Source organism: Cajanus cajan, chromosome 4, assembly GCF_000230855.2.
Source record: "Cajanus cajan strain Asha chromosome 4, NIPB_CcT2T_4, whole genome shotgun sequence".
NCBI classification, from domain to species: Eukaryota; Viridiplantae; Streptophyta; class Magnoliopsida; order Fabales; family Fabaceae; genus Cajanus; species Cajanus cajan.
The window spans coordinates 62,066,430-62,188,325 of record NC_138520.1 but is presented as its reverse complement, the minus strand read 5'-3'; the positions used below and the strand labels follow the sequence as shown (position 1 = coordinate 62,188,325).

Here is a 121,896-nt window from a genome sequence, read left to right as displayed (position 1 = left end):
CTTGAGTATACCAGAGTGGAAGTGGGATAGCATTTCCATGGACTTTGTAGTTGCTTTGCCTAGGACTGTTGGAGGGCACGATTCTATTTGGGTGATTATAGATAGATTGACCAAGTGTGCACATTTCTTACCTATTAATATTAAGTATTCCCTAGAGAAACTTGCTAAGCTTTACATTAGTGAAATTGTGAGATTGCATGGTGTACCGTCTAGCATAGTTTCAGATAGAGACCCTAGGTTTACTTCTAGATTTTGGGAGAGTTTGCAACAAGCATTGGGGACAGACTTAGTTCAGCTTATCACCCACAAACCGACGGTCAGACTGAGAGAACTATACAGTCATTAGAGGATTTACTTAGAGCCTGCGTGTTAGATCAAGGGGGTAGTTGGGATAGCTTCTTACCTTTGATAGAGTTTACATATAATAATAGTTTTCATTCTAGCATAGGCATGGCACCTTATGAAGCACTATATGGTAGGAGGTGTAGAACACCTTTGTGTTGGTGTGAGCCGGGAGATAATCTTGTTTTAGGACCGGAGGTAGTACAAAAAACCACAGAGAAGGTTAAGTTAATTCAAGATAGAATGAGAACAGCCCAGGGTAGACAAAAGAGTTATGCTGATAAGAGGAGGAAGGACTTAGAATTCAAAGAAGGAGATCATGTATTCCTGAAAGTCACTCCGTGGACTGGGGTTGGTAAAGCATTGAAGTCTAAAAAGCTTACACCTCGTTTCATCGGTCCGTATCAAATTCTTAAGAGAGTCGGTACAGTGGCTTATCAAATCGCTTTACCTCCACATTTGTCAAATCTTCATAATGTATTCCATGTTTCTCAACTTCGAAAATACATCCATGATTCTTCGCATGTGATTGAGTCGGATCATCTTGAAGTTAAGGAAAACTTGACAGTAGAAACCATACCGGTGAGAGTTGAGGATCGAATGGTGAAACAACTTCGAGGTAAGGGAATTCCTTTGGTTAAGGTGATCTGGGGTGGAGCAACGCCGGAAAATGCTACTTGGGAACTTGAGGAGAAGATGAAGGATTCTTACCCGGAATTGTTTGCTTCAGGTAAATTCGAGGACGAATTTTCTTTTAGGAGGGGAGAGTTGTAACATTCTAAATTTTAAATTAATTAAATTTTAATTAATTACTATTTTTATGAAAATAATTTATATCATTTTATTTAGTAATTTTATAAAATTGCAGTAGATTCTAAATAATAATAATTATATTTACGAGAGAAACTTGAGTCAAGTAGTTATTTATATTTATATTCTAGAGAGCAGAAAATAAATTAGTATTTTAAATAATTATAGAAGTTGAAACTGTTTTATTTTTTTTTTAATTATTTAATTACCATTTTAATTAAATAGAGGGGGATCGGCGGGTGAGTATGGGCCTGGCCCAGTCGGAATTATTAGAGGGGTTTTGGGGGTAGTCAGTTACCTAATATTCATTTTAACGTCAGACGCTTGAAGGAAGAGGGGAGAGGAGAAAATTCTTGAAGGAAGGTGTAAAGTGTTCAGATTGCTCCGTCGTTCTTCTGTTGGCCTTCGTTCATCATCCTTAAGGTACGGGGGAGATGAGTTTCTTCATATGTGAATATAGGGGCGTTCGGGTAGTGAGGGCAATCCCTAAGTCCCTCTAGGAACTCTATTTAAAATTCTGAACGATTATCTGTGCAATCGATGTTCTAAATTCTTAATTCATTTGGAAGAACTTATTTCTTGAATTGTCTTTGAATTCCATTGGGGCTTTCTTGTTAATTCTTTATCCTTAAATTTGATGACTTGAATTTTATGTGTTAAGAAGAGTTTAGATTTTTTTTTGTAAAACCAATGGAAACCAATTTTTGAGACTTGAGATGTGTATGGATTGATTTGGGACGTATGAAGAATATAAATGGAGTTAAACTGAACCAACGGGGTGTAGAAGTAGTGAAAATTGGTAAAAACCTTGTTGGAACTCGTAAAACGCAGGTTTAATTTCATAGAGGGGAGTCTGGGCAGAGATTTGGGCGCTCAGCGCCAGTTTTGGGCGTCGAGCGTCGGGACCCCGACATACGTTTGTAATTTTGCGATATCTTTCTGTGTAGTTATCCAAATCGAGTGCCGTTTGTGTTTTTAGAAACTAGACATCTGGGGCTACCATTTAGACACAAGAATCGTGTAAAAATATTAATATTTGATCAAGTTATGTGAGTTGCAATTTGAGCCTTCCAATCTGTGTGCGAACCACAACATCAATTTTTGTGAGCCCTGAATGGTAACCTAATCGACTTTATTAGGATTTGTGTTCTTCATGAAAGTTGTAGATATTGATGTTAGGATTCTAATGGAGTTGGGATCACTTAGAAAGGATATGTATATCTCGAGTTATGGTTAAATTATTAACTGAATGTCATAGATATTGTGATGTGTGTGAAGAATTATGTGAAATTTGTGATCTATGATGTTGATAACTTAATGATAGGTACCTAGCATGTGAGGATGATATTGCATGGATTGTTATTGACATGTGATGATGTTATATAATGGAGATGCATTAATTATGAGTTACGTGGGATGCATGAGTTGCATGAGACTTATGAGTTGCATGTGGTGCTTGAGAAGCCAGACGTGGCTATATTGCATTGGACCCTGGGCCCAGAGAGGGGTTGAGACAGGGGGGACCATGACGGGAGGCATTCCATGCGTGGGCCGTTGGGTGTTTAACTGCGCAGCTCACTAGCCACAGAGGGTTTAACGGTGGGTGGATTGCCTTTGCACGGGCCGCTGGGTGTTTAACCGTGCAACATACCGGCCCTGGGAGGGTGTGAGAACGGTATTCCCGCATTGGCAACAACTAAGGGAATTGACGAGGTACGCCCATTGTGCGGAGTGCCAAGTTGAGACTCTTAGGAGAGGAGATGTGTATGAGCATATAGTGAGCATGTGTATGAAAGCTTGTATGATTGAAAAAAAAAATGATGTTTGGTAATTATATGAGATGTATTTGTTGTTTATATTTAATGATGATATTTTGGTGCACGGTGTGGGGTGGGAATTGGGTAGCTCTATGTTCATATATGATGTTATCTATCTCTCACCGTCCTGTTTTTATGTGGTTTTCTTTTAGGTGAAGATGAAGGCACTCATAGTGTTGAGTTCTAAAGGGAAAGGGTTCTGCTCTGATAGGATGTGACATTGGGGCATGAATTTAGGATGCTTTAGTTATGAATTGTTATTTGTCGTTTGAGGAGACTTATTTTTAAGAGTTTTATATTCACCTTATATTTGTAAATTCTGGATTCCTTTCATTTTTCTTTAGAGACCTTGATAATTTTCTTTTAAGAGTAAAACTTTATTATTATTATTATTATTATTATTTCTATTTATTTCAAGACTTGTGAACCTATGAGTTTTTATTAAAATATGTGGACCCTTCTTGATGTTATATTTATTGAATTATTTTTATTGTTGTTACTTATTTATTATGGGGTAGAAGGGTGTCACAGGGATAGGCTGGGAGATAGGTGCTAGAGGCCACAGGAGGTGCCTGGAGATGAATATTTTTTGTAGGCTACCTTATAGTAGCATATTTTGTTGTATATAACTGGTTGTTGTTGGTTGCTTGATTAGCAACATGTGTTGTAAATATTTTATTATACTATTTTAGTATATATATTCTATTAGTGTGTAGTGTTATTTCATAGTGTGATGGCCACGGCGGGTCATTACAGTAACAACTATGTCACAATTATTTAGCGTACATCCTTATACTATTTTATCTTTAGACTTATACTCTAATAATCTAGTTCATTTCATGTATCAATAATGTAACCATTGCAGATTTTTTCACTAGCATGTGACTAGACCTTAACGACCACCACATCAATATACTAAATGACATTGATCATTATGGATGAATAATATGGAAATTGCATGTAATGTGATATCAGTTATGCTTATTTTCATCAAGGTTATTGATAATGAATAATGATTTGTGGCAACGAGTCAAAAATCTTTTATAAATATATGATGAATGATGTAATAGTTTATGGTAGACAAAAATAATATATATATATATATATATAAACATCAAAAAATAAATTAAAAATAGGAAAATAAATTAAAAGTAATAGAATATCAACTTAATTAGTTATATAAATATGAAAGCAATAATATCATAATTCATTAAAGCCCCTTAAAGTATTTATTAAAACACTACAAAAAAGTTGACAACAAGACATTTTACTAATATAATTTTAAGCATCTTTCTCATCCTCATAATTTCCCTCATCTTTCTCAATGTAACAAAATAGGAAATTAGGGATCAAACTAGACTCAACAGATGAAGGAGATGAACATCAGATGAAGAAGAAGAAAAAGAATAATAAAAGATGAAGAATAGAAACTCAAATTAAACAAAACAGATGAAGAATTGTTGAACATGTGAGGAAGAAGTAAAAAAAAAGGAATAAAAAAATACTTGAAAAAAAATTTGTTTTAAACCTCACTACAAAATTTGTTAGAATTGTTAGTCGGAGTGAAGGGCCACTGCGCTTCAGATCACCGAGGTTGAACAAAGGTTCAAAGAACCCTAAGCAACAACAATGTCTCGAGTTAAGAACAACAACGTTCTAAGTTTGGGATAATAGCATTTAGGATTTTTCTTTTTAAAATTGCTTGACTCGAGTTAAAAACCCTAATTTTTTTTTAAATGTTATATTTTTCATGACCGTCATCTTTACAAAATGACAACCATGATAAGCGTCGTGATGAATATAGCAAACATTACCCTAAAACTTCAAATAACAGACGACAAATGACAATTTATTTGGAGATTGTTTCACTATTTCATTATAAAGAGGTATAACAATTATTTGATAACATTGTTAGAAAATATTTTTTTTTAAATGATAACATTGGTGGTGATACACATCACCCACTTAATGATAATGTTGGACCTCTTCAATTGGAAGAATTGACTCTTGAAAAACCAAAGTTTGAAAGTGTTTTTCTCTAGATGATGGTAATAAAGAAGAGAGAGATACAAATGATCTCAAAAAATAATTTTATAGTGATACTTTTGAGTCATAAGCTACTATATAGAATCAATACTTGTTTTAAGTTTTATCAAAGATGTTTTTATTGGCTTAGTTAACTTGATATTGGGTAAAAACTATATTTTTTTTATTATGACCACAAATATTATTTTGTAAATTATGATCATCATGAATTAATGAGAAAAAATTGATGTTTTTTTTATTTACCAATGTTCTTCACCAATATAAGTTTTTCTATAAAATTTTATTAACTTATCCTAAACATGTTGTATCCTAAATTTCAAAAATAATTATCGTATTCTCATATTTGTATTGTATCGTACCCATATCATAGTAAGGATATAAGCTTCATAAGCTTCAAGAGAACATATGTATTGAGTCCCAACAGGAACATGGTTAAAGAGAAGGCAAAGCACACATAGGGAATGAAAAAGCCAAGGAACCAACAAACATTAGTTTGAATGTACAAACTTCTGTTAGAGCCACCAAAAGGGATATTGTGAACAAAAGGTACCTCCAATTGCAGAAGCTCTCCAATTGAGCTCTCACTTCCTCAGTTTTGGTGTCAAATAGGTCAGCTCCAAAGGCAATGTTGCACGGTCTTAGGCCTACAGAGCCTACTGCAAACAATCAAAGATCCAAATGAAGAACAGCAAGGTGTGTGCCTGTGGGTTGTGTGCAATCAAAATGACTAGCACAGCTTGGAGGTCTCAAAGATGGTAGCAACTAGACACATGAATCCACATGCCCTGATGTGAAGGCAATCAAGGCATGTCTACAATTATTAAAGGCATGTCGCCAATTATTCATTGATGAGAAGATACGCCGAAGTAGAGCACAAAGAAGTGATTAAACCTGCTTCTATTTATGGAAGTACTAATCATGAGCTGCATGCTCTATTGATTGGTCCTATGATGGATATCTTTTTAGCTCATTAGGTTCAAGACTAATTCGACCCTAGTACTTTGATTGTCGTTGGTTATAAGAGATGTTGCACATGGCCAAGATTGAGTACGAATTCCCTGCTAAAGAGATTGTCCACATAACATATGACCGCAGAGTACCTAATCACTAAGTTAATCCATCAGATTCCATATGCTCTGTTTATGAATATATTTTGGCTTAAATTTTAAAGAACAAAATTATCATTAAGAATTTGAGATCCAAGGTTTGTTTGGTTGTTTCTAAAGAACAAAATTTTAAAGAACAAAATTTTTAAAGGTACGACGCCACACGTATTAATACGAGAAACAATTTTATTCAAATTGAGTAAGACTATTATTCTAAAGTATAATTTTTATTTTAGTACTTGTTTTTATTTTTAATCACCAAAATGTCATTTGGTTTCGTAATTTTAGAAGTTTGTTTAAGAAACAATGTAAACAATAAAAAAGTTGTTTTCACTTTTTCTACAAAAATCTCGAAAAATGGAAATGGAATAAAAACAGGGTGATAGTTTTGTTACTAGAAGTAAAAACAGAAAATATAAGTAGAAAGTACTTTCTTAAAACTAACGCTCTATCATTGCTAAATTGAATTTTCAGGAAAATTTCACGTGGCATCACCTGTTTGATTAAATGGGGGGAAAATGAAATCAGCGTTCTGATTGTTTGGTTGTGTTTACCAGAAATCAAGCTATGCCGCGAATGAGCCATGTTGAATTCTTCAAAATAAAATGCCAGACCCAAACAAATATAAGAACTCTTTAGTGGCTAATTATTCATTTAAAGGATTATAGTTATTAAATAAATCAGACACATGATAAATATAACTTCAATTCTCAAAAAAGAAGAAATAAATTAAACACTTAAAATTATTGAATCTATCATAAACCAAAACAAGTAACAGGGAAAGCAAGCCCGTTGAACGCGTTGTAAGGCATGGTGTTTGTACATTTCCAATTTTTGTCCTAGTTTTAGTTTGTCCACATGAGAGAGATGTTGGTTATCACCAAAAACGATTCTTGTCAATATGGTTAATTATGCAGCAATGGTAAATCATGTAAGAGACTATATATGAAACAAATGCTCGTACGTCTAAATTATTTCCTAATAACATTTATCATCCCAGAAGGAAAATCTATGTCAAACCATAAAACCTTAACCAAGGCATTAGCACAATTCAGCTTTCGGGCTCTATGCTTGAACTCTAAGAAAACTGATGGCTAGAAAATCACATCTACATGACTACAATACAGAACAAGACAAAGCAGTTATTGCACACCACTCCACCTAGCCCAGTCAACAAATTGCATGCCACCATAGACATTGTTGGCAAAACGCACACCAACTGTGAAAGCCAGAGCAACTGGGGGAACCTGCTTTGCCAGTGGTGATGCTTCTACCAAACGCTCCAGTCCGTTGACGATCTGGTACCGTGTGTTGGAAGAAACGGCTAGAAAGACACCTGCCCATGGAGGTTCAATGAACATATTACAAACAAGAACAAAATTCAAGTCTAAAGATGAAGTGATGCTCAAAAGTCAAAATAGCAGTAATAAATCTTGGGGATCCACATCAAATTCATTTTTAAGGAGTTGAAAACTCATTGATGGAAAGCGGCCATAATTGCAGCCTATTAGAGTTGATTGCCAACGTCTTGGAAAGGTCTGCGGCGGGACTGAACAAGGTTGAGTGGAGCATTATAGAGTCTATCAATTGAGACATCAACCCTTAGGGGCTTGAGATTCAACATTGACTAGAATTAAGGCTTAAATAGTGCGTATAGGGTTAGTGCAATCCTCACCAAACATGCGGATTTTGTAATGCTCTGTTAGGCCCTAAGCCCAAATTCTAATACACATTTCAAAAATATTATACAAACATTTTAGATGTCCTAAAATGATTAAATTTTATCCTCTAATTATATGAATATTGACAATAAAGGGCATTAAATTAGACCTCAGAACTCTATTCACAGTTATTGACTTGATAAAAAGCTTAAAATTGAGAAGACTTTCCAAATAATTAAATGAAAATAAAGGTACAGTCTTCTAATTTTATAGAAGAGATGAACTATACACCAAAACAAAAAAAAATAAAGAGATGAATTAGAAAACATGTAATATTTGTAAACAGAACAGCATCATACCCCAAAGAGCAGCACTCTTCACAAGTGGTGGCACAGGTATGTCCTCCTCTGATTTCTTTATGTTCCTGGTATACATACAGCAAGGACAGGTTAAAAAACTAAATACTCAGAAGAGTAAGGATTCAGATGCTGTGAAAGTGTAGTATAAAATATCATTTAGTATGAACATTTCTTATTTATTAGATATAATTTTGATACGCTATTAACAATTCAACATAGACAGTTTCTTTATCAGTAAATCATAGTGCCGCCTGTCTAAAAATGCTGATAAAATGTTTTTTGTCAAGTAAATGACTTTAGTTTCTAAAATGATATGACACTTTCACGTTAACTGGTTTCTAAGAGTTGTTACATGGAAATTGGATGGGATTTAAATCTGCATTTATATCAATCATGTATTGGAAAGAAAATAATTTGAACTGTCATTTATAACCCAAAAAATAAATAAAACTCCATGCTTTAATTATTTTTCAATCAAATTTTTATTTGTTAACTGAATCATCATTGTATTAGATGATCCACAAGGCCAACTGCTGATATATGATTAAGAAAGCCAAAAAGAAAATTTTAACATGTGGGGTATCAAATTATTAATGTTATCAAATAACTGTTGTGACGCTCCATAAAGGTATAATGTGGCATTTTTTGGACCCTTCTGCCACTCGCCACCCATTATTTCCTGTTGTATGGTGTTGTCCTCCATAACCATGGCTTTGTGGCAGTTTGTGACGCTCATGGTGGAACTTCCCCTCACCCTTTTTTTTCTTCTCGTCTTCTATCTTGTGAAGCTCCTAAGTTGCAGCCAAACAACTCCAGCGAGCCTTATCAGGCCACCACCATTGCTGGTGACCTGAACCATGGGAGACTGTTCCCTGTGTGACTGTTCTTGTTCTTCATCTGTTCCATGTTTTGTGCTCTGTTTTTTCAAAACTTTGGAATTTAGTTCTCTGGTTTTTAGTATTTCATAATCATGTGGTCTGTTATGTTGTTCTCTGCTTTCTTTATCGAATCTATAATGTTGTTCCCAATCCTTTTTCACTTGTCGGACAATGTCAAGCACCAAATATTAAAGTCATGCATCCTAAATCTCTTTTTTCTCTTAATTTTTACACAATTTTTTTTGTCCACCAGAAGCCGCCATGCTGTCCACCATATGTTTATGGCAGTTTTTAGCTCACTGCCATAGGCCATTATCCATTATTGATAACCTTGCAGGGTATAGAAGGGATCGGGGAAGGGTGTATGAACAGGGAATGTCCTGTGTCTACAATCAAGCAAATTATGTAAAACAAACTCCAGAGAAGAAACCATACCGCTTTGCAGTCATGATCAAATTTGCAATGCCTTGGCCTATAATACCACATGCAAATCCAACAGCTCCATACATTATACCCTGACATTAAAAATATGCATTAAGATCAATACTTGACAGAAACTTCCCATAATTTGTTTGAAAAATGAAATAATCTTCCTTTCAGTCATTACCTTGTAGAAATATGTTCCAAGTCTCTGCTGTACAGAAAACCTACATCCTGGCCTTTCTGCTTCAAATACACTGCATTAAGCAAGCAAAATAAAAACTTAGACGAAAGCTTATTCACATTCCAAAGACACAAAGCATTTAAGACATGAGAACCTTACTTCCATGTCCTTTTTAGATGGACAATTGCTATTTATATATACATATAAAGAATATAAAAAATTGTAATAACATAACCATGTTAATGGTATAATGAGTAACCTGCTAGGCAAGGCTGCATAAGCTTTCTGCATTCTACCCAGGAATCCACTAGATATTGATGGTTTACCTATTCGAGCATAGGGTGCCAACATGCCTACCAAAGCAACATTAACAACCAGCCCAACGAGAAGATCTGCTAGATACAACTCAAATTCGGCCCAAAAGTCTTTGCCTCTCTTTTGAACTTCAGCAAAAGTAGCACAACAAGTATCAATGACAATCTGCATATCATGTGAGAGAAAAATTATATAAATACTTTTCAAACATCCAAAATTATCCAACTATGATGACATTACATGAATATTTTCACAGATAGCAGACAGAACAGCAGTCTTAATTCTTTAATACTACCAGACTGCCAGTTATAGCTTATTCGATACAAGGGATGAAACACAACTTATTTCAACATATAGATACCTTGTTACATAGGAAAACTATTTCAATACCATAATTTCTTGAGTTCAAGATAAGGAAATCAGACCAAGGAGGTTCAACTATGTCCTAGGCTCCTAGCCTCTCAAATAAACAGCACATTAATATATAATAATTGTCAACAATTTGAACACTTAAGAGGTGCTTTGGAGGGATTACAATCTCTCACTTCAGCTTATTTTTGGGAAAAAAACTACATGCAAAAAATAGTTGTGTTTGGGACAACAGCTTAAATTTGTAAACAGACTTTTTCTAGAAAAATAAGTTGCTTTTGTGAAGCTGAAAATCTGAAGGTTATGATTATTTCTCAACATTTTTTTTCTTTTAAGGTAATTTACTACATAAAAACTGATTTTTTTGTTGTATCCAAACGGAATTAAACATCACAGAATCACTTTTCAGCCAACTTACCCAAACAAAATTTCATTTTGATTATAACAATAATCGATTATTCATATAATTGATCATTGAAATAATATAATTTTTACAGTTTTCCCAAACACACCCTTACCGTCATCTGTTATATTGGATAAGTCAAGACACAGCAGTCCCACTCCCACCATTAAATAATATAAACAATTGAACAGTAAAAACTACGATAACTATAAGACAAGCCCAACCAACCTCTGAGCCAATTTTGAAAAGAAATGCCGGATCAGCCAGCATTCGATTGCGAAGCATAGAGCATGTTTTCATGAAAAATCCTAGAGGCCAAAAGGATCCCTGCAATTAAAACATCACATATAACAACATTAAAGTCCAGGGTGATGGTCATATTGTTTCTCACTAGTCAGCATTCATAACCCATTGCAGAATCATAAGTCACAACTTTGAAAGAATGGAGGGAGGGACGTATGGACAATTAGAAACTGTACCTGCAGATCCAAATATCTAAGAAGAAGCATCTTGCGAATTCCCACACTCTTGGCAGCCTCTATCATATCTAAAGGAAGGGTAGCCCCGCGAGCCTCTGTCTCTCTCATTACTTCATCATATTTCAGTATTGGCCCAAACTCCTCCTCTTCATTGTCATTACTATCGTCATTACCACCACCATCACCCCCGCCACCATTGCCTGCTCCACCGCTTCCAAAGCTCCCATTACCACCACTACCATCCAATACAAATTCATTATTATCATTTCCATTACTTTTGGAGTCTGACTCGCTATCCCGAATCTCATGGTCCTTTCTCAGGACACTATCACCTCCCCCATCTGAAAATCCTATTGAAGTAACAGCAGATTGCGATTCAGCCGATGGCTGCGACATACTCATTACCAAAAACGTTTCTTTCTTTTCCAAAGGCACAAGTGATCTACCACAATTGCTCCCCCATAGAACTTGAAATGCAGATTCATTCAACACACCCTTGAAACTCAACCTAACCAAATTCGTCTCTTGACTCCCCAAAACAACTCCTTTCCTCACATTGGCAACACGGGCCACTACAAAATTTGAAGAACAACCCGCCATTATCCTAAAAACCTGAACTTTCTCTCACCCCAACACTACCCAGAAAAGTCGACTGATTTATTGTTTATCTCCACTGAGTAAACAATCAAAAGGATACCAAACAGATCACACCCCAAATCTGCAGGGCACACAGAATCAAACGAAACAATCACTAAACCAAACTAACGCATGCTTCTGGGAATGTAGTGAAAATCAATAACAAGGATCACTCAAGCAATGAACTTTTTTTGAAATAAAAGTAAGAAAGTCCACTCAAAGCAGAAAATTAAGTAAAAGTGCAATATTAAAAGAAAATAAAAAATAAAAAGAGAGAGACAGGGAGGGTAAGAAACCTACCTTGCTGAGAACAGGAAGAATGGTAGGGAGAAAACACGAAGTGGGTGGATGCGGCGAAGTGAGGGTAAGTACTTTGGCTTTAGTGATTTCCCTATCTGTGTTATTGTTGAAATTTCTTATTTATACTCTACAATCTACATGCATTTACAAAATACATTGGAGATTCATTTTGGAGAAGCAATAATTGCTAGCATTCTGCACGTGGGGTACCAACCTATCGTACGCGTGGATCGCGAGATATTTATTAAGGCATGTTTCACTGTGAAATTGTTGGTAGTGTGATAGTGCCACTGCCCACGACACAACAAAAATAATACTACATCAAAACATTTCTGGACCCGTGCCCAGCCACCCAATCCTTTATTCATGTCTTTTTGTGGCACAAAATAATCAATTCCTTTGTGTTAGGCTGAATTAAGGTAACGAAATAAGTATCATAACCAAAAATATTTATTATTATTTTATTACAGAAAAAATTATTATTGATAATAATAGGCTTAAATATTTCAATCCTTAATGATATTTTCAGACATAATGAGATTATTTAGCATTGTACGTAATCAATTTGTGTATTATATATGTTTTTAGTATGTATTAATAGAGAAATTTTTAGGGCAAACTTTTATGATAAATTTTGATTTATCATTTGGTATATATATTCATGTATTTGCGATGAATGAATGAAAATGACAGTTCTTTTCCAAATTAGAGTTCTTTAATCCTCATTTTTTTAGGTGTTAATTCAGTTTAGTCCGTAAGATTAAAAAAGTTATTTTAATCCCTTAAAGTAAATTTTATTAGTCAAATTGATTATTCAGTCAATTTTTATTTTTTGCACAATAATGTTAATTTGTTCTAACATATATGCTTTAGTGATACTCTCCTGTCTCATAATATCTGTCTCATTAAAATACAAAACAAAATATTATGTTAACTTTTTAATGTATCATATATATGCCCAAGTTGTTATTGATTTGTGTATTATTTCTTTTATATAACTTACAAAAATTGTATTTTAAAGACATTTATGTTTAATAAGTATTGCTAAATTATTAAATGTATAACATTTGTTTTGAAAGATTATTTTTTTTGTAAAAAAATTAACAAAAAGGTGGAGAATAAAAAAAATTAAACAAATGTACGTTATCATAATAATTTATAGTTTCTACTATGTAAAAGGATACTACTTTTTAGTTTCACTTTTATCAAGACTCAATTACTTTTGAACTTATTTACCTATATTCATTTAAAATATTTTTATTTTTATCCCTTTTATTATTATAAGTAGAGACTCTTTTATATGCAACATATTATTTTATCTAATAACAATTCTTATTGAATAATTTTTTTATCTCATCAAATAAAATCACCACTATTATCTTTTCAATACCTTCTATTATTTATAATTTTTAAAAAAAAATATGTAGAGACACAAAATGTTATTTTTTTATTCTTCACTTTTATGCTATATCTATATCTATAACATTAACAAAGGGATACTTTGATTTGGTATTCAATTATTTTTTTACTTCTTTATCCTTAAATATTTTTTAAATATTTGTCTAAATTTGTAATTATACATTTTTAACTAATACTTCTTTTTAGTAATTGCATGAAATTCTTTTATTGGGAGGGAAATCACTATTTTATTTTAAATTTTTTTTTATTTAAATATAATTTATATAGACACGAAGGACCTTTATCTCGCTAGTAATCTATAACATATAATAAGGGTGATTGTATCATTTGGTGACACATTTTTTTTAGACAATTTCATCCTTAAATTTTAAAATAATAAAAAATAATATTAAAAATTAATCAAGATAAGATTCAAATTCAAGAACTTTAAGTTTTAAAATTAAATACAACACTAATTAATCTATCAAACATTAATAAGTTTTAAATATTTTTATTAAATAAAATATAAAGAAGAGAAGTGTTGTAACCCAATTAATAATTATATAAAGGAGATACATATAAGTTATAACTGCTTTTTCCTTTTCATATTTTCTTAGACAATTTTATTCTTAAATCCCTAAATGATAAAAATAATACTTGAAACTAACTACTAGTATAACCATTCAAATAAGTTAATTACTTATAAACATTCAAATTGTTAATCACCTTTTTTATTTAACTTCAAATTATTAATAGAGGCATAACATATCTCAATTCCACTAATGTATTTTATAAAAAAGATTATGATTATATAACTTTTTTTAGTTTTCACTTTTTTAACACCATTATACTTTCTATAATTATTTCATTTCTAATTTATACTTTTAATTTACATGATAATTCATATAGAGGATAGATTGCAATCATAGTGACAAAATACTTTTAACATGTAAACAATATATGCAAACCAAGTCTCACATACCAAAATAATGAAACAAATATTAAAATAGCAAAAAAAAAAAAAAAACTAATTGACTTTCCTTTCCTTCATTTGCTATGCATAACTATTTTATATCAACATGAAAGAGAATCTCCTAATATGCTTTTAAATATATGATGGTGACAACTTTTTCTTCCTAATATCCAAAGTTTTCTTGTGACTCGTGAGTGTCTTTTCTTACCTTTCTTTTCTTGTCGATGGTTTGTGCACTACTAGACTTAGGTTCACTGCTACCGCTCTTGTTTTTTATAGGATTTTTTTCTTCTCATTTATTTTGAAGGAAGAATATAAGTGAGAGGTATCTTTCACCACTCATTTACAATGCACCAGCTTTGTCCTCTTTGATTATAGTCACTCAACAACACACAAGCTAATGAAACGAAAAATTTTGATATACCTTTTATAATTTGGTGGCAGTAGTCTTGTTTCTCAAGTGATAAAATGAATGTGTTCTCATTGACACTATTTAGAAACAAAACTCAAATTAAGGAAGAAAGATAGGCAATAACACGAGGAGAGGAAACATTCAAATCAGTTAGTTTGACTCATTCTTGTATTAGCAAGGAAATGATCAGCCTTGTTAGCCTCTCACACTAGACTTCTTTTTCAAGACAAACACATGCGTTTTAGGACAAAAAGAAAATAATATAAAAATAAGTTTTTCAACATATAAGAAAGACCATGTCGGTCTCATTTGATGTGCATTTTTCCATTCATATGGGAGATGTCGCTTATTCAACCACATTTCATAATTTATTTTATGTATACTTTTTTAATAACTTGGTAAGTCACTACATTATTCAATTCAATTAACGCAATAGAGAACATAAAATCTCAACTAACTTATAATTATCATCCAAATAGATTTTAAATATTCATTCAACAGTTGTGTGTATTAGTGTATATATATATATATATATATATATATATATATATATACTAACATTTTAGCATGTGCAATGCACAAGTTAAATATTTATTATATATAACTAAAGTTTATAATAAGTTATATACAAATAAATATTATATTTAATATAAAAATCATATTTAAAATTTGATAAATAGATATTTAAATATAAATTATATTTTAAATTTATGATAAATAATTTATATTATAGAATAATATTAATTTTATTTATCGATAATTTATTTTTAAAATATTCAAAATTTAATTTATAAGTAATTATGATAAATAAAATTTGAATTAAATAAGAAGTAAAAAAATTCCTAAAAATCTTCTAATTAAAGAAAATTTTAAAAAAAATATTTTCAAACTAAATAAAAATATTTTCACACTAAATAAAGATTCGTGTTTAGTGTGTGTGTGTGTGAATATTCAAAATTTAATTTATAAGTAATTATGATAAATAAAATTTGAATTAAATAAGGAGTAAAAAAAATCCTAAAAATCCTCTAATTAAAGAAAATTTTAAAAAAAATATTTTCACACTAAATAAAAATATTTTCACACTAAATAAAGATTCATGTTTAGTGTGTGTGTGTGTAAAATTTTAAAAAAATATTTTCACACTAAATAAAAATATTTTCACACTAAATAAAGATTCGTGTTTTGTGTGTGTGCCCATAACATGAAGGAAAAAAAAATAGTAGAAACAGAGAGGAATCTGACCTTAACTTGGAGCTGTAGGAACTTGACATAATCGATGATCTCATCCAGCATAGAGGCCTTGTCAGCCTGTGAATCCACATATTATAACATTCAATAACTTTATATTAAATGTTAATTTTGTCAATCCATTGAATTATAGCTTCATATCACCTTATATGTTTTTATCAAAATTTGTTAAAATTGAAAAGTAATTTAAAATTAATCAAAATGTTCATATTTTAATATATCTTGAAATAAATATATTACATCAATTTTGTTCTAAAAGTATAAATGTAACACCCAATTTTTCAAAATAGGTTATTATTATTATTATTATTATTATTATATGGTATTTGGTCAGAATTATTTTTATAATTATAGACGAATATTATTTTGTACGTTTTAGATAATTATTATTTTGGATAATTATTTTATACGTATTAAGTAATTATTTTTATTAGCATTTTACATAATAATATATTTTAAGGGATAATTTAGGAGTTGATAAATTATATATTTTATTATAAAATCTAAAAGGTTATATGATATTTTAATATTGAAATTATATTATTATATTTTTGGTCAAAAAAATATTATTATTATAGAGGAAAAATATTTTATATAGTATATGTATTTATTTTATGTAATTATTTTGAGGAAAAACAGAAGCGGGTCGGAAGAGAAGGAAAATAGGTTGGGTTGACCCAGTCCAATGAATTATTTTAAGAAAGGGTCAAACAGAGTTAACCCTGTCTACCTCATTTGGGTTCTGAAAGGTTAGGAAAGAAAGAAAGGAGAAATAGAGAACTATGAGGAAGAGTAGGGATGGCAACGGGGCGAGTCGGGCACGAGTTTCATGATACTCGTCCCCATCCTCGCCAGTCAAACCCATCTCCCTCCCCGTACCCGTCAGGTATATGATTTTCATCCCCATCCCCATTCCCGTCGGGTATCGAGTATACCCGTACCCGTATCCGTCAATTTTTTTTTTATTTTTATTTTTGTAAAAAAAATGATATTTTTAAATTATTTTTTTATTATATTATAATTATAATTAGGTTATTTTTCTATCTCATATTATAATAAATAATCACACATAAAAAATATTAAAATTCTTTAATATAATTAAATTGAAAGTGAGTATTAAATTAAAAATGGGAACGGGGACGGGTACGAGTACAGATACGGGATGGGTAAGTACATATCCATACCCGTACCCGTACCCGATATATCGGGTTTTACCCGTATCCGTACCCGGTCAAACCGGGTATTCCCCGTCAAAGTCGGGACGGGTTGGAGTATTGCCCATGGGTACGAGTATATTTGTCATCCCTAAGGAAGAGTGCTCAAGAGGTGCTCAGACACAATCTCAAATTGCTTCTAGATTATTCTGTTTAACGCAACTAGGTGCGGGGGAAAAGGGGAAATTTATGTGTAGAGTCACATGGGGATGGGTGGAGAAGAGTTCTTGTGAAATTTTTAATAATTTTATAATTGTTTCTGTCTAGAGAATTGTTGGTATTGTGAGATTCTGTATGTGTTTATGATTATGAATATGTGAAGAATTGTTAAAATTGATGTTCTAAGAGAAAGATTGAGTTGTTTGAAATGTGCCTATGAGTTAGGGCTCATGAGAAATTGAAGTTTTGATAATTGATAGGTTATTTTGTGAAATTGATGATTCAATCGGGTTTCATATTAATTTATAAATTTGGTTGTGATATTATTTGGTAAAATTGATGATTTAGAGGATGATTGAATTTATTGGGATGTGCTTTGTAAGTTAGGATTCTTGTAAATTGATGAACACCCTTAATTATATGAATTGATGAGTAATTGGGGAGATTTTCCCTTGTGGATGTACCTTAGTATTTTTCTGGTATCTTTCTGTGTGATTAACCAAATTAATTTTCGTTTGTTGGGTTATAAAGTAGATACTTGCAGCTATAATTTAGACTCAAGAATCATGTAAAAATGTTACGAATTGATTGAGTTATGGGAGTTATAAGTTCAGTCTCCATTCCAGTGTGCGAAAGATTAAGTTTCGTGTTGTCAGCCATGCGAGGTGACCTTAACGACATTTTTAGACTTTGTGTTCCTCTCAAAAGTTGTAGATTTTGGTGTTATATTTTTAATGGCTTTGGAATCACTCAAAAAGGATGTCTAGAACTCTAGATATGACTATTTTAGTGAACATGGGTCAAGCTGTCAGCGTAGATTATATCTGTTGCAGTTTTTGACATTTTTAGCTAAGTAGATGATTTTTTTTAGAATTTCATGTCTTCATAAGAGTTGTAGATTATCCTATTATGTTTATTTTGAGATAGGTTTGAACTTATTTGGATGAGTATAACTCTTTATATGTTATTTTCTTTGATAGTTGTCAAAGGAAGACATATGTTATTTTGATGTTCTAAAGTGTTATAGTTTAATTGATGATTTAATTATGATGTTAGCATGTTGGTATGAATTGAATGTGATGTGATTGTGGATATCCTCACACTTATGTCAGTGTGGCATGTGACACCCTCTACCCCAACATACATATACAATAATTATAAAATATATTCTCGGAGTAAATAAAATCTTTTGAATTAAAATAATGATTCCACTAACATAAGAGTAGAGAATTCACACTCGTAAACGTAAATCATGGTCAAATGTGAAATTTACAAGAAAATGAAACATGGGTTTTTTCAAAACAAAATAACAATAATGAAATCCTAAACTAAGCCTAGTTATGCCTCGATGTCATATATTCTATCAGAGTACGCTCAACTAAAGCTTAAGCCTCATCACCAACATCATCATGTTGATGATCACCTGCAACACAATTTAAACACATACAAAGAGCAATAGGGGAGTGAGAAACATCTCACTCAGGTTCAGGTGCAAAAATAAATGTTAGATAGCACACACACAACAAACATAATACAAGTCACAAGTACAAATCACATATAAACAATACACATACACAATCAGTATCACATGCATATTCATTTACCATGCAATGATGTCATGGACTCAACTCATAAATGCATGCATGTGGCGCTAGTCACATGTCTCATGATCACATATCACGTGGTATGTTGTCGAAGCAACATACCTGGAGTAGTCTAGGACTACGTGTCAGCTTAATTGTGCACTCTCAACTAAAAGGATATACTGCTAGGGTCTTGTCGGGATAGCGAAGCCGCGCAAGATATGTCCCATGCATACAAACGGGCAGAACTAGGCCTTCCAAATCGCGTTATCCCCTAGGACTCCTCCAAGATGTTTCACACTTAGAGGGTCTTCCCTAACAATGTCACACATTCACAAATCCATGGACTCAACATTTCACTTATCATATCACATTAGGTCTCATGTCACTTGTTCACATTTCACATTTCTCATACTCATAGTCACAAGTTCACATATAAGAGATCCTTATCCTCATTATGTTCATAGAAACACATCACTTGCATTAACACAATAATAAGGCAATTCTCACAGCATTAGAACCTTTAAACATGGCTTAAAACTTATCTATTTTTGAAATTAAACACATATTCACACTCAGCAAACATCAAGAAATACAATACAAAACTCAAACATCAAAACAGAAAACATTCATATTTTGCCCGTTTCTCGTAGGGTTTTCTGTAGGAACCCATAGAGCACTCTAATACCTATTAAAACATATTTAAACTCAAAATTAAATATACATTCATACTCAGTAATCATTAGGGAGTACATCAGAAAACTTAGAAGCCAAAACATAAAACATTCAAAATTTGTCTATTTCTCATAAGGTTTCCCATAGGTAGGCATGACAATGGGGCGGGGCAGGGGCAGGTTTTATGTTCCCCATCCCCGCCCCTGCAAATTTAAATCGCCCCCACCCCTGATACCCGCTAGGGGTAAAATTTGGGTACCCATCCCAGTCCACGACAGGGTTCGGGTTTCCCCGCCCTGCCCCCCGCCCCCGCTCCTACCTTTTTTTCTTTTCTTTCTTTTTTTCTTTTAAATAAATATGAACAAATTTAAAAAAAAATAAAAGAAAAATAAAATAATACAAATTTTTACATATAAATATTTCTAATTTTGTATATATAAAAATAATTTTTAATTATATTATTAAGCGGGGCGGGGGTGGGGGCTAGGGATGGCAAATATACCCATACCCGCGGGTAATACCCGAACCCGTCCCGACTTTGACGGGGAATACCCGGTTTGACCGGGTACGAGTACGGGTATGGGTAAAACCCGATATATTAAATCGGGTACGGGTATGGGTACGGGTATGCACTTACCCGCCTCGTACCCGTACCCATACCCGTCCCCGTTCCCATTTTTAATTAAATACCCACTTTTAATTTAATTATATTAAAGAATTTTAGTATTTTTAATGTGTAATTATTTATTATAATATGAGATAGAGAAATAATCTAATTATAATTATAATATAATTAAAAAATAATTTAAAAATATTATATTTTAAAATAATAATAATAAAATAAAAATTTTGACGGGTACGGGTACGGGTACGGGTATACCCGATACCCGACGGGGACGGGGATGGGGATGAAAATCACATACCCGACAGGTACGGGTACGGGGACGGGTATGAGTTTGGCTCGCGGGGACAGGGACGGGTATCATGAAACCCGTACCCGCCCCGCCCCGTTGCCATCCCTAGTGGGGGCGGGGGCAGGGTGGGTATTAACATCCTCGTCCCCTCCCCCGCCCCCGATTTTATCAATCGGGGAAAACCCGAACTCGCTAAACACGAGTTTTTCCCGTCCAAATCGAGGCGGGTTCAGACGGGTACTCATGGGGGCGGGTTAGATTGCCATGCCTACCCATAGGAACCCATAGAGCACTCTAATCTATGTCAAAACATATTCAAACTCAGAATTAAACATACATTCATGTTCAGTAATCATCAGGGAATACAATAGAAAACTCAAAAGCCAAAACAGAAAACATTCAAAATTTATCTGTTTCTCATAGGGCCCGTAGGAACCCATGGAATGGAGCACTCTAATTCATATCAAAACATATTCAAACTCAAAATTAAGCATACATTCATACTCAGTAATCATTAAGGAACATAATCGAAAACTCAAAAGCCAAAATAGAAAACATTCAAAATGTCTGTTTCATGTAGGGTTTCCTATAAGAACCCATAGAACACTTTAATTCATATCAAAACTTATCTATTCTCGAAATTAAACACATATTTACACTCAAAATCACACAAGGAATGCAATAGAACAATCAAAAAGCAAAATAAAAAATTTTCATAAAGTGTCTGTTTCTATGACATACATCAGGCAAGGGATTGGGGGCTAATCATGCTACTCAACAATTATTCTCACACCCCCGAGTGAGGTTTCTCACCCCCTTACCTTGTTCAGTAGAAAAAGATGAACAATACGGGGTGGTTTCCTCCTCGTTCAAGTTCTTCGAGCTCTGAAACGCGTATGTGAAAAGTGAAAACCTAAAATCTGATCTGTTTTCTCTCTTTTTTAAAAACTTAACCTCCCTTTAACCCTTTAGTAAAAATGCTTTAATCATGATTATCTTTTTATTTCCCTCAAATATTAAAACTTATAATTAAATAATATATCTAATAAACATATTTCTTCCAATCCAAATAATTATAATAAAATACAATATTTAATAATTAACAAATATATAATATATAAAATATATCTATTTCTTCCAACATAATTATAATTAAAATAAAATATATAAATAATTACACTAAAACACATAATTTTCTCTAAATACTTATTATAACAAAATATCATAAGAATACATAGTTCTCTAATAAATATTATACAAAATAATTTTTATAAATATTTATTATTTAATTAAAATACTCATAATTATTAAAAACCTCTAAAATATTCTATAAAATCCATTTAATTAATTAAAACAATTATAAGAAAATAATCCCAATAAATATAAAAATAAATAATAATTAAAATATTATATTAGTAGAAAATTCGGGATGTTACATGGCACAACCTTAGGCATGAGAAGCTACAAGGGTAGCGTGAGCATGACATAATGTGGGACGTGTGAAGCAATTAACACGTATGTTGACGTGGCACGACCTTCGATAAGAGATGCTACAAGAGTGGCGTGAACATGACATAGTGTTAATTACAAGATTTGTATGTGGCAATCGGTATGAATTGAATGTGAAGTGATTGTGGATATCCTCACACTTATGTTAGCGTGGCACGACCCTGGGCATGATAAGCTATAGGGGTGGCATGAGCATGGCATAGTGTGGGACATGTGATGCAATTAACACGTATGTCGGGGTGGCACGACCTTGGGCAAGAGATGCTACAAGGGTGGCATGAGCATGACATAGTGTTAACTGCAAGATTTATGTGTGGCAATTAGTACTTATGTTGGCGTGGCACGACCTTGGTCATGAGATGCTACAGGAGTGGCGTGAACTTAACATAGTACAAATTATTTGATGTGATGGATTGGTGTGATTGAGACTTGTGATGGAAAGATGATGCATGATTGATAGAATTATGATATATAGAAATGGTTGTAAATATCTCATTATGTAATGAGTTATGATGAGATTACATAGTGGTGTGTCTGTATATATTTTACATATAGATGCTTTCTTTTCTCACCGTACAATTTGTGGATGTTTTAGGTGAGGAAGATCCGTTCAGAATGCCAACATTTGAGTTATGGGTGTGTTTTTATATGTATTTGGAGTTATACTTATTCTTTTGAAAATAATTTGTAAACTCTTATGTTTTATTTTCAATTATTTTGGACATTAAAGAACATTTATGAAGGTTTTTATGTGGAACCTTTTACCAATGTTGAAAAATTTATTTCTTTAGTTTATTTACATTATTACAATATATGTGTTGGGGTAGTAAGGGTGTCACAATAAAGACATCAAATCATCTTGAATTAATATAAAATTTTGTATATATGATATAGTAATAAAGAGTTTTCAATTTAATGTTAAGTTTTAAAAATTCACGTTTAATTAAAATTTATTGAACAATATAATAGTTGTTAAATGTTACACAGGTGTCATGGCTACTTCCAAACATGTAATTCACATATTAATTTATGAATTAATCCTTACAGTTTACGTTAGAAATATTTGTAGATTGCATAATTGTAAAGTTTAAACATGAACACTCCTTATTCATAATATGAGATCATTGTAAATTATTTTTAAATCTATGAATAAAGACATAAACTTGCCAATGGGCTAAAGTTTTATTTAATTTGACTCATCACATAACCTTATGACAAAACTATCAAATATACTTCTTTTTTTAATCCTAATGGGTAAATTAAGAAATATAATTTGATATTTTATTCTAATTGATTATATATACAATAATAATTTACGTGAGATAAAACTTATAATATTTAGGTATAATCAATCACAATATTGTCTCTAATTCTTTATGTGGTTTTAAGCAACAAAATATATAATTTCAATTAATTAAAAATGTTATGACTAATGAATAATTAATTAAAATTATATGAGACACACATCATTGTATCTAAATTTAAGACACAATATTATGTCTAATTCTTTATGTTGTGTTAATTACTAGCAAATTAATACATTAATATAGATGGTTACACATGTATAATCCCTTCTATAGAAAATGATTTATTTTTTTTTCCTTAGATTTTTTTTAAAATTTAATTTTAATAATATTTAGTAAACTATATTTTAAAAATAAATTTTTTAACTTTTTAAAAATTAAGTTTATTGACCTTATTAACATTATTAATATAAATGTTTTAAAATAAGCTAAATGGTCAGACTTTAAAAAGATTAGGTCAGGTCTATAAAAAAAATCTATGATAAATAATAAGTCAAATTAGGTTTTAATTTTGTAGAATAGATATAACTTATATATTCAAAATCTAGCCTAACTTAGTCTATTCTTATTCCTAATCATTACTAATATTTTTCAATTGAAGAACGTAATAATACCAACATTAAATAAAAGAATTTGATCACTTAATAAAATTTTCAAAATTATTCAGGTTTTGTTGTTATATTACAATCAAAATAATATTATACTTAGCCATTACAATACAATTGTAGATTGATCAATTGCACAATGTCAATCCACCAATATAGTCAAATTTAAAACTTGCTACAATTTAGTATAGTTTGCCTAGGTCTAACAATGATATATATTAACCAAATAATATTTTAATATAATATCAATCTAGGTAGCAAATATCATATAACACATGAATTGCAAAATTGTACAATAATTTATCTCTAATAATAATGTCATCAATTATAACTCAATTCAAATCATCAAACAGTCACAATAATTTTAATTTATATAAATTAAAATTATACTTAATAACAACAATTGACGTAAATTAAGGCGCAACTATTATAACTCAAAATTATAAACATACACAACAACAACGCATGAATATTATGATAATAACCATTGAAACATCTTTGAATTATATCACTTACTCCTTAGCTAGAATCTAACCATTGTGCTTTTAGATCTTTGTCGTCTCTATCCAGTTATATAGTTTTTTTATTAAAAAATATTATAGGACGTAGATAATAATATAAAAATTACATCAATGGCAATTTATAAGTAACAAAGATTCAATAGGAAAAAAAAAATATTATACCCATTATTTGAAATTGAAATTAATAGCCAAACAAAAATAAGTTGAATAGCAAGACTACAAAGTAGGCTCTAATACCAAATGTAAGAAAAATAAAATCTTAATATATAACTTATAATAGCAAAAATGTACCTCTTGTATAGTCATTGCTATCAAACTACTAAATATGTAAGTAAGTATTTAGAGAGAATTTTTTTTTAGTCTTAAGCCCCTTAGACAATAAAAACTACGAACTTATTTATAGGTAAGATTAGGGACCCTCTACCTTATATTACCATAATAATCCTCTATTAGTTCCATCATTAAGAACTAATAAAATATGTTTATTATGACTCTTAATAATTTATTATTATTCTATAAGTATCAAGCAATTAATTAGATTAATAGGGTAATTAAATTAAATAAATTTTTATACGAGTCACATAATATTTTTTCTAACACTACTCTCATACTAACTATGATACTCACAACACAACATAAGGAAAAGTAAGAATAAGCTTGTGTAACAAAAAAAACATATATATATATATAAGAAAACATAAAACTAACTATATCAATATACATATCTTTCTTCACTAAACTCCACAACAACAACACATCAACTTTCGACACATGTATTTTACTACTCAAGCATAAATAAGCAAGAAGACCACAGAAATTTGCAATGAAGATCCTCGGATGCAATTCCAAAACTTTCGTTTGCATTCCAAAGCGAGATCAGGATGTGTTGCAGCATTTGGGCACTAGATCGGATTTAGCAAACAACCTGTAACATGGAGCCAAAATGACATGGAAGAGATGGAAAAGTTTGTTATGCCAAAGAGACACATGGCAATTGATGCGGAGGAAAGAGAAATGAGAAGAAGCACTAGGCTGAGGAAAAAGAATATTTTACTGGACGGCTTTGCTGAATAGCCATTATGCATGTGGTATGAAAAATTCTCCCTGATTCTTCTCTCTCTCTCCGAGCCTACTTTTCTTTACCTTCTCTGATTATTCTCTATTCATTCTACAGTTGCTGAACGATCGGAATGATGGATTATGGTTCAACGTAATTTGTAGCTATTTCTGATAATGAATTCTAATCTCTCTAGCTTCCACTGTTCCTTTTGCCGCTACTTGTAATACGTTCTATTTTTTTTCCTCAATATTTCAAGTTACTGTTTCATTGGTGCTTTCATCGACTTCCGTGGCTGAGAATACGCATCTAAAAGAGCTACAATCGGAGATGAAGAATTTGATGCAATTATTGAAATTGAGAGATCAAGCACAACGTGACCATACTAACCAAGTTGAAGCAGCTGCTTGGGCTCAAATGGATGAATTACAACAATCCTTGGATTTAGTTTTGCAGTACAAATCTCAGCCTCATGGTGAGTCTTCGAACATCAGACTTCCAGCTAAGGATATTTCTATGGGGTTTCCGCATTTTGATGGCCAATCGTCAGTCATAGAGTGGATTTTTAAGGCAGAAAATTTTTTAATTACCATCACACACCAGACGTAGAATGTGTGGACATTGCTGCGATACATTTTGAAAAGAATGTTGTGCCATGGTTTCAGATGCTACATCGTTTGTCTGCAATAAGTTCTTGGATAGATCTTACACGAGCTATGGAGTCACAATTTGGTCCTTCACCATTTGATTGTCCTATGCACGATTTATTTAAATTACAACAGACAGGGTTGGTGTCAGACTATTATTTGCAATTTATGTCTCTGGCTAATCGATCATTTGGGTTGCCTCCAAAAGCTATAATGAAGTGCTTCTTGAGTGGATTACAGGAGGAAATTCATCGTGATGTTATAGCACAATCTCCACCTTCACTATTACGGGCTGTGGCTCTTGCCAAGTTGTATGAACCACGACACCAACTGAATGTGAATGCTAAAGCAATTCAGTCTTCTTCGGTTCTGAAGTACTATAATATTTCATCTCCTACATATGTGGCCTCTCATAATCATGTTAAATCAAATCCCAAACAAGTCTTGCCTGGTTTATTACCGACTCCATCAGTGCCACCTTTGCGTAATTCCTTAATTAAGAAAATTAGTCCGGTTGAAATGCAGATACGGCGTGAGAAAGGGCTATGTTATTTTTGCGATGAGAAATTTTCATTCTTTCATAAGTGTCCAAGTAGACAATATCTTTTTTTACAGCTATAAGAGGAAGAACATGGAGAGCATAATCCTTCGATTCAGGAGGAGCCACCACCCAATTCTTTATCAGTACCTATTCTGGATGATCATCACTTATCGTTGAATGCCTTAAAGGGTGGAATTGGTGTTGGCACAATTAGGTTTATGGCATATATTGATAAATTACCGGTAACAGTCTTGATTGATGGAGGGAGTTCAGATAACTTTTTGCAACCAAGAGTTACCAAATTCTTGAAACTACCAATTGAACCAGCTTCTCTATTTAAAGTCATGGTGGGTAATGGTAATTATATGACTGCAAAAGGATTGGTGCAGCAAATTACAATTCACGCACAAGGGAATACATTTCAATTACCAGTTTATTTATTACCTATTTCAGGAGTTGGTATCATATTGGGAGCTAATTGGTTGAAAACCATCGGACCTCATTTAGCTAATTATGAGGCCTTGCAGCTTAAGTTTCTACATGCAGGTAAATTAACTACTTTGAAAGGTGAGACAGATAATCTACCTATTACTACACAATTGCATCACATTCGTCGTTTGGTATAGAAGAATGCCATTGCAGAGTTGTATAGTATTCAACAAATTCAAAATGATACTTCTCAGCTTACTTCATTGCCAATTTCTTCTGATATTGAACCAGAATTGGCTTTGTTATTACACACTTACAGTGTGGTATTTGATGCTCCCAAAGGGTTACCACCACCACGTGCTCAAGATCACTCCATTCCTTTGTTGGAAGGTTCATCCCCAGTAAAAGTGAAACCATATCGTTGTCCTCATAGTCAGAAAGAAGAGATTGAGAAGTTGGTGGAGGATATGTTAAAAGAAGGCATTATCCAACCGAGTAAGAACCCTTTTTCTTCTCCTATCATTTTAGTTAAAAAGAAAGATGGATCTTGGAAAGTGTGTACTGATTATAGGGCTTTAAATGCTATCACCATTAAGGATAGTTTTCTTATACCCACTGTGGATGAATTAATTGATGAACTTTTTGGGGCTGCCTTCTTTTCAAAACTAGACTTACGATCAGGATATCATCAAATATTATTAAATCCTGAAGATAGGCATAAAACAGCTTTTAGAACCCATCATGGACATTATGAATGGCTAGTTATGCCATTTGGATTGACAAATGCTCCAGTTACGTTCCAAGGTTTAATGAATGAAATTTTTAGAGGAATTTTGAGGAGATTTGTGTTGGTATTCTTTGATGATATTTTGGTGTATAGCATTACTTGGAAGGACCATTTGTATCATTTAGAGGTGGTACTTAGAATTTTGCAGCAGCATCAACTTTATGCTAGATTCTCTAAGTGTTCCTTTGGCGTCCCACAAATTGAATACTTGGGCCACACAATCTCAGGTGCATGAGTAGCCATGGATACTAGTAAATTGGAGGCAGTTCAAGCTTGGCCTCAACCGCGAAATCTCAAGCAATTAAGAGGTTTCTTGGGCCTTTCAGGGTATTATCGTAGATTTGTTAAAGGATATGCTCAAATAACTTCACCTTTAACTGATTTACTCAAGAAAGATTCTTTTCATTGGAATGACACTGCCACGACAACTTTTAAGGCTCTTAAAACTGCAATGACATCTACTTATGTTTTAGCACTTCCTAATTTTCAAGAACCATTTGTTCTTGAAACAGATGCCTTCGGTTCTGGTGTTGGGGCTGTCTTAAGTCAGAATAAGCACCCCATAGCTTACTTTTCAAAGAAGTTGTCTTCAAGAATGCAAAAACAATCTGTTTATGCTTTAGAGTTTTATGCTATCACAGAGGCCTTGGCTAAATTTTGCCATTATTTGTTGGGTCATAAGTTTGTCATTCAAACTGACCAGAAGAGTCTTAAAGAGCTCATTGAGCAGAGATTACAAACACCAGAATGACAACAATGGTTATACAAATTCTTGGGATTTGACTTTACAATTCAATATAAACCAGGAAAAGAAAATATACTTGCTGATGCATTGTCTCGCAGCTTTATGTTAGCATGGTCTGAACCTGTTAGTGGTTGGTTACACAAAGTAGCTACCTTGCTTATGGAAGATTTGAAGTTAAGGGAGTTATACCAGAAATGTCAAGACAAATCTATGCAGGATAAAGACTATTCAATCAATAATGGCCTTTTATTATGGAAAGATAGAATTATGCTTCCTTCTAATCCTGAGTTGATTCATCAAGTATTGAATGAATTCCATTATTCTAAAGTGGGCGGTCATGCAAGTATTACTAAGACAACATCAAGGGTTTGTTCTCAATTTTATTGGGCGAAGATGCAGGATGATATAAGACAATTTGTGAGATAATATGCTATTTGTCAACAAGCTAAGACTGATCATGTAACACCCCATTTTTTATTTCATTTTTATTTTATTTTGTTGAGGGTATTTTGGTAATTTTTATAAATGTATAGGGGTGATTTAGTAGCTTGGAATGGACTATTCCAGAATTGGAACGGGCCGTTCCAAACTACCAAAATGAATGTGAGTTAGTAGCCCAGAACGGGCCGTTCTTAAGTTGGAACGGGCCATTCTGGACTATTAAAATTGCCTATAACCCTAAATGGGAACGGGCTTGGAGCGGACTGTTTCCAAAATATGGTCGTTGTGAGTAATAAATGCACACTAGAACGGGTCGTTTTGGTTTGAGAACGGGCCGTTATGGATGTGATTTTTACCAATGATTTAAGGGTCTAGAACGGGCCGTTCCAAATTTGGAACGAGTCGTTCGGGCGAAGCCTGATGCCTATAAATTGAGCTCTCTGCCACTCTCAAAAAGCACACCTCTCATTTTCTGATTTCTTTTCTTCTTCTTTCTCTTCTTTCCCTCTACTTTCTGTTTCAGATCGAGGGGAACCCAACAAGGGAGACCAACCAGATCTTGTGTAGGTTCAACTTTTACATATCAAGGTACGGGGGGAAAAGGGATTATTTGTATGCAAAGTTACATGAGGAAATTGGGTAGAAGAGGAAGCTCGTAGGGTTATGAATAATCTTATAATTATTTCTGTTTGGAGAATTATTGGTCTTATGTGATTCTGTATGTATTTAGGATTATGAATATATATTTAATTTGTAAGAATGATGATTTGGGAGAGAGAACGAAATTATAGAAAAGTGCTTGTAAGTTAGGTTTTGGAAAAAAATTGGATTATTTCTGTTTGAGAAATTGATGACTCATTAGATTCTGTATGTATTGAGGATTAGAAATATATATTTAATTTGTAAGAATGATAATCTTAGAGAGAGAACAAACTGTAAAAAAGTGCCTGTGAGTTAGGTTTTAGAATAATTAGGGGTTTTACCGTTTATGTTAAGATTATATTAAATTGGTAATTTCATTGATTATTATATTAATTTATGAATGTTATTCTTATATTACTTGATAAGAATTGATGATCTAGATGTGAATTGCCTGAGGAGTGTGTAAACCCTTATTTTGTTGGACTTATCTATTGTGTATGTGATATGAAATTGTGTATGTGGTATAGAATTGAGCTATGAGATGAGATGTTGTATGGATGTAAATATGATTGTGATTGTGGTTCCTCACACTAATGACCAGGGATGGCACGAGCCCTGAGTAAGTGATGCTACAGGGAGGGCGTGACCCTGGCATGGTGTGGGATGAGTAAGACAATTAACACTTATCACTTATGTCAAATATGGCAGCCCTGACATAGGGTTAATTGTAAGAGATTATGTGGATTATGATGTGATTGTGGTTCCTCACATCAATGGCCAAGGATGGCACAACCCCTGGGTAAGTGATGCTACAGGGAGGGCGTGACCCTGACATGGTATGAGATGAGTGAGACAATTAACCCGTATCACTTATGTCAGTTGTGGCGTGGCCTTGGCATAGTGTTAATTGTAAGATTTGTGTGAATTATGAATGTGGAAATGATAATGTTAATTGCAAGATTTGAGATGAATGGGTGTGATTGCGAATTATGATGTGAAAATGATGCATGATTGATAGAGTTATGATATATATAGAAATGCTTGTAAATATTTCATTATGTAATGAGATTACATTGTTGTGTGTTTGTATGTGCTTTACATATGGATGTTTTCTTTTCTTACAGTACAAATTGTAGATGTTTTAGGTGAGGAAGATCTGGCTACGAGTGGCATTTAGAATGCCAACAGTTGAATTGTGGGTATGCTCTGATATTGTGACATCGGGGTAGAGGATTTTTAGGACAAATTTTTATATGGATTTGGAATTGTAAATATTATTTTTGAAAACAACTTGTAAACTCTTGTGTTTCATTTTCTAATTTTTTTTTATTATTGTGGTTATTGAAGAACAATTTTGAAGATTCTCATGTGAACCCTTTTACCGAAATTGAAAAATTTATTTGTAAGTTTTCATTATTACAATATATGTATTGGGGTAGTAAGGGTATCACAAATCATGCCTTGCCTATGGGGTTGTTACAACCCTTACCCATTCCTCAGCATGTGTGGGAGGATATTGCTATGAATTTTATAACTCATTTACCTCTCTCTCATGGTTATTCTACCATTATGGTAGTGGTGGATCGTTTATCTAAGTTTGGACACTTCATTGCATTGAAAGAAAATTTCACAAGCAAGATAGTAGCATATGCTTTTGTTAACAACATTGTCAAGTTGTATGGAGTTCCTAAACCAATCGTTTCGGATCGTGACAGAGTTTTCCTTAGTTCTTTTTGGCAGCAATTATTTAAAGCTCAAGGCACAACTCTTTCAATGAGTTCATCCTATCATCTGCAAACGGACGGGCAAAGTGAGGCTTTAAACAAGACCTTGGAAATGTATCTTCGTTGTTTTGTCTTTGATCATCCTAAAACAAGGGTGCCTATGCTACCATGGGCTCAATTTTGGTACAATTCCTCTTGGCATCATAGTATTGGAATGCCTCCATTTCAAGCATTATACGGTAGAGAACCTCCCTAAGTGGTTCATTATGAAAATCACTCCAAAGATCTAGTTGTAGTTCAAGAGATGTTGAAAACAAGAGATGAGTTGTTGCACCAGTTGAAATTAAATCTGGCGAAGGCACATAATTATATGAAACAACAGGCAAATAAGAAGAGAAGAGATGTTCAGTTGGAGGTCGGAGATTGGGTGCTGGTCAAACTCCAACCCTATAGACAACATTCAGTTGCATTGCGCAAAAGCCAGAAACTTGGAATGAAGTATTTTGGGCCTTTTGAAGTCGTGTCACGTATTGGGACAGTTGCTTACAAGCTCAAATTGCCAGATGCTGCTAAAATTCATCCAATTTTTCATATTTCTCTGTTAAAGAAGTTTTTTGGAAATTCTCCTCAGCCATACGTTCCTCTTCCAATTACAACTAATGAGTTGGGTCCTATAGTTCAGCCTTGGAAAGTTTTGGCTTATCGTACCATACTACGACAATCTAGACAAGTGCCGCAAGTTCTCATTCAATGTGAACGTTCTGAGCTGCAAGAAGCTGTTTGGGAAGATGTTGATATTATGAAAGAATCTTATCCTCATTTCAACCTTAAGGACAAGGTTGCTTTTGATGGAGAGAGTATTGTAACATGGAGCCAAAATGACGTGGAAGAGATGAAAAAGTTTGTTATGTAAAAGAAACACATGGTAATTGATGCGGAGGAAAGAGAAATGAGAAGAAGCACTAGGCTGAGGAAGAGGAATATTTTACTGGACGGCTTTGCTGAATAGCCATTATGCATGTGGTATGGAAAATTCTCCCTGATTCTTCTCTCTCTCTGAGCCTACTTTTCTTTACCTTCTCTGATTATTCTCTATTCTATAGTTGTTGAACGATCGGAATGATGGATTATGGTTCAACGTAATTTGTAGCTATTTCTAATAATGAATTATAATCTCTCTAGCTTCCACTATTCCTTTTGCTGCTACTTGTAATACGTTCTGTTTTTTTTTCCTTAATATTTCAAGTTACTGTTTCACAACTAAATACTAATGACCCATGTAAAGAAGTTCATCTTCGATTCTCCATTGTTCTTCCTGTAAGGTTTACAATACCCATTACTGAGTTACCCACCCAACTCAGTTCACCAAATTAGAACTTAGTAGGTTCAATTTTTTAAAATTGAATTACAAAATGGTTTAATTCAGTTCTTATCCTAAATAGTTTAGTTTTTTTAGTTTAATATAATTTAGTTATTTGACCTTTCATTTTAGTTTGGTTAATTTTGTCCACCCCTACATAGATGAAGACATTCAAATCAACATGATACTTAATGATTTGGTAATTTTTAACTTTATTTTTTTTGGACAAAATCTTTATGCAAATAGTTGATTTTATTTCTAAAAAAGTTAGAAATTGCTTATAATCCTTCCTTACAAATAAATTTAATTGATACAAATATATCAATTTTAATAATGTCAATCTTCTAATTTTCTAATATATAAACATGTTCAAGTTACCAACACAAATGTCACGGACAAAATTACTTGCGATTGAATTTGAAACAACTCTTGAAACTTATTTACATAGTCATAGGATGAGGAATAAATTTTGTCCATTTTACATTCACACTATCTTGAATAAGATTAATGAGCATTGTTTCAAAAAACAATACAAAACAAAGGATGAGACAGTACTTTGATCGATATCTAAATTTATGTATCCTAATATTAATATTTCACTACAAAAAAATGTGTGATTTGTGGCGGTTATTTTGGCTCCTTGTGGCGGTTTTTAACCGCCACAAATCGCATTACCGGCGTCATTAATAACCGCCGGATCTACGGTCGCCAAAAGTCATTTCCGGCGGATATTTTGTAAATGCCGGTTTTGAGCGCCAGAAAATTCGATCCCTTTGTGGCGGTGTGAGACCGCCATAAAATACATTTTTGTTTGACTTGTTTTACATTTTCTGGCGGTTTAAACCGCCACAAAATTTATCTAAATTTTGCTTGATTCAACATTTATGGCGATTTTAAACCGCCAGAAAATTGTTTTTTTTTTTTACACTTTCTTACACTTTTAAATCGTCAAAAAATTGCATTTGGGAGCTATTTATTGGCCTAATAAAGTACTTGACAAGACCGATCAAATTTATCACCCATTCCAAAAACCGGTGAAATCAGCATTCCGAAAGAAAATAGCAAATAATTATACAGGGAACAAGATAACACACTTCAGGATAATTGTCACCATCAATCTTCTGCAAACGCGTAATGAGTTCCCGGGCAGACATTTTTATAGATTGTATAAGCTATGTCCAAAACTAGCATATCATCTGGTCCAGGAAGGTAACTGCAAAATTACATAAAAAAATTACAAATATAAAATATAACATGTTTGTCAAAGAAAGAGTTAATATAACCTAGACAACACATAGAAGTAAAAAAAACAAGACAGTAGATCTGATTTATCATGCCAAAAGGTTACAGGTCAAAATAGCTTCTTCCTAAAAAAATCTTTAGAACATTCACTCCATTGCAAGTCAAACTCCATCCATAAATCTTTACATTATAAAATACCACTCTTAAATAAGTTTTCAAAACCAAACTTAGAAGCTTAGTATTGGATCACTTTATCACTTAGAAAAGTCTAGGATGATAACCTATCACTTGATTATTAAAAGCATAATAATTTAGAAATAAATAGAGATGTCATAGAAATAGAAAATCTAATGAAAGCATACAAGATTGTGAAACAAACAAAATATCATTCAATTTTAAGTCTTAATTAACAAATTATTATTAGAAAAATATCATTCAAATTTAAGTCTTAATTAACAAAATATATACCTCAAACAGAAACATTAAGTTTTCAAGTAGAAGAATCTATAAAGCTATATGTTCCAAACAGCGGTACTAAACTACTAGTTCTTATCTTGGGCAATTAAATACAAGTCAATAAACGGTACTTGTTGCAAATGATCGTATGAAATTTATGTTTTATAATTACCCCCAACAAAATTTTGAGGCCACCAAGTCAAAAGCAAGTGGCTCTAGCTAGAACAAATTAACCCGTCATAAACCTTAGCATTAGCCACCTCCAAAATACAGGATATCACAACCTACTCAATTCATATACATGGAGAAATTATATTAATTTAAAATATAATACCATCAAGTATACTAAACAGTCTGCATTCAAAATAAACTCACATGTCATAACTTTGGGCCTCCACAATTGTATGTTCCATGTCAAGCTGCCCTAGAAATGAAGGCTTTGATGTGAATGCTGATAGATGCTGAGCAAGATTAATGTGCCTCTGGGGAAATAATTTAAAACATATTATGATTTGATACTCATTAAGAGAATCTTGTAAATGTCTCAATGAAGTATCAAAATTACAACAAAAATGTTCTTACAGTCATCTCTGGCAATGAGTTCAGCTTTTTCACAAAGTCCTTCAACTCAAAAACTGTCTGTGTCTGGATGTCATGGAAAGCAATATATTATAAAGTCTTTACAAATCTATTTTAATTTTCCCAATTATATAAAAACTTTATAAAGTGCTTTTCAAATTTTTTCAACACAATTTATTCAAGCTGTAGTTTTATAGCATCTATCAAACAAACATCCAACTTTAAAATTACCTCTGACCGTAAAGTATAGCAGCAAAACTACTTGGAAAATTTAGTGTATTATAATTTCAAAGAAATAAAAGGAAACAACAGGACATCAGTGGATTCACTGCTATTACTTTCACATGAAAAGTTTGGTTACAAAAACAGATACTTTTGCAAAATTGGCAGTAAAATAAATGTCCGAGTAAAAGACCATCTACTTACAGTAGTTGTCATTTTTGTGTAGTCTTGCTTCATGGAAGTAGCTTTTTGACGTAAAAACTGCAATACTAACACAATCCATACAAGGAAATGTTATTTAAAGAAATACTATGAGCAAAAGGAAAATGAACAACAAAAGAAGTGTAAAGAAATGGAAAATGGATGTCTGAACTATGGCTAAAAAGAGGTTTCAGAGAAAAAGTCAGCCAAAGAAAATCAGCATAGAATCAATGACTAGAAAATCAGCTAAAAAGTCAAAAATCAGCCAAAAAGTCAGCAGAAAGAGACAAACAACAAATCCAATTTTTTTTTATCCCTTCACTAAAATTAAAAGTTCAGAAGATGTTTTACCTTTGAATGAAAATCTTCATTCCACACAATTTTTTTTCCATTGTCAAGAGAGCCATACACGAGTGTCCAAACTGTCCCCTTGAAGAATGCCCGGCAAGACACTCTGCAGCAAAATATATGGTTTGAAATCATGCAGAAATTTAATTGGGAACAAGGATTCATGGGTTTACAATTATAAAAAAAAAGTAGCAAATTCTATGTTTTCTTTTTATTAAATATAGTATAAAATGCAGCAAACATCATGTGTGAATTAATTCAATGTAGAACTTAGATTTCTTAACCAATGTAGGATTACTAATAGCAACCATTGAAAATATATTTATATGTACATTAAGATTTAAATAAAGTATTAGCACTAAAAGTACTACACACTGCATGTTTATAACACCAAACAGAAATGCCTAATGCAAATTTTGGGCATGCTCTATCGCCATTTCAACACATTTGAGTGGCATTCTAGTTCTGTTTCATAATATCCCAAAGTTGTTTTGACAAGTTATCATACACTACAATCCAGCCCCAAACTCCAAGTAGGAATGGCCAAACTTTAACTCTAATACTAGGATCAACACCCTGCATCAAATTTAAAAATGAAATCAATTTCATAGAAAAACACCAAAACAACAAATTTAAAATCTAGATAAGCAAATTAGTAAACTCACTCCACTGCAAACTCTTTTCAAGAACTTAATTAAAAAAGTAAAATGGAGGGATATTAAGATTATGATGCGTACCATCAACGCGCGAAGAGGGTCGGAAGCAGCGAAAATCTTGCGCTATGGTACAAATGGAGGAAATATCTGAAGATTTGAATCTAAAAAAGCAAACAAATTTGTAACTCACTAATTGGTAGCTAAAAAGCAAACAAATCCACCACACAAAAATTCGAATCGATGAAAATTTGGGATTAGGGTTTCACCTTTACAATCGGATTTGTGGTAGCGTTTCCCAATTATCAAATTGCCTTTTTCAAATTCTCTAAACAGATCAAACACATAATCCATTGCATCCATTTTCTGCCTCTCTCTTTCTCTAACTTTTATCCAGGATTTGAAGAAGAAGCGCCATATGAGGACTTCGAGATCAAATATAAGATGTTTCTTTCCATTCCTCGTGAGCCACTTATTTCTCCAAAACAAGAGAGAAAAGTGATTTTCCTCCTTTTTCCCAATAAGTCGACGGCGTTACACCATTGGGATACTGAGTTTGAATGTGAGAATCGAATTCTAAATATAATAATAATATTATGTTACGTTAAATACATAAGATTTATAATTTTTATATTGATTTTTTATTTTATAAAATAAAATAAAATAAAATAAATGTGTTGAGCAATTAAGTTAGTGGAATGGAAAGATGTTACTCGAATGTGGATTAGGTGCCATAAAAGATAATTAAATTCTGGTGTTTAAAAGCCCAAAAAAATGCAGTAATTTTTGGCGGTTAATATAACTGCCACAAAAATAGGACTTCTTGGCGGTTTTCTAAAACCGCTAGAAAACGAACGCTAACAAACTCCGACTTTTTTGTAGTGTTTTATACTAAATAAGGACAAAAATGATGAGATACTTAGAACATAAAGTACTCAATATTGTGAAATGTCATATCAAAAAATATAGAGATAAAATAAATTATTATTTTATTTTAATTATTATTTTTTTTCTATTAAATTCTTACGAATTAAATTTTGTTTTATTAAAATGTTAAAAATTATAATCAAGTTGATAATTATTTTTACATATAACACTTTAATTATATGGATTCTGTTTATCGTCACTATTGTTACTATTGTGATAAGATATGCATAAAAATATTTAATACATACTAGCCAAGTTAATACATTACAATATTTTATAACATTAACAAATATAAATCAATTAAACACATTACAATAATTCATAACAATAAAATACCTAATTATTGAAAGTCTAAATTTTAATAATTAAAATAACACTCACTAATGGAAAAAAAAAAGACATTTTAAATTGTTGGTCTTGAGTTACATCTTCAAAAAATATATAAAATCAAAGCTTTGATGCTTCATGATTTGGTAATTTTCTACTTTATTATTTCTTTTTTAGACAAAATTTTTATGCAAGTAGTTGATTTTATTTTTAAAAAAGTTAGTAATTAAGTACAAATTATCCACAATCTTTCCCTACAAATCAATTTAGAAACTACGATTAATACATATACATCAGTTTTAACAATGTCAGTCTTTTAATATACAAACATGTTCAAGTCACCAATACAAATGTCACAGATAAAATTACTTGTGATTGAATTTGGAACAACTCCTAAAACTTATTGAGATAGTCATAAGATAAAGAATAAATTTTGTCTATTTTACATTCACACTACGTTGAATAAGATTAATGAGCATTTTTTGAAACATGAATGCAGAACAAAAGATGGGATAGTGCTTTGATCGATGTCTAAATTCATGTATCCCTAATATTTATATTTTGCACTAAATAAAGACAAAAAAGAATGAGATATGTAGAACATGAGTACTTAATGTTGTGAAATGTCGTATCAAAAAATAGAGATTAAATAAAATATTAATTTACTTTAGTTATTATTTGTTATCAAATTCTTACAAATTAAATTTTGTCCGATTAAATTGTCAAAAATTATAATCAAGTTCATAATTGTTTTTACATCTAACACTTTGATTATATGGCTTTTGTTTATTATCACTATTGTTACTATTACAATAAGATATGCTTAAAAACATTTAATACATACTAGACAAGTTAACATATTATAATATTTTATAATATTAACAAATATAAATCAATTAAACACATTGCAATAATTCATCACAATAAAACAATCAAATAATAAAATACCTACTTATTGAAAGTCTAAATTTCAATAATTAAAATAACATTCATTAATGAAAAACAAGTAAAAAAAACATTTTAAATAATTAGTCTTGAGTTACGTCTTCAAAAAATAAAATAAAAGTTTTGATGTGATACATAGATGGAACACATTCAAATCAACATGATGCTTTACGATTTGTTAATTTTTAACTTTATTATTATTTTTTCTAGACAAAATATTTATGCAAATAGTTGATTTTATTCTCAAAAAGGCCGATAATTAACTAGAAATTGTCCACATTCCTATCTTAACAATCAGTTTAATTAATATAGATACATCAACTTTAATAATGTTAACCTTCTAATATACAAACATGCTGAAGTCACCAACACACATGTCATCAATAAAATTACTTGCGATTGAATTTATAGTATCTTCTAAAACTTATTTACATAGTCATAAGATGAGGAATAAATTTTGTCCATTTGACATCTATACTATCTTGAATAAGATTAATGATCATTATTTAACGAAAGAATATAAAACAAAGGATGAGATAATATTTTGACCAATGTCTAAGTTCATGATCCTAATATTAATATTTTGCACTAAATAAAGAAGAAAATGATGAGATATCTCGAGCATGAGTACTCAATATTGTTAAAAATTGTATAAAAAATATAAAAATAAAACAAATTATTATTTTACTTTCATTATTATTTTTTCTAATCAAATTCTTACAAATTAAATTTTGTCCCATAAAATTGTTAAAATTTATAATCAAGTTGATAATTATTTTTACATGTAAAACTTTGATTATATGAATTCTATTTATTGTCACTATTGTGATAAGATATGCTTAGAAAATAAAATGAAGAGTTATAAGGTCCAATATTCGTAGTAACAGCCGCAATAAGAGTAATTAGTTTTCTAGTACTTGAAGCTTCGGTTTTCTTTTTTGGCCAGTTATAAGACTAATATTCAATCCGAAGCTTAGACACTCATCACACGTAATTTGCGAGAGTCAACGAAGCACTAAGAAGGTCAAGATGAAAGATACGAAAAGAGAGGGTGATACCATGATGGATGAGACAATTGCTAATCAACATGTTCCTTGTGGTGTGAAACGCACTTATGCTGATAATGTGTTTTCTGGAGAAGGCGGAAGAATATTTTCTAATTATAATAGCCTAATAAAAGAGATGGATGAATTTGTGGACCATCTAGGTGAAGAGAAGGATGATTTGGTAGATAATGATGACGACCCTAATCCATGTCCCAAGATTTCAGTTTCACAGGAGAAGTTTGAGGAATGGTGCTCTCCTTGGAAGAAAACACTCGTGATTAATGTGCTAGGAAAGAAAATTTCTTTCAAAGCTATTGAGAACAAGGTGCATCGCGATTGGGTCAAGTCTGGTGCTGTTCGAATTATAGATATACCTAATGATTATTTCTTGGTCCAATTCTTGGCAGAAGAAGATTATTGGCACGCGTTATACGAGGGACCTTGGATGATTGCCGATCATTATATTGTCGTGCAACGTTGGCACCTATTCTTCAATATAACAGATTCTAAAATAAGGAAAGTAGCTGCATGGATCCGTATAAAGTAACCTATTCTTCAATGAGAGGGATGAAGGATTGGAGCTTAATTTATAGAGTAACTAGGAAATAGAAAATGCATGGGCTCCCTACGCTATTTATCAATTGCATTAGTCTGTTCCTCCTGCAAGAGTGGTCAAAGGCTGTTTACTCACGTCCTACATGCACCATGCAATTGTCACATCAGGAGCAGGTTTAAACAACGGGCCTAGGCCCCATGCGCCACCTACATACTGGAGAAGGTAGAAACAGAAGGCGCCTAGGGCCCATGCACCACTTGCATTCAATAGAATTCTCCCTCCCCCTATGCGCCTTCTACACATTTTCAACTTGTTCAAAAAATCCCTCCCCCACATGCGCCATCTATTCACCATTTATCCTATTTGAATGTCCTTGTCTCCCCTGCGTAATGTTTACTTGCCACGTGGCCAAAATCATCTCATATGGTAATTACATTTTTTTCTATTTCGTATATTTTATTTTTATTTTATTTTATTTACGTCAAAAAGCCTTCATTGAATCATAGTTTGCGAGCAACAAAAAAAGATTATTGATCTTGCTTCGAATATTCCCTTATTAAAGTGGTGCACGACAACATGTTGCAAGCAGAAAAGTTCTTGCCATCCAGTATTGTTATTTGTTTACGCGAAAATTCTAACATGAAGGTGGTACATGGACGAAGCACTATTTTTAACCATTAGATTTAATATTATAATAATCAACGATTCAGATTTGTTACCTGTAACTTGGAAAAATTAATTTTTGTATTTTGTAGATTAGTCCTTGTGTTCAGTATCCCATGTAGGAACTCACCCATGAGCCGCCACCCATAGCGACGCCTAGCACCACCGTCGCCACCGCCCGTGACTGTAACCATGACCATGACAAAACTCATGACAGAGAAAAAGACAAAGAATGAAGACGAGACAAGGACGACCGTGACCGCGATCGTGACCGTGACTGAGCGCATAACAAGAGATCTCGTTTGCGTTCGCCTGATCGTAGCCGCTTCTGCCACGCGCGCTCTCCCTCGCCCACCGCCACCGCCACCACCAGACTCCCTCCCTTGATCCGTCGCGGAAGCGCCACTGGAGAGACTTCGCGGATGAGGAGCACAAGGAGACGAAGAAGGTGGTGTTGGACTTCGTGGACGACATCGTGAAGGAGCAGTAGCAAAAGCAGAAGGAGAACAGAGGCGCAGGAGAAGACGAGGGGAACGAGGACAAGGTGGAGATTTAACTCCACCAAGGGGAAACCGTCGTCGGTGCTGACATCAGTAGCGTCAGAGCCATCACCAAGCGTAAACCGCGCCAATACATGAACTGCCACAGCAGATTTAACTATCCATTGCCAGTTGAGAGGAATCACTAGGGTTTTTTTTCAGCCGCCACTCACGGTGGCACCCAGCACCACCGTTGCCACCACTTCCACCACCCGGTTCCCACCCACCGCCCCTGCATTGCCTCCCTCATCCACCGCCACCTTCCGATGCTCCACCAGCATAAAACTATTTAACATAAGGATCATTTTGCAATTATAAAACAAGTTGAAAAACTTGCTATTATAGGTCATTTTACTGCCTCATGGATGAGGCATTGGTTCAACTGCGTCATGCTAGAAGCGCTCTTGTTTACGACATTATTAAAAAGTTTCGTTGAAGAGAGTTAATATATACATGTTAAATTAAACTTCAAGTAAAGCAAAGTAGTTTAGATAATTTACCCCATTTCAAATAGATTGCAAAAACATTTTCTTAAACTACGAATCTTGAGCAACTCTTGCAATTTTTTGAATCAAAATTTCTAAAACAATATTGATAGCTTTTAGAAAATTTAGATAAATAAACTTTTTGATGTTGTTACAGGCATGTAATTACATGATGGTACGTTCTACGGTAGACATATGAAGCAAATGGTTCATGGGGGAACCACTCATTAAAATATTTTGAGAAAAGATTTGCACCGTCAGATATACGTATAAAAAAATGAACTGTGCAGATTGATGTTAGTTGAAAAAGTGAAATTTTATATTACTTTTTTTTTTTGCATTTGGGAATTCTCTATTTTCTCCCTATAACATTGAAGTCGCAAGTTGGTGCTCCGTCTTAACCCTTGTGGACGCCCAACACGCTTTAGTGCGTAGAAGCGAAGCACCATCCGCGTCTTAAATCAGAAATATTGTGTCAGACACATTTTATTTATTGTATTAAGTGATTCAATTTGTCTTTGAGCTTTCATTATTTTGAAAATGGTGGTGTTATATACACGTGGAGGTGTATCACCATGTGAGTTTGGGTTTCTTGAGCTATTACAGTGGTTGTGATCATTATTGAAAGTCTTGTTTCAGTTTAATTTTTGGAAATATAACTACAACAAAAAACCCCTACGTCTCATATTTGTAAATTGTTGCAAAAAAAATGTGTTAATCTGAAACAGTTCTTTAAAAAAAAAACTACTATACTCTAATATTGTTGATGACTTATTTTACCAAATCAATAGTCGAGAACTTGAGTAACATTGTTTATGGAGAAAAAGGTGATGATTGTGGTTTTGGCACTTGCTTTGTTGGCAGAGGCAACGTCGCTATGGTGTTGAAGCTGGGGTCGAGATTTGTGGGAAAAGAAAAAACCATACAAACCTCTGGCAAGTGACAAAGCAAGAGAAAAAAGGGGAAAAAAAATGAAAATCCTCCTAGACTCATATTTTTCAAAACGATTATTTCTTTTTATTATTCTAAAAATAAAATACTATTTTGAATAAAAACGTAATTTTAACAATGTTTAACTTATATAACCAACAACCTCAAAATCAAAAAGTCTGGGTGGTGTAGTTGGTTATCACGCTAGTCTCACACACTAGAGGTCCCCGGTTCGAACCCGGGCTCAGACATATTTCGTTTTTTTTTTTCATTTATTTCTGTCCAAAGTCCAAACCAAACCGAAGAAGGAAGTAAAGTCAGAAAATAAAACGACACCGCTGTTGTTGTTCTCCATTTTCCATTTCTTCACTCGTTCACTTTCCTTCGTCTTCGTTTTTTCCTTCACTGATACAAGTTCCTTCTCCTTCGCGCTAGTTTCAATTCAATTCGTTTCTCAGGACCGAAGTTTCCCTCCGACAATCAGAAAATGGATTGGGGAAACGTGACCGCGGAGGATCTGATCGACGCGCTCCGCGAGGTGGATTGGTCGTCGCCGCCGCGCCCTCTGTCGGAATTCTTCTCGCGATTCACCGTTCCCAGATCCTCCTCCAAATGGAGCAGCCGCCTCAAATGCAATCTCTACTAGTACCGTCCCTAACCCTCTCTATTTCATCGCTATCTCATATCATGCAATTTTCATTTTTCCTTTACTTTTATTTTTTTCTTCTGTTTCTTTTCGCAAGTGGAGTCGGATTAGATGATTAGCAACGAATTTTTCTTTTCCTTTTTTTTCCCCCCTTGATGTTGTGTTTTGGCATGGGTTTTATTTTCTGTGATCGTACTATTTTTTAGGTCTTATTTGGAGGTTTTACCAGCTTTTTATTTTACTGTTGATAGCTTTGTGGTGGATTTGTTTTATTTTGAATTTTAGGATTCCGTGATGAATTTCGAATTACGAGGTTGTAATGATTGATTTTAGGATAGCGTTATGTATGTTTGGGGAATGAGTTGTTAGATAAATTTTAGGGTTGGAAGGTGATAATGATTGTTTTGCTTGTGTTTGCTGCAGCTACCGGACCAACTACTTCATTTTGATTGTTTCTGTTCTCAGTAAGTGAGCGTGATGAGTATTGTTTATTCAACTTTGGATGTTTAGTGATGAGTTGTCTCATTATACACGTTGTGAATTGTAGTATTGGGTTTTCTTCGGAGGCCGCTTGCTATTGTAGCTGCACTTCTTACGGCACTCAGCATTGCTTTTCTGAATGACAGGTAATCAGTGTTACTGGTTCTCTTTATATTTCGCATTATATAATTGGTTTTTTGAAGTTTATTTGGTTTTGCAAACATTTTGGTATCAGGATGTTATTTCATTTAGGGGAGCAGGTTTTATATCAGTTTAAAACTTAGTATTTGATGCCATTTTAATTATGTTAATCTGACTTTTGTGCTTGTGCCACAATATACTTCAATTTTATTCTTTATTTTTGTTTTGGAGTCATAGTTAATCATAACCTTCAATAGCACAGTATAATGGTTTACTATGGCAAGTCATTTACTTCTAGGCTAATACAATATAGATGCCATTATTTTGTGGGATAACATTATAGTGCTTCCTCTTCCTTATAAAGAAACATGCATTTTAGAAGCTGTAGGTAAACTGGTAAAGTTTATATATGGATTGGTTTTCTAGATGATATAGCATGACTTCAATTGTAACCCGATCCCCATTTTGGAGCCAGACATGAATCACATGATACTTTTACTTCTAGTGTTGGATATGGTTCCTTTGTCGCATGATTTGTGTAGCAGGTTATATGATTTATTGTATTTTGACAATGGCTAATATAGTAGTTTTACCATATATCCTTGTGAAGTACATCAGTTTTTTCTTTTTTGCGGCATGAGCAGGCAAATGAATAGGAAAGCAAGAACTTTGATCAAATTTAGATTTTAGTATTTCAGATTATGTACATTTTAGGTCTACTTGAAATACTACTTCAATATATCTGTTTGTAGCTTGGATATAACAAAAATTATGTTATCTAATCTCTAGTATGCCACTATTCCAATCTTGTAATTAGAGAGAGAGAGTAGCGATGTAAAATGATTTATAGGAGGCTGTAATATTATCATGGTTGCCAAAAAAAGGAGAAAAATGAACTCCAAAGGGATATAACTTATAACACACTTGTTGAGTACAATTGGCTACTCTAAAAAGTTGAGTATGACTATAGATATTTGATTATACTCAGATCAGATGATGGGCTATTAGACAAATATTTTTCCCAGTTAAGAAATACCTTTGTATAATTTGTAAAATATTTTAATAAATTCTACACTCAATCCTTGGAATCTATAGAAGTCCAAGAAAGTTTGAACTGTGAAATCTTCATTTAGTCAGCCACACACACACACACATATTTTGCACATCTAATTGGTACTTTTTTGCAGCTTTGCAGGTACCTTTAGTGAAAAGGTAACAAGAACAGTTCGGCAATTTTCACCCCATTTAGCTGCCAAAATGAGGCCTCCTCTCACGTAAGTATATTCAGTTGTTATTATCTCTTTTGGCCTTTGGAAGCTATCCATGTTTATCAATTATTTGAATTCCAGGCCTGTTATTCGTGGACGTCCATCAGCCAAGAGAGCAATTTATATATGTGGTCGGCCACGTTGGGTGTTTGTCTTGATATTTTCTTCTGGTAATTGAAGTCTTTTGAAACGGGGATTCTTTTAATCATTAATAATGTGGGATGTGCTGTCAATCCTTGTTATCTGTCCAATATTTTTGAGTCCAATGATTTCCTCCCTTTTTTTTGCAGCAAGTTTCATGCTTTGGTTTGTTTCTGCTGGTCTCATGACTGTTTTATGGGCACTAGCTATTGGTCTTCTAGGTACATTACATACAGATAAATTTTAATCTTTAATATTTTTAGCAATTATGAATTTGCTTTTGAGTTGATTTTTCTTGTTATTTTCAGCAACCATCCTGCATGCAAGCTTTAGAACACCGAACTTGAAAGCTCGTCTAAACACATTCCGTGAAGAATTTCGTGCAGTATGGCGCAATTATAGTGAGCTGTAGCTTACATAAAATTTGCTGGACTTGGATGTAATGTAAGTGCTTTCTGCCATAGCATTTTTACATATTAATATGCTTAATGGTTTTTTGTTTATTTAAAAAACTTGTAAAAGGCAACCGTACATTGAAGTGATTGAGAAACAGATCTGTATTCTGTATGTTATAGGTGTTAGTTTGGGACTAGGAAGTGTAGCTTCTTAAGTTGCATGTTGTCTATTATGATATGATCTCAGATATGATAAATAAATCTCATTCTCAATCAATAAGTGCTATCAAACTTGGGTCTAACAAACATGATACATATTGGAAGGGAATTTTTTTTCTTTTTAAAGGTTGGTCTTGTGATAGACTATGATGCATCAATACGATAGTGTATCGGATGATACGTATCTAATTCAGCAATATGATTTTTTTAAAATATATAAGATACGGTACGTGTATTCATATATATATATATATATATATATCAATATTCATAAAATATAAATTATGTAATTGTAATTTTGATCAAAATTCATAAATGTAAGAAATATATAATTACAATTTTCAATTTCAAACTAAAAACATACTTATACATTTCTAAAAACAAATAAATTATAAATCATTTCTTCCTTAAAATCATTCCTATAGAAGAAAATTTCTACTTTTAGTTTATCAAGGGACAATGTTTCTATGTCTTATTTAGCTACATTGGATATTTCATAATTTTTTAAAGGTTTGGCTACTTCACTGATATATATCACTAATAAGTATTGGTAAAGTATTTAAGAGTATCGAGATCAGATAAGATTCTTACAATATTTATGGAGGCTTGTATACTTCATTGATACATATAGGATATGAATACATAAAACAAATTGAAGTATTTGTGCTTCATAGGTGATAGACCTGTCAGCAATTGCTTATACAGCATAGAATTAGAGCAATACCAGAAGCAGAAAGACAAAAGGAAGGAAAGGGAGATTAGGAGAGTTATTCCCATAAGATATAAGATATTATGGGAATGCTTATTTTATGAGATGTTCTTCCAATTGAGTGATTTAGTGCATGTTTGCTTTACCGTTTAGAATAGCTAAACGTACGTTCAATGCAATCCATCCACATTTATGCCTTTTTGTTTGAGTGCATGGGAATGTGTGTGGATGAGTAATCAAACACACCGTTAGTTATGGGGAGGGGAGGGGGATGACTTGGAGGTGAGAGATGAGAAAATAACAGAAAGACTGGAGTGTGGAGGGGTGTTGCAGGTAAGGCTTGAGGGAAAAGAAGGTAGGAAAAGATGCAAGGTAGTGTTCTTTGCATTCTTAGAATTTTCAAGAGGTAGTTGAGCTCCCAGTTATTTCTTATTAACATTTTTGATATATAGTCATGTTTCTGACCATTAATGTTATTGTTTTAGTTCTATCTTTAGCTTTATATGTTATTAGTCTTTTTGGTACATCTCCACAGGCTTGTAAAACAAGCTCCACTTAATAAAATTCAACGCAGTGTCTGAACAGGATACAAACTCCATTCGTCATATTTGGGTTCATCTCTTTCTGTTAATAAAGGCTAAATTTGTTTTTTGTCCCTATAAATATAGAGAATTAGAGATGTTTGCTTTTAGTCCCTGAAAATAAAATCGTTTCCTTTCTCTCTCCCATTTTGGTTTATGGAAATGTGTTGGACGTGTTCCTTGTCTTCCACCCAAAAAAAAAACAAAAATCTCTTTTTGATCCCTCCTTTACAAAAATAGGAATCACGGATGACACTTTTACATAAATGAGGAGCCAAAAGGAGATGATATTTTTCAGGGAGTAAAAGTGAATATTGCCTTATTTGGGGACACTAAGAAGTATTTAACCCTAAATATATTCAGTCTCTGTCTGAAGTTATTATCAGGTTTCTCCATCTACGGTTGGTGTATGAATGGTTTTAAACATTTATAACATGCTTTGTATTTTAGTTGCATTGAAATGAAGTAAGTGATAAACTACCTTATGATCCCGAAAGATATGTACTTCTAAATTGTACTCGATGTTTGGTTGCCTTACCTTTTTTGTGTTTCATCATTTTAGTTTCTGTTTAACTTTTGTCCAGTTACTAGTTAGTTTTTTGTTTTTACTGTTAGCAGCTGAAAGGGTGGTCAGATTTCATGAATATATGGCTTACTAATCTGATGAGTAAACTTGGGGAAGTTCATATTTCTTCTGGCTAGTTTTTAGATTTCTTCAGGTTCAGGCTACAGGAACTTGGAGGTTTATCCGTTTAGGGCATGCTTGAAAACTAGTTAAGTTAAACTCAGTTGGATTTGAAAAAAAAAACTATATTCACAAGTTTTTCCTTTTTTGTGTATTTTTCTTTTAAATGTGATTTTAAATTAATATCCAAACACACTTAATGATTTGGGACCATGTTTTGCTTTCCTTCAAATGTCATGCTCCTTTTGCAGTCAGTTTTTGGAGTATAATTGTGATCATGTGTGTTCTATTATGTACTTGACTTTTGGAAATAGCAGGGTTCTAACTAACTTTTTGGTTGTCATATTGCCATGTTATGTAGTGTTTCGTAATGCTGGTACTGATTGCAGAACTGATGCGATATAAATGCTGTGTTAGGTGTTGCTGCTTTATTGTTGAAGTATTTTCCTTTAACTGGAATAGAAACATTCTATGGGAAGCTGTCAGGCATTGGAGACTACCAACAGATTGTAAATTTTCAGGAATCTTGTTTTTGTAAAGTACGCTGTTTTTGTTGTTTATTATGTCTAGCGGAAGCATCGGAATATTATTGATAAACGCTGTAACCTAGACATTGTCATCATTCTAGTTGTCAAAATTCTTAATTGCTCTAGACATTGGTGACTTGAGATACTAAAGTTTCTTTTATGTTTTGACACATTAGGCTGTGTTCTGGTAAAGCTTGCAAAAATGGTTGCTTGCATTGTATGATGCATGCTTCTGAAGCTGTTTGTTTTAGTACACAGAGGGTGGTAGAATTTCAGTTCTCCCCTCACATGTTTGGATGTGATAGTAAAATGAATGAAATTGATTTTCCAAAATTGGTTTTTGTTGAAATGATTTTTAAGTGAAGTAATTTATGTTTGAATTTTCTTTATTATAAAAGCAAGTAATAGTAAAACTTGGTATAAATTTTTTATTTAATACAATTTACTTAAAATTGCCTCAATTCAGAATTAATTTTGGACTTAATTTCTCATCGTGGAACTAAAAACATGAAAATATATCTTAAATTATGTTAACTTGTGTTTCAATTTGGAGAATTTAACGTAAAGCTAAACACGCACACGTTGACTTTGTTTTGCCTGTTATTTTGTTTTACATGTTTTTATTTTATTTTCTATGTGCATTTACAAGCTCCTGTAAATGTGATTTTTACCCCACTTATTTAATATATCTGACTGGTGTATATCTTCACTAGATTGAGTGTTACTTCAAACCGACTTCATAAAATTTTAGTTTCTGATTTTATAAAATGTCAAATGAGAAATATTAGGAATGCCCTCTTAAAACTATTTTCAACACTTTATAATTAGTTGAAATTTATTAAAATTTACGAAATGGTGGTTTTATTTATTTATTGAGTATTTATAATTCTGTTTTTTTTTCAAAATAAATTTTAATGTGTCAGGAGAAACGTGTTGTCCCATTCCTCTAATCAGATCTATAGTGTAATTTCAATCCATGCAGTGTTTGTATTCCGAGCAAAGATTTAGAGATTTGAATTGAGCTCTACCTCTTAGGGACAATTGGCATTCGGGACGAAACTATTATCTTTGAAACGAAAAAAGAGAAATTAGGGAAACCGGATACGGGATACAAGGCTCTAACGAGCTTTTGGTTGGGGTTGAGTAGATTTTCACGAAACTAGGGTAGCCAAATCTACTAAAACATTTTTCAAATTTAATGAAAAAACTATTAAAAAAGATTACATGTCTCCCTCAGATATCATATTATCACTACCAAATCAGCATATGACCACTAAAATTTTATGGTTTAGATCAGTTTGGTGAGTTAATATTGCCCCTGCCACCACGCAATACATGTACATGCATTGGAATTATTCCGATTACTAAAGTACTAGCCTAGATGGGACCCTGTTCTAGTGACTACGTTTTTCAGCTTTACTTCTGAGCCACGATCTCCACGAACGAATAATGTAAAAATGGGACCATAGTTTTTATAGCGATGGCTGCTGATTTATTTTAATTCCCTTGTATCACGTGTTAACTAATCACAGGTCAGTTGCATTAGACGTAGTTGTTATAGATGGCCCTTTTATTTATATACAAGACGAGAAAAAAAAAAAAAAAAAGGATCCTGGGAAATTTGATGGAGGTTTACTAGGTCATATTATTAGTCTTTAAAAATAAAATAATTCCTATTTTTGTTCTGCAAAATTTAATCTTTCCGAGCATTGAATTGGTGTGAGAAAAAAAATTAAAAAGTAATAGAGCTTAAATATGTTTTGATTTACTATAAATATAGTTTTTATCTTATTTAGTCTTTGCAAATTTCTTTTTATCATTTTAGATCCTTGGCATTTATTTAGTCTTTTGTTTTAGTCCTTCTCGTAAACTCCATTTAGTATAGAGATAAAATAGCTAAAAAGTATTAATTAAGATAATTAAAATAACAAAGAATATTTTAAGTTAAGATAATTAAATTATTTTTACAAGTACAATTTCATAAAATAATATATTTATTATTTGATATAAAAAAGGTATTTATATATAGTTTTCTTTTATATTTTTTAATATATTAAGAATAGCAATTTTAGTGATTCTTATTGTATTTAATATTGTTCATACCTTTTAATTTATTTTAATAATTATAATGTTATAATTTACTTTCATGCTTAATATACTTTTAATGTCTTATTTTAAAATTATTTTACATTTTGAATTCATTAATTTTGATCAATCGTAAAAAATATATTTTTTTAATGTATTATAAGTATTGATTTTGTTTCTAAAGACCAAAATAATATATTAGAGACTTAAATATATTTTTAGTTTCTTAAATTTAAGTCAAATTTATTTTTAATTTCTTTAATTTAAAATTGATCTGTTTAGTTCTTGTAATTTCAAAAAATTTCATTTTAGTTATTATACTCAAATTTTGTTAAAAAATCTATTAAATATTATCGCATAAAATTTACTTACTATTTTCATTGTTAGTAAAAAATATCACATTGAATTTAGTTAATATTACATAATTGTCTCAATTTGTTAGCTTCAAATATGTTATTAGTGGCTTAATGGACTAAAATAATATTTTTAAAAATTATAAGGACTAAAAATAATTTTAAATTTGAGCGATCAAAAACAAATTTACCTTGATGGACTAAAAATATATTTAAATCTATATTAAAAGTAAACTATAATTGTCAAGTAAATTATAAACTTTTTATTTACCAAAAAAGTATAATTATATTTTAAATATACAATATTAATTGTAAATTAAAAAATAAGAACATTAATAAAAATAATAAAAATTATTTTTCATAATATATTGAAAATAAATTATCAATTATAAAAATCATATGTAATTATCTTATCTATATAAAAAAATACGTTACTTAATTAAATTATACACATAAAAATAATTTTTATATTTTTTTTATATTTTTTTATATTTTTTTTATTTTGTTAGCTATTTTAGACTAAACTAAGTAGAGATAATGATAAGGACTAAAAATGATAATAAACAAATGTCAAGTATCTAAAAATGAAAAAAAAAATTACTAGGACTAAAATAAAATTCAACAATATATGTAAGAACTTAAAATATATTTAAGTTAGCTAATATTTTCATCTTTGAAGGTGAAGCCTTAGATGACCAAATTTGATTGAACCAAAATTTGTTTACGTCAAAAATAGACTTATAAGCCTTTTTCCCACTTGTGTACTTGAGCTACGATAATTATGTATCCTTTGTGTAACCTACTCTTCCTTTTTTCTCCATCCAACTTCTACAACACCAAACAAAGTCAAAATGCATATCAAAACACCTTAACAATGTGTTTGGTAAGGGGTAAATAGAGAAGAAGATAAGGTAAGTGTGGGGAAGTATAAAACCTAGTATTGTTTGGTAAAAGAGAAGAGTCTGAAGATTTGTATAGAAATACAAGTGCGACGCAATATATAAACTTTCCCTCTCAAATGAAGGTAAGTGTTGAGAAATGAATAATTACAGGAGGTGAGATGCACTACAGCACTATTATGATTAAGTAAAAATAATTTATTTGATATTTGAAAAAGAAATCATTATAAAAATTATATTTATTTATTTTAAAATAATAGTAAGTATATATAGTAATATTAAAATTAATTTTTATTTATTATTTTAAATAAAATAACTTATAAAAATATATATTTATTATTTTATAATAATAATAATAATAATTTGTTTTTAAATAAAATTATTTATAAAAATTAACTTTCACTCTTTCTCTCTTCTCTTTTACCAAATAATAAAATAACTATTATTTTCAAAAAAAAAAATTTATCTATTTTCTCACTCTTTTTTCTCATCATTTTTTTCTTCTCGACCAAATAGAGACCAAGGAAAGGCAAGCGTATGTAACTTTCCCTTAATATAATAACCAAATAACCATTATTTATGTTCCCCAACATAAACACAAACTACGAAAAGCAGTATTACGTGATGGAATAAAGTCGAATGACAACTTTTTTTGTGACCATGGGCGTTGTCACACGGAGGTCAGACTCGATTATAAACCCCTAAAACCTTTAACCTTGATCAAAAGGTTATAACCCACAAGATTCCCTGAAACCATTTATACAAAATACGACTTTAAACTTTACATAGGGAAACACAAAAAAAAAAAAAAAAAAACTTGTGGCTTTAAGAGATGATGAGAGGTGGGAGATCTTTTAAACTCCGTACAGGTTGGCCCATGTTATTCGGACTCTTTCAAGCTCATACCATGTGCAACAACATGTCTCACTCAATCCTCACATCTCATCCATCATCCCAGTTGATATATACCATTATTCCCTTTCCCTAAAGGGTAGATACCATATCATGCCTCAAACTCTCATCATTAATGGCATTTACGATATTAAGTGATGAAAGGATAAGAAGATCTAAGGAAGAGAGAGAGATAGCTATAGCTAGGGAAGGGTGACATATGAGAAGAAAAAATAATGGGGAATTACTTGAGCTGGGCACAGGCTTTGGCTTCAGCATGGGGATTCATGTTGTTGGTGGCTCTTATGTGTTGTTGCCTCAGCACCAAACCAAGACATGATAGTGATATTATCTCTGGCAACGGTGGTTGTACTTGTGATGGTGGTGGCCATGCTTGTGTTTGATTTTTGTTCTCTTCATTCAATTATTTCACTCCTTTGAACGCATAGAAGAAGTTTCTTCCATCTTTTTCTCGGATGGCATAGTTCGTTTAATTTGGTTGGGGGCATATTTGATAATTGATGTATATATATAGGTTATTTAGTGATATAAATAGATATATATTTTTTTGCTATCATTTTAGCACAGATATAAGGTAGTATCAGATGTATTTATAATTGAGGGGAGGCTTGCTGATGAATTTTGTAATTCAGTAACATTCAGCTTATTGAAGGATATGTAGAAGGGTTGAAGATAAACGCAGTTTTCTAAATTTCTGCTTCCATTGTATGTTTTGTTGTTAGTGTTTTATCTTTTTCCTTGCCATTTTTCTTTCTGCTTTACTTAGGTAGCTTTGTAGTTCATAGTTTTCCCTCGCAATTGTTATTAATACAATACAATAATGAATAAACTTGAAAATTAAATATCGATATAAAGTTAGTTTAAATATAATTTAACTCAAAAATACTCTTTATTTAATTTTAAAAAAGAAATTCTGAAAAATATTTTTAACTTGTATTTATGGTCTTAATTAGTATTAATTATGGGAATCCATCTTGCTTGACACTTTCGAGTGAGTACTGTCTTTACTCTTTCAGCCTGCAATGTTGTTACCTAAGAAAATGGAATACATGACAGCTAGCTACACAATACTTTTTCAACAAAAAGAAAAATGTTCGGTGTTAAAGGAGGAACTTTACCTTTTCTTCCTCCAACTCCATCTAATAATTAGAAGTTCAATTATTTATATATGAAGCTTAAGACTCACTCAATATCATTACCACAAATCATCAAGTCCTTGTCTAAAGTAATATTGAATTCAATTCTTTTAAATAAAATTGTAAATTTGAGTTTTGTGTATAAAAAAATATGATTGAAAATAAAAGAACTTCACTAAAAGTTACAAAAAAAAAAACACTCGAATATTCTTCATCCTTTGAAAAAATAAACACTCAAACATTCTTCATCCTTCAAATTAAGGCAAAATATACTATTGCCTTGAAGAGCCGAGAAATAAGCAAAAGAAAAGAAAGAGAAAAAGCTCTAGCTAAAAGCTGAATCTGAATCTGACTGATCATACGATTTCTTGGAAGACTCAACAGATGATGAAATCTTCCTCATATCCAAGAAGTTCAAAGACATGCTGAAAAAATGGAAGATTAAGAAACCTTCACAAGAAGTAGGATAAAGAGAGAAAGATCAACAAATCAGAGACCAAGGACATCGTCTACTTCGAATGTGTGAAGTCCCACATCGGTTAGGAAGGAGAACGAAGCATGCCATATATATGGGTGTGGATACCTTCCTTGTGTGGACGCGTTTTGGGGTGGCATGCGTGCCATTGCCAGAAGCAAAACCGTGAGGGCTGCGGCCAAAGCGGACAATATCCACATGTGGGTTGCTGGGGTGTTACATTTGGTATCAGAGCCGGGACCCGGGCCGGTGTGCCAGCGAGGGCGCTGGACTCCCTTGAGGGTGGTGGATTGTGAAGTCCCACATCGGTTAGGAAGGAGAACGAAGCATGCCATATATATGGGTGTGGATACCTTCCTTGTGTGGACGCGTTTTGGGGTGGCATGCGTGCCATTGCCAGAAGCAAAACCGTGAGGGCTGCGGCCAAAGCGGACAATATCCACATGCGGGTTACTGGGGTGTTATAGAATGCAAAAAGCCTGGACATATAAGAACAAATTTTCCTCTACTCAGGAAAAGGTGGTCAAGTAAAAAAGAAGTCTTATGGCCACTATTGAGAGGGTCTTGACAATGAAAGCAATAGCTTAGATGAAGAAGTGGCTAACATCTGTCTAATGGCAGACGCTAAGTCAGATGCAATTGATATGGAGGTAAACTCTGACTTTGACTCTGACTCTTACTCATCTGATTCTGATTGTGATGAAATGTTCTTTGAAACTCTCTTCGAAAATTCTCACATGACTGCCCTTGAGTACAAGAAATTGAAAGAAAAATATAAAATGCTAGAAAAAGTGAATCTTGAACTGAAGAGAAAAATGACAGATGATGCTAAAGAAATATCATATCTCAAAAGCAAGATCACAAGTTTTGTTCCTCTTGATGTAAAAATCTTAGAAAATAAAAATTTACAACTCAAGAAGGACTTAACCAAGTTTGTAGATGGATCCACCAAAATAAATCTTTTGTTAAAACATAGAAGGATATTCCATCTGACAAAACCGATCTTGGTTTTGACTTAAGTCTCAAGACTCCTCAGACCAAACCCAAAGTCTCCTCTCACAGAGCCAATGGACATGAATATAAAAATTCAGGCAAGAGAAAGGCTAAGGGAAATAGAACTAATAAGAAAAGACCCAAGAGGATATGGGTACCAAAATCTCAAATAGTTTATGTTTCAGATATCCTTGGTGGGAAAGCCAAAGGATTCACACTGGTACCTAGATAGTGGATGCTCCCGACACATGACAAGAGAAAGGTCTATGTTCCTAAACCCCAACCACATGAAGGATCTGTCTCCTTCGAAAGTGAAAAAGGAAAGATTAGAGGTATAGGTAAGATAGGTAAAAGCTCAATACCAATTGTATCTAATGTTCTTTATGTAGAAGGATTAAAATATAATATGATTAACATAGGTCAATTATGTGATGGTGAATATATTGTATCCTTTAATAAAGATTCATGAATAGTCAGACAAAATAATGGATCTGTACTCTTTATTTCTCAAAGAAAGAACAACCTCTATGAGATTAATATGACAAGTTTGGGCAAATAAAATGTAACATATCTAGTTTTCAGAGGAGACGAAAAATTTATTTGGCACAAAAATCTTGGGCATGTCAATATGAAACATATTTCAAAAATATCCAAAAAAGGATTGGTAAGAGGGTTGCCTAACATCTCTTGGAAAACTCATCTTCTTTGTGAAGCATGTCAGAAGGGGAAATAGACGAAATCATCTTTTAAAGCAAAAAGAGAAGTTTCCACCTCTCATGGAGAAGGTAAGGAGGAGAGAATGGAGTTCTTCTTCTTATCTTCTCCTAGCTTGGATCTTCTTCAAAGGAGATGGCACCGAATGAAAAGACTCTTGAATGGATGATGTTCTCGGATGGAAGGAGGCTTAAGCCTTGGATAGAAGCATCCAAGCTTAAGGTTCAAGGGAAAGCCCACTTCAAAGAGGAGGAAACCTAGTAGGGTTCCTAAGGTGAAGCTCTCTCTCTCACGGTGACTTTGATGAAGAAACTCGGCAACTAAGGCTCTCAAATTTCATAAATGTCAAAGTAAAGTTTACAATGTGTGAAGGAGGAATTTAAAGGATCCGGAAACAAGGCACTTGGCGCCAATGTGAAAGCCTCACATGTGGCGCCAAGTTTTGAATTCAAATTTCAAAAATTTGAATTCAAAACTTAACTCACATGTGGTGACCGATCACACTTAGAGCTAGGTGCATTTGGCTTTGATTTAGTATGCATTTAGGGTTAATTTTGAGTCACACATGTTCAGCCAAGGTGGCGTCAAACATGTGACTCAAAATGTAACTTAAATGCATCCTAAATTAAACCTAGTTTAACCTAATCCAATTAAACTACAAATACTCCTTAAACCCTAATCTAATGACCTAAATACAATGGTCAAGAAAATACAATGAATAGGAAAAAATACAAGAAGAAGAATGAGCCCAATATTGGGTATCAAAAGCCTAAAGCCCATGAAGCCCAAGAATAAGCCCAAGGTACATAAACCCTAATCTATGGTCAAAATACAAGACCAAAATCAAAGTAACTTCCTATGCTAAGTAATTACAATATAAACATGGTGTCAATCTATTAAATCCCAAGTGAGAAGCACCCTAGGCCCACCAAGCCCATTGGGCCCACTAAGCTCTGAAGCAGACAAGTCTTCAAGTAATCTCCTGGCCATAGCTCTAATGGTTGGGCCTTTGGCCCATGCTTTTCCATCATTCCCTCCCTCTTGGAAAGGATTCGTCCTCGAATCTGTAGACTCTTCCTCATCATCACTAGCACCTACAAATGGTTTTAAATCACTAACATTAAAAGTAGGGCTTACTCCATAATCAAAGGGTAAATCAAGTCTATAAGCGTTATCATTGATACGCTGTAAGACCTGAAAGGGACCATCTCCTCTAGGACTAAGTTTGGACTTCCTTTGTTTTGGAAAACGTTCTTTTCTTAAATGAAGCCAAACCCAATCACCTTCCTCGAAGATCATAGGTCTTTTGCCTTTATTTCCTTGTTGAGCATACTTCTCATTTTGGAGTTGAATATGAGTTTTAATCCTTTCATGAATTTTCTTAACAAACTCAGCTCTTGAAGTCCCTTCCTTATGAATGAAATGTTCAACATTAGGAAGTGGTATAAAGTCTAAAGGAGTTAAAGGATTAAACCCATACACAGGTTCAAAAGGAGAAATATTGGTAGTTTTGTGGACTACCCTATTATAGGCAAATTCAATGAGGCAAATACTCATCCCAAGATTTGTGATTGCCCTTTAGGACTGCCCTAAGCATAGTAGACAGAGATCTATTCACTACCTCAGTTTGGCCATCTGTTTGAGGATGACAAGTAGTTGAAAAGAGGAGTTTAGTTCCTAGTCTTGACCATAAGACACGCCAAAAATGGCTTAGGAAATTTATATCTCTATCTGAAACTATTGTCCTAGGAAGTCCATGGAGTTTAACCACATCTCTAAAGAAGAGTTTTGCAATGTTGCTTGCATCATCTACTTTGTGGCATGGAATGAAATGAGCCATTTTACTAAAATGGTCCACAACCACAAAGATAGAATCCATTCCCCTTTGGGTTATAGGTAAACCTAGCACAAAGTCCATGCTAATATCTACCCAAGGGGAAGAAGCAACAGGCAAAGGTGTGTATGTACCATGAGGCATCACTTTAGACTTGGCTTGTAAACAAGCCAAACATCTAAAACAATGCCTTTGGACATCCTTTCGCATATGAGGCCAATAAAATTTTTCTTTTAGCAAACTAAGGGTTTTATCAACACCAAAGTGCCCATAAGCCCACCTTCATGACTCTCTTTAATTAATAGTTTCCTAATGGATCCTTGGGGTATACATAACCTTCCTTCTTTGTACAAATACCCCTCAACCATATAGAAACCATCAAAAGCTTTTTGTTGGCATTTTTTATAATTAACACCAAAGTCAAGATCTTTCTCATACAATTCCCTAATATTATCAAATCCAAGAATTTGAGTACCTAGAGACATAAGCAAGGCATGCCTTCTAGATAATGCATCAGCCACAACATTTGATTTTCCCTTCTTGAATTTAATAATATATGGAAATTTTTCAAGGAATTCTAGCCATTTGGCATGCCTTTTATTTAACTTACCTTGACCTCTTAAATATTTAAGTGACTCATGGTCACTATGGATGACAAACTCTTTGGACACTAAGTAGTGTTCCCAAGTTTGTAAAGCCCTAACCAAGGCATATAACTCCTTGTCATAGGTGGGGTAATTGAGGGAGGCACCTTTTAATTTTTCACTAAAATATGCAATGGGGTGTCCTCCTTGCAATAACACAGTCCCTATGCCAACTCCATATGCATCACATTCTAGCTCAAAAGTCTTTTCAAAATTTGGCAAAGCTAGTATGGGTGCATTTGTAAGTTGGTCTTTAAGAAGTTGAAATGCTTGGTCATGCTTTGAAGTCCATTCAAATAACACATCTTTTTTAACAAGCTCATTCAATGGTGAAGCAATGCTAGAGAAGTTAGGAACAAATCTTCTATAAAAACTTGCAAGTCCATGAAAACTCCTAACTTCACTAACATTCTTTGGTTTGGGCCACTCTTGAATGACTTTGATTTTCTCGGGGTCCACACGAACCCATTCTTTACTCACAATGAACCCTAGGAAAACCACATGATCCACACAAAAAGTACATTTTTCAATATTTGCAAACAAGTGGTTTTGCCTAAGGAGCATCAAAACTTCTCTAAGATGTCCTATGTGATCATCTTGAGACCTACTATAGATTAAAATATCATCAAAATAAACAACAAAAAATTCACCTATACACTCTCTCAAGACATGATTCATAAGCCTCATGAATGTACTTGGTGCATTAGTTAAACCAAAAGGCATAACAAGCCACTCATACAATCCAAATTTGGTCTTAAAAGCAGTTTTCCACTCATCACCCTCTTTGATTCTTATTTGATGATAACCACTTTTAAGATCAATTTTAGAAAAAATAGTAGCACCATGTAACTCATTAAGCATATCATCAAGTCTAGGGATTGGGTGCCTGTACTTGATTGTGATATTGTTAATAGCCCTACAATCACTACACATTCTCCATTTTCCATCTTTCTTGGGCACTAACAATACAGGCACAACACAGGGACTCAAACTCTTTTGCACCCACCCCTTATTCAATAATTCTTGAACTTGGTTCTCTATCTCCTTAGTTTCTTGGGGATTTGTCCTATAGGCTGGTCTATTGGGTAGACTAGCCCTAGGCACAAAATCAATTTGATGTTCTATACCCCTAAAAGGAGGAAGGCCCTTAGGACCATCACTAGGGAATATATCATCAAATTCTTTTAGCAATTGAGAAACTTCAAGAGGTAAAGAACTAGGTTCAATACTTAAATTATGACAATTAAGCATACCTCTACAAAGAAGAATGTAAGAAGGCTTTTCAACAAATAGAGTTTGTTTTAAAGTTTCTTGTTGAATTCCTTCTATTGGAAGAGGTTTCTCTTTCTTCTTCTTCTTTGAAGATTTATGCTTCTTTTCATTTTCATTTGTACTTGATCCTCTATCACTTGTGAAGGAGACAAAGGATGAAGTACAAACTTCTTTTCTTTATGGGTGAAAGTAATTTCATTAGTAAGGCCATTATGCATGGTTTTCTTATCAAATTGCCATGGCCTTCCCAACAAAACATGGCAAGCTTCCATTGGAACTATGTCACAAACCACTTGATCTTCATAGTTACCAATAGAGAACTTGACTTTCACTTGTTTATCTACAATGATATCCCCATCTTCATTAAGCTAATGAAGTTGATATGGTTTCGGATGGGGAATTGGAGTAAGTTCAAGCTTCTCCACCAACCTTGTGCTACAACAATTGCAACAAGACCCACTATCTACAATGAGAGAACAAGCTTTATAAGAAATTTTGCACCTTGTGTGAAAAATATTCTCTCTTTGCGAAAGGTGAGACTCATGAGGTTGGCTTCCTAGAAGCCTTCTAATCATTAAAAGTTGACCATCATAAGGATATGCTCTTTCAATTGGATGGTCTTCCTGACTTGTTTCACTATCACTTGAAGTGGTAGAACTAGATTCAACAACACTACTATAAATGTCTTGCCCTCTCAAAATCATCACCTTTTTAGTTGGGCATTGAGAAGCTATGTGGCCTCTTCCAAGACATTTAAAGCATTTGATGTCACTAGTCTTACTACTAGAAGTGACAACATTTTTATTTTTATCTTTTTCATTTTCCTTTTCTTTTTCTAGACCCTTGCTAAATTTTTTAGAGGAATCATATTGACCCTCCCTCTTGTAATCCTTCTTGATATATGAGCTAGTTTGAGTTTTTCCTTTGAAAGAATTTTTTCTCAAATTTTGTTGTTCCACCCTTATACAAAGCTGGACCAAATCATCAAGGTCCCTATAAGGGAGAAACTCAACCCTATCTCTTATATCAAAATTAAGACCACTTAGAAATCTAGCAATGGTCAATCTTTCTTCTTCCTTTATCCCAGCCCTCATGAGATACAACTCCATTTTCTGTCTATACTCCTCCACACTCATGTTCTTTTGTTGGAGTCTTTGGAGCTTATCCATAAGCTCCCTACTATAATAAGAAGGTATGTGCCTTCTTCTCATAACACTCTTCAATTCATTCCAATAAGTAATAGGAGGGTCATTGTGAAGTCTTCTCTCTCTCTCCAAGGATGTCCACCAATACATAGCTTGTCCTTGGAAAGCTAGGGTGGCTAGGGAAATTTTTCTTTCTTCACCTACTTGGTGACAAGTGAAGATTTGCTCCACTTTCATCTCCCAATCCAAGTAGGCATCAACATCCTCTTTACCATGAAAGTAAGGGAGATCAACCCTTGATTCCCTCACTTTGGGTTCCCTAATGACTCTTCTAGGCTTGGGTTGGTAATAAGCATCAATATTCCTACTACCCTCATTTTCTTGGCTTAGAGAGTCATTGGAACTCTTGGTTGAACTCTTTGAAGAACTTTTTTGACTTTTTCTTTTCTCAATTTTTTTAAAAAGTTTTTCTTTTTGTTGCTTAATTTTGTTGATCTCTTCCTCAAGAGCAACAAGTTATACTTCTCTTTCAATCTTTTCTCTTTCTTTTTGAAGTACTTCTTGTTGTCTCCATAGTTTTAGTTCTTCAACCTCCTTAACAATTTGATTAAAACTTTTAGGAGATTCAACATCACTATCACTATGAGAAATATGACTCATCATTAGGCAATAAGAAGTTTATATGCTATGCAAAAGAGATAAAATATTTTTGGTATTTTCTAGGAACAAAAATAGCACTTGGAAGTCTAAGTGTACAAGTTGCACTATCAAGGGAGGTGAGCTACTAAGAGCCACTTAATAACCAAGCCTTTTCAAGTGGAAATCACTAAACTCCTTTGTGGTATTTTCAATTCCCCAAAACTTTTTCACAAATATTTTTGTATGCTTTTCACAATTTGTCTTTGAAGCTAAACTAAGCGTGAACAAATAAGGCTACACAAGTCTAGACGAATTAAGGTAGTAAAGTAAAGCACAAATAAGATCACACAACTTAAAGGAAGCAAGTAAAGAAACTAGTCGGTTTGCCCTAAGTGGAAGCTTGAAACATATGAAATTTCCAAGCCACTTTCACTAGTACTACACGTGAGTAGGCTACCAAGGGATTAGATATACCTGACCAGCTTCTTAATACTCCCTCCAAGCTTTACAAATTGATTTAAAAATACAAGAGAATTGGCAAAATTTAAACTAAACTAGAAAGCAATTAATGGCAGCTTTTGTGTCCAAATTAGTGACGGATTTGTTGTCCAATGTTTCTAACACTTGTTCAAGTGTTTCAATCCGCCACTAACCCTTGAATTAAGTTGCTCCTGGACCTGCACAATGAACACAACAAAAATGGTTAATGTAGGCTGCTCACAAGGTGAAAGGAATGGTCACTCTTGTGAAGGTGTTTTAGGAAAAGTTTGGTCACTAAATTAGGTCAAATTTTGTAGTCTTAATGTCCAAAACTTTTCCTACTCTTTGTTGAGTCAATGCTTGATCCTTAAGCAAGGATTTGAGGCCACTTCCAGCACAGAAAGTTTAATGAAAGAAAACAAGACAAGCAACAAAAGCACAATTTAAGAAGCTTATACCAAAAATTGAGGATAAAGTGTATATGACAAGACTCAAAGATGTCCAACAAATAAAACTGAAAAATAAGACTCCAAAGAAGGCTAGCACTCAGTTAGAAAGGTTCCTAGATAAGTACTAGAGTAGATTAACAACACAAATTTTTTTTGAAGGAATTTGAACAAGTATACACAAAGTAGTAGTCTAAAGAAGAATAAGGAATCAAGTGAATTTTCTAGTTTCTACTCTTCTCGGCTTTTTCCTTTTAAAATGTTTTATATATATATTTTTTATTCTTTCTTTTTCTGAATTCAAATTAAGATTCCAGAGAAGGTATTTGCCTTTTGTTTTCAAATTTTTCACAATTCCAAGATATAGTAACCGAGACTACAAGTTTGTCAAATTTCAAGTGAAAAATGATGAAACTAGTGCACTATTTTTTAGGTTTTTGTAATGGATTCTTTTGTTCACTTTTCTCTTTTTTTTAATAACTATTTTGAAACAATAGACTCTGTATTTTCCTCTGTTTTCCAGCCTCTATACTTTTTAAAATTTGAATCCAAAAGAGATAGTGCACTAGAAGTAGGATTAAACACTTGAAATTTTAAGTAACACAATTTTTTTATAAGAATTTTCAATAGAAAATGATTTGAAAACTTAAGTACACAATGGAAACCTAACTCTAAAGAAATTTGCTAGAACTAATAGCAAATTATGAACTCAATAAGGTAAAATAAAAATCACATATAGGTAGGCAAAAGATAAGCAATCAGAGACCAAAATATGTAGACAAACAAATCAAAACAAAACTAGGTTAAACATGCTATTCAAGGAATTTGTAACATATAAGGACTAAACACAAACTCTAAGACAAAACAAAGATTAAAAACCAAAATCTAATGCAATGAATGAGGTCCAATCACGGACACATGCAAGGAATGGAGAGAATCAAATAAAAGAAAAAAAAACACAAGCAAATAGGTCCTAAAACATGTTGATTGTGGAAGAATTCAAATACAACCAAGCAATGGATCTATGGAACAAAATTTGCTTCAAAACAAGTAGATCCAAAAAGAGACTCAAACAAGACAATTAGAACACAAAGAACACAAGACACACAGACACAAAAAAATGAAGAACACTTATCTCCTTGAAGACCTTGCTCTTGATACCAAAAATGATGGAGAAGGTAAGGAGGAGAGAATGAAGTTCTTCTTCTTATCTTCTCCTAGCTCGGATCTTCTTCAAAGGAGATTGCACCGAATGAAAAGACTCTTGAATGGATGATGTTCTCGGATGGAAGGAGGCTTAAGCCTTGGATGGAAGCATCCAAGCTTAAGGTTCAAGGGAAAGCCCACTTCAAAGAGGAGGAAACCTAGTAGGGTTCCTAAGGTGAAGCTCTCTCTCTCACGGTGACTTTGATGAAGAAACTCAGCAACTAAGGCTCTCAAATTTCATAAATGTCAAAGTAAAGTTTATAATGTGTGAAGGAGGCATTTAAAGGATCCGGAAATAAGGCACTTGGCGCCAATGTGAAAGCCTCACATGTGGCGCCAAGTTTTGAATTCAAATTTCAAAAATTTGAATTCAAAACTTAAGTCACATGTGGTGACCGGTCACACTTAGAGCTAGGTGCATTTGGCTTTGATTTTGTATGCATTTAGGGTTAATTTTGAGTCACACATGTTCAACCAAGGTGGCGTCAAACATGTGACTCAAAATGTAACTTAAATGCATCCTAAATTAAACCTAGTTTAACCTAATCCAATTAAACTACAAATCCTCCTTAAACCCTAATATAATGACCTAAATACAATGGTCAAGAAAATACAATGAATAGGAAAAAATACAAGAAGAAGAATGAGCCCAATATTGGGTATCAAAAGCCTAAAGCCCATGAAGCCCAAGAATAAGCCCAAGGTACATAAACCCTAATCTATGGTCAAAATACAAGACCAAAATCAAAGTAACTTCCTATGCTAAGTAATTACAATATAAACATGGTGTCAATATATTAAAGCCCAAGTGAGAAGCACCCTAGGCCCACCAAGCTCATTGGGCCCACTAAGCTCTGAAGCAGACAAGTCTTCAAGTAATCTCCTGGCCATAGCTCTAGTGGTTGGGCCTTTGGCCCATGCTTTTCCATCAACCTCTAGACCACTTGAGTTGTTACATATGGATTTGTTTAGTCCAACCAAAACACTTAGTTTGGGGGGTTAAAAATATGATTTTTTCATTGTTGATTATTATTTTAGATTCACATGGGTATACTTTCTTAGTCATAAACATGAGTCTTATTAGGTCTTTGAGATATTATGCAAATGTGTTCATAATTAAAAAGGTTTTTGCATATCTCCCATTATAAGTGATCATGGAATTGAATTTCAAAACTCTGATTTCAAATTTTTTTACAAAAAACAAGACATCTCTCATAACTTCTCTTCATCGAGAACACCCCAACAAAATGGGGTAATTGAAAGAAAGAATAAGACCATGCAAGAAATGGCCAAAACACTCCTTTGTGAAAATGATTTACCAAAGCATTTTTGGGTAGAGGTAGTGAACACAACTACCTATATTCAAAATAGAGTGTTATTTATACCTTTTCTAAATAAAACTCCTTATGAACTATGGAAAGGAAGAAGACCCAACAATCATACATCCATCCATTTGGATGTGAGTGTTATATACTGAATACTAAAGATCAATTGGGGAAGTTTGATCCTAAGGTAGATAAGGGTATTTTCCTTGGAAATTCAGAAACCTCAAAAGCATATATATAGAGTTTATAACTCTAGAATTGATGTGGTGGAAGAATCCATAAATGTAAGATTTAATGACGCTTTGAAGGCTGATAGAAAACTATTAGATTTGGAAGATGAATTTGTAGATTTACAAATTAGCGAACAGATGAAAGAGCCTAAAACTGAAGCTTAGACGATAGATCAGACGATCCATTCAGATGAAGCAATCAAACCTCAAAAAGATTGGAAGTTCATTAACCATCATTCCCAAGATCTCATCCTAGGAGACAAAGTTGAAGGAGTAAAAACTAGATCAACTCTAAAAAAATAATGCATCTTATGCTTGTTATGTTGTTTGTTTTCAAAACTTATCTTATTTTTTAGTAAACATATCTCAATGTTTCTCATTTTATGTGAAAACATAATGTAATATATTATCAAGTTTTGGTAATAAATTACAAAGTGTTTTAACATTAAATAAAACTTGAATCATTCAAAAGAATTCAATGTTAAGTGAGGTAATAAATTACCATTTCAGGTAACAGATTACTAAAACTTAGTATTGGAATTGAAATTTTGTAGCTCTCACTATTTTAATTGATTACCATTTGTGGTAATAGATTACCATGGTGACTTTTGAGGATTGGACCTTATCACCAACATCATCAACAACATATTAATGAGCTTCTACAAAAAATACAAGAGTAACAACATAAAAGAAAAGGGAGTGAGAAACATTTCACTCTAGCTCATGGTGTAGGAACGTAAACCAGCTAGCCAAACACGTACAACAAGATATAAAAAACATAGATAACCATTATGTTGGAGAAAAAGATACACACTAGAAGGGGGTTGAATAATGTATCTCAAAAACTCGCTCTTTTCGCAGTGAAGTAGTAAAAATGCAAACGAATGAAGTACTAAGGGATGGGAGATTGTAGAACACTATGACCCATGGAGATGATTGTGTAATCTTTGTTGATGCTAGATGCTCCAAATTGATGAGTCTTGATGTAACAAAGATACCTCATGTCTTTGACATATCTAGCGAGGCATTCTTTCCCTTTAAATATGGAACACTGCAAAAAAATTCTCTCTATAGTTCGAAGGCTTGATCCTTATATAGTTGTTTCAGAGAAGATGACCATTGTAGCAATGTTCAAATTTAAACATTCATATCCTTTATGTGTTGTTTTGCCTGTCTTCTTGGCTGATCTTAGAGAGTACTATTGATGCATTTAATGTGAGCATTAAATGCTTATCAAGATGTGTGTACCTCTTATTTGATTTGGGTAACTACTTATCATCATTTCCTTCCCTTTTACTTTAGAGTGTAGTAGAGAGTGTCAGTGCAGAGTAGTTGGGGATGGTGTAGAGCAATCCTTTTCAATCTCTTTTCTGTGATATCTAGGATCTTTCTTTTTGGCTTTTCACGATTATTTTGTCTTTTCCTCATTAATGCTCTTCAAGACTTTTTAAGACTTGCAACGCTTTCTATCAACCATGCTACCATTCTATTTATCCATCTCCATTTTTTTTCATTTTATTTTTTATTTACTTGTAAATATTTTTTTCATGCATAGATATATTGCCCATGCCTTTACTAATGTTACCCTTCTGCCTAATCAAGAAGCACAAGTGTTGCCACCTTCTTCTGCAAATATTATGAAGCATCAGAAGTTGTCTCAAAATTGAAGTCAACGGTTAATATCCTATTCTCTACTCTTCGACAGTCAATTCATCAACAACAACACTCTAATCGCAAATATTAGAAGTTTCTTAACAAACTTCACGTTGAAGTTAGCTCTGATGACGATTGCTCACTAGACTAGTGTTACTTTGCTTAGACTTTTTGCCTTGATCTCAATTTTTGCTGGTGTCAAAAGGGAGAGTAAAAGAGATATTTTAGTTTTTTAAATTTAAATTCATTTGTTTTCAAAACATCAAACTTTATTGCTTCATCTCAAGGGAATTTATTATAAGTTCATATTTTTTACTCTAAATATCTTTATATGCCTTATTATTTATGCATTATATGATCTGATATGTACTTTGATTGTTTGAACATATAATTTGTCTAAACTTGTCAAGAACACTTGCTTTGAATATTTATAATTGTGATGATAAGAAATATCTTGAACATTGTTTATTCGTCTCATAATTAAAATTGACTAGATATGTTGTGCGTAATTTTTTTTCTTTTTAAAAATGTGTTTCTCATTATCAAAATAAGAGAGATTGTTAGATCAAAAGACGATTTTAGATCTCTTAGGATATCAATTTTAATGATGACAAACTTTGATTTTCTTTTTCTGAGAAAAAGTTTTTCAAATCATAATATAAGGTGAATCAATATAGACGATTGGTTATGATGACGTGTAGTCTCTTAGACAAACTACTTCATCTGTTAGACAAATGTATTTAATAAAAATAATTATAATGTTTGATAACCAAATCATATTTGTCTATGATATTCCTTAATAGATCAAAAGGAATAAGAATTTCTTTTGTACTCGTACTTCAAAAAGGAACTAAACATTCTTTGTGTCAGAGAAAGGACAAACAAATCCCTCAAAACATGCAAAATCTTAGAAAAAGTCATTATTGACTAACACATACAACAGTTCCTTCTATTTGGTATCATACAGATGATAAGTAGTCTCCTTGATCAGATAAAAAGTGACAATTTAGTGAAACACATTTAATGTTCATAATTAATGAACCAACAATTACCTCTTCTCACAAGGAAGAAAGGCAAAGATAGATGAAGTAAGCTTGTGAGGGATGCTTAAGGGTTTGCAATAGTCATCTTTATGAAACAACTGTATAAAAAAGCTTGAAGGTTTAGAAAGAAGAGGGAACAATCATTGAAACCTTTTTGATTCATTCTTTCTGTAAAAAGTTTTGTACTTAATTTGGTTGTATCACGTCTTGATCATAAGATAAAACAACAAGTGGTTTCATAACTTTAACTTTGTGTTATGTTTAATTTGAAGCCTAAAATGGCTTGATTGTAAAAATTACTTGTTTGTTAAAGTCTTGAGAGACTTTATTGTAAAAGAATACTTGATTTTTGAAGTTTGGAGAGGTTTCATTGTTCAAAGAATACTTGAATAGTTGCTTGAAGAGACAAGTTAAATAATACTTAGGTTGAACCAGAAGTGACTTCTTAAATAATACTTGTATTTTTGTAAAAGACAGTGAAATTTGATTAAGTTGATCAAAAATTGAACGTAATCTTGATGGTTAAAACGAACCTATATAAAAAATATTATGTGTTCTTTGTTCTTAACTCTTCGTCTACATCCGTAAGATTTTTTGATACTACTCATTTATTGTTTCGAAAATTGTTAAATTTTTTATTAATACTATTCAATTCTCCTTTTTTGTGTCTATTTTTTCTTTACAAGATCATTAAAATATTTGTTATTTATTCACTTTAAAATGATCATTAGGAACTAATTAAAATTAGTGACTTTATATTTTAGAGATGAAAATATATTTAAACATATAATATATTATTTTAACTTTAAATATATATTAAAAAAATAACACACATTTGTTCATGTTATTAATTATTAACTAACATATGTTCATTATCTGTTCTTGAATAATGTGTATTTTTTTTATTAATTAATATATATATATATATATATATATATATATATAATTTTGCAAATCCCTTTTATTATTTCTTTGGTTGAATTGATTTCCTGCACTAAATATGCTTGGCGATATTTTCATACTGTCATCAACCAATCTATGCAATAATGCACGAGATTAAGTATTGAATAAATTTGACACCTAGAAACAAAAATATCATCTAATTAAAGTATTGTCCCTAATTAATTAAATTATACAATCAATATAAAATTTTATTATTGAGTGAAGGGTTAGAAAGTACAGTGGTCGTTAGAGGTAAATTTGTAGTTCACAGAGTAGAGATAAATATCCAGTGAACAACAGTTATTTGGACACTCTTTTTGTTTAAGGAGATATATGCTAAGCCTCGTTAGCTGCCAATTCTAAAGTAGCTTCAATCCAAATTATTCTGACTATTGGATTATACTTTTAATCCGATAGTATTTGTTTATTTGATTTCTATAGGAAAAATGGTCGAGTCGGAACTAATTGTGATTATAGTAATCTGAAAATAATACTTCCATTACCATTATAACAAGCTGAAAATGCTGTGATGAAAAATCATGTTCTTATGATTTTACTTTTTCTTAATATTTTAAGTGCATGTTTGGGTTTCAACGCAAACGTGAATTTTTACGTTTAGTTGAAGCAAAATTTTTTTCTTTCACGTTAAATTCATCTTCAACGTAGAGAGAGAGTGTAAAATCAAGTTTCAAAATTCAATCCAAACATGCACTAAGTGAATTTTGGTTGTACAATTTTAGGCGATTGTTATGCTACTTGGCTGGGTAGTTTACTTGATTCATGTTGTAATCTTGTTATCTCATTTGAATCTTCGACGCTTGTTTTCTACGATCTAAATCTATAAGCAAGTACTGTGTTTAGTTTGTATTTTTTTAATTTTTCAGTTTAGTGATTTTAAGTATTTGGTTGGATTGTAAGCAGATTATATAATTAACCAGTCACAATTTTAAGATAGCGATATATTAGAAAAAATTAATCAGTCACAATTTTTGAAATGCACCGTAGGAATTTACTCACAAGTAATTTCAATATATAATAAACAGAATCGGTTTAGGAAAAATATTTGACCTAAGACCGAGTCCTGGTCAATGTCACACTCGTCAAACCGATAAATCCTAAACAGTGCCTACAAGTTACGTATTTCGCACAATAAACTAACGTAAGATTCTAAGCAGCTTCTGGAACTGGAGCTATAAAAATGTCAAAGATTGTGTGCATTTTCTAATATTTATCATATATAGTAGCTTCCTAATATTTATCATGGGAGATGGAAATATTTATCATAGTAGCTGTCTGCATTTTCTCCTTATTTGCAACATTGACAACATTGTGCCAGTCAAATTTTAATTTTAAATTTCTAAAATATTGTTTAGATATAAATATAATTATTATTTTTAATTATGATGCTTTTTAAAATTAAAATATTATTTATTTTAAGAAATTATTTTGTTTTTAGATTATGATACAGGTAAATAAATAAAAGTTCTTGGTATAAGAAAAGTCATCCAAGTTTGTAGTCTTATTAAAATATTGTATATATTCCAAATTACATAACTACCAGTGAGACTTATTAATAGGTTAAAATATATGTTTGATTCTTTATCTTTTAATTTCAATTTTTGAGTTAATATTATTTTTAAAATAGTGATCATTTTTTTTTCGGACACATCTTTAAATACTTTTTTGATTGATTAAAGACAAAAAAAGATGTTCCATTAACTTTTCTTACATGAAAACACTAAAATAACAACTAATGTTTGAATAAAAAATGGACATAAACATAATAAAACTAACATGAAAAGTGAGTATGAAGCAAAATGAAAAATTGAAAAAATCAATATCAAGTTTTTGCCTTTTAGTTGTGCGTGGGACTCACTTTTCACGTGTTTTTTTTTTTTTTTCACCATGTTTGTGGACTTTCTTGTTGCCTAAAATAACTAGATTCTATAGTTTCCATGCAAGTAAATATAATAGAACATATTTCATGTCTTAAATAAGTTAAAATAAACATTTAAGGTTGTATCCTAAAATATAAAAATAATTTCTATTTTAAATAGATAATAATAATAACTCAAATTTAAAGATTAAAGGGCCTAAAAGAATATTTTAAAAATGAATCATGCCATTTTAAATCTTATTTAAAAGCAATACCACTACTTGACATAGTCTTTTCTCTCTCTTTTTTTTTTTTTTTTTTGCTATTTGACACCTGTTCCTGTATAGAAACACTCCTCCTATTGTTCCTTCCTAGCGATCTTTCAAGTCTTCGGTGTCGATCGAGCTCTGTCTACAATGGGGGGGGGGGAGGATACTTGCACTCCGACGATCAAGTAAGTGTTCGGTATAGAGCAATAAATACTTTTATATTGGATAAAGCGTACCTCATTTATATCCCATCACCTGTGTATTTATAGTGACGTATTTGGGCCTGGTGGGCCTTCTGTCTTGGGAGATGGGTAATACCTTGGTTAACCTTGATCTCTCTTAATTAGATGTAATGATTATTGTGTAATGGATATCTTAATCTTGCCATATGTTTCCCATCAGTTGACCTTCTTCGAGTCTTCGGTCAAGCTGTAAGCCGAAGAGGTATTCGGTCGTGCTTATGACCGAGGGGGTGTTCGGCCAAGTTTAAGGCCGAGGGGGTTCAACTAAGCTTGAAGTCGAATAAGTTCCAACGGAGGGTTCGGCCAAGCTTACGGCCGAAGGGGGGTTCGGCCAAGCTTAAGGCCGAATGGGTATTCGGTCATGGTGTAAGCCAAGAGGTGGTTCGAGCATTTCCTCTTGATGCTCTTTTGCCCGGTTTTGGGGTGCTTCGTTCCCCTCTTTTCTGTCAAGAAAGGTATTCGGCTATCCTTAAGGCCGAAAAGGGGTATCTGGCCAAGTTCAAGGCCGAAGAGGTGATCTGAGTGGGGATTTCGTTGGTTTAGGTGTTTCTCTCGGCTTAAGATCCGACAGAGGGGGTGCTTACTAGTACACTGCCCCCCCAAGCCCTAGGATGAAAGACGAAGGGGTTTGAGGAGTTTTAGGGTTTTGCTTTTGGGGGGTGGTGTTGTGTCACGTGCGTTTCGGGAATTGTGTCCTTTGGCCTCTTGATTGTGACCGTTGCATGCTTTGGCCGCCTTTGGGTTTCGCGCCCTGGGGTTATTTCTTTTCACATTCGGGGGCATTTATTAGAGGCTCTTGGGGTGCCTTAGCTTGCCTATATATATGGTGGTAAGGTGACACCCTTTCCCACCCCTCCTCCATAGTAAACACTGCCCCGACGCCCTCTCTGCTGCAAGCCGAATACTCTTGAAGGTGGGTTTTTCTAGGTTTCGGTCAAATTTTGTTGCGATAATGGCCACTGAAGGTGTCACATTGTCATTTGGGTCTTCGTCCGGTGCAAGGGTCTCGGCACGCGATGCTGAGGCCGAGATGTTGGCTTATAATGCCGAAACCGAGGTCTTTGGGGGTTCTCCTTGGTTGGGTCCTGCTAGTAGGGAGGAATCGGGTAGTTCTTCGTCTGGCTCGGATATTCCAGATGCTGAGATGAGTCCCCAGGATTATAGGCAGAAATACCCCCTGTGTGAGATCCTGGGGTATGAGTGGGTTGATGGCGAGGTGGCGGCGTACTTCTCGTGTTTTTATGAGAGGACTGCCGTGATACGGCTCCTGAGTGTTTGTACGTTGGGCCGATGGGAGGGTTGGGATCCTTACTCGATTATGTTGCGTCGGTGCCGGGCCAAAGGCCCAGGGGGGATCGACCTGGTGTTTCTTGCGAAGCAGGAAGGTGAGGGAGATTTCTTCTATATGTACAAGTGTTTCTTTCGAGAGCTCGGCTTGTCACTCCCTTTGGACGATTTCCAGATGGGAGTGCTCCGTGTGTTGAACGTTGCGCCGACGCAGTTACATCTGAACGCATGGGCTTACATGCAAGCGTTCCGCGTCCTTTGTAAATATCATTATATAGAGCCGAGTGTAGGTCTTTTCTTGCATTTTTTCTGTACTCGTCTGTCCAATAAGACCGTTAAGTGGCTTTCCCTAATTAGGCATGTCGATCGTCCATTGTTGAAGCCCTTCACTTCGTCTTTTAAGGGTTTTAAGTCGGGGTTTGTGAAGGTAATCATAGACCCTGTTGTCGGCCGAAGTTTTTTCTACGACGCCGAGCAGAAACCTTTGTTTCCCTTTTACTGGACCCAACAGCCTCGAAAATATGATTATTTTCTGGAGGAAATGATGACCGAGGCCGAGGTGTCGACCTTGACATACTTGAAAGGATTACCTCGGTGTATCCTGGCTCGGTTTCTGGTGCTGCTGCCCAAGTCTCCTCGGCCTCGTTTTGATTTAGATGGTATGTTTAAATTTTTCTCATCGATCGTTCTTGTTAAGTTGATGTGTGACTGTTTGATTTTTGCAGGTTGGATGGAGCAACAAGGCTTCGGGTTGTCATATCAGCAAGCTATGAGGAACCGAGCCCCGGCGGGGACCTCGGTTGAAGACCACCACAGTGTGGCCATTGATCCGACGCCAAACACTACGGATGCTCCTCGTCCAACTCCTCGGGATATTGTCCTTCCTGATCCGGGCAACAAAAAGAAAAGGGACAAGGGAAAGAGGAAAGTCGATGCAGCCGGTGCAGAGACTACTCGGCCTAAACATCATCGGGCGAAAGGGCCTTCAACGGACCTTGCCATCCCTTCGGCCATCGTTGCTAAGGACTTTCTATCCGAGGAGATTAGGCCAGCCCGATTGATGTCTTCCGACTTACTCTCTGAGCAGGGCCATCAGATGTTGGATTCTGCCGCCCCTTCGGCGCAATGGCCCATGGCGTGCGAGTTGCAAGTGAGGGCCACTGCCATACTGAGGAAGTTGGCTTTGGAGCCGATGGCCGACGTCCACAACCTTCAGAAGAATTTGGAGGAAACAAAGGTTGCATTTCAGTAATCGGTCGAGGCGCATGAGGTGACGTGGCCGAGAAGTTGGCTTTGGAGGTGGAGGTGGCTCGGCTTAAGGAGTCATTGAGCGAGATGGAGGGCCGAGCTCTTGCGGCTGAGGACGCCGAACAGATGAGGGTCCGGGAGGTGGAGGAGATGACATCAAGGGAGGTGCAGGCCAAGGTCGATGCCGAGGCTGCTTTGGCTCGTTTGAAGACCGATTGTGAAAATAAGATAATCAAGGAGCACGAGGACGGCTTTTGGCACGCTGTTCGGCGTGCAAGCCCACCACTTCGACACCTTTCCTCCCGACTTCTCCTTCAATCTAAGGAAAGATTTCTTTCGGGGGGCATACATGGACTTTGCAGATGCCCCCAATGATGTTGAGCCGAACGAAGTGGCTCCTCCTCGCTCGGCCGCCCCTGAGGATCCTGGGGCTACTGTGAACGAAGATGAGGAGACTGAGCAGACCACCCATGCCGATTGATGGGTTTCAGCTTTTTTGCTTTTTGGTTGTACATCTATTTTGACGATGATGTATAGATATAGGGTGCTTTTTGTTTCCGCTTTTGATTCTTTTGCTTGTGGTTTGACTGTCGGCCACTTTTGATTTCTTGGGCCTTTGGAGCCTTCTCATTATTGTACCCTCGACCATTAGTGCCGTTTTAATGAAGTATTTCTTTTTTGTTATATATTTGGACTCTATTTTGTTTCTTGTTATGCTCCTACGCACTTGGTCTTGCTCGAATCTTTTATCAATTAATCTTAAATAACCAAGTCGGCTCGGATTCGTATTGACACATAGGAAGAAAGGTTATCGTATGTGACCCATTGGGTGTCCACTTAGTAGGTTATCGGTTGTTCGTCCTTGGCCGAGCGTAGGTGCTTGGGAGGAATTTCAAGTATGCATCCTTGGCCGAGTAGTAGGTACTCAGGAGGAAGTCTTTGTCCATCCTTGACCGAGTAGTAGGTACTCGGGAAGGAATGAGTTTTTCAACCTTGGCCAAGTAGTAGGAACTCGGGAGGGAGTCTTTGTCCATCCTTGGCTGAGTAGTAGGTACTCGGGAGGGAATGAGTGTTTCAACTTTGGCCGAGTAGTAGGAACTCGGGAGGGAGTGAGTTTTTCAACATTGCCCGAGTAGTAGGTACTCGGGAAGGAGTGAGTTTTTCAACCTTGGCCGAGTAGTAGGCGGGAGGGAATGAGTTTTTGACTTAAGATTAGACAGAAAAGTATAAGATTCTCGTAAAGGGCTTGTTTCATTAACATGATGCCTCGTTAAAAACCTTTTCTCAAGAAAACCTCTTTTCACACTTTTTTAAGAGGAGAAAACCTGGAAAAGGAAAAGAGTGCACGAAACAATTACATGAGGATTGCTAGCTAAAATAATGCTTCAAGTGTGTCACGTTCCATGTTCGCGGAATGATCTTCCCATTAAGCTCCTCAAGCTTGTAAACTTCATTATTCAGATTGTGTCGTATTCGGAACGGTCCATCCCAATCGGGGGCTAGTTTCCCTTGAGTCCTGTCTCTTCTTGCTTCTCTTACTACCCTCCAAACGAGGTCGCCTAGATGGAATTCTCGTGGCTTGATTTTGGTCCTGTGCTTTCGGGAAACGCGTGCTCTACATGCTTCCATGTTGATGAATGCTCGATCGCGCGTTTCCTCAATCAAGTCAAGTTCTACGTTGAGTGCTTCTCCATTGGCTTCTTCAGTGAATTGTTGTCGTCTGAGAGAGGGTTCCCCTATCTCCACCGAGATCATGGCATTGGTTCCGTATGCTAGCCGGAAGGGTGTTTCTTTGGTCGAGGTCTATGGAGTGCATCTATAGGCCCACAAGATCTCGTATAAGTGATCAGGCCATAGTCCCTTAGCTTGTCCGAGGCGTCTTTTTAATTCCCTTAGAATGACTTTGTTGGCAACCTCTGCTTGCCCTTTGGATTGGGGGTGCTCCACCAAAGTCACCCGGTGTTTGATCTGAAGTCCTTCGAGGAATTCATTGAAGCGGCAATCCGTGAATTGTAGGCTGTTATCTATGATGAGGGTGTATGGTACACCGAAACGGGTGGTGACGTTCTTCCAAAAGAATTTTTGGACGTTACTAGCTGAAATAGTGGCAACTGCTTCTGCTTCGATCCACTTGGTAAAATGGTCGACTGCCACTATGAGGAACTTGACTAGCCCTTTTGCTGGTGGGAATGGTCCTAGGATATCCATATCCCATACCAAGAAGGGCCAAGGGGTCGTGATGAAATGTAGCTCTTCGGCCGGTAGGTTTGTTAACGGGCTGTGTTGCTGACACGGCTTGCATTGTTGTGTGAATTTTACGCAGTCACTCGTGAGGGTGGGCCAGTAGTACCCTGCTCGGATGACTTTGGCGGCCAAGGTCCGTCCTCCTGAGTGCGTTCCGCATATGCCTTCGTGGATTTCATGGAGGACATAATGTGCTTGCTTGGGTGCAAGACACTTCAACAAAGGCGAAGAAACGCCCCGCTTGTACAGCTCTCCTGCAATCAGTGTGTATCGGGCGGCAATGACCCTTAACTTCCTTGCTTTGAGGGGGTTGCTGGGTAATTCCCCGGTTGAGAGGTGGCGTGTTATGTTGGTCATCCAATTGTCATCTCCCTGTTGGACTTGCAAGCATTCGGTTTCCCAACACTAGGTGTTTGCAATTCTTGCTGTATGACACTACGCAAGTGGCTAGTCTTTTTACTGCTTGCCAACCTGGCCAATTGGTCAGCTCTCATATTAAGTTCCTGGGGTGTGTGTTCAACGTGGACTTCTTTGAAGTTATTCTTCAGCTTCTGGAAAGCATGGAAGTATAAAAGTAACGTTGGCTCTTTGATTTGGAAGGTGTCGTTGACCTGGCCTATTACCACTTGTGAGTCGCTCCAACATTTGATTTTGGTAACGCCCAAGTCATTTACCATCCTTAAACTTGCAAGAAGAGCCTCGTACTCGGCTTGGTTGTTGGAGGCTTTGAAGCCGAATCGTAGTGACTGTTCGACCAACACTTTGCCCGGACCTTCCAGTATGACACCGGCTCCACTGCCTTGTTGGTTTAATGACCCGTCTACATACAGGGTCTAGACTTGCGTTTCGGGAAGTACTTCCGGAGTGAATTCATTTATGAAGTCCGCCATGCTTTGTCTTGATGGGCCCTATTGGTTCGAAACGAATATCAAATTGTGACAGTTCTATGGACCAGGTGACAAGCCCGCCGGCCAATTCGGGCTTCCGCAACACCTTGACAATCGGGCTATCTGTCTTGACGACGACCTTATGGCTCTGGATGTAGTGCCGAAGACGACGGGCCGTGTGTACGAGGGCAAGAACCGTCTTCTCAGGATGTTGATACCAGGTCTCGGCTTCTTACAAGACTCGGCTGATGAAGTATACCGGCATTTGTTTCGTTTGTTCTTGCACTAGAGCCGTGCTAATAGCTTTGTTTGATACTGAAATATAGATGATCATCTCTAACTGGGGATCTAGTTTAGCAAGCAACGGCGAGGCGGTAAGCATTGTCTTGAAGTTTTGAAACGAAGACTCGCATTCCTCAGTCCATTGGAACTTACTGGCCATCTTCAATAAGGACATTATGGGTCTTGACTTCTCTACCATGCAGGGCAGAAAACGAGCTAATGAAGCTATGCGCCCGGCCAATCGTTGTACTTCCTTTACGTTTCGTGGGCTTCTCATATTGACAATGGCCTGACACTTGTCGGGGTTAGCCTCTATGCCTCTCTTTGACAACATGAAACCTAAGAACTTTCCACCAGCGACTCCGAAGGTGCACTTCGCTGGATTTAATCGCATGTGATGTCGTCTCACTTTGTCAAAAATTGTTCCGAGATCCTTTAGGTGATCACTGGTGGAAGCCGATTTAATCACCATGTCATCCACGTACACTTCCATGCATTTTCCTATCTGCCGTCGGAAGATCTTATCCATGAGTCGCTAGTAGGTTGCCCTCGCGTTTCTCAAACCGAAAGGCATTACTTTGTAGCAAAAGTTGGCTGAATCGGTGATGAATGCAATTTTCTCTTCATCCGGTGGGTACATAGGTATCTGATTATACCCCGAGTAAACATCTAGGAAACTTAGCCTTTGGTGACCTACCACTCCGTCGACCAATGCGTCTATGTGTGGAAGGGGGTAGGCGTCTTTTAGGCATGCCTTGTTCAGGTTTGTGTAATCGGTACACATCCGCCACTTGCCATTCACCTTCTTGACCATTACCATATTAGCCAACCAGGTGGAGTATCTGACTTCCCTGATGAACCTTGCTTGCAGTAGCTTGGTCGTCTCTTCTTTCACTGCTTCAGCCCTTTCTCCTCCCATTTTTCTTTTCTTCTGGGCAATAGGCTTGGCATCTCGTCACACGGAGAGCTGATGGCAGTGGAAACTTGGATTGATGCCTGGCATATCGGCCACCGTCCAGGCAAATAGGTCCGAGTACTGCACAAGGATTTGCTTAATGTCTCTTGCTTCATTCGGCGATAGTTGGGAACTCAAGTACGTGACCTGTTCTTCATTTTTCCCAAGTTGAAACGAGATTGTGTTCTCAATCGGCTCAACGCGGTGCTCGTCTTCTATCCGGGGATCCAGCTTCAGGTCTATGATCGGATTCTGGTGGTACACATCGCCAATGGCATTGACTTCCTGTCTTGGCTTCGGAGTTGGCTGCACCTTTAAGCTGGCGAGATAACATTCGCGGGCCGTCTTTTGATCGGCGTGCAGAGTGATTATCGTTCCTTCTTCAGAGGGGAACTTCATGGCTAGGTGTGGGGTGGAGATGATGGCTCGGAGCTTGTTCAGGGAGGGTCGACCCAACAGGATATTGTATGAAGTGTTAGCATGCACCACCACGTACCGCACTCTAATCCTTCGCCTTTCCTGGTCGTCCCCGAAGTAGGTGTATAGGTCTATCATCCCCCGAGTATCTACTCTTTCACCTGAAAATCTAACCAAGGGCTCGTTATAAGGTGTTAACTCGTGCTAGGGTATACCTAACTGTTAAAAGGTCTTCCAATATAAGATATCGGCCGAACTTCCTTGATCAACAAGCGTCTTGTTCACAATACAGTTGTTGATCTCCACACTGATGAACATGGGATCATCTTGCACTGGGTCGACTCCTTGGAAATCTTGATCGGTAAATGTAATAGGGGGCATATGGACCGAAGCTGTCCGGCCTACGGCGTTTACCGATTTGATTGCCCTCAAGTGTCTTTTACGGGCTGAGGACGTGCTTCCTCCTTTTGCAAATCCTCCCGCAATGGTGTTTATTACCCGCCTGGGTTGATTTTGGTCTTGTTTCCGGTTGTTTCTTTCTTGAGACTTGCTTCGTTCATGAGATCTGTCCCTCAAAGGTGCTCTGTCTCGGTTCTCTCTTCTATATTCTCTCTTATCAGAATGGTAGTCGTGCTTTCTTCCATTCGAAGATCGAACGAAGCTTTGAAGGTGTTCAGCTTTGACGAGGTCTTCAATGCGGTCTCGAAGTGCAGAGCATTCCTCAGTGGTGTGTCCTCGATTTCTGTGGAACTGGCACGCTTTTGATTTATCCGCATGGGGCGGAGTCATAGCTCTTCGGGGTACAGCCATGACTTCTGTGGCTAAGGCCTGCTCCAACACCTTGGCCCTACTGGTGTTAAGTGGCGTGTACTGCATGTATCTTGGCCCCCTGTTATTCTTCTCACGGTCAGGTACGTCGCGGGGACGGGATCTGGGGGGCTCCTTGTCACTTTCTTTCTTCCCGAGGAAAAGGTCGGGTCGGATTTGACTCCGAAACTCGACCAATTCCTCCATTTGCATGTATTTTGTGGCCCTCTGCCTCAGGTCGTCCAAGTCCCGGGGTGGCTTCTTACATAAGCTGTTGACGAAAGGACCGGGCCTTAGTGCCGTGGTCAGGTGATGCATTGCCACAGCCGGGTCTAGGTTTCAAATAGAGAACGTCATTTTTCCGAACCTTTCCATGAAGGTTCTTAGAGGTTCCTTCTTCTCTTGGAGAATGTTGACCAATGCGATTGAGGTGAGCTGATGAGGACGACTCATGGCAAACTGTATCACGAACCGGGAAGATAAGGTTGTGAATGAGTCTACCGATCCGGGTGGGAGTCTCGTGAACCAATTAAGTGTCGGTCCTTTCAGTGAGGTAGGGAAGACTTTACACATGATAGCATCGTCATCAATGTACAAACTGACCTGAGTAACGAATCCATCAAGGTGTTCCTCTGGGTCGGTGGTTTCGTCATACTTTTTTAAGGCCAAGTTTTTCCAATTGTCGGGCAGCCGGGCTCCAGCAATGTCTGGAGTGAAAGGCGTCTTCCCTTGCCTTCGTTGTTGATCCAAGGTCATCGTCGTCACGCCACCAGGCGGCCGGGGGGCCCTTGTCTCTTTGTACCATCCCGAAGACTCCCCCTGATCTCTTGTTGACAAAGTATTAGGGGTGCCGTGGGATGGATGCCAGGATCGGTTGTCACTCCTTAATTCCGCGTTCTCCTTTCTCAGTACCGATAACTCATGGGCGTCCTTCTCCCGAAGTCTCCTTAACTCCATCATCTCAGCCTTTAGCTGTTCTATGGCTGATGAGGGGTTGGGAGGTTGAGATCGATCCACATAGGACTCCTCCACTCCTTCGTTATGATTCGTCTGTTGCCTGGGTTCTCGGGGCATCCCGAGGTTGTGAGCTGCTGCATTTTCCTGCTGACTCTTGGTTGCTACCATCTTGATGACTCAGGGTCGAGAATTGTTTTGGTTTTCGGCCCCACGGTGGGCGCCAAAATGTTCCTGTGTAGAAACACTCCTCCTATTGTTCCTTCTTAGCGATCTTCCAAGTCTTCGATGCCGATCGAGCTCTGTCTACACTGGGGGGGAGGGTACATGCAAAGGCACTCCGACGATCAAATAAGTGTTCGGTATAGAGCAATAAATACTTTTATATTGGATAAAGCGTACCTCATTTATGTCCCATCACCTGTGTATTTATAGTGACGTATTTGGGCCTGGTGGGCCTTCTGTCTTGGGAGATGGGTAATACCTTGGTTAACCTTGATCTCTCTTGATTAGATGTAATGATTATTGTGTAATGGATATCTTAATCTTGCCATATGTTTCCCATCAGTTGACCTTCTTCGAGTCTTCGGTCAAGCTGTAAGCCGAAGAGGTATTCGGTCGTGCTTATGACCGAGGGGGTGTTCGGCCAAGTTTAAGGCCGAGGGGGTTCAACTAAGCTTGAAGTCGAATGAGTTCCAACGGAGGGTTCGACCAAGCTTACGGCCGAAGGGGGGTTCGGCCAAGCTTAAGGTCGAATGGGTATTCGGTCATGGTGTAAGCCGAGAGGTGGTTCGAGCATTTCCTCTTGATGCTCTTTTGCCCGGTTTTGGGGTGCTTCGTTCCCCTCTTTTCTGTCAAGAAAGGTATTCGGCTATCCTTAAGGCCGAAAAGGAGTCTCAGGCCAAGTTCAAGGCCGAAGAGATGATCTGAGTGGGGATTTCGTTGGTTTAGGTGCTTCTCTCGGCCTGAGTGGGGATTTCGTTGGTTTAGGTGCTTCTCTCGGCCTAGGATCTGACCGAGGGGGTGCTTACTAGTACAACACCAAATTTTTGTAAAATGAAACAAAATGAACATGTAACTTGGATTGACAAATGAATAAATCGAATAATTTTTTAATTAGGAGAAAAATTTTCGTTCCAAATATAATTTTTACACGTAGGTTCATGCTATTTGGAAAGTATTTTCGTTGGATTTAATTTTCCTCGTAAAAATTAATGCGTGCCTCCTAATTAATGCTTAGAAGTCTATGATAGTCTATTTTTCTGGTTATGTGAAAAAGAAATAAGAAAGTTATACATTATTGTTTATCTTGACCCATGTACGTCCGTCGACTTCTTAATCTTAATCTTAACATTCAACACGGTACAAAGATGTACGTACACGTACACTTGGAAGTTGGAAGAGTTTGAAAGAAACCCATTGATGACCATATTCAATTCATATTAGATGCAACTTCATGGAAGCTCAGATGAGAGGGACCAAGTGTTATTCTGAAGAGAGCCCAGACCCGGTCGTATTTGACATATGATATCTAATTCTATATATATAATCTAATAATCGTGAGATCATTGAATTAAGAAAAAAGAAAAAGATAGAAGATATTAGCAGAGCCAGAGAGAAAATTTAGAAGCAGGTTGTGTAGAGGTTACTATGGGGAGTCTTTGCTTTGGGGGAAAGAAGAAGAAGAATAGAAAGAAGAATAATGGGAGTGCTAGTGTCCCTAATGGAAGATTTGGAGGTAAGCAACACCAACCTAAGCCGAACAAAAAGGAGAACTGTCTGCTGAGTTGTCTTGACGGTCTCTGCTCAGGTTTTGGTGATGCTGTTGATGCTGCCAATGATGGTGGTGGTGGTGGTCACGGTGGAGGCTTTGATGCCGGAGGAGGTGGCGGTGGTCACGGTGGAGGAGGTTGCGGAGGTGGTGGTGGTGGAGGAGGAGGTTGCGGTGGTGGTGGTGGATGTTAATGAGGAACACTTCTCAACAATTAATACTTTTGGTTTTCCGAGTGTATGATCTTTCATAGGCATGTTTAAAGCATTGTTGGACACCAAATGTAGACATGTCTTCTGGCAGGAAGGGAAAACTTAGTTCACTACATTTAAAAACTCAATCTTTGTTAGTACTTTCGATGAATATGCTGTCATGATATATCACAAATATAGTAAATTATTGTTTGATTAGTGTTAGGTTATATGACTCAATATATTGGCAAATATTGCTATCTTGTAAGTTGAATGTACATGTGTGATAATGATTTGGATACCAAAGTATATTATTTGTGTGACACTGTGAATGTGAAGTGACTAGCGGTTATGATTGTTTACTATATGTAACAATTAGTTTGTATACGATAGGTATAGTTAATCATTTTCTTTATGCCTTCAAAATTTTATGCTATAGTTTTTAAACCTAAAAAAACTTATCTTAGTTCTTACTTAATCATTTTTAGTTATGTTTTTGTTCTTTGTAGTCAAATATATTTAACGTTGTTTACCGTACCACTAATTGTGGACTCAAATTGTGTCTGCATTTTCTGTCCCAAACCATCTCCAGTTAAATTGGGACACGCGTCAATTAAAATTTCTAATTCATATTTAAATAATTTTAACGGAAGAGGCATTGCTATTGAGATTCTGAAGTTGGAGAATGAACGGTGGATTTGTCAAAAGGGCCAACCCATCCCCAAAGCTCAGTCTACGTGAGCCAAGGTCAGAAAAGCTCGCATCATTAAAATGTCTACTTATAAAAATTTTACAGGGCCAAAAAGTCCATATAGTCTATAAGATTAGGGCGATTTTATGGACCAATTTTTATTTGTAAAAATAATAAATTAACTATTAAAATTTATCATAATTCATTGTATAAAATAATTTACTTCATATACTAATTAGGATGTATTCTATGAATTAATTTTCGATCTTTATTTTTTTCAAAATAAATCTTTAAATTAAGATAAATTTATTTTAAAATAGGAATAATATTTTAATCAACATTAACATTTAAAAAGTTAATAAGATAATCACATTTTCTATAAATTTAAGATAAATATATTAATTAACATAAAATAATCATTAATTAATTAATAATTACATTCAAAATTGTGCAATTAACTAATATAGCTTACACAAGTTATCAGAATTAACTAACATAGTTTATATAGAACAAAAAAATTTGTTTAAGTTTTTGTTAAATTGTATTGCACTTCCAAATCTTGTATTTTATTTTAAGTGATTAATTTTGTTAAGGTATATTCTATCATATACCATCATATGAATATTATTTTTTCTATATTAAAAATTGATTTAAATTAAAATTAATGATATGTCAATTTATTGTCTATATATAAAATAACGTAAAAATAACCTTAAGTCATTTTTTTTACTTTTGACTTTTTTTTGTTTTTTAAAATAAAAAAATTAATGTAAGGAAATCAAATTAAAAATATTTAACCAAAACATATTTTGAGAATTAAAATAAAAAGTACATAAATATAAAAAATAAAATTAGAAATTATGTCCAAAAGGTAAAAGTCGTCGATCTATGTTGTTGTTTCCACCATATGAGAAAAGAAAAAGTCTAATATTTGGTGATGCTATGTCTAGAGATTGATCTAATTAATTTGTACGATTTTTAGAACAAAATTATGATTAAATTATTAAATTTTGAACTAATACCTAAATTGGTTTAATGACTGTTTCGATTTTGAAAATGTTGTAAAAATGGATATAAATTCATACTTGAAAACTTTTATAACATCATATGTTATTTATAAAATTCTACACGTAGATTTAAATTATTATATAAAATAAATAAATAAAAATAAGTTAACAAAAACATTTCTTATTATTTTTTGTTAAAAATAAAAATAAATAATGTAAAAAGTGTGGGAGGCCATGGCTCTAGCCCTTTTTTATTTGGGATTGATTGAGTTGGGACTTTAAGCGCCACCACTAAGTGGGGCTAAAATAAATAGGACTTTTATGGAAGGGGCATAGGCTAGCCCCAAGGCCATAGGCCAAATTGACATCTCTAATTAAGGGGCAGAAGACTACTGCTATTAAGAGTTTGTAGTTTGATTGATAGGTTCTTGATTAAGTCATTGTCTTTAGTGCAGTCTTGGTAACATTTATGTTTAATCCTTTGTATTTGTACTTTTAAGTATGGGTGGAAGGAGTTTAGGCCTCTGCCAACTACTACGTTTGCCTTTACCATTCAAGTTGAGCACCCTTACCCTATTTTTATTGATAAGGAGATCATTATAAGTATAGTGCATGCGGATACAGGTAACTCGCAAATCTGAACCGACCCAAATTAACTTAATTAGTTTGAATCAATTTTTTTTAGTGTTTGAATCAAACTCAACTCAATTTGATCAAAACTTGACACTGGACAAGTCAAGTAACGAGTTTTATGTTTTCAACCCTTTATCAAATCCAACCTGGTCATATATAATAATAATAATAATATTAATATTAATATTAATAGTGTTCGAATGATTATTTACTCAAGACAATACTCACTTTCACTCTTACTTAGTAACGAGTTTTATGTTTTAAGTTGATAGCATTGTAACAATATAATATATTTTAAATTTTATTTTTATATTAATAAGTGTTGATTTTTTGAGTTGATAATAATGTAAAAATTAATAAATTTATTTTAGAATTTAATTTGTATCATTGTTTGCTTTATATGTTGATAACATTGTATTCATAGTAATGTATCAAATGATTTACATATATCTTAAAATATTTAAATTTTCACAAAATAAATAAATAAATTTAATTATGTTGACCCGATTAATCAAACTCAACCTAACCCATTCGTGATCGAATTGGGTTGGGTTTCAAAAAATTGCATAAACCCCCAACCCAACCCGTTAAATTTTGATTGAGTCAGGTAATGGATCCATCGAAACCTGGCTCAACTCGACCCTCTTACACCCCTAATTATAAGCAATTCATTCAAGGATGTGATACATGTACAAAAGGAAGAAAGAAACAAAATTGGTTACTCTTCCTTTAAAATTTTATTTAAAGAAACAAAGGTTTGTGAAAGGGGATATCATTACGTATGTGAAGGAATTTTGGGCCAACAGTAAATTATTGAAGGATACTAATTTGATTTTTATCACCCTTATCTTAAAGAAGGAGGATCCACAACACTTTTGGGAGATTATAAACCTATTTCTTTGATGGTCTTCATGTATAAAATGTTGTCCAAGATTTTAGAGAACAAATTGAACAAGATGTTGCCCTTTGTTATTGATGACCAATAGAATGCATTTCTAAAGGGAGAAGTTTACTGCATAGTGTGTTGGTGGTAAATGAAGTGATTGATAAGGTAATGAGAAAGAATAAAAGTTGCATTTTTAAGGAGGACTATGAAAAGGCATATAATTGTTTGTTGAAACCTCATGCTTCATATCCTTCAAACTAGTGGAAAAAAGGTTTTTAAAATCAGTTATTTTTTACTTTTAAAATCAGTTCCGTAACCGATTTTAAAAGAGCCGATTTTAAAAGTTAGACTTTTAAAATCGGTTATTTAACCGATTTTAAAAGTATACTTTTAAAATCGGTTGTTTTATAACCAATTTTAAAAGTAAACTTTTAAAATCGGTTGTTTTATAACCGATCTTAAAAGTGTTAGTCAAGAAAAAAAATTAATCTGGAACGGGCCGTTCCAGATTGTGAAAAACACGAGTTGAAGAACGTAACTCAGAACGACCCGTTCTCCTTTCAGTACGGGCCGTACTAAAAGGAGAACGGGCCGTTCTCCTTGTAGAATAGGTCGTTCCAGATTCAAATTTTACCCAAAATGAACGAAAATAGAGACAACAGAACAGCTTGAAAAGACAAAAAGAGATACAAGAAGAGGAAAATGAAAATGAAAACAATAACGAAATTTACCTCTTTAGAAAATTAAAGCGCGAGAGAGAGATTTAAAAAACAAATGGAGGGAAAGATTAAAGAGAAAGAGATTGGAGGGTAATATAAAAGGTTTTTGACGAGACTTTTAAAATCGGTTATTTCAGAACCGATTTTGTATACTACATACAAAATCGGTTCTGAAATAACCAATTTTAAAAGTAGCACTTTTAAGATCGGTCATAAAATAACCAATCTTAAAAGTACTTTTAAGATAGGTTATTTTATAACCAATCTTAAAAGTTATGTCTGATACAACTTTTAAGATCGGTTCTTTTGTAACCGATCTTAAAAGTGTTCAGTTTATTTACAAAATTTTCACCGCGTCACTTTTAAGATCGGTTACAAGGTAACCGATCTTAAAACTCCGATTTTAAATCCAATTTTTGCACTAGTGAAAGGTTGGGGTTGGCAGTAAATGGTTTCAGTGGATGAAGGTATGCTTGAAATAAGCTCAAGTTTTATTTCTAGTTAATGGATGCCCAATAGAAGAATGCATGATTAAGAGATAATAAAGGTTGGGAGATCTATTAGTGCCTTTCCTATTCAAGATTGTTACTAAGGGTTTGATAGGACTAACGACGGAGGCAATTCATAATATTTTGTTTAAAGTCTTAAAGGTGAGTAAGGACTAAGTGAATGTTATTACCCTACAATATGTAGATGACACAATGTTTTTAGGGGAGGCTACTATTGAGAATGTAATTGTTATAAAAAAGCATTTTTAAATTTTTTGAAGTTCCTTTTGGATTAAAGGTTGATAAGAGTAGTTTTGAAGCGATAGGAATAGAAAGAAATTCTTTGGAGATCTTTGCATACCTTTTGAATTGCAAACTATTCCAACTTCCTTTCACCTATATTGGCTTACTAAGCCAACCCAAGGAAATTGGAGACTTGGAAGCTGATTATCCAGAAGTTTAAGAAGAAATCATCTTTGTGGAAAAATAAAAACTTATCAATGATTGGTAGGGTATGCTTGATCAATTATGTTTAACATCACGACCATTATATCTATCCTTTTACAAAATGTCAAGTTTGATTGGCAAACAATTAATCTTTATCTAGAGAAGATTTTTATGGGGATGTAAAAAAGGTTGAGAGAAAATATCGTGGATTAGTTGGGACAAAGTTACTTGTCTAAAATCGTATGGAGGTTTGGGAGTCGAAAATCTTGTTGTGTTCAATGTAGCTCTTTTAGAGAAGTAGAGATGGACCCTCTTCCATCAAACAGACACATTGTGGGATAAAGTGTTAACCTGTAAGTATAGTGAGTATAACAATGTTGGTTCTAAAAATGCTTTAATAAAGCCTCTGTTTGGTGGTGTGGTCTATTAAAGGTTTGTGGAGGTGATAATAAGGATAAATTGTTTGATAAAAGCTATGCAACAAACACTCAAAAGTATTATTTTACAGGGAAATCATATTTATTCATATGTTTGACTACCACACCAATCAAGAATTTCTTGGTTAGATCCACTTATAGGTCATTGCAAGTTGAACAATTTAGAGGGCAAATGGAACAAAATTTACATATATTTGAAATTTGTTGGTGCCATGAAATGTTCATTTTTTTTTTATGTGGAGATTACTGCACTCTAGAATACCAATGATAGAAAAATTACTAAAGATGAATATGGTGTTGCAACCGTAACAAGTCTTTTGCTCCTTTTGTAATCTTAAAGTTAAATTTACTTCGCATATCTTTTGCTCGTGTCCTCTGGTGGATAGTTTAACATCCAGACACACTATAATGAGAGTGATCCAGAGATTGTACAAATATGAGATTATATAGTTAAGGATGACTTAAATAAATTAATTTATATTATCTATTATTGATGCTATCACAGTGATGATATCCTAAGAATGAAGAAGAGAGAAAACAAAATATTGTTGCAATCTTATCCAGAGAATGAAAAAATTGTTAATGAAATTATTAAACTATCCCTTAAATATATGAGACTAAAGAAAACTAACTATCAAACTAAGTAATGGCTAACTGAAAAATAAAACTAACTAAATTATATATTTACAGCATAAATACAATTGTATAATCTAATACCCCCCTTCAAGATGGCAAGAAAATGTTGTCTATGGCCATCTTGGAGATGATGCTAAGAAAAACATTCTTGTGTAAGGCTTTAGTGAAAACATCCGCAAGTTGGTGATATTTTCTGACATGGATTAGTTTGATGACGCCTTTGGTAACCTTATCTCGAATGAAATGGAGGTCAATTTTGAGATGTTTTGTTCTCTCGTGAAAAGTAGGATTGGAAGCAATGTGAATGACAGCTTTATTGTCACAGTACACTGAGGCAAATGGTGTGTTGATTGTTGAAGTCAGTTAGCATGTTCTTCAGCCAAGTTATTTCACTAGATACAGAAGATAAGGCCCTGTATTCCGCCTCTAAAGATGATTTGCTCACTATTTTTTGTCTTTTAGATTTCCAAGAGATTAAGGAATTCCATAGGAAAATACAGAAGCTAGTTGTGGTCATGACAAGATCCCCAATCTGCATCTACATATGCATGCAATCTAGTATCTGAATTAGCTTTGAATAAGATCCCCTGTCTAGTAGTATGCTTGAGGTACCTAAGTAACATATTAGCTGGATTCATATGGTCAGTATATGGTTTAGAAACAAATTGACTTAGCTTGTGTATTGCAAAGCATATGTCAGGCCTAGATATAGTCAAGTATAGTAGTCTGCCAATTAGCCTTCGGTATTTTCCAGGGTCTGACAACTTTGTGCCTTATTCTGCGTTGAGTTTCAAATTGGATTCCATTGGGAGTGATGAAGGTTTGCATCCCAACATTCTACAATCTTCCAGGATTGACATGGTGTAATGCCTTTGACACATAAATATTCCTTCCTTGGACTTGGATAATTCTAATCCAAGAAAGAATTTGAGATCTCCAAGATCTTTTAACCTGAAATGTTTTTGTAAAAGAGTTTTTGTTTGTGAAATGACATCATTGCTTGGACTAGCAAGGACAATGTTATCCACATATACCAAAACAACAATGAAGTTGGATTTTGTGTCTTTAGTGAATAAGGAATAATCAAATTTTGATTGTTTGTAACCATGAGATAATAAGGTAGTGCTGAATTTGGTAAATCAGCTCCTTGAAGCCTGTTTAAGGCCATATATAGATTTATTGAGTTTGCAAACAAGAGGATTCAGTGTGGTATTTATAATATTATGATTATAGCCTTGAGGAATTTCCATAAAGATTTCTTCCTCAAGGTTACCATTTAAAAAAGCATTATTGACATCTAATTGACCTAGATGCCATTGTTGAGATGCAGCTAAGGACAAGAGTAACCTGAGTGTGGTGATTTTTGCCACAGGAGAAAAGGTTTCTTGAAAGTAAAGGCCATACTGTTGAGTGAATCCCCTAGCAACAAGTTTGGCTTTGTGTTTGGCCACCGTTCCATCAGAGTTCAATTTAAGTTTGAAGAGCCACTTGCAGCTGATTGGCTTTTTTTTTCTGGAGGAAGAGGCACTACATCCCAAGTATTGTTGACTTCCATTGCAACCAATTCAACATAAATAAATTTCTGCCAGGATGTGTGCTTGATGGCTTGAGCATAAGTTTATGGTTCAAAATGTTCTGAAATTTGACAAATATAGTGTCTATGAGAATTGGATATGTTGGAATAGTCTAGGTAATTTTGGATAGGATATGCAGTGATGGGAGAATCTGTGACATTATAACAATGGTAGTCACTTAGGTATCCTGGAGGATTAGTAGCCCTGCTGGATCTTCTAGGAGGAGGGTCATCCTCAATTGGAGGTTGTGTATCTGTTGTGGTGATGTTGTTTGGAACAGCTGTAGTAGGGATGTGGTCATCACTTTCACCTGAGATATAAGAGTTGGTAATATTTGGAGTAACAAAAGAATTTGTATTTTCATTATCATGAATGGTTTGAGGTGGAGTTTTGAACGGAAAAATATGTTCAAAAAATTTGACACCTCTAGAAATGAAGATTTGTTTAGTGGAAATATCAAGGAGTCTATAACCTTTGTATCCCTTGGGGTAACCAAGGAAAATAGCAGTAGTAGCCCTATGACTGAATTTGTGCCTGCTAGATAATAAAGTGGATGCATAGCATAAGGACCCAAAGACCTTGAAATTGACATAGTTAGGTAGCTTATCATACAAGATTTCAAAAGGAGACTTAGAATTCAGAACAAGGCTTGGATTAGAATTCATGAGGAACACAACAGTTTTGACACACTCACCCCAGAATTTCAATGGAACATTAGATTGAAACATTAAAGCAAGAGAAATATTAAGAATGTGCAAATGTTTCCTTTCAACCACACTATTTTGTTGTGGTCTTTCTACACAAGAGTATTGATGAATGATACCTTTCTTTGAGAATAAATTGATGAAAGCAAGTTCTTTGGCATTGTCTGACTTTAATGTTTTAATAGTCTTATTGAATTGGGTTTCAATATAAGATATGAATTGTGGTATAACAACAACACAATCATATTTATTCTTTAATAGGAAGATCCAAGTAAACCTACTTTTATCTTCAACAAGAGTTAAAAAATATTTGAAACCATCATAAGTATGTTCCCTAAAGGGCCCCCAAATGTCAGAATGCAGTAAATCAAACAGATTAGGACTAAAATGATTGGGGTTAGGGAAAGAAAGTTTATTCTACTTAGCTAATTGACAAGTGCTACAATGAAAATGTGAATAAGCAAAAGACATAATAGTTTTATTAGCAATCAAATTGTACACATTAATAGGAACATGGTGATAGAGGACCATCCTTGGTACTTAATGTGAGACCCATCACATGGTTCATGGCTAGGAGAATGGAGAGATACCATGTATGGATCCACCTCCTAGGCCGAATTTGAGTAGTATAGAATTTTATTGCCTTATTCCAATTTTACCCTTGTACTTTGGGGTATTTTAGTCATAGAATTTATTTTACTTGTATTTCCAATTTTACCCTTGTATTATGGGGTGCTTTAGATGATTAGGATTTTAATTTTGGGCTAGGGTGTTAAATTAGAAGGGTGACGCATTTTTTTGGTGCTCTTGGATCTATTTTTGGTGTTAGAAAGGCTTAGGCCCAAGTGGAGCGCAAAGGTTGCATGGTCTTATCATGCACCTAGATATAGCCAATCTAAACCCAAAGATTCCATCCTTGGCCACCAAGTTGCATCTAGGGTTCATTTGCATTTCATTTGGAGTGCATTTGCCTTATGAAATGCAACCCTAGATGCCTCCCCTCCTATAAATACCCAATGCTCCACACCTTGTAAATACTTTGGATTATATGAATTTGAGAGAGCATTTCTTTGCCTCAAATCCTATCCTTAGTCCCTAGGTTAGTTCGGCTAGCCTCCTTCATTCTCCACCCTTGGAGAGTGAAACCCTAGAGTGGCCTCCACCTTCACTTGGAGTGAGCCAACCGTGAGCAACCATACACCATCCTTCACCCTTCATCATCTTGACGTCCCAAAAACCATCTTCCCCTAACATCCACATAATCTCTTCCCTTTGGTGAGCCTAAGATCTTTGGGCAAGGATTCCCTCTTCAAGAGTCAAAATCATCCATGGGAGGGAGGATCCTATCAAGTGGTATCAGAGCCAAGGTTCATCAAGGGTAATATTTTTGTCTTCCTTGTCTTCTTGCTTGTTTTTCCTATTCGGTCATTTTCTCTACTCCTTGTCATTTCTTGTGTGGCCGAATAGTTTAGGGCTCATTCTTTGTTCCTTGTGAGCCTTCCTTGAATATTATAGGTTTCCATTGTTAGGTGTGTCATGCCTTTTCATTTTTTAGGTTTGAGTCTCATATGAACATGAAGAACATGCTATGAACATGCTTTTGATTTTTGAATCCACCTAAGTTTTGTCAAATTTTATGTTTCCTATAATTTGTCTACAAAAATTCCATGTATGTGCCAAACACCTTTGCATGAATACATGAACAAAAAAAAAATACCATGATGCATCATTCTAAGTGGGCGTGACATATAGGAGCCATCTAGGAGTCATTCATGCATGCTACTTAGTCCTAGCATGTTCTATGTGATTTTTGATATCCATGTGTAAATGTTTCCTTTCACATGCATTGCCGCCCCACTTCCTTGCATTTTCACTTGATTTAGTCTAATTTTGGTTGTATGAAAAACCCTAAAAGAATCTAAGAGGTGTGCTGAAAATTTGTGCAAAACAACTTGTACTAGATAGTACAGATCCATTTCCACTAAAATGATACCCTAAGGCACCTCTAAGGAACCGCCACTTGTCCTCATCTCTTTCTCCTAAACTTGACCTAATTTTCACCACCCACAAGTGCAAAACCTAAGCAACAATGGGCTGAACATTAAAGAAAAGAAATTGGACCCAAGGAACATAAAAAAAAAATTGACGTGAAAATAGAACAAAAAAAAAGTATCAAAAAAATTTTTGGACCAAAAAGGACTTGTTGCTAGACTTGTGGACTTGGACCTTTACCTATGCATTTGGGAGTTGGACTTGTGACATTTTGAACCTATTTTTGAGACCTTAAAAGTGGCTGGACCAAATTCATAAAAGACTTAATCAAGTGGGCTTAAACACTAATCCATTCTAGTGCCTTTCTAGGAATACTCTATTGTGTGCTTCCTTTTTTTAATTGTGTCTTAATTTTAGTTGTCTTTTCTTTGGCCGCTTTTGTTTTGTCTTAATCAATTCTCTCTGAGTTTAGCCTTTCCTAATTGTGCATTTTCAGTTTTTATTTCTTGGACTCTTGCTCTTTGGGTTGGTTTCATTTTGAATGTAGGTGAAGAACCTATCTAGCAAACTAGCAAACTTTTGGTGGATTTGAGTGGAGTAGTGAACCGAATCCAAACCTAGCCTTTGGAGGGATTTACACCACACAAAAGGAGTGTTTAAACACTTGGAGAGGACTAACAAGTTTGCTCATTGTGAAGGAACCCAAGTGGAGGAGTTGAAGTCCTAAAATTTTTGTCTTTTCATTTTTTTTGCTTGATTTTTTTTGGGCCACTTGTATTTGGGCCTTCTTTCTTTATTTTGGTTTGTAATTGGCCATTTTTAAACCTCATCATTTTGGTTTAGTTTTGTGTAGTTGAAGGTGATTTGAAAACCTTCACCTAGGACCTTGACTAGTATATGTTTTAAGTGCTTTCCTTTTGCATGTTTTAAAGCTTTTGGTAGTATAATTGTTTAGGATTTTATCTTTGTCTCCAATTCCGTTTAGAAGGCTTGCTTTTGCCTACTAAGGGTAACGTGCACACACACACTTTATTGTTGTGCCAAATTTTTTTGTAAGAAAAGTGGAAAAGGCTTAGTAATTTTTACTTGATAAGGCTTGGTTATTAAGTGATTCTTTGTAGTCCACCTCCCTTTGAAAGTTCACTTTGTACACTTAGGCCTTTCCTACCTATCTTGCACTTTGAAAAACCTTTTTGTCCCTTTTATCACTCACTCTTTGTGAAAATCTTTTTTCAAACCTTTTTGAAAACAACTTTGTGAAAACCTTTTCTTGATCAAAGATGAGTGATCATTCTAGTGTACATGGTCATAACTCTTGTAGTACTAGGTCTAGTGTTAGGGATGAACTTAGGCAACTAAAAGAGTACCTAAGAAAAAAAGAAGAGGAAAATATAAAAAGAGAGGAAGAGTTGAGAAGAAAAGAAAAAGAGTTTGAAAAAAATAATGAGGAAATAAAAAGGTTGCTTGAAAGACTAGTTGTGGGAGGAGAGGCTAGTGGTTCAAAACCAAGAGTCACTTCTCCTAAATCCTCACTCACAGCTATGGCTGTGAATCCACGGCTATAGCTGTGGGTTCCTACAAGTGCATTTTCTTTCACGGCTATAGCTGTGACTCCACGGCTATAGTTGTGGGTTTCTGAACTTCCAAAAACTCCATGGATTTCACCTTTGTTTTCACTTAAATCCTCAATGAACCTGCAACCCAAGGAGACCCAAACCATACTACAACTCAAATGCACCACTACCAACCACATGCAACCCAAAAACACCAAGAATCACAACATGCATGCATCCAAAACTCAAGAAATCATCAATAATAACCACAAGGTTTCAGCTTTACCACATGCAACCAACCCAGCTAAATAAATCAACCCCCAAATCACATCCTAGATGAAGGTCCAACTACATGCAGGCCAAAACGTATGATAATTCGAGTTCTAGCTTCCCTTACCTCGGTGCAAGGATCCGAGCTTCGGGGCAGCGAAGGAGAAGATAAATGGAGAAGAAGAACGAGCGGAGAATTTAGAACGGAGAAGGAGACTTCAACTAGCTTCCAACACCACAATCAGCACCTACAGCCACCTAGATCACCACAAGAAAGATGAGAGAAAATGAGAAGTGAGAATGAGAGTGTTGTGAGTGAGTGAGAGTGAACGAGAGTGAGAGTCTTAGAGTTGAGAGGGAGAAAGTGAGAAAGAAAAACCACGGATCTCACATAAGTGAGTAAGAATAATCTGTAAATTCGAACTGATTCAAACTAAGCAGATGAGTTTGGATCGACCAAATCTAACCTGATCAACACCCAACATTATACAAGTTAGGTAACGAATTTAATATTATTTTAAGAAATAAAAATATTATTATAATGATAATATATTAATAATATAATCTAGTATATAATATTAAAAAATAAGCATAATAAAAAATTGCCATATATATTAATAAATTGTTATCTATATTAATAATAACAAAAATCGTATCACTTTTCAGTGTCAATAATTTATTTTCTAATTTTATCATTTAGTTAACTCCTTTAAAAAGGAAAAATTATACGTTACATAAAAAATTGTTATTCTTTGAAAGGTACGTCATCCTACTGGTTATAATAAAGGAAGTGCACAACTGCACATAATTATTTTGTCTAATTTTATTCTTATAATTACTTTTTTTTAATAAATTATATATATATATATATATATATATATATATTTTTTTTAATGTAAATTTCAATCTATAATTGTCTATGTTTAATTTAATTACCACTATTATTATGTGATTTTTATTATTTATTACTTTTTAAAAATAATATACAGAGATACAATTATATATGTTAATTATCTATATTAATATATAAAAGTGATACAATATTTTTGTGTACATATTTTTAAGATATTTTTATTCTTTATTTATTTTAGTTAGTATACACTGATTTCATTACAAAAAAAAAATAAAGATTTTTAGTTGTTTTAAATATTATTTTTAGTGACAATAAAAATAACTATAAAATATTTTACCAGTATTTTCATATTAGTCATTGTATGCAGTGTCGGTAAAATATTAATTGATAATTATTTTGTATAGTAATAAAGACCTTATAATGGTTGAAAAAAATGTATGAATTTTTATAACATTCTTTTATTCACGTTTAATATTTTTTTACTGTTGTCATTAAAAGTTTAAGAAATGATTTCTAGTTTATTTATTTTTTAATTATTTTATTTTTAGTCGATATAAGAATCAGATTTTTTTCAATACATCTCTTCAAGTTTAACACTATTGAGCTTGATAAGTGAGTAAATGGTGAATGATCTAATACCATTTTAAAAAAGTGAGTTATGAGTCTAATTCAATCTTACAAAATTAGTTTGTAATTAAGGTGAGAGTTACCTTCCACTCATATATTCTTTAATTACCTTATCTTTAATCAACGTGAGACTTAAACTTTTTTCAATAGAATGAATTAAAAATTACCCTCGCTGTTTTACTCGTCATATTCAATAATTAATTTTATAAATATATTTTTAGTAATTATTATTTATTAGTTATTAATATTTTTATTAGATAATATAATGGAGATAATTAGTTTATTATCATTAATAATAAATTCTGATATAATGTAATTATATTTTTAGTGATTATTATTTAGTAATTATTAATATTCTTATTAGATAACAAAATAGAGATAATTAGTTTATTATTATTAAATAATTGTGTCTAATTATAAGTTTTGATGTAATGTTTTTTAAGTTTATTAAGACAACTTAATAACTTTATTTTGTTAATTTCAATAAATATTATTATTTACCCACAACATTCATCGAGTATGATCTGCCTTTATTTTGCTGGTAATAACAAAGATAATTAAAATGTTTTGCACGTCCACTTAATATGTGTAATTACAAGGAAAATGTTATATTATGAGAAATTTTACGATACCTACTATAAGTATTGAAATAGTCATTTTATTTTTATTTTTTTTATTGTACTTACTTATTTTATTTTTATTTTTATTTAATATTTTTAATAATTTATCTGTATAATTTTTTTTATATCTTTATATTATTTTTATTTTTTAATTTATATCTTAATGTAGCATCTATTATAATTAAAAAGTTTAATATTAATATTTTGTTAATGTTTTAGTTTTTCTTTGATGATAATTTTTTTTTAAATTTATAGTATAAATTAGTTTTTCAATTGTGTTATTTTTTTATTTTAATGTTTTATAATATTATTATAATTTTTTGTTTTTAATTTTGTCACATATAAATAAAATTTATTATGAAAATTGATCTTTTGATTATTTTTTTTTGAATTAGTGTTTTTGATTGATTCATCTTATACAAATTTTTAATCTAAAATTTATGTTATTTTAAATTTATTTTTTAAAATTTATTTGTTAAATTATATATCAAAATCCTTCAATTTTCATGAGCATCATAGCAACTCTTGTATATCCTTGTTTTATTTATATGTGATAGAATTAAAAAATAAAAAATAAAACATATAATTTATACTATAAATTAATAAAAAAATGTATTCGACTGTTCCGGTACCCATGGGGTTCGACTGTTCCGGTACCCATGGGGTACGAGTTTTCCTAAACATATAGAAGGCATATATTAATATAATTGCATAGAAATTTGCAACACTTTTCGTGTGCACGACTTTACATTATATAAAGGAATTAGGAAATGGTGTAGGAACGGATACTCAAAGTCAAGGCCAATTTGTAAGATCGAAGAGATGGGGTGTTTTTGCTTCCGACGTAGAAAGAAAAGAGACGATAACAAATACAAGAGCAGTGGAGGATTGCAAGGTCGTTCGCAAACAAGTGTTCAACAAAGTCATGCCTCCAAAGGCAAAGCCAGCAGATACAGAAGTCATGGTGCCACAGACCGTCGCATGGTGATTTTTGCAGGTATTGCAGCAACCACAGTTTTGGTTGGAAACGGAGGAGGTGCTTGTGGTGGCGGTGGAGCGTGCGGAGGTGGTGGTTGTGGCGGAGGCGGTGGAGCGTGCGGAGGTGGTGGTTGTGGCGGCGGCGGTGGAGGGTGCGGAGGTGGTGGTTGTGGCGGCGGCTGTGGCTGCTGAGTTCTATGGTAGATTCGTGAACATTATTACATATATACATGATGTGTTTAGTTTGCATTTTTCAGTACGTTCAGCAATTCTAAGTGTTTGGTTTTTTATTTATTTAGTTATGTTTTTTGTTTATGTTTAGAATTTTACGATGTAATATTGATAATAAAAAGGATCATTTCATTATTTTTGACAATATTTTAATTTTAGAAAGACCATAAAATTAAGACAAAATATTAATAAAAGTAAAAACAAATTAAACAGCACTTGTCGACAAAAAATAAATAAATAAATAAATAAGCAACCGGTATAACAAAATTGCTTTGGGATGAAAAGTATGATACCTTTCATTGATTTCCAATATACATATACCGTATGATTTGTTCAATCAGTGTAATTATTCTAAAGATAGTTGCTCAATTATATATGCTATCCTTTTCTATTATGTGTTTTCGAAAATACAGAATATACACAACATATTCCATTATAATGGATATCTATATATCTGCCGCATATTACAGGCAAGATATCATGATATGTGTGTAAAAATATATTATAGAAAAGATATTAGCATAAAATAAAGATAAATAATTAGTGATAATGAAGTATATTAAAGGCAATGGACACGCCACTGAGACTGTATTTTTTTTTTTTTTTTTTTCATATACTATACTCATCTTTCTGTGTATCTTGTAGATGGTTCCTTGATTGTAATTTACGTTACTGGGACCAGTTTTGTCTCATTATAAATTCAATAATTTGCATCCTTTTAATAAAATATTTTTGGATAACTAGTTAGACTAAGAATCACAGGGTAATAAGAAAAGAAAATTAAAAAATTGAGACGAATAAATGAAGTTTATAACATTTTAATGCAGAAGTAGTGTTAGTAATCAATCACTGTAATTTGTTGTAGTTCATCACGTAAGAAACGACAACCAACTTCAATTCGCAGATGAAAAATTGGATTGGCGAACATATATAACAACGCTACTTGGCTATCACATATTTTTATGGGAAGAGAGTAAGCAACACCTAGAGTATAAAGAACGCTTTCAACCATTTGAGCTCAAGCGTAGCGATATTCAGCTTCAACACGTACAACATGTTGGTTCTTACAGGGGAATTCCTTAGGAAAACAACCCAGCCTGTAAGAGAACACCAAGTCAATGGACAGCTGGGCCAATTCGAGTCATACCAAGCATAGTTGAATATCACAATTAGCTTGAAGGAAGATATCACAACACGCAAAATTGCATCCCAATGTTATTCTATAGGGTTTTTGCATGAATTGAGCCATTATATGAACAAAATAAGAAAGCTTGTGTCTAGTTACAATTAAGTAAACCAAATGTCCTACACTAGTCTTCGATAACTCTTCGGATTAGAGATAAGGGTTTCAGTGGCCAAGGGAAGGTGATGATTTTGATAAGAAACCAACAGGTTTGGCTCCCAATAATCCAGTCTCGGTGATGATGTCAAAGAGTTTACTTTTTTGGCATTAAAAAATGTCGGTGTAGGACTGTGAACCACCTAAATGCCTAGGAAGTATTTTAAAGGACCAATATATCTTTCATACAAAATGAAGTCTTCAAGTGGAAAATTGTGCATCACCGATTCTATCATATATATATATATATATATATATATATATATATATATATATATATATATATATATAAATTGATATGATATTATTTATTTTAGATATAAATCTTCGTAGATTTATTTTTTTGTCATTCATCACTCAAAATGCCTCATAATAAAGAAATTTGTGTGTTTATAAATCTATGTTCTTTCTCTAAGAATGTGAAATTTTTACTTTATCTCAACAATTTTCTTCTCGAACAAAAAAAGATCATGATTTTACCTCCCATGTAGTGGAAGCCATCATTTTTTTTTTCCAATCCATGAGTATTCAATTGTGCCTTAGAATTATGCTTAAAATACTTGCACCACTGTTCACGATAGTAAGACACGTCAATTAACCTTCTAAGTTAACATGAAGATTGCTTTCTATATTCATAGGTCCATCGTTGGGAAGACTTTTGATACAATAATTTTTATGTCCGAATTATCCACAATCAATTATGAAATAAATGTTAGACAACAAGAATAGAGGGTTAAATTGTCGTGTTCTTTAAAAATTAGTTCTTTATGATAATCTATCCTTTAGAAAGTAAATTTCTAAGTATTAAAACTTAGAGTATTCTTCTTAAAATAGCTTCTGAGTAAGTATTACAACACAATAGATTGTGCAACAACAAATATAAGATGCAGTAAAGCAAATGAAGCAAGTAAATAGACAGGGATAGAAATATTTCACACAAAGTTTTATACTACTCATCCCAACTAGGCTACTCACACAAAATTGTGGAATTTTCTCTATTATAGCTAACAACTATTCAATAATACTTCAACCACCTCTTGATAGAAAGACTTCACTACACAACACCCTATTATTAGTGATACACACTCAGTCACCTGTTGAGATTTCACACTTAATAACCTATTAAGATAACCAAGCTCATAGTTACCATGCTATGAGATTACACAACCATTATTGTGATTTCTAAAAATGATCATTTCATTATTTTGATAATATTTTAATTTTAAAAAGACCATAAAATTAAGAAAAAATATTAATAAGAGTAAAAGGAAATTAAAACAGCACTTGTCTTAAATCTACATTATAAGAATAATATTTTTTTTTATCATTTTCTAAACAATATTCTTAAACTTTAAAAAATAACGAAATTTCAAAAACTATTATTTTTTTAACTATAGATATTTAAACATATTTAAGTATAGATTATCAATACAATGAGTGTTTATTTAAATTTTTCCTAAAAAAAAAATTATAAAACAAAACAGTTTTCTACTTTTTTAAATGTGTTTATGTAATTTTTTTTTAAAAAGTAAACAGTTTTCTATTTTCTTTAAGAAGTAACCCTTATCTATTTATTAAAGAATTACTTTTTAAATCGTAGTTTCTCATAAACACTTTTTTTTTTAATTTAAACAAATAGACCCAACAATTTCACAGATTTTAAAAATAGTACACATGCTAATTAAAGAAGCAGTGTCGTCATCCCACTTTTTTGGCACCATAAAGTTTATTTACAAAACCTTATTGAGGTGGAGTCATATGTAAACTATTATGGCAATTTAAGATGCATATTCTTGCAAGAAACGCGCTATCATTCATGATCATAGGAATGAACGAATAAGTCAGCTCTTGCTCATATGAATAAAAGACAAACACAAAGAAAAAACGACGAAGGCATGCATTAAAGAACCCATTAATGGCTTCCGACGTATATGAAAGGAAAGTGAGTTTTAGAGAGGGTTAGGAATTTAGAGAGCTTGCCGCACCAACTTCTCGTCTAAATAGCTCCACGATGGTTATAATCCTTCTTTTTCTTTTCTTATGCCACAATCGTCAAGATAATACTATCTTTATAAATAGGAAAGTGAGTTTTTCTTTTCTTTTCTTTTCTAAATAGCTCCACGATGGTTTTAATACTATCTTTCATCATTCTGTTTCCGGAACGTTATAAATATATAATAATATATATAATAATTATATTATTAATAATAATAATAGTTATTATATTATATTTAATTAATTTTCATTTATATATACTTATTTTTATAACTAATAATCTACTTATTTCTATTTAAAATTAATATTATGATATAATTTAAATTATTTATTATAAATTTAAAAGTGTAAATAATAATTTATATATTTTAAAATGAGAAGGGTTATAATAACACTGGTATATATAACTTTTCTTAAGTATTACCGCTCAATAACTTTATATTAAATGTGAATTTTGTAAATCCAACCGTTAGATTGAAAGTTCATATCATTTTATATGTTCATATCAAGTTTTGTTAAAATTGAACAACAACTTAAGATAATTAAAGTGCTCATATTTTAGTATATTTTGAAATGTATATATTATGTCAATTTTGTTTTACAAGAATGAAGTATCAAATCATCTTGAATTCATATAAAATTTCGTATATGTGATCTAAGAGTAAAAAACTTTTAATCTAACAGTTGAATTTATAAAATTTACATTTAATATAAAATTATTGAGCGATGTAATACTTAGTAAAAGTTACACCAGTGTTATTATTATAACCCTTCTTTTTTAAAATATTATTTTTATAAATTAAATTTTAATATTTTAAATAAATTATTAATTAACTTAATATATTTATTCATCTTAAATCTAAGATATAAAATTTAAAAAATGTATTTATCCTTATTTTATTTTCTAATTATCAACCATTAATAAAATACTAATTTAATTACGTTTATTTTAATTTCAACACACATATTTACAATTTATTTAGATTCATAATTTCGTCACTAATTTTTAATATTAAATGTTCATAAATTAATAAAATTCCATCACAAATTGCGACGAACTTAGTGAGGGATTTGTTTCTGTCAAAAATTTGTGACTCCGTCACAAATTGATTCCGTCACAAATTTGTGACAGATTAACTCTGTCACAAATTTGTGAGGGATATGTATCTCTTATTAACGCCACAAGTTGAGAGGGATGTTGGCCTCTCAAGAGGGTTCTATTTTACGACATTTCACTTTTTATCATGTTTTATCCTTACTTGCACAATTTCTGGGAGACCTCCCAGAAGGTCCCCCATCCCTATATTACTCTAAGTCAAGCATGCTTAACTATGAAGTTATGATGACATAAGTTACCAAAAATGTATATGCATGTTGTTAGCATAACTTATACAAATTAGTTCATTTAAGTCATCATCAACTATATAATCTCATACTTGTACTATAATAATAATATATAATAATTTTATAATACGAATAATAGTAATAACAATAATAATAATAATATATTTACTTAATCTTTATTTATATATACTTACTTTTATAATTAACAATCTACTTATTTCTATTTAAAATTATAATTTAAATGATTTATTTTTATAATTTATAATGATAATATAATTTATAAAATTATAAATATTTATTTATTACATACCTATAAATTAAATTTTAATATTTTAAATAAATTATTAAATAGTTTAATATATTTATTTATCTTAAATCAATGATATAAAATTCAAGAAAAATGATATATCCTCCGAAAATTCATTTCGAATCATCCTCCGACTGATTAAAAAGCTTTCTTTTTTGAATTAAAATAATTATAAATGTGAATCATAATTAATTCGGAAAAATTTTCGGTCAAAATTTTGGACGATGTAGCATTCCTCAAAATTCAAAAAATGTATTTATCCTTGTTTTATTTTCTAATTATCAACCATTAATAAAATACTAACTTAAAATCTTATCTAATTATATCACAATATTTTCATATCAAATTTAAAACCAGATATTAGTTATATAAAAATATTAAGATCATATAGTAAATTGTCAATAATATTTTAGTTAAATAATTTAAAAGAATTTATATATCAATTATATTGTTAATTAGCAAATAATTTATTTCAAAGCTAATTATTTTTTTTATATTAATTATACTAACACCGATGTAATTTAATTAAGTATTGCACACCGCTCAATAACTATATATTAAATGTGAATTTTGTAAATTCAACAGTTAGATTACTATAAATATATAATAATATATTGTAATTATATTACGAATAATAATAATAATATATTTAATTAATCTTTATTTATATATACTTACTTTTATAATTAACAATCTACTTATTTCTATTTAAAATTATAATTTAAATTATTTTTTTTTATAATTTATAATGTTAATATAATTTATAAAATTCAATTTTAAATATTTATTTATTAAATAATTATAAATTAAATTTTAACATTTAAAATAAATTATTAAATAATTTAATATATTTATTTATCTTAAATCAAAGATATAAAATTCAAAAAATGTATTTATCCTTGTTTTATTTTCTAATTATCAAACATTATTAAAATACTAACTTAAAATCTTATCTAATTATATCATAATATTTTCACATCAAATTTAAAACCAGATATTAATTATACAAAAATATTAAGATCATATAGTAAATTGTCAATAAGATTTTAGTTAAATAATTTAAAATAATTAATATTTCAGTTATATTGTTAATTAGCAAATAATTTATTCCAAAGCTAATTAATTTTTTCTATGTTAATTATTAGTAAAATTTAACAACTCTTAATTTAACAATTGGTCGATGAAATTCAACACACACCATGAGTTATTGAGCGGAATTACTTTACCAAGAATTATTTCGTAAATTATTTGATTCCTCAATTCTCTCTCTCTATCTCTCTCTCAAAGAGAAAGAGGAGGATTATATTAACACCGGTGTAACTTTTACTAAGTATTACACATCGCTCAATAACTTTATATTAAATGTGAATTTTGTAAATTTAACTGTTAGATTACTACAAAAATATAATAATATATAATAATTATATTACGAATAATAATAATAATAATATATTTAATTAATCTTTATTTATATATACTTACTTTTATAATGAACAATCTACTTATTTCTATTTAAAATTATAATTTAAATTATTTATTTTTATAATTTAAAATGATAATATAATTTATAAAATTATAAATATTTATTTATTACATACTTATAAATTAAATTTTTACATTTTAAATAAATTATTAAAAATTTTAATATATTTATTTATCTTAAATCAACTATATAAAATTCAAAAAAATGTATTTATCCTTATTTTATTTTCTAATTATCAACCATTAATTAAATACTAACTTAAAAATCTTATATAATTATATCATAATATTTTCACATCAAATTTAAAACCAGATATTAGTTATACAAAATATTAAGATCATATAGTAAATTGTTAAAAAGATTTTAGTTAAATAATTTAAAATAATTAATGTTTCAATTATATTATTAATTAGCAAATAATTTATTCCAAAGCTAATTAATTTTTTATATTAATTATTAGTAAAATTTAATAACTTTTAATTTAACAATTGGATCGATGAAATTCAACACAAACCATGAGTTATTGAGCGGAATAACTTTACCAATTGTTATTTCTTAAATTATTTGATTCCTCCACTCCCTTTCTTTCTCTCTCTAGCTATCTCTGTAAAACCCTAGTTTTCATACTTTTTATGGAGGGTAATTTAGTAATTTTCATAAAATTTATTAAGGGTAATTCAGTAGCCCAGAACGGGCCGTTCCAAACAACCAAAATGGCCTATAACCCTAGTTGAGAACAGGTCATTCCAAGCTTATAACCCTAGTTGAGAACAGGCCATTCCAAAGTTGGGAACGGCCGTTCCAAATATGGACGTTGTGAGTTAAAACTTATCTTCGGAACGGGCCATTCTGGTTTGAGAATGGGCCGTTCCAGATGTAAATTTTCCACATGATGAAAGGATCCAGAACGGGCTGTTCCATATCTAAAACGGGTCATTCTGGCCATTCCTGAAATCTATAAATAGACCACTCTATCACTATGTCTGGACACACTCTCTAGAGACCAAGGAGAACCAAGAGAAGGAGATCAATCAGATTTTGCTCTAGCTTTGCCTTCTACTTATCCAGGTAAGGGGGAGTGAGAAACCTCGCTCGAGGTGTGGGAATAATTGTTGGGTAGCTGGATTGGCCCCCAATCCCTTGCCTGATGCATGCTTCTAGGAACAGGCAAAATATGAATGCTTTCTGTTTTGCTTTCTGATTTCTCTGTTGTGATGCCTGTTGGATGTGGTGTGTGAATATGTATTTGATTTTGAAATTAGATAAGTTTTGATATGAATTAGAGTGCTTTGTGGGTTCCTACGAGAAATCCTATTAGAAAACACGCAAAATATGAATGTTTTCTGTTTTGTTTTTTGAATGTTCTGTTGCGTTCCTTGTGAGATGTACGTATAAATATGTAATTGATTTTGAAATTAGATAAGTTTTGATATGAATTAGAGTGCTCTGTGGGTTCTTGTGCGAAACCCTATGAGGAATAATTATAAGTATCACTATGTGAAATATGAACAAATGACATGAGACATGATGTGAATAATGTGAATGAGAATGTGAAACATGATGAAATGAGATAGGCTATGATTATGAGAATATGAAATGTGATGAAATGAGATAAGCTATGACTATGAGAATGTGAAATGTGATGATATGAGACATGAAATTCCATGACAAGTGAAATGTCGAGTCAATGAAATCGTGAATGTGTGACATGCATCATGTGCATATATAAGCTAACAAGGTATACCTTAGGGTCACCGATGATGTAACAAGCTAACAAGGTGTACCTTAGGGTCACCGGTGATGTAACAAGCTAACAAGGTGTACCTTAGGGTCACTAGTGATGTAACAAGCTAACAAGGTGTACCTTAGGGTCACCGGTGATCTAACAAGCTATGTGATGAAATGATGAGAAATGTGAAACTTTCGCATGGTGCTACATGCATGCATTTATGAGTCGAGTCCATGACATCATTGCATGATAAATGAGTGTGCATGTGATATTGATTGTGTATGTGTATTGTTTTCATGTGACTTATGTTTGTTGTGTGTGTGTGTGCTATCTAACCTTTATTTCTGCAACTGGAATCGAGTGAGATATTTCTCACTCTCTTGTTGTTCTTTGTAGGTGTTTAAATTGTGTTACAGGTGATCATCAGCATGATGATGCTGGTGATGAGGCTTAGGCTTCAGTTGGACATGCTTTGATAGGATATGTGACATCGGGGCTTAGCTAGGTTTAGCATTGGAGTTTCATTACTATTATCGTGCTCGTAACAGAGAGTAACCAAACTCTTTGGAAGGCCCTGCGCCGGGCGCAAAGACTAATGCGCTGGGCGTGGTAACCCTAATCTGACTCCCCAAGCTCTTATTTGAGAAAATCTTCGAGGTCTTTCCCCTTATTCACACATTGGGCGAATTCTAGGAGCTGAGGAAGGGATTCCCGGAGCTTGGGACCGTTCGTGTGTGGGTCTTTCCTTCGGTTCTTCATTCTCTCTTCCACCTCTATTTTTGTTTCACCCTCATTGTTTTGAGCGGTTTTACCCATTATTTTGTGGGATTAGATGTAACCAACGAAACTCTTAATGTAATCTTTACATTTTTAATGATATATATATATGTGTTGTTTCATCCATTGTTGAGTATATTTCTATTCTTAATGCTTGCTTTGGATTGATCCTCTTTTGCTTGATATAGGTTCCATTGGGTATTGGAAAATAACCATTGAAACTAGCTCTGAAACAAATGCCTAGTGGGAAATGTATCTAGGAATGGAGCTTGGCCCATTAGTAGTCTTAAACCCTAACCCGTAATACGGGTGTAAGTATTGGATACTCAAGGAATTGATATTCAGTACTTGCACCTAGGCTCTTGCTCTAAGGGATTAGGTTTGAGTAAATTTATGGGTTGACTAATCAATGAATGTAACAAGAGAGTAAAGATTCATCAGTGAGTAGTTCGGTGATATCTGACCCCACAATCTTACAAAACCATAATACCATTTCTACCCTTTCCACACACAAAACAAATACTTTTATAGTTTAACATTCCAATAGTCATAACCTTTAACTCAAATTTGCATGACAAACTATGAAAATGGAATTATTCTTTAGTCGCGAATAGTCAATAAATGCTTATTTTACCTACTAGTCCCTGTGGATACAATATAATTTACTACTTGAACGGCTGGTATACTTGCCGTGTTTGAGACCGTTGATAGAATTAAAATGATTTACAATGATAACAAAAGTAGTTTTAACAGAAATCTCAACAATACCTTCGCTAGAAATTACAAAAGAAAAGAAACTAAGGTTTTTAAAATAATAACATCCTAAACTAAGCCTAGTTATGCCATGATGTCACATATCCTATCAGAGCATGCTCAACTGAAACCTTAAGCCTCATCACCAACATCCTCATGATGATGATCGCCTGCAATATAATTTAAACATGTACAAGAATAACAAGCGAGTGAGAAACATCTCACTCTAATTCAGATGTAAAAATAAATGTTAAGCAACACACACACAGTCATAACAAATACCACACAAGTTACACATCACCAATCATAACTCTTAAGTTATAAATACATTAGAATACATATACATTCACTTATCATGCAATAATGCCATGGACTCGACTCATAAATGCATGCATGTGGCGCCATACGGAAGTTCACATTTCTCATCACTGGTATGCGGCCTAAGCGGCACACCTGGAATAAATCATGTCATCACACAATTTCATCACTAGTGACCCAAGGTACACCTTGGATACATCATTTCATCACTAGTATGCAGCCTAAGCGGCACACCTGGAATAAGTCATTTCATCACATAACTTGTTACTGTTAGAAAAGAATGGCACAATCCAAGAGGGGGGGTGAATTGGATTCAATGACCCTTTAAAAATTTATCAGAGTATTTTGGATCTTAATTTCAATCAAAACTTTTCTGTGACAGAATTTCCAAATGTAGCTCTTCTAAAGACTTGTTACAAAAATATGAATACAATATGCTCACTTGATTACAACATAATGAGGTTCAACAATAATGTTCAATTACAGATTTAAACCATCAAGATTCACATACACTTGTTAATCAAGTTTTATCTTCTTTAAAGTTCAACCAAGAAATTACACAAAGTAAAAGATCAGGTAAAAGAAGATTGCACAAGTCTTTTATACTGGTTCAGCCACTCCACTTGTGACCTACATGCAGTCCTTAATCAACACCTGATTAAGATTTGTTCCACTATCTTTAAGCAAGAAGGTTTACAAGCACACACACATGCATATACTTCAACACTAAAAGATAACCACTTTCTTGACCCCAAGAAAGCACCCCTTGTAGAACCCACTACAAGAAACCTTACCACTTGAGAAACCCTTCTCAAGATTTTCCACAAAGATTCACAAAGAATAAAATGAACGAATTCACCTGGAATTCTTGAACAAATCTTTATCTTTCCCTTTCAAGAATATGATGATGATGATCTTCTAACAAAGCTTTTCGCAAACGTTTTCACTCTTGGATTTCACAAAGAAAACTCTCCAAGATGTCACAAAGACTCACAAAAACATTTTTCACAAATTGATTATCAGTTCTAACTCTTGTTTTTTAAGTTTCTCAAAGTTCAAACTATTTATAAAAGTTTCAGACACAGATAATCAATTATTTTAAAGAATAATCGATTATTTTGTTCTTCAGATTTTCTGGAAATCAACCAAGAACAATATAATCGATTATTTAGCTGGATAATCGATTATTCCAGAGAGTTGTTCCTGGGATAATCGATTATTTCGGCAAATAATCGATTATTACAGCAAGGCATTCCACTTAGCCTATTAGCTGGAATAATCGATTATATTTAATGATAATCGATTATTTTGAGTTAGTTTTAAAACTTCATTTTATACCTCAAAATAAGTTTCCAATCTTTTTAATTCATCATCATATACTCTCTACTTAGTTTAGATATAGATTTTCTTATGCACATAGCATACAAAGCACACAAAATATAAAAAAAAAATTCAAAACAATTTATTTCCTAAGTTCTATTACATAGCTCCATTTCATAGCATTTTCTTGACTCTTCCTTGACTTTGTTTTTGTGCTCCAAGTTGTTGTTGTATACTTGTTGTGATCATCAAAACTCCTTTAAGATTCAAGCTCTCCTAAGCTCAACAGTTACATCACTGGTATGCGGCATAAGCGGCACACCTGAAATAAGTCATTTCATCACATAGCTTGTTACATCACTAGTATGTGGCATAAGCGGTACACCTGGAATAAGTTATTTCATCACATAGCTTGTTACATCACTGGTATGCGGCATAAGTGGCACACCTGGAGTTATATATGTATATGATGCATGTCATACATTCACTATTTCATTGACTTAACATTTCACTTATTACTGAATTTTATTTATTACCTCATGTCATCATTTTTCATATTCTCATAGTCATAGCTTATCTCAATAGCTTATTCTCATGTCTCATGTCATTTGTTCATATTTCACATAGTCATGTCATAATTGTTCCTCATAGGGTTCATATAGGAATCCACAGAGCATTTTAGTTCATATTAAAATTTAACTATTTTCAAAATAACCACATATTCATTCATCATCTCCAATAAGGAACACAACAGAGTAATCAGAAAGTAAAACAGAACACATTCATGTTCCTAGAAAAATACATCAGGCAAGGGATTGGGGCCAATCCAACTACCCAACAATTATTCTCACATCCCCGAGCGAGGTTTCTCACTCCCCACTTACCTCGATAAGCAGGAGTTGAAACTAGAGCAGAATCTTGCTAAACTCCTCCTCTGGATTCCCCTTGGTCTTTAGAAGGTTTAGAAGAAGAAGAAGTCAGAAGTGAATAGTATGATTTGAAATCAAGCCTGAGCCTCCTATTTATAGGCATTAGGGGTGGCCAGAATGGCCCGTTCTCAAAACTAGAATGGACCGTTCTGGACCCATCTATTATATGCAAAATTTACAACTAGAACGATTTTCAAAACCAGAACGGCCTGTTCTCAAAATCAGAACGACCCGTTCTCACAATCAGAACGGCCTATTATGGGGTTGATTTTAACATACATTGACCATAATTAGAACAACCCATTTCTAACTTAAGATTTTAGGCTATTTTATTATTTTGGAATGGCCCGTTCCACTTTTTGGAACGCCTGTTCTGCTTATGGGAACGGCCCGTTCCGCTTTTTGGAACGGCCCATTCTAGGCCTAAAAAAAATATAATTTCATATAAAAATTAATTTTTTTTATAAATATTTAAATTTTAAAAAAAACCTCTAAAATGTTCTATAAAATCCCCTTAATAAAATAAGCTCCATAAAATAATAAATATTAACTATGTAGAAAATTCGGGATGTTACAAATATTAAGTTGTGTATTTAATTTTTTAAAATTATTATGACATTAAAATTATGTTTAGTTGGTATGTATTTGCCATTTAAATTATTTTTATGACATTTTGATACTTTTATTATTGAAAGTTTGATACTATCATTTAAGTATTTGTAACTATTTTTATTTTAATATTTTAATATTTATTTTATTTTTTCATCTAATTTTATGTATTTTTTATTTTTTAAAAATTTATTTTTTTGAACCATTATTTAGGCTCGCAGACCGGTCCGTTAACCGCAGATTTTGGCGAGCCAGATACAGACTTAAAAAATAAGTATATTTATTTTACGTACCGGACTTATTCGGCCCATATAAAATGCGGGTCTTACGGACCGGACCTTAAACGGGCCGGACCGGTCCGTATACCCACCCTTTTATACTAACACGGGTGTAACTTTTACTAAGTATTATACACCGCTCAATAACTTTATATTAAATGTGAATTTTGTAAATCCAACCGTTAGATTACTATAAAAATATAACAATATATAATAATTGTATTACGAATAATAATAATAATATATTTAATTAATCTTTATTTATATATACTTACTTTTATAATTAGCAATCTACTTATTTCTATTTAAAATTATAATTTAAATTATTTATTTTTATAATTTATAATGATAATATAATTTATAAAATTATAAATATTTATTTATTACATACTTATAAATTAAATTTTAAAATTTTAAATAACTTATTAAATAATTTAATATATTTATTTATCATAAATCAAAGAGATAAAATTCAAAAAATGTATTTATCCTTGTTTTATTTCTAATTATCAACCATTGATAAAATACTATCTTAAAATATTATCTAATTATATCATAATATTTTCACATCAAATTTAAAACCAGATATTAGTTATACAAAAATATTAAGATTGTATAGTAAATTGTCAATAAGATTTTAGTTTAATAATTTAAAATAATTAATGTTTCAATTATATTGTTAATGAGAAATTAATTTATTCCAAAGCGAATTAATGTTTTTATATTAATTATTAGTAAAATTTAATAACTTTTAATTTAACAATTGGATCGATGAAATTCAACACACACCATGAGTTATTGAGTAGAATAATTTTACCAAGAGTTATTTTGTAAGTTATTTGATTCCTCCACTCTCTCTCTATCTCTCTCTCTCTCTCTCTCTCTCTCTCTCTATATATATATATATATATATATATATATATAGAGAGAGAGAGAGAGAGATAGGAGAGTTATAATAACACCGGTGTAACTTTTACTAAGTATTACACCGTTCAATAACTTTATATTAAATGTGAATTTTGTAAATTCAACCGTTAGATTAAAAGTCCATATCACTGTATATGTTTATATCAAATTTTTTTAAAATTGAATAACAACGTGAAGGTAATCAAAATGTTCATATTTAAGTATATTTTGAAATGTATATATTACATTAGTTTTATTTTATAAGAATGAAGTATCAAATCATCTTGGATTAATATAAAATTTTGTTTATATGATTTAAGAGTAAAGAATTTTTTAATTTAACAGTTGGATTTACAAAATTATCATTTAATATAAAGTTATTGAGCGGTGTAATACTTAGTAAAAGTTATATCGGTGTTATTATAACTCTCCTCACACACACACACACACACACTCACTCACACACACACACACACACATACACACACACATATATATATAATTATATAATTTTATGGACCTTTTTTAATATATGATTTTCAATTTTCGTAAAAAATTCTTACATTTCTGACAAATATAAATTTGTGGGACATATTCCATCAGTAATATAATTTTTCCTACGAATTTTTTTCCATCAAAAATATAAATTTTTGGACGAATAAATTTGTCGTAATTTAAAAAAAAAAAATTAACATATATTCTTTAATTTTGCATCATTCTTACATATAAAAATTTCATAAATAAAATTTAATATTTTGAGAGGGATCAATAATTCCTCACAAATTTTGTAGCTATTTGTGAGAAATTTGTGACAAAATACAAATTAATGTTGACAAAAATTTCGTCACAAAATTCGTCACTGACTTATTTATTATAGTATTGTGACGCATTTTTGTGAGGGAATATTTATAGAAGAACTTAATCTGTCACTATTTTTTTTTATTCAGTAACAGATTTTGTGATGGATTAAATTTTGTCTCTAAAATATCCATCACAAAATCTGTCACTAATTTTATTTTTTTATTCAATGACGAAAATTGTGACGGATTATTTAGAGACAAAATTTAATCCGTCACAAAATTCGTCACTAATTTTTTTTTATTCAATGGTGAAAATTGTGACAAATTTGTTAGAGACAAAGTTTAATCCGTCACTAATTTCAATAAATGGCAGTCCATCACAAAAATTAAAATTCCCTCACAAAATTCGTCACTATTAATGACGATATTTTTCCCATCATAAAAATTCGTCACAAATATTAATTTTTCTAGTAATTAATTGACAATTTGACATGTTTATATTTTTTTTAAAGTTTAATATGTAATAAAATGGTTAAATTTTGATACACCAACAGTATAAAAATTGAATCATACACTATCAACCATTAAAAAAAAAAAAAGAAAGTTAAGATTTTAATAGAAGCGAATGCTAACTACCTGCTTTTTGATGGTGAAAAATTTTGCACCAAGGGTCGATCAAGTTGAAATTTAGTCATAAAATCATCTTAGTAAATTAAGACATTAAACAAAAACTATTCACCTAGATAAACTCATTTGAAGAACCATAATAAAACTAATGTCTCCTAATATGTATGTGTGTGCGGGTGCGCAGATGCAGGTGTAAATATTTATGAATCTTAAATTCCTAATTTTTATACTTCACTGTTAATATCTAATATTTCACACAATTAATTGAATACACTACAACTATGACCATAAATAATTTAGATATGAATTAGCATACAGAGTAATGCACCATTGTCAGTCCCATCATCATTTGTCCATGGATTGTCTATTTTAGAACATCTTCTGAAAGCTTTATTATCAAAAGTACAGTCAATAGCTTCCTAAGGATTTCCTTATTGAAAAATAAGATCATTCAGTGATAAGCGATAGGGCTTCTTAAATGATCTGGAGAACTCACTTTCTGGGAATTCACATACACTATAGTCCCGCAACCAACACATGCCATCATCTAACCAGAAAAGACAGTCACACCATAACTTCACCTGTAAAAAAATCCCATCGCTAGTCAAAAAGACATGTAATTCAGTTATCATTATTTCAACATATAATGCATCATTAGAGGTACAATTTAAGAATGTTATTCATGGCTTTAAAAAATAGAGCAGTCTGGCAGTTTCAACTGGGAACCAGCCTGATAACAATTCCACATTTTAACTACAAAATCAAAATCAGTAAAAAAACTGAGTGAACTGGTAAAAAACCAGTTAAAATCATTCAATTTACATTTTGGTCCAGTTTCTCAAAAATGGCCAAATGACATCACTTGATTGGTATGCTCCACGAATTTGTCCATGTGTATATATGTCTTTGATTTCAGTTTTGTTTCCATGTTTTGCGATAATTTTTCATTCTAGTATTGACATTTATATTCTTAAATTATAATGGAAATGTGAAGACAGAAAAATCCAAGTATCTTAGTTAATCCAATAAATTATGAATCGAGAACTATAGTGTCTTCACTGCTTCACTAACCAGTCCAGTTTTAGCAGCATTGATGCAAGTAGCATAATATCATTGGTTTTGGTTCATCTAATCTTCACAACTACTCACTCTAAAGTCAAACTTAGTCGATTAATATAAGTAATAACTATACTAAACACCACACAACAACATACAATAGTTTTCCAGCATAACAGGGGTAGCAAGTTCAATATTTTAAAATCCATAATTGTAGATGAAATAGTTGGACATGAAAGGCACTAAGTTCAGTTGATAATGCAAAAGCTTTAATGTGTTTCTACAACATATGTGGTTCTCTCAAATTTCTCTCTTACTGTTAATCAAATCAAAATTCAAATATTCTAGCGATCAAGAAAGCCTTTAAAAATGATTAATCAAAAACAAGATAGAAACCATCACACATTCTTTCCCTATAAAGGCCTCTCAAACCTATATTATGCTGCTGGAATGAATTGGTTGCTAGTAATCTTTAAAAGTAATATCAGGGATAGGATAGGAACCAATGCAAAAGTCAATTTGAACACAAAAACACAAACTATAAGGACCTAACCAAAACCTTAATAGTTTATCAGGCTTTCATCAAACTCAAGATAACCTTTAGAATCAACAGTAAATATCTTAGTCAACAGGAAATTCATTAAGAAAACTAAGCATAATATAAGATGTGACAATAAGCAAACCTTAAAATAGCGAAAGAAAGGGGTCTTAACATCCATTGTACAAATAAACTATTATTTCTAATAGCATCCACAGTAGTTGTGTCTTAACATTATGTTAAACTTAAGCAACTTTCTTAAAAAAAAATCCATTGGAGAGAATCTAACTGGCATATTGAGCAAACACAAAAAAAGAGGGTTTAAGCCAAGGTTCCATTTTTATACTCACAAACAAGCACACTCCAAAGTCCAAACCAAACGAAACCCTCAAAACCCTAAACAAAACCCCTCTTATTGTCGTCGCAGCCATGGCAGAGCTGAGACTCTCGGAAAGCTGTGACCTGACCCGAATCGAGCGCGTGGGTGCGCACTCCTACATCCGCGGCCTGGGGCTGGACTCCTCCTTCTCCCCACGCGCCGTCTCGGAGGGCATGGTGGGACAGGTCATCGCGCGCAAGGTTGTTGGCGTCATCCTCCAGATGATAAGAGAGGGGAAGATCGTCAAGCGAGCCATCCGTCATTCGAGTGCGGTAGCAGCTCGCTGGAGCCAGAGTTCTCGACTAGGGTTTTGACGCAGCTGAGGTTTCACCACAATGCTAGGTCTAACCAAAACTGAACAAATTTCTTTGTTGAACATGATGAACATAATGTTTTTCGTGGAGAAAGGGCTCCAATGTAACGACCCGGCTGGTCACTACACACGGCACAACACACTAGAAACACCGCACAGAAAAGAACAACTGTATACATATAGAGTCTAGAATATACATATACATGATCCAATCTGAAACAGAGTTAAAGTGTACCAAAAAGGAATACAATCATATACTACTGTCCCAAGTAGCTCGACAACAAAAAGAATCATAAAAGAGATCAGCTCCACCGGTCTGATGGAGACTCACCACAAGACTCCCACCTATCCCTGCTCTGCTCCCATACATAGTATGATCATTGCAGTCCAAACGTCATGGAAACAACAAAGGGTAAGCTAGTGTAATTAAAAATCAACATACAAAATATATATCAATATGATAAACAACCGCTACAGCTATCAGCACACCTGTACAGCTTATACCACTCACAACACGTAACAATATCAGCACCGCAATGCGACAATATCAGCACTGCTCAACAGCAATAACAGCACCACTCAAGTGGCTATAACAGCACCGCAAAGCGGCAACAACATCACCGAATTAGCGGCTATCACAGCACCACATATGTGGATAAATACAGCACCGACTTAGCGGCTATAATATCACACCACTCAGCATAGCACAACACAGCACAGCACAGCACAACATAGCACAGCACAACAATTCAACATACTTATTTTCACGATTCAGCCCAACACTGTATATAGTTCCACCATACTATAAAGTTTTTCATTTTAATTCATCAATTCCAGCTCAACAATATATCCCTATTACAGCCTCACATCATTTTCTCAGTACTATCACCTAGTCATCACAGCATGTTCATCAAATATAACTTAGTTCAGCATATAACATCATTGACTAACAATCTCAGCACAATTCAACAGCCAACATCATATATCTCAATATCTCCTTTCGCGCCCGGCGCACTCGAGGTCGCGCCCAGCGCAGCTCAACTCGAGAGCACCAGGGGCCATCGCGCCCAGCGCCAGAGTACTCGCGCCCGGCGAGACTCAACCCGAGAGTCCAAGGCTCTCACGCGCCTGGCGCAATTCCAAATTGCGCCCAGCGCCTGCCAGGCACAGACTCTAAGGAGTCTCATGCGCTCAGCGAGGCCTAACCCGCGCCCAGCGTGGAGAAGGCAGAGACCTACCAAGGTCTCGCGCCCGGCGCAATTTGCATTGCGCCCAGCGCCCTCTTGGCAGAGACCCCCAAGGAGCCTCCGCGCCCAGCGAGTCCAAACGCGCGCCTAGCGCGACACCATAGTACCCCAAACGTGTCACCATTGATATCGCGCCCGGCGCAGCCCAAGTCTCGCCCGGCACGGGCCAACCAGAGACTCCCATTTGCAAGCTCGCCCGGCGCACACAGCTTTGCGCCCGGCGGGCTTGCCTAAACAGAGTCTCTTGGTGGTCGCGCGCCCGGCGCGAAGAACAGCGCCCAGCGCGAACTCATCAGTAACTCTCCCCAAGTTCGAAAATTACCCAAACCTGCAAAACTTAACAGAAAACCAGCATGCAATCCAGCCAAAAGTTCCAATTTTCATCCAAGATCAGTAAAAACGCTTCATTTTCAACATGCAACCATATAACAAGCATTTCTCAAAATTTCCTCAAGGACCCCGAAAACCCGAAAACCCGAAAACATCAATTTCTGCAGTTCTCAGCTCAAATTTAGCAACCATTAAACCACCGAAGAGTTCTTAGAACTCGTTTTCAGCCACACAAATCAAAGGACTAGCTTCCCTTACCTCGGTGACGAATCCGAGCTTCTGGGAATGAGATATGGAGGAGAGGGTTGAAGAAGAATTTGAACAACCGAAGGAGGGGAAAAGAAGGTTCTGAAACTCAGCTATGAAACCACAGCTACTCCGCACTACCACCTTGAGCCCAAGAAAGTGAATAAGCCAAGAAGAAGGATCCAAGCAAAAAAAAGAGTGGGTGAGTCAAGAGAGATGAGAGTGAGACTTGAGAGTGTGTAAGGGTGGGGGAGAAAATAACGGGAAGGGGAAAAAAAGGGGCTTCACATCCAACACGAGCCAACATATGTCTCTCAATACTACATCGGTTACTGGGTGAACCGATGTAGATGTATTTGTAATTATTCACAAAATTGCCACCGCACATTCAAAACGACATCGCTCCCACCGAAAACGATGTAAAACGCTCAATATTTACATTAGTCTCAGTCATAACCGATGTAAATAAGCTTTACATTATACTTTTATTTACAAAAATGTCACCGCATTCGATTTTTACATCGTTTTTACCTAAACCGTTGTAGAATTAACGATGTTGAACAGTCACTTTCTAGTAGTGCATATATACTTCTTTGAGTAGGTCACTTGATCAACCCTTATACCACATGGTCACAATTAATTATAGCACACAAGAATTTATAAGAAATTCCTACATTTATTAGTAAATTTGTATAAAATAATTAAGTTCACTTTTAAACGTTAAATATTTTCTAAAATATTTTTTAAATAAAAAATCAAATAAATTGATGAACGCATACTAATGTGATAGATATATCAAAATAGAATTTGTAACAGCCCAACAACCCGCATGTGGATATTGTCCGCTTTGGCCGCAGCCCTCACGGTTTTGCTTCTGGCAATGGCACGCATGCCACCCCGAAAGGCCTCCACACAAGGAAGGTATCCACACCCATATATATGGCATGCTTCGTTCTCCTTCCTAACCGATGTGGGACTATATCCACCCCCCCTCAAGGGAGTCCAGCGCCCTCGCTGGCACACCGGCCCGGGTCCCGGCTCTGATACCAAATGTAACAGCCCAGCAACCCGCATGTGGATATTGTCCGCTTTGGCCGCAGCCCTCACGGTTTTGCTTCGGTTAGGAAGGAGAACGAAGCATGCCATATATATGGGTGTGGATACCTTCCTTGTGTGGAGGCCTTTTGGGGTGGCATGCGTGCCATTGCCAGAAGCAAAACCGTGAGGGCTGCGGCCAAAGCGGACAATATCCACATGCGGGTTGCTGGGCTGTTACATTTGGTATCAGAGCCGGGACCCGGGCCGGTGTGCCAGCGAGGGCGCTGGACTCCCTTGAGGGGGGGTGGATTGTGAAGTCCCACATCGGTTAGGAAGGAGAACGAAGCATGCCATATATATGGGTGTGGATACCTTCCTTGTGTGGAGGCCTCTAGGGATGCCATGAGGGCATTGCCTAGAACAAAACCCTGAGGCCTGAGGGCAAAGGGGACAATATCTGGCCATGTGGGGTCGCTGCGCTACTCTGATGGGGAAGGCAGGACTTGCCTTGGTGGAGGCCTCTAGGGATGCCATGAGGGCATTGCCTAGAACAAAACCCTGAGGCCTGAGGGCAAAGGGGACAATATCTGGCCATGTGGGGTCGCTGCGCTACTCTGATGGGGAAGGCAGGACTTGCCTTGGTGGAGGCCTTTTGGGGTGGCATGCGTGCCATTGCCAGAAGCAAAACCGTGAGGGCTGCGGCCAAAGCGGACAATATCCACATGCGGGTTGCTGGGCTGTTACATTTGGTATCAGAGCCGGGACCCGGGCCGGTGTGCCAGCGAGGGCGCTGGACTCCCTTGAGGGGGGGTGGATATAGTCCCACATCGGTTAGGAAGGAGAACGAAGCATGCCATATATATGGGTGTGGATACCTTCCTGGTGTGGAGGCCTCTAGGGATGCCATGAGGGCATTGCCTAGAACAAAACCCTGAGGCCTGAGGGCAAAGGGGACAATATCTGGCCATGTGGGGTCGCTGCGCTACTCTGATGGGGAAGGCAGGACTTGCCTTGGTGGAGGCCTCTAGGGATGCCATGAGGGCATTGCCTAGAACAAAACCCTGAGGCCTGAGGGCAAAGGGGACAATATCTGGCCATGTGGGGTCGCTGCGCTACTCTGATGGGGAAGGCAGGACTTGCCTTGGTGGAGGCCTTTTGGGGTGGCATGCGTACCATTGCCAGAAGCAAAACCGTGAGGGCTGCGGCCAAAGCGGACAATATCCACATGCGGGTTGTTGGGCTGTTACATTTGGTATCAGAGCCGGGACCCGGGCCGGTGTGCCAGCGAGGGCGCTGGACTCCCTTGAGGGGGGGTGGATATAGTCCCACATCGGTTAGGAAGGAGAACGAAGCATGCCATATATATGGGTGTGGATACCTTCCTTGTGTGGAGGCCTTTTGGGATGGCATGCGTGCCATTGCCAGAAGCAAAACCGTAAGGGCTGCGGCCAAAGCGGACAATATCCACATGCGGGTTGCTTGGGCTGTTACAGAATTTCTATTAATGGTGGGCGTAGTCCTCTTCATTCTCGAAATAAATAGTTGTTAGATTAATTCTTGTGCAAAAAATTTGAATAATCAAATATTTGAAAGCCAAAATATAGTATTACATTATGTCCAATCAAGTAGATTTTTTTTTAGGAATTATGAATTTATGATTCTTGGAAAACATTATTTCCTATGAAAATATTTTTCATGTACTAAATGTCTCCTAAAGTGAGAGATTAAAAAAAAAGTAGAGAGGAAAAAAATGTGGCTAAATAACATATAGGAGTACGAAAGAAAAAAGTAAACAGCCCTAATGAATAGGAATTTATTCATAAGAAATCTATAATATTACTAAATACGATCAGGATCAGCCTAATACATTATTAAATCTAAAATAAATTTTAAAATGAGATTTTTTTAAATTTAAAAATAATAATATATTTTGATAAAAAAAATTATATGTTTTAGAAATAAACCTTAAAAAATAATTATATTTTTATATCTTTAGTGTTATGTTTCTTAGAGTGAACTAGTATTTTAGCTTGTACATTACATAAATATGTTTATTATATAATTAAAATTTATAATAAATTATATGTAAAAGTAATACTATGTTTTTGAATATATAAATTATATTTAAAATTAATATATATATAAATATTTTTAAACATATAAATTATATTTTAGATTTATGATAAATAATTTTTGTTGTAACAAAAATTTATTTTTATTTATTGATAATTTATTTAAAATATTAAAATTTAATTTATAATTAATTATAATAAATAAAAAATAAATTAAATATTAAAATAAAAAATTATTACAAATTTTCTCGTTGAAGAAATATTTTTTAAAAACTTGTATAAGATAAATGTTTTTCTTTAACATAAAAAAGGTTACTTTAACTTATAGACTTTGAAAAAAATTATATAGATATTAATAAAATAAACTGTTTTTTTAAGGGGTCTCAAAGTAAAAGTCTTATTGACCTCATGTTTGGACTATCCTAAAGGTGATACGTCTTTACAAGAAACTTATACTATTAATAAATATGATATATCTTTTTAATGTTTTATCACTACTAGAATTTCTCTTTTTATTGTTCTTATAAATTTTTCTACGAAATTTTATCTCTAGAAAATACTTTCGTAGATAATATGTTTCTGCGAATTTTAAAATTTACAAAATTTTTCTACGAAAAAAATTAGCAGGAAAGTTTTCTGCAAAAAAAAATCGCAAGTTTCATACGAAAAAAAATCGCAAAAAAGTTTCTTGTGAAATTTCCTGCAAATTTTTTTGCAAGAAAAAAATCAAATAAATTCCTATTTAGAGGTAATTTTTGTACAATTTCTATTAATAATTCTTCAAATTTTAAATGCTTACAATGAATTCATCTGAAGCATGTAAATTATAAGTCTAACACTCAACCATATAAAATTAACTTTGTAAGGTGAGTGTTGCCCCAACTTATATACCCTTTAATTGTTTTATTTATAATCGATGTGGGACTTAAGGTAAATCTTTTAATTCTTAAACTTAAAAATAAATATATTTTTTTTATTTTTCCTGCAAATTAAAATTGACTGCAAAATCTGCAACAAAAGTTGCAAAATTTTTC

The 121,896-nt window shown here is 33.6% G+C and overlaps 5 protein-coding genes, 2 long non-coding RNA genes, 1 other non-coding gene and 2 pseudogenes across 10 annotated transcripts; 5 read left to right on the top strand and 5 right to left on the bottom strand.

Moving 5' to 3' along the window:
* Positions 1 to 7,067: 7,067 nt before the first annotated feature.
* LCD1 (reticulata-like protein, putative (DUF3411)) lies at positions 7,068 to 12,284 on the bottom strand. Its single transcript, XM_020380747.3, has 8 exons — positions 12,126 to 12,284; positions 11,190 to 11,907; positions 10,939 to 11,037; positions 9,883 to 10,103; positions 9,627 to 9,696; positions 9,455 to 9,534; positions 8,142 to 8,206; positions 7,068 to 7,457 (listed from the first exon to the last, which is right to left on the bottom strand). Exons 2-8 carry the CDS (start codon positions 11,787 to 11,789, stop codon positions 7,264 to 7,266), a joined length of 1,329 nt encoding a protein of 442 aa, XP_020236336.1. The 5' UTR covers positions 11,790 to 11,907; positions 12,126 to 12,284; the 3' UTR covers positions 7,068 to 7,263.
* Positions 12,285 to 28,345: 16,061 nt separating this feature from the next.
* LOC145957431 (putative mitochondrial protein AtMg00860 pseudogene) lies at positions 28,346 to 28,855 on the top strand (annotated as a pseudogene).
* Positions 28,856 to 31,960: 3,105 nt separating this feature from the next.
* Positions 31,961 to 32,569, top strand: LOC145957430 (uncharacterized). Its single transcript, XM_083073691.1, has one exon. The coding sequence runs from the start codon at positions 31,961 to 31,963 to the stop codon at positions 32,567 to 32,569; it is 609 nt and encodes a 202-aa protein (XP_082929817.1).
* Positions 32,570 to 35,358: 2,789 nt separating this feature from the next.
* LOC145957092 (uncharacterized) lies at positions 35,359 to 37,276 on the bottom strand. 2 transcript variants are annotated; one of them, XR_014433514.1, is made up of 5 exons: positions 36,987 to 37,276; positions 36,802 to 36,881; positions 36,573 to 36,640; positions 36,068 to 36,170; positions 35,359 to 35,784 (listed from the first exon to the last, which is right to left on the bottom strand). It is a non-coding gene; the product is annotated as an uncharacterized LOC145957092 (long non-coding RNA). The 2 variants fall into 2 exon arrangements; XR_014433515.1 differs by having other exon boundaries at positions 35,359 to 35,776.
* Positions 37,277 to 41,094: 3,818 nt separating this feature from the next.
* On the top strand, positions 41,095 to 43,295 carry LOC145957429 (uncharacterized; annotated as a pseudogene).
* A 17-nt stretch (positions 43,296 to 43,312) lies between these two features.
* On the top strand, positions 43,313 to 43,386 carry TRNAV-CAC (transfer RNA valine (anticodon CAC)). The gene has a single exon. It is a non-coding gene; the product is annotated as a tRNA-Val (tRNA).
* Positions 43,387 to 43,471: 85 nt separating this feature from the next.
* On the top strand, positions 43,472 to 49,052 carry LOC109815920 (PRA1 family protein A1). 2 transcript variants are annotated; one of them, XM_020380738.3, is made up of 8 exons: positions 43,472 to 43,780; positions 44,205 to 44,245; positions 44,329 to 44,407; positions 45,590 to 45,676; positions 45,752 to 45,840; positions 45,961 to 46,032; positions 46,120 to 46,255; positions 48,762 to 49,052. In XM_020380738.3, the coding sequence occupies exons 1-7, from the start codon at positions 43,623 to 43,625 to the stop codon at positions 46,221 to 46,223; spliced, it is 630 nt and encodes a 209-aa protein (XP_020236327.1). In that variant the 5' UTR covers positions 43,472 to 43,622; the 3' UTR covers positions 46,224 to 46,255; positions 48,762 to 49,052. The 2 variants fall into 2 exon arrangements, with proteins under 2 accessions (XP_020236327.1, XP_020236326.1); XM_020380737.3 differs by having other exon boundaries at positions 43,477 to 43,780; positions 48,818 to 49,052.
* Positions 49,053 to 75,643: 26,591 nt separating this feature from the next.
* Positions 75,644 to 76,030, bottom strand: LOC145957428 (uncharacterized). The gene has a single exon (XM_083073690.1). It carries the CDS (start codon positions 76,028 to 76,030, stop codon positions 75,644 to 75,646), a length of 387 nt encoding a protein of 128 aa, XP_082929816.1.
* A 3,252-nt stretch (positions 76,031 to 79,282) lies between these two features.
* Positions 79,283 to 80,185, bottom strand: LOC109815914 (uncharacterized). The gene has a single exon (XM_020380730.2). The coding sequence runs from the start codon at positions 80,183 to 80,185 to the stop codon at positions 79,283 to 79,285; it is 903 nt and encodes a 300-aa protein (XP_020236319.1).
* Positions 80,186 to 113,925: 33,740 nt separating this feature from the next.
* On the bottom strand, positions 113,926 to 116,073 carry LOC114917032 (uncharacterized). Its single transcript, XR_003805760.2, has 2 exons — positions 115,588 to 116,073; positions 113,926 to 114,224 (listed from the first exon to the last, which is right to left on the bottom strand). It is a non-coding gene; the product is annotated as an uncharacterized LOC114917032 (long non-coding RNA).
* Positions 116,074 to 121,896: the final 5,823 nt, after the last annotated feature.

Bases quoted from the DNA above. Each gene is read 5' to 3' on its own strand.
- LOC145957430 (XM_083073691.1), top strand. From the start codon at position 31,961: ATGTTGAAAACAAGAGATGAGTTGTTGCACCAGTTGAAATTAAATCTG.
- LOC109815914 (XM_020380730.2), bottom strand. From the start codon at position 80,185: ATGCATCACCTGACCACGGCACTAAGGCCCGGTCCTTTCGTCAACAGC.
- LOC109815920 (XM_020380738.3), top strand. From the start codon at position 43,623: ATGGATTGGGGAAACGTGACCGCGGAGGATCTGATCGACGCGCTCCGC. The intron at 44,408-45,589 runs GTAATCAGTGTT...ACTTTTTTGCAG, and splicing joins ATTGCTTTTCTGAATGACAG to CTTTGCAGGTACCTTTAGTG. The intron at 46,033-46,119 runs GTACATTACATA...TGTTATTTTCAG, and splicing joins ACTAGCTATTGGTCTTCTAG to CAACCATCCTGCATGCAAGC.
- LOC145957428 (XM_083073690.1), bottom strand. From the start codon at position 76,030: ATGATCTCGGTGGAGATAGGGGAACCCTCTCTCAGACGACAACAATTC.
- LCD1 (XM_020380747.3), bottom strand. From the start codon at position 11,789: ATGGCGGGTTGTTCTTCAAATTTTGTAGTGGCCCGTGTTGCCAATGTG. The intron at 11,038-11,189 runs GTACAGTTTCTA...TTTTAATTGCAG, and splicing joins TTAGATATTTGGATCTGCAG to GGATCCTTTTGGCCTCTAGG. The intron at 7,458-8,141 runs GTATGATGCTGT...CTCCATGGGCAG, and splicing joins GAAGAGTGCTGCTCTTTGGG to GTGTCTTTCTAGCCGTTTCT.